This window comes from Xenopus laevis, chromosome 9_10S, assembly GCF_017654675.1.
Source record: "Xenopus laevis strain J_2021 chromosome 9_10S, Xenopus_laevis_v10.1, whole genome shotgun sequence".
NCBI classification, from domain to species: Eukaryota; Metazoa; Chordata; class Amphibia; order Anura; family Pipidae; genus Xenopus; species Xenopus laevis.
The window spans coordinates 38,185,938-38,317,004 of record NC_054388.1 but is presented as its reverse complement, the minus strand read 5'-3'; the positions used below and the strand labels follow the sequence as shown (position 1 = coordinate 38,317,004).

The 131,067-nt window shown below is 40.8% G+C and overlaps 2 protein-coding genes and 1 long non-coding RNA gene across 3 annotated transcripts; 2 read left to right on the top strand and 1 right to left on the bottom strand.

Moving 5' to 3' along the window:
- The first annotated feature begins 6,767 nt into the window (after nt 1–6,767).
- Nucleotides 6,768–26,768, top strand: sla2.S (Src-like-adaptor 2 S homeolog). The gene is made up of 8 exons (XM_041578858.1): nt 6,768–7,354; nt 17,895–18,015; nt 19,451–19,550; nt 20,502–20,588; nt 21,860–21,963; nt 24,611–24,760; nt 25,728–25,860; nt 26,055–26,768. The coding sequence occupies exons 2-8, from the start codon at nt 17,940–17,942 to the stop codon at nt 26,203–26,205; spliced, it is 801 nt and encodes a 266-aa protein (XP_041434792.1). The 5' UTR covers nt 6,768–7,354; nt 17,895–17,939; the 3' UTR covers nt 26,206–26,768.
- A 31,639-nt stretch (nt 26,769–58,407) lies between these two features.
- Nucleotides 58,408–130,722, bottom strand: mmp24.S (matrix metallopeptidase 24 S homeolog). The gene is made up of 9 exons (XM_041578555.1): nt 130,122–130,722; nt 84,621–84,769; nt 81,403–81,519; nt 77,707–78,011; nt 76,583–76,744; nt 63,247–63,461; nt 63,004–63,142; nt 60,791–61,057; nt 58,408–60,320 (listed from the first exon to the last, which is right to left on the bottom strand). The coding sequence occupies exons 1-9, from the start codon at nt 130,239–130,241 to the stop codon at nt 59,983–59,985; spliced, it is 1,812 nt and encodes a 603-aa protein (XP_041434489.1). The 5' UTR covers nt 130,242–130,722; the 3' UTR covers nt 58,408–59,982.
- On the top strand, nt 96,039–99,185 carry LOC121398938. Its single transcript, XR_005964626.1, has 2 exons — nt 96,039–98,561; nt 98,863–99,185. It is a non-coding gene; the product is annotated as an uncharacterized LOC121398938 (long non-coding RNA).
- Nucleotides 130,723–131,067: the final 345 nt, after the last annotated feature.

The following is a 131,067-nucleotide window of genomic DNA, read 5'->3' as shown; positions in this document are numbered from 1 at the left end:
TAAACATCTTTGCAAGACCAAGACTGTGCACATGCTCAATGTGGTCTGGGCTGCTTAGGGATCATCATAAATTATCAAAACAGCACAAGTCAAATAATATCTGCCAGAAGCCGATACAGCAATGATTAATAATCAGAATATGCAGACTGTACTGGGTCCTGTGTTGTCATGTAATCTAATGTGGATTTTATAGATTTTGTATTGTTTAATACAGTACTCTGCAGAACCAGTGGCTGCAGCAAAATAATCCTCCAAATAGAATCCCAGTTTGTCTGTTTAAATCTGGCTCCATGATCTTTGTCCCTGCAGCTGAAGTTGGAAACCATAAAGGGGATGTAACGGCAAAAATAAAATCCAATACAAATCTCTGCACAGTCGCCGACTGCTCTACAGGGAAACAAACAAAGCTGCTTGAGTTCTGCATGGCTGGGAAGTAAGGCGGGTGCTTCCCTTGCTGTTCATAAGTATGATTGTTTCCCCAGTTGGGGACCGTCAGACAATTCCTATCCACAGCAGTTAATGGAGGGAGAATTTCACTGCATACAGTCAGGTTTCGTATAAAAACAGTACACATTTTTTAATTAAAGGGATACTGTCATGAGAAAAAACATTTTTTTCAAAATGAATCAGTTAATAGTGCTGCTCCAGCAGAATTCTGCACTGAAATCCATTTCTCAAAAGAGCAAACAGATTTTTTTTATATTCAATTTTGAAATCTGACATGGGGCTAGACATATTGTCAATTTCCCAGCTGCCCCAAGTCATGTGACTTGTGCTCTGATAAACTTCAATCACTCTTTACTGCTGTACTGCAAGTTGGAGTGATATCACCCCTCCCTTCCCCCCCCCAGCAGCCAAACAAAAGAACAATGGGAAGGTAACCAGATAACAGCTCCCTAACACAAGATAACAGCCGCCTGGTAGATCTAAGAACAACACTCAATAGTAAAAACCCATGTCCCACTGAGACACATTCAGTTACATTGAGAAGGAAAAACAGCAGCCTGCCAGAAAGCATTTCTCTCCTAAAGTGCAGGCACAAGTCACATGACCAGGGGCAGCTGGGAAATTGACAAAATGTCTAGCCCCATGTCAGATTTCAAAATTGAATATAAAAAAATCTCTTTGCTCTTTTGAGAAATGGATTTCAGTGCAGAATTCTGCTGGAGTAGCACTATTAACTGATTCATTTTGAACAAAAAAATTTTTCCCATGACAGTATCCCTTTAAAGTATATTGGAGATGGATATTTTTTTCATTAAAGAAAGTAAAAATTGGATTTTATTTTTTTTGCCTTTAAGTTATTAAGCTTTTTATTCAGCAACTCCAATTTACAATTTTAGCAATCTAGTTGTTAGAGTCCAAACTACACTAGTAACCATGCATTGATTTGAATAAGGACTGGAATATGAATAGGAGGGGGCCTACATAGAAAGAGGAGTAATAAAAAAAAAAAGTCGCAATAACAATCTATTTGCAGCATTGGAGTATTTGTTTTAGGTGGGGTCCGTGACCCCCATTTGAAAGCGTCAGAAGGCAAATAATTCAAAAACTATATTAAAAAAATGAAGTCCAATTGAAAAGTTGCTTAGAATGAGCCATTCTATGACATAGAGCATACATAGCATAACTACATCATAGAGACTGCCAGTCCTCTACAAAGTGGTTCAGTCTAGCTAATATAGAAAAGATCAAGATAGATGACAATAGAGCCATACCAGCAATTGCTTTTTGCAGGACAGCTTTTTTTAGGGTTATAATACATGTCCTTTGTGCAACAATGGTGTCCATATGTCACCACTACTTATATTAATGAAGTCATAAGAGACAGGTCGACCTCAGAATATTTTTGAAAGTATATTATTCTACCTGTTTTCTGAGGTTGCACGCCACCTTACAATCTAGTAACTCAGAGCAAGCAATCGACCAGTAGCATTTACCTGGCAGCAGAGCTAAAGCAAACATCTGATTGGTTGCTGTGTTCCCTGTGCTATAAACCAGTGGTAACCAAAATGTGGGGCTGATGGAAGGGCAGTAAAATAAGGGCTACAGTACCCAGACTGAAGGTAAAATGTGAGAGTGACTACCATGTTTTTATAGTTGTGACCCTGCTATGAGATATTGGCCATTCTGCAATACATGCTGTAGCAATAGCCAGAGCTTACTCTCTTTCCTTGTAAAGGGTTTGACCCCTTCCCCTGGGGGTCTGAGGCTTAATATTAAGTATTGATTGAGGTGAGGAGTCTTTTCACATCTCTTATTTTTATCAAAAGAAATTGCTGTCAATTACTGTCTCCTGTATGGCAGCAGACTAGTAAACATTATGATGCTCTTCAAGTTACTGTGTGCTATTTGGGCACTAGGTGGCGCACTATCTCGCCTTCATAATTAACACTGAGGGTTACATCACAGTAAAAGTGTTCTTCACAAAAACAGGGTATATACTGTATATGTGTGTGTGTGTGAGTATATATATATATATATATATATATATATATATATATATAAAATGTATTTATCCATAGTAAAGGCACTAACAGGATTTTTACAAAAGCAAAAAAACATATAATAAAAGAAAAAGGTTTATTTTTCCAACATTTCAGTCCCAGGCAAAGACATTTGGTTGCTAATAGCCGGAAACCTTTGGTTCCTTTGTGGGACTGAAACATTGGATTAATAAACCTTCTTATATTATACATTTTTTCCTTTTGTGAAAATCCTGTGAGTGCCATCAGTATGGACTAACTATCTATCTTTTGCATGAGCACCCAGGTCCCATTCTTGTTCTCTCAAGACGTGCAGCCCATATGTGTTTGTATATACAGTACAACCTCAATTTTACATCTCCAGATTTTACGTTTTCCCTCATTTTACATTGTTTTGTGGTCTCACGTATATATTATACATAATACATTTCCCTGGAATTTACACCATTTTTTTTGCTAGTCCCCTGAAAAACGTAAAATGGGGGTTCTACTGTATGCGTGTTTGTGTGTATGTATGTATGCATGTGTGTATATGTGTGTGTGTGTGTGTGTGTGTGTGTGTGTGTGTGTGTGTGTGTATGTATGTATGTATGTATGTGCTTAGTGCACTACTTTCCATTTTTATGTAAGTTAAGATCATTTTTGTCTTTCCCTGGGGAAGTCAATAGGCTTGAGAAAGGTGTAGATTATTTTTACACTATATGGCCTTGTCTAATCATGTCTCATATTGGTCACTGCCAAACTATTTTTTTTATAAACCACGTTGGTACCAGAATCACCAGACGTATGCTGAACAACCTCACCTCCTCGTATGCAATTTTATACATTGGTGCAAAGGTTTCACCACTGAAGCAGAGGAATTCGGTCATCTTCAGTCAAGAATTATGCTGAAGGAAAACTATACCCCTGAACAATGTACTAGGTCTCTACATATGCAAAACAGCTAATATGTAAAATCCTCTCATCTAAATAAACTATTTTAATAGAAATATACATTTTGTAGTATGTGCCATTAGGTATTCCTAAAAAGAAAAGACCCCCTGAGATCCTAAAATTCACTGTGCACACAAACAAACCAAGGGCACACATACATGAGCCAATTAAGGAACAGTTATGCCTTTTACTCCCACACTTCTTCCTATTACAGATGGAGATGAATTATTTCTAGTCAGGAGATCTCTGAGGCAGCACAAAGATCATCACAAGTTGGTGACAAGTAAACTATTTAAAAGGGCAATGTTTACTGATATTTATATTCCATTTGGTTTAATATTCATGCACGGAGTATAGTTTTCCTTTAACATGGAGCAGTCTGTGTTTGGCAGATGTTAGGAGAACATGTCCTTCTTGAACTTGTAAAGCTTAAAATATCTGTAGAAGGAATAGTGGATTGGGGTTGTTTCCATGGTTTGGACTAGGGTCCTCCAGTTCCAATAGTTTGGGGAAGACTTTCCTGTTTCAGAACCCGTGCACAGTCAGGTCTTCACTGAACATGTTTGCGGAGTTGGGATTGGAAAGACTGGACTGACTTACCTAGAGCCCTGACCTGAACCCATCCCATGCGTGAATTGAAGCAATTCTCATCAACCTTTAGTTGGAACAGGGAATGTTACAGCAGCAAAGAGAGAGGCAACTACGTATATTTATCCCATTGGTTTGGGAATGAGATGTTGAAGGGTTAGGTGTCCCAATACATTGGCCATATCATCTAGAAGTTTCGTTGGGCTTTACATTAATAAAAAAAAAACATGGCACAAGGCTGTTCACAAGGCCTAGGCTAGTTATAGAAGGACATTAAGATGAACAATAAGGAAAGTGAAAATTATTGGGGGTGCGTAACAAATAGGCAAGCCGATTAACTACTAATAGGGTTTGCTTACCGGCCTAGCTGGTAAAACACCTGCAGGGGCCGGTATTACAAATTTACCGGCAATGTAGCTGCCGGTAATTTGTTATACCATTTACAAAAGCTTTTGCCTGCCAGTGAAAACTTACATTTTCTTCTGCTTCTGGCGATGTGACCTCTTTTGCGTCACGCCCCGCCGGCTCTGCCCCTTTTTGCATCGCAGACCGCCCCACCACTGGCTGGTAATTTTTTATTAATTTTTTAAAGCTGGCAACCCTAACTAGGAATAGGGCTAATACTTAGGGTTTGCAAAGTGAATAGAAGCTTCCTGCAAATACACCTATATCCAGGCCACACTTCTTCCACTTTTACACGAAAGTACGAAAATGCTGTAAACGAATATGAAATTGGAGCTCCCTCTACTGTCTAACGAGACAAATTGTAGTTTCCTTCTAGCAAAAGGCAACTTTGATCGCCCGCAGTCTGTCTGTGTGTAACAAGGTAAGCAATGCAGAATATGATTTTTTTGTAGCACAAAGTTTGCTCTAAATGAATTGTTCCAGTGATAAATAAAAACTAGGTAAATAGGCTGTGCAAAAGAAAAGTGTTTCTATAATAGTAAGTTAGCCAAAAATGTAATATATTAAGGCTGGAGTGACTGGATGTCTCGCATAACAGCCAGAACACTACTTCCTGCATTGAATCTCGCTTGGTTTCCAATGACTGTTACAAGGCAGCAACCAATCAGTAATTTTTAGGCTTTTTTGTTTTGTCTAGTGGATTTTAATTTGTGATAATATTTTTTTTTTTTTTAACTATAAATGGATGAGTACGTAACTTTGTATTTAAGTAACCAATCAATGACTTGAGAGGGGAGGGGGGCACATGGGTCATAACCATTTGCTTTTGAATCTAACCTACATGCTAAGGATCAATTACAAACTCAATGAATAGTTCATTTTTTGGTGTTATTGTTCCTTTAAGATGTTGCCGAATGCACATTTGTTGTGGTGACAATGATTTTATGTGCTTCTGGCTAACATACTGTACTTATACCATCTTGAAATAGCCTTTAGTCTAGGGCATTTGGTGTTCAATATTTAGCACTTGGGCCTCAAATCCAGCCTGAATCCTGAAGCAAATCCTGCATTCTACTTCCTAGTGTCGGTATATCTACACCAGTGATGAATCCTAACCTAACCTAAGGCCCAGTTAACCTGTGAACTCTGGTTCAACATTTCTTTCTTTCTATGCTCCTTATAAGTATTTAGAAGCAGTTTTATTTTTAAACATTTTATTTTTTAGATAAGACAGCTACGTGCAAAAGACAGATATAAAAGCAGAACCTGATAGCCTACGCCTAGCTAGCTGGCTATTAAGAAATTGCTTGTGGTCAGATAAACAAATAACTTTACCAAGTATAAAGTTGATGCCCATTTAAGAATATTATGCTTAGCTTTTTTTTTAATTACATTTTAGCCAATCATGTATAACCCAATGCTTTTGGATCATAACCTGTAACCTAACAAATATTTGTGCACGGGTTGAGACTGGCAGAACGTTCTCACCCGAGCTACTGAATGCTTGTATTCTGGATCTCAATAAACTTCCTTCTCTGATTGCAACATTGATAAGGGCGTTGGCTGTGGTCCAGACCCAACACCAGGCATGTCCAAACTCCAGCCCGCGGGTCAATTGCGGCCTGTTTTCAATTTTAAACTGACCCGCAGCCTTAAACAAGGATTCGACCATTCAAGGGCAAACCCGGATAAAAAATGGCACGCAACTGGCCAGCCCGAGCCAGGAGTAGGTTGATGAGCAGTGCCGTCTATCTTCTTGCCGCACCGGCTGCAAGCAGTGATGTAATCATACGTTAGCGTGTGTGTGTGATGTCATGACATCACTGGATTATGGGATTCCACCCATGTGCCTTCTAATTTTTCTTGCACATCAACATGGTCACCCCCAGGTGATAATGTTTATATAATATACTTCAACATATCAAAATACCCACGCCTAACTAAAACTTATACAACCAGGATTTTCAAATTGATTGGAGGGCTCCCTTCTGTATGGACCATCAGACTGGGTCTCATTCTATGGTCAGAAAAATAGAATCTAGAAATAAAAGGAATAAGAAAATAAAATATAGCCTAAATGAGAAAACAATAAACGTTTTAAACGAGTAAATAGAAGAAAAAAACTGAAAAGTAGGAAAAACAGAAAAAAAGATGAAAAGGAAAAAAAGAGAAAATTGTAAAAAAAAAAAAAAAGAGGAGGGACAAGAAAATGATTTTATAGTGTGGCAAGTTTACGTCACTTGACAATATATGTGCAATCAAAGTGCTTAATTTACAAAAAAAGTTGCAAAGTGCATTCAGAATGCAGGTATGGGACCTGCTTTAAAGGATGCTCGGTAACGGGTTTCCAGATAAGGGATCTTTCTGTTAATTGGATCTTCATGCCTAATGGTTCAAAGAAAGACTGAATGGTTGGCCAAACACATTTTCATCTCACCAAAACTGGTCCTCGTTGCAAAACGTTTGGACACCCTCTGATCTACACTATGTTCTGACGTCAATGGCTTAACACTCTTGTGGTTCTGCGCAATTGTCCACATTATTTTGTGCCTGAATTACACCTTAAAAGGTCACTGATGTGTAGTAATACGTATGTGATGTGTGAGATCCTGCTGTCTGTGCGCTTGTATCATAAACACAATGTTCTTTCCATGACCTTAGAACATTTGGTAATACAATTAATCCATGACATATACAGAGAGGCTGCCCTGTTTTGGTCCCTTCCAACTCCTCCTACACGTCCCTCCTCCTCTAGTTCATGCAGTGTGTCATGTCACACATACAGGTGCTGGTGTAGCACAAGACTTCACACTTATTACTTTGTTCCCCCCCCAGTGTGTGACGTTATTTATATTCAGAGACTGCCTATACCCTGACAGACTCTCACATCAATCTGTGACCAGACTCGTATAACTGTGCTCTGCTGAAAATATGCTCCCAAGGTAAGTCTCCTTCTTTACTGATCTGCAATCTACTTTATTGTCTCCCTGTGTACCAATGCTGAGATCTTGCTAAGGAAGGTGATTAAGAAGAACAAGTATTAAAAACCTGTATGTGCAGGTGACCATGTTGTTGCTCATTTTGTTTACTGTCAGTGTTGCAAAAATTGTTGCAAAAATGTATTATAGTGATTTAGGAAATGTTCTATGTAATTATTCATGTACAGGCTCTGTTATCCAGAATGCCTCACACGTGGGATTTTCCTGATAAGGGGTCTTTCCGTTATTTGGATCTACATACCTTGTCATTTCATTTAAGCCCTAAAGGAGGGATTTGTGCCATCAAGTACAAACTACTGTTTTATTATTACAGAGAAAAAAAACAAAACGCGTTTTAAAAATGTTTTGCTTTAAATGCACTTCATGGAAGATGGCCTGCCCATAATTCAGAGCTTTCTGGATAATGGGTTTCTGGATAATACCAGAAATATATAATTATATAGAACTATATTATAACCACAGGTATAGGATCCGTTATCCAGAATATTGTGGACCTGGGGTTTTCCAGATAACGGATCTTTCCATACTTATGGATACTTTCCATACTTTTACATCTTCATACCTTAAGTCTACTAGAAAATCATTTAAAAATTAAATAAACCCAATAGGCTGATTATACTTCCAATAAGGATTAATTATTGGTTTGGATTAAGTACAAAGTAATGTTTTAGGGCAGAGATACACGTTGCCTGGCGACAAATCTCCTCTTCTTCAGGCAGTTCCATGACCTGTATGGAACTGCATTCGGCCTCGTGTTTTTATATGGTCATGAAACTCCTCGGTAACTTATAATATCCTTATAATTTACAAGAGGGGGTACTTTATTTACTATATATTTTCTAATCTTTATAATGCAATGCAATTTCTTCATTCTACAAAAATCCAGGTAAGGGGATCTTTCTATAATCTGGATCTCCATACCTTAATCATTTAAATATTAAATAAATCCAAAGAGAAAGAGAACGCATTTTTTAATGTACGCTGTACTTATTTGATTTAAATGGAGTCTATGAGAGATGGCCTTCCCTTAATTCAGAGCTTTCCGCATAATGGGTTTCCGGACAAAGGTTTTCTGGTAGGAGAGATCCCTTACCTGTACAGTATTCAACCCCCGGAAAGTTAATACCCCTGTAATGTTAAGGTGTTTGGAATAATTATACAGAGGGGTCTACTAGGATCTGGTCCCACAGGGAGATTCACCAATAAACTGAGAGGCCAAATTATCTCTTTATTGCACAAATGATTAATAGGGATTGTCCCTTGCACAATTGCATTGCAACAATGTGAATTCTCGCTACAGTCTTATGAGAATAGATTATTAATGGTACAAGTACCCCAAGATGGTCTCTAATAATTGCATTTGTGCAGCTGCACAATTGGGATCAGAGATTGTTCTTACAAAACTAATGACATTTCAATGATCAATGTTGTATCCCCCCAGCACAAAATTTTGAAAAATGTGTCCTTGTGACTATCAAATATCTCTTGCCCACACAATACAGCAGTTTTCCTAGAATTCCGGCTTCATTTTCTGATGAAAGCCCTATGTAGGACCAAAATGTGGTCATATGTGTGGCCATGGCTGCCCCTATGAGACCTAATTACTAGCCAATGGCCAGAAATTGATTAATTGGAATCCTTCTGAAAATTAGATTTAACACAAGCTTGCAATTATTCATTTGCAATAACATTCACAGTGAGCCAAGCAACGTCTATGGGGCAAATTCCGTAACCGGCGAAAATTTGCCAGCGACGGCTTCGCAGCCATGGCAACACTTCGCCAGGCGTAAATTCGCTAGGAAAACGCCAATCCCAAAAAGTTCGAACTTGCATCCAGGGCACCGTATGATGTCGAATTTTTGCTAGCGTTACTTCAGCAATGTCTGCAGGAGAGTGTTCTAATGAGGAGCGCAAAGAAAAACTGCTCAGTGACATTACTGCTCATAAAAACAAATGCTATCACAAATAATTGTTTAAGAAAATGTAACAACATTTTTTTATTCAGCTGAAGGCTCAGATAGACTTTGCTATTCAGTATAATATTTTTGGGGGGGTGGTTGACTTAAATCCAGAAATAATGGGTTAATTATTAGGGATGCAATCAATCCTTCACAAAAAGATTCAACCGAATACGGAACCAAATCCGAATCCTAATTTGCATATGCAAATTAGGGGTGAGAAGTGGAAAATATTTTTTACTTCCTTGTTTTGTGACATAAAGTCATGCGATTTCCCCCCGCATTTAATTTGCATATGCAAATTAGGATTCGGTTCAGCCGGGCAGAAGGATTCGGCTAAACCCGAATCCTGCTGAAAAAGGCAGAATCCCGAACCGAATCCTGGATTCGGTGCATCACTATTAATTATATATCATTTTTAATGTATCTCTGGCCTTTCTAAAGCAAATGGCATAAAGAGAATTATATACATTGCCAACACTTCTTTACATTTACTAATCTTGACAGTTTGCAAACAGTTCTTTTGCACTTGTAGTTATATAACAATATTATGGGGTAATGCAAATTTAAATTGCAACGTTTGCACAGGGTCTAGTAACCAACAGCAACAAATCAGTAGGTTGTCTTACAAGTGGCTTGTAACAGGAGGCCAGGTGAAACTTCGCTTTCTGCAGAACAGGAAGGGAATAAAAACATTTTCTTCTCTGAAAACCTTTTTTTCAATGAAACAGTAAATTTGTTGAAATACCTTACATTAAACTTGTTACAGAGCACTTTTATGTATATAACATATTTTTATTATAAGAATTTTTTTTTCAGTATAGTTTCAGTTTTCAGTGATGCCATAATGCTCCATTGCAAGATGTATGGTGTATTGTCCTAAGACACATTGAGCACAGGCAGTGGCCCTGATCCAGGACCCCCCATAAAAGATATTCAGAGGGGCCCAGCATGCACATCGAAGCCAAAACCTCCCACTTTTATCCATCTGCTCACTCATCGGCTGCCCCCCGCAAATGAGCGAGCGCGTTAGTAAGCTTCACAGAGGGCTGAGAATGGAAAACAGCTGTACAGCAGACCTCGCGGTCCCCCCCCCCATAAATATGAAAGAATCCGTCTGGCCTTGCTTCTCAGTAGTGATGGGCGAATTTGCGCCGTTTCGCTTCGCCGAAAAATTTGAGAATTTTGCGCGAATTTTTTTTTTTTTTTGACGCCAGCGATTTTTTATTTATTTATTTTTTAATTTATTCGCTGGCGGCGAATCGCGCAAATTCGCTGCGAATTCGCGCCTGGCGAATAATTTCGCCCATCACTACTTCTCAGTTTTCATCCTGTAGTGAGATTCGTTAGCTAAACTGCATTTCCCAGAATCCTCAGCAAGGATGATTTAAAGCAACCCTAATGATTTAAAGCAACCCTTTGTTTCATAATACTGAGGCTTTCCTCACCAGAATTGAAAGCATTATGAGTAAAGACGAGATTAGCAGATGATCTGGGATGTTTTTAGGGGGTAAGTGGTTTGGTGTGACTAAGAAAGTGAGATGTGCATGGGCGTAAATCAATGGCATAGTGCTGTCAGACTGATACTTTCATTAACTGAGATCCCAGTTCTCTCTCTGTCTGCCTTGTTCTTTTGCTTAAATCTTACTTGCACTAAGCTTTGATGTTCCTGCTCAATGCCTGACTGTAACCTCCATCAGAGGTGATCCTGGGCATTTTGCCGCCTTAGGTAGCCTTCCTTTTGCCGCCCCCACCCCTCCCCAAGGCACTCAGCTTTTCAGCGCCGGAGGGGGTCCGGGAGGTCCACGTCGCGTCAAAGGGGTCGGGCGGTCCAGGTTGCACCAGATTGGGTCGAGGGCGGTTCACGTCGCTATTGCAGAGAGTGCATTTGCTCTCTCTGCACTAGAAGAGCCGGATTTCCAGGTAGAAAAACAGAAATTCGGTTCTTAGTTACCAGGAGCGCCATTTTTGCCGCCCCTGGCAACCAGGGGGGCGCTGCTGCCTGAGGCGAGTGTCTCAACTCACCTCATTGGTGGAGCGCCCCTGACCTCCATCAACTTACTGTTTTGAGGAAGGTTTGGGATACGGCTTGTGTCTACATGATAAAGGATATATAGTTGTAGATATTTAGGGGCAGATTTTTCGAAGTAATGGCGGTTTTTTTGAAATTCAAATAAAAAACAACCGAAAATTATTTTAAAAAAATCTAATTTTTTTTTTGTATTGCGGTTGAATAGGCAGTATTCAATAGTTCGAAATCAAATTCGATCGAATTCGATTCAAAGTATTTTTAAAAAAAACCTTGATTTTTCTAATTCCACCAATTGACTCCAAATAGGCTCTAGTAGGTCCCCATTGGATAAAATTCGCCAGGTTTTAGATGGCGAATGGTTGAAGTTTTAAAGAAACAGTACATGATAAATTTCAATATTATAATTTTTTTCAAATTCAAATCGAATTTGGACTTTTTCCTAGTCGAAGTACACAAAAATAGCTTGAAATTCTATTTTTTTTTTACTTCAAATTTTCAATTTGACCCTTGATAAATCTACCCCTAAGTGTAGTGTGTTTTATTAATGAAGAACCTGAATTGTGGTGCATCAACGGAGTACCATTAGTGTTGTATGGCGCTTCATAGTTGTAACAGGAGTGTGATGTGGTGCATACCTTTTTGGGAAAACTTTACCTGCCAAGGTGGGAGGCGGGTCCATGAGGGGGAGGAACAGTGATGTCACAGGGGCAGGATCACGCCATTGAGGGGGCAGGCCCGAGCCAAATAGCGTGGAATCAGTAAGTATTGCAGCTAGAAAGGGCCAGGCTGGGGGTGGATCAGAGGCAGGCTGGGAGCAGTTTGAATAATGATTTGTGGTGCAGTATTGAGCAATATTGCCGGTATGTCTTGATGATTATTTGCTGGTGGAGGTCAGGTGATTGTGGACAGAGGGCTGAAATACCTGGCACAGGTGGGAACTTACCTATCTGGAACGGTCCTTGAGGCAATCCAGATTCAGAATGGTGCAGCATGGTGAAGACGGTGCTGGAAGAGAGCTGTCAATCCCTTCCCCCCACCCACCCTATATATTTAAAAAAAATGTCACAGCTTTTATGAGGATTAAAGGATAGTTTGGTTTCATGTTATTATTTGTTTATTGCCAAAATAGTACTCCTGGCAGCTTAAGGTGGGAGATCCATATGTATTCGAATACAATTTTTTTGTGTACTTAAAATGCCAGGGCCTATTTTAAATTCAGTCCAGGCCTGATTGTGTGGCACAACAATGGCCCCATTTATTAAAAATGTAGTCAAATTCAAGATTCTAGTAAGAATTCAAATATGATGGAGAATATTGTATTGTATTTCTTCAGAACTTCAGAGTTTATATTTTTTAAAGCAAAAAAAAAAAAAAAACCCGGCAAGTAAAAGCTGTCAAAGTTTCTATAACTGCCAATAGCAACATTATTAAGCATTAAGGGGGCAATTTAATCAAATTCACGAAAACATTCAAGATTCAAAGAAAACTCAAATGAGAATTTATATTTGAAGATATTCTTCAGAACCTCAAATAGTAGGTATTTATTAAAGAAAAAAAACAAGTAAAAGCTGGTGAGTTTCCATAAAACACGATGGGAATATTATCAAGCAACTTTAGTTTTTCCAATTTATTAGAACATTTGAGCCTCACTGATAATGAATGAAACAATGTGATCCCCACTGGCGTGAGGGATATTTTGTCATGTTTTTTTTCTTAAATAAGCTAGTGTTTAATAATAATAATAAAAATAATAATAATAATAAATGAATAAATATACCTATAAGGGAGTATCAGTAGACTAGGTAAATTTATTAAGGGGAATAGTTACTTCTTAACATCTATAATGTCATACAAACAGAAAAGCTCTGTAGTATACTATGGAATTCTTCAGAATTTATCTGTTATCTACTGTGTACCCTGTGTTCGAATGGCTGACCCCATGGATACACAGCAGCTTGCTTATATAAACTTTAATTGTTTTTCTGAATTAAATAGTACAGGGCACCAGTACATTATATTGTCTTTTCTTTAAAACACTTTCATTTTTCTGGCGTTACTGTTCCTTTAAAGTCGTAAAAAAAAAGAATGAATCTTTAGCTTAGAAAATGCAAGCGCAATTTGCCCAGCCACTGCAGAATTCGACAGACATGGGTATTTAAAAAAAAAGGCACTTATTTTAATGATACCTTTTTATTTTTATGGTGAATGACTTTCTCTACTGTTTATTTGTCATTTGCTCCTTTATACTGAATGTGCCCTGCTATATATTTTTTTCATTTTAAAATCTGCTTGTTTGGGAATCATCGCCCTTTTAAAGTTCTTGCTATGCTTTGAATTATATGGGTTGAATAAATGTGGCCATAGACGTCACAATTATTACGATATTTCCTGTAAAAGATCTTTCCAGGAAAGATCATTTGTTTCAATACACACGTGTAGAGCTGAATCGTCAGATATAAAAGGTAGAAACAAGAGAATTCTACCTGTATCTGACGAATGAGCACTAACAATGGCCGATGTTCTGGTGCCTTCAAAGGCACCCGAGCAAAATTTTCCATCCAGCCCGATCAACAAACCGACCGATATCCAAGTCTTCTGCCAATATCGTTCGACTCGTCTCCCACCATACACGCACCAAATATCGTACGAAAATTAGTTTTGTACGATATTATCGGTGCGACTATGGCCACCTTAACGTTACCAAACTCTGCAGCATTGCTCTGTCCATGTTTATGGAATATAAATAAATATTTTTATAATAAATCCTAATCTCAGTTGTATTTGTATGTATGTATGTCCTTATGTGAGCTGCACTTTTTCTAATATGTGACTGCATTCAGGCAATACAATGTCATATGCAAAATGTATGTATGTAGAGAGAGAGAAAGGTTTCATACACAGCTCCTACCCATATTTATAAATACAAATATACAGAGAAGGAATCTTCTTGGCACACAATAACTTATACCCTCATACTGTACTGTCTTAGGGAAACAATATGGCACATATGTATAAATAAATAGAGAAGAAATGTTCTGGGTGCACAATAAACTATACCCTTATACTGTACTATATGGCAGGTGCCATCTATATACAGAAAAAAATATACAGAGAAGCAATGCTTTATGCCAATAATAAGTTATGTCCTCATATTATTGTATTTATTAAAAACGAACATAGAAATTGGGATTAACACCCATTTAAAATGCGTACTACAAATGTGTTAAAACATAAACCTGAATATAAAAACGATATTTATCAAACTGCTTTCAGATTCCACCTGCCTTAAGAAATGACCGATATCGTATGTTGCGGTTTTTGCTTTTTTTTTTTTCTCTGCTCCTGGGAGCCTGTGGTTGGAAAGTTTTAGTATTTACAGTTAATCTTTGTTTTGGGAAGCAGCATGTTCCTAAGAGCGCCTTTTATGTTTGTACAGAGCATACTGTCATATTCTATATTGCAAATCATTTGTAACAAGAAGATTTCCTGGCAGTTAAACCGAGACTAACACTGCATATTTTTTTTGTTCCTTCTATTCGCAATGTGCTTCATTGTGTATTAAGGTTGAAAGCAGCTGCCTTGGTAAATATTTTACTTTTTCACATCAATGCCATAGGTGCTACACTGTCTCACTACACGATAAGAGGCAGTTTTATTCAAGGTTGAAAAAAAAATTGCAGGTTAAATGTAGCTTTTTTCCTGTGATCGTTTTTTTTTAATATACAGGTATGGGACCTGTTATCCAGAATGTTTGGGACTTGGGGCTTTACAATTAACGTCTCTTTCTGTAATTTGTATCTTCATACCTTAAGTCTACTAGAAAACCATGTAAACATTTAGGAGCAGATTTATCAAAGGTCGAGGTGAATTTTCGAATGAAAAAAATTATAATTTTGAGCTATTTTTTGTGTACTTCAACTAGGGAATAATCCAAATTAGATTTGAATTTGTAAAAAAATTCGAATATCGAAAATTTATCATGTACTGTCTCTTTAAAAATTAGACTTCGCCCATTCGCCATCTAAAACCTGCCGTTTTAGCCTATGGGGGACCTCCTATAACCTATTTGGAGTCAGTTGGTGGACTGAAAAATAGAAGTTTTTTTTGGGAAAAACTTTGAATCGAATTTGATCGAATGCACTATTCCTTCGATTCGAACAATTCTAATTCAATTCAAATTGAATTTGATTCTTGAATTTTTTTCTCTGAAAAAAAACCCCTTGATTTTCAGGAAGGCTGCAAACATCTCCAAATTGAACCCAGGAAGTCCCCATAGTATAAAACAGCAGTTCGGCAGGTTTAAGGTGGCGAATAGTTGAATTTGAATTCGTAAAGGACCAGTACATGATACATTTTGGAAATCGAATTCAAATTTGTATTCCCTAGTCGAATGCCACTTAAAAAAACTAAAAAATTTGAATTCGAATTTTCACTTCGACCCTTGATAAATCTGCCCCTAAATAAACCCAATAGGTAGGTTGAGCTTCTAGTAAAGATTAATGAAATCTTAGTTTGGATCAAGTTCAAGGTATTGTTTTATTATTACAGAGAGAAAAAAATAGGATTATTAAATAAAATGAAGCTTTCTGGATCATTCGGAGCTTTCTGGATCATTAAGAGCTTTCTGTATAACGGATCCCATACCTGTATATATTTATGAAAGCTATTCCCAGCTTTCTGAAAACATTCTTTTAAATGATTGAGCATTCTAAAATAGTGATGTGTGGGTCGGGTAAAACCTTACCTGCAGCCAACCTGGACCTGCCCTCCCTCCACCCGCACCCGCCTGCATTCGACTTCCGGGTTCCGATGACGTCACAAAAGGGGGAGGGCGAGCAGGCGCGCGGCTATATAGGAGCTCGACCCGGACCGCCCTACACCTGCAAAGGGGGGTGCGGGGTCGGCTCGGACCGACCGACCCATGGGTCCTGCGGGTATTGGGCTGGCTCGCACATCACTATTCTAAAACTCTCTAAAACTGAAAAATCAGGCTTATTCTTCCGCTGGTTATATATTTGTCTTCAGAAATAGCTCTTCAAATTTGGGCTGTCAAAAATCATGATATCCTTTGGGACAAACACCAAGTCCTCTTCATAAATGACCATTGTTGGAGTCTTTGGGAAAGTCCTGCAATCCTAAATTGATACATTTCCCCACATAAAATAAAAAAAAGTTTGCAAAACTTGGTCAATTCTGATGGAGATTTAGAATGGCTTTTCAGAAAGCAATCTTATATTATCAATTAGGGCAAATACTGCTAGGAAAGAAATAATAAATTGAGGGGGAAAAGTAGATTTATTTTCACTGGTAATATAATGAAAAAAAAAAAGGAAATTGGTTTTTCGACCTAAATCAATTTTAGGGGTGCTGAACAACATCTCAGGAGGATTTATAGTAATGTTTTGCATATTAAATCAGATAAGAATTTTGGGAGAATAACAAGCAGACCATGAATAAGATGGACATTATATTGAGATGCCAATGAGGATCTGACTGATGAGCAGTATTAGTGTATGTTTCCTGATACTTATATTTACTCTTAGGCGATTTTGCTGTGGGGTCCGGTAATTATTCAACTTTTCTTGTGTAGGGGCCTTGTGTTTGTTGACAAATAATGTTTCTATTTAACAGTCGGTGTCATGGAAAGTGTGGCACAGGGGGAACAAGATGGGAAATAACAGTAGGTGTCTCTGCAAAATCACCAAAGGAACTCTTCCATCACCTTTACTGTGTAATTGTAACTGAGGGTGGTGCCTACACTTATTCCGATTCAGTATTTTCCTTACATACAATAGGAAAGGAGGGTACAGTCCATTTTTATATATTACTGGGTTTTTCTAACTATACTGCTCATATTTAAGGACAGCCAGCAACCACTGGAAATTATAGAGTGGATGTGAGGTCACGTGTGTGGCCTAAAACCCACCCAATAATTTCCAATATTCCCTCAATGGACCTCTGACAGGAAAAATGCAGGCTCTGACTGAAACAGGAAGTAAGGGAGAAAGAGACCTGCTTCTGTCTATTCATTGGCTGATGGAACCTAGCATGTATAAGTGCCCTTGGTTTGTGTGTGAGCACAGGGCCTCATTCAAACCAGAAGGATGGACTGTAGCAGGTCCAGACTGAGAATTAAAATAGGCCCTGGCATTTCAGGTACACAGAGGCCCAATCAGCCCACATAGAGGCCCCCACCAGCCCACTAAATACTGACTTTCTATGGCACCTTATAGCAGCCCCTCTGGCATTTGCCAGAACTCACAGATTGCCAGTCCGGGCCTGGACTGTAGTACTTAAAATTGCAGTGTTTGTAAAACTGGCACAGCTGAAGGCCAGTCAGGGCCAGATTTGCTCCTGGAAATGCCAGAAACCTAGCTTGACAGTCAGCACAAGATTTGTGGTAAATACATATTTACAATTCTAGATATGGTTGGAACTATGAGTGATAAAACACTAATTACTCTATAACAACACAATCTGATTTTATTCCCAGGTTCCTGGCTCGCCACTTCTTCTAAACAGTGGAATTGTGGGAGGCATGGGGAACATTCCTTGTAAGAAAGGTTACAGCGCAATAGAAGCCAGCCTAACCAACATGGAAATAAACCAAGCAGGTGAGTCTGTCTGTTGGCTTTCTGCGGAATAGTCAGAATTTCGGGCTAATTTCAGCGCAGACCACAGATTCTTCCAAATAGGCTAGGGACCACTCCCATTGACTTATATAAAACCTCAGCAGGTCTGAGATGCTGGATTTTCGGATTCTGACTTTTTCCATCCTTGACGTTTAATAAATCTCAAAAGTTTTTGGCATTTGGACTTTAATAAATAATAACTCCTGTGGTGTAGCAGAATCTATGAAGGCAAAATACAGCTAGTTACAAGAAACAGATCATGAAAATCATGTTTAAGGCTCCAACCAGTCACCTGTGCTGACATTTCTATGTATCATGGTATAACCAAATCAGTGAAGACAAAACACAGCTAATTTTATGCTTACTGATTTTTTTTTCATTTTGCATTTTCAATTTAGCAAATCTATACAATTGCATCCCATTGCATTCCCAGCATGCAAAGCTAAAGGTAGATAATACAGTAGTGCATTAGCAAGAATAGATAACCAACAGAAATGAAATGCTTGATGATTTTTGACAGTCCCTAAGTTTAGCTTCTTAACAGTAACCCAGACCAGACTGAGCATAAAAATTGACTAACATGCTAACATGATCCAAGATTGGTAGTGCCTGTGGGTAACTTTAAATTCCTGAGTCTTCCGTTTAATAAAGCTGCATTTTGTTATGTGGACACATGCTAAGCTATATCATACTAATCTAGTTATGTGAAACACTATAGAATCTGTTGAGATCATAAGCAGACAACACATATAGCAGCCTATATACTAATAGATAGATTTTGTTTTTTGTAAGAAAGAAATATATATATATATATATATATATATATATATATATATATATATATGCGTCCTGTGGGTATCAGCACTCGATACTTGTATGAGTTTGAGGTGCAGGATCAAATTAATGATACAGGTGATGCAAGGATCAGCACACTCATTTGTAGAAAAGCAAAGTGTATTTTATTTCAACACAGCATTGTGTCCAACGTTTCGGTTCCTCCGAAACGTTGGACACAATGCTGTGATAAAGGTTCCCAGGAGGAACCGAAACGTTGGACACAATGCTGTGTTGAAATAAAATACACTTTGCTTTTCTACAAATGAGTGTGCTGATCCTTGCATCACCTATATATATATATATATATATATATAAATATATATATATATATATATATATACACACACATAATTTACTAATCTAATTTTGGATACTATAATGTATATACTATAACGTAAATGGTACCCATTCAGGATGTTTTTCCGCCAAACCACAGCCTTTTTTTCTTGCCAAATATAGCAAGCAGTGTTTTCTCTCACGACCTCTGTAAGCAGTTTGCTATTATTATTGCTAGTTTAATGTCTTATAACCTGCTCAGTGCATAACCTGTTGTTATATTTTTTCTTGTTTTTCTATGCAGCAGCAGACAAGTGCATCTTTGTGGCTTTGTACAATTTCCCGCTCGGTGGCCAAACAGATCTAAGCATTCGTTTCGGAGAGCAGTTAAACATCCTCTCTGAGTGAGTGACCACATACACACATAAAAATAAAAATACAATATAATAAAAATAACAAGATAACACTCCCTTAGCAATAGCAATAAGGTTCTCATCTTGCCTGACCACAAAGTAACGTCTCAAACAGGCCTGTTTTACAGAATCATTCTACCGGGTGTTATAACAGGGCAGCAAAAAGAAATGTCTAATTTTAAGCAACTTCCAATCTGCATTAATTACAGTGTTTTTTAGGTTTTTAAAGTTGTATGTAAATTGAATTGCTATCCAAAAGATAAATTGTTTCTCCCTTTCTGTTCTCTGGTTGTGAAACAATGCAGCAATAGTCAATTCTTCTACAGGTCTGTCAGCTGACAGAACCAATAGTGCATAGACAATAAACAGCCAGACAAATACTGCTGTGGCGTTCCCTTTTAAAGAAAGGTGGCTTCTATGTGAAATATGCTGTAAAAAGTATCATAAATATACATTTTTATGTTAGAGGGAACTAGTGATGCATAGATTTCTCAGGAGTCATCACTGTAGTTTCTTAAGTTTAGTTTCATCATTCTCATCATGCCCCAGTTAAACATGAATAATTATCATGCACACATGGTGTGGGAGGAAACCACAGAGACATGGGGCAAACTATACAAGCTAGCAGAGAGTGCCCCGGTTGAATTCAAACTCGAGTATGCAAACGCAGAAAAAAAGGCAAAAATCCTCTCTTGCTTTATGGCAGGAATTCTATATTAGCACTTAGGATCAGGGAAAGTGTTTTATAGTGGGTCAATGCCCTTTAATCTGTAAAGATTGCCATACACGGTCAGATATAAGATTAAGGATATAGTGCAAAACTAATATTATGCATATAATTTTAATTTTTCTTATATGACAACGCTACACCTGTTTCTCTCCCTCCTGCTAATTATCGGTTTGTGGTTTTCAGAAGTAAAAAAAAATGTTTTTCTTACACAGAGATGGGGATTGGCTAAAGGTCTCCTCTGTTTCTACAAGAGAAGAATGCTACGTACCTACAAATTATGTGGCCAAAGTGTGTAATAGGTAAGTGAAGTAGACGCTGCAGTATGTGTTTAGTGGCTTTGCTGTAGCATCTGTTAGCACAGAGTAATGCATGATGGGCCTTTACTTTTCTTTTTGCTGCAGAAGGAGAAGCAGTGGATTGGATAAGAACTTTGTTTTTGGAGGATAACTTCTTGCCTACTTAAAAGACATCTATCATAGGAAAAGTGATTGCTCCACTGGCTAGTAAAGCCAGCTTTTCAGTTGTAGTCAGCAGTATTGTTTGGCCAAATAATGCTCCTAGAGCGCAACAGGGCAGGAAGCTCCCAGTGCGGGACGGTCATGTTTGGTCACAAGCAAGTCTACCAGCATTATTTGGCCAAAAAGTTATGGTTTCCCCCAACTGGAGTGTGGGCTTTATTAACTCTCTACTCCAGTGGAGGAACAGGTTTCCTATGATAGGTGCCTTTTAAGTACCTATCTGCCCCTCCTCCATAACTTTCAATTCTAGTGTTCCAGTTTAGTCCACTGCTTGCATAATCATAATCAACATGCTCTAGCCTGGCCTATTTTTTAAGCCATTGACTTAATGCCACCCATGTAAGCTTCCACCACAGTTTCCAATCCAGCTGCTTTTATGTCTCCTGCCTCTCTCCTCCTATAAACTGCTATTAGAGTGTTTTAATTCAGCCCACTGCCCCTACAACTGTAAGCTGCCATCAAAGTGTTCTAGTCCACCGCATTGCTTGTACTTATGCTACCTACCTCCTCTCCCTGAAACCTTTCATTAGAGTGTTGTGGTACAGCCCAGTGCAAGTGTTTTTAGCACCCTACCTTTATTTAACCCTTTGTAACTTTTAATCTTGTTTAGCTTACTGCATGAGTTACAGGAAAGCACCACCCACTACTTCTGTAAATATATCCCCTGTTCCTGTTGGGTGCTGGGAGTTGTACTTAAGCAATAAGTGAAGAGTGGGTGGGGTGCAGGGTAATGCTACCATGTGGTAGACATTTGTGAACAAGGGTAGCATTGAAGCCTAGAATTATCCCAGGATGGGATGGGAACATATAATCTGTTAGTGGCACTATCTTGTGCTTACTGTTCCTTTCCCCCAATATACCTCTCCTATATTTGTATCCCTAAAGATATCTGCATCAGAAGTACTGATTTTATGCTATACCATTTCCAAATGCTTATAATTTTCATTTTCAACCCCCAGTGTGCGTGTCACAAAGATTTTGGTGATGGGTTTTATAATTCTCTTTTGGTTAGACTGAAACAAGGTTTTAACCGCAAGTTCCCTCTCTGACAGGTGGCTGTACAAGGGCATAACCAGGGAGAAAGCGGAAGAGCTTCTTATGGTGAACTCTAACCGGAGTGGTTCCTTCTTGATCCGGGAAAGTGAGACAAGAAGTGGTAAGGAGAATATTACACTTAATAATAAGTACTGTATGCTCTTTTCAGACAGTTCTAAAAGCACAAGCTCTACATTAATGTTCCTGTCCCTGTATCCCACAATCCATTTCCAGAAGTACCATCTGTCCCAACTATACCTGCTATCCCACAGGCACAGTCAGGACCGGACTGGGAATCAAAATAGACCCTGGCATTCCAAGTACACAGAGGCCCAAGCAGCCCCCCACCAGCCCAATAAATAATGACCTTCTATGGCAACTTATAGCAGCCCCTCTTGCATTTGCCAGAACCCACAGATTGCCAGTCTGGGCCTGGGCACAGTTCCTTCCCAGAGACTATTATCCCTCTGTTACTATAGGCACCATCTCTCCCTACTATACCTGCTACCCCCCAGCAACAGTCCCTTCCCAGAGACTATTATCCCACTGCTACTATAGGCACCACCTCTCCCTACTATACCTGCTATCCCAAGGCCACACTCTCTTCCCAGAGACTATTATCCCCACTATTACTATAGGCATCATCTCTCCCTACTATAAGTTATATCCCACAGCTACAGTCCTTTCCCATACACTATTATCCCACCCCTACTATAGGCACCATCTCTCCCTACTATACCTGCTATCCCACAGTCACACTCCCTTCCCAGTGATATTATCCCCACTGCTACTGTAGGAACCATCTCTCCCTACTATACCTGCTATTCCGCAGCCATACTCTCTTCCAAAACACTATTATTCGACTGCTACTTGAGGCACCATGTCTCCCTACAAAACCTGCTATGCCACAGTCACAATCCCTTCCCACATACTTGTATGCCCACTGTTACTATAGGCACCATTTCTCCCAACTATACCTACTATCCCACAGCCACAGCCCCTTCCAAGAGACTATTATCCCACTGCTACTAAAGGCACCATTTCTACCTACTATACCTGCTATCCCACAGTCACAATCCTTTCCCATTGCTAACATCAATGCTTGAATACCCTGATAGTTCTGATCTTTTGGTGATTAGAATATCAGCAAAACAGATTCTGTTGTGGGTCACAGTTATTGGTAGTTATGCATCTGCCTTCCAATAAACTGTCATTGTTTGGGGCGAAGAAAGAGACTCATCAATGCAAATTCTTCCCTGGGGAACTTAAAACTCATTTTCTGTCTTGCATTGCAAGCTTTAAATGGTTTTATAGAGGAAGCACATGGGTACAAATTTGGTATCTCGTGCATTGTATGTCTCAAGGGTAAAATACCATAAATTCATTAGAGAATCCCCTTAGGGCAGCATTTCAGACAAATAATGTTATTGTCTGACTCCAGGAAGCCCCTACACCTGCCACCAAGAATGTGTTGTGAGTTGGGGAAATGATGCCTAACCCAGAGTAGGGACAGTAAACCCGCAGGCAGTCATTGAAACACATGCACCTGGGGGTTTTAACAATGTTGTAGTCTGTTCTCACAGTACACACTTCTACTTTTTCTACTGAAAGGAGAACATCCTCAATGCCATCAGAGATGTTTCACCTGGTGCTCACTAACTATTGTAGAACTGAATCTCCCAGAAAAAGAAGGCAGAGAAATGTAATTCGGTATCAGACAGAATTGTCAAAGACTGAAGATCCATGGCCTACATATGAGGTCATATGTATGATTATGGCTTAGAGCTGTTGTTTTTGGACTATTTGTTTCTATTATCCCCATGATGTCCATCATTTGATCAGGGCCACCTTTATTAATAAGGATACAGATCGTTATAAACATTGTTATATGAGTTATTATTTAAAGTTCCATGAATATCTGTGGAAGGAGATAAGTGCTCATCCCAAACAGCCTGATTCACCTTCAACCCTGGTCTACCTAGAACTATCTAGAGCAAATAGGAATTTTCCCATATCTCTTCTTTACCAAACTTCCACTGCCCTTGGCCTTAGAGGCTGAAGATTTTTGACCTCCATGTATGGACAACAGGTTATATGACTGAAGGTATTAAACCATATGATCATTATTGAGATGTTCCACCTCCTTAGCCTTCATGTATGAACATGTCAGTGTGTCGGATTTATGTATGTATTATTTTTTTTCAGTAAATTAAAGCTGTCGTCTTTAAATTCACTTTAAAAAATGTAGAGAGTGATAGTCTAAAACCATTTGCAGTTGGTTTTCATTTTTTATCTGTAGAAATAAGTCAAATCAACTGGACTTGCTGCGTTTTTGTTTGAAGACGTTTCACCGGTCATCAAAATTGAGAACATTCAGAATTGAGAAAGCCAATGGGATGACTGGTGAAAAGTCTTCAAGAAAAAACACAGCAAGTCCAGTTGATTTGACTTATTTCTACAGATATACCATGACCTGGATGAATGAGCATCTTCACAAACACATTTTCATTTTAGTGGCCTTTGAGTTATTTAACTTTTCATTCAGCAGCTCTTCCATTGGCAAATTCAGCAATGTTGTTGCTAGGGTCACATTACCCTAGCAACCTGGCATTGATTTGAGTAAGAGACTCAAAAAGCTCTAATTGGGTATGGAAACATCTAAACCTGTGAATTTTATGATGCGTTGATGGTTGTAGTGTTTACAAAGGCATGAACATATATTAAAACAATACTTCTGTATGTAATTCGGTACTTGTTTTCCACCATAGGAAGCTATACTTTGTCAATAAGAAAAACAAATCACACATCAAGGGACTCAATCAAGCATTATCGTATCCATCAGTTGGAAAATGGGTGGTTTTACATTGCTCCACGCCTAACATTTGCCACACTCCAAGACTTAGTGGATTACTATTCAGGTAAGTCACGTTTTTAAAGGGGTGGTTCACTTTTTTAAAGTTAACTTTTGGTATGCTATAGAATACTTTTTACTTTGTCTCATTATTTTTTTTTTTATCGTTTTTGAATTACTTGTCCTTTTCTTCTGAATTTTTCCAGCTTTCAAATGGGAGTTACTGACCTCATCTTAAAACCTTTGCTCTGTAAGGCTACAAATGTATTGTTATTGCTACTTTTCATTGCTCAGCTAAATAATGCAAAAAACACAAATAATAAAAAATGAAGATAAAGTGCAAATTGTTTCAGAATGTCATACAAAAGTGAATAATCCCTTTAAAGCGATACTGAGACGTTCCTATAAAAATCATAGGAATGTGTCCGTATCAAGGAGGTGCTGCACGCTGAATATTTTCCTCTAAAAGCCCCCAAAAGCCATCCCCAGCCCCATAAACCTTTCGTAAAGCCAACCCTCTGACACTGCTAACAGATCTTTTGCGGGTGTATCAGTCACGCTGGGCTGGGGGCGGTGCTATTTTTCTATAGGCTAATTACAAATGAAAACAGGACTTCGACCTATGGAAAAATGCTCTGCCCTCCGCCCAGTGTGACTGAAAAAACCACAGAAGACTCGTTAGTAGTGTCAGAGGTTCAGCTTCACAAAGGTTTGCGAGGCTGGGGGTGACTTTGGGGTGGGGGGCTTTTGTAGGAAAATATTCAGCGTGCAGCACCTCCTTGATACGGACACGTTCCTTCGATTTTTATAGGAACGTGTCAGTATAGCTTTAAATTTATTATGATGGCTAAAAGGTGTTGGGTTTGGCTTTCTCTTTGTACCGTTTTACCTCTTCTTCCTATTGTTTTATTTAAAAATTAATATTTAAGCCAGTTTTGGTATTTTCTTTTCAATTTTCTTGATAGTTCCCCTTAAATAGAAAATCTGCATTGAGTTGCCATTTTGATTTTTGTTTTCGTTCTTTGGTCTCACAGAAGTGGCAGATGGGATTTGTTGCACTTTAACGGAGGCGTGTGTGGTGCAAAGGGTTCCAAACCCAGTCATCCAAAGGCCATCTGAACCAACCGTTGTCAGAAAGCCAACCCTCAACTGGACAGAGTTAGATAGGTAAAATGTTTCTTCCTCCAATCAAAAGTTGCCACATATGTTGTATTTGAAATATTGAACTTAAAATATCAATTAAGTGTGCCTCAATTTCAATTTAAGAGATTAAGTCACACTACTGGATATTGTAAAAAAAAACGTTATTCCCAAAATAACGATTTACATTCTCATCTTGCTCTTCTTCTTGTTCTCTCCAGTCTGGACTTGTTTAACAAAGACGACAAGTTAAATGAAGATTGTCCTCTAAGCCTTGGTCTCAGAGAAGCAGTCAGCTCCTATATGTTTATGACGCAGGACTCGGACTCCATCAAAGACGTAGAAAAGGAACATTGGTGGGAAACCTGTTGATTCTTAAGACAAGGGTCCATGGGACTGAAATGGAATAAACTTATTTACAGACATGGAAAGAATTTATATTATCTTTAACAACCCGACATGCCTGTAGATCATTCAGGGCCAGATTTTTCCACTTTCTCTTTGAACAGAAAAATTAGTGGAAAATGTTCAACACCTTCTTTCCTTTATTATGAAATCAGCTGAACTGCTCAGTACAAGTTTGTCAAAATATTGCAGGTCAATCCTTTGTGACTTGTACTCTAAAGGGACTGTCCCACATTATATTTATAGCAGCTGCGCTGCTCTGTCTGTATGGATGTCTACTTGTTAATGTTTGCTATACAATTCGTCGACAATGTTCGGAAGACATTCATTTTATGTTGTAGTTTATAAAACATGTGATTATTGGAGAGTCAGACAGTTACACCAAAAGATTATGGGTTGTTTTCACTTGACTATAAAGTAATACTTCATGTAACATAAAACATTTCACTATCAACAAGGGATGCACCGAATCCAGGATCCGATTTAGGGATTCGCCAGGATTCGACCGAATCCTTCTGCCCGGCCGAACCGAATCCAAATTCTAATTTGCATATGCAAATTAGGGACAGGGAGGAAAATCTTGTGACTTTTTGTCACAAAACAAGGAAGTAAAAAATGTTTTCCCCTTCCCAACCCTTCATTTGCATATGAAAATTCGGTTCGGTATTCGGCCGCATTTTTCGCAAAGGATTCAGGGATTCGGATGAATCCAAAATAGTGGATTTGGTGCATCCCTAGTATCAACCCAGGTGGACTTTGCTGTGTCTCTCAAAAGTATTTTGTTTTCAAACAAAATATGTACATTTAGGGGGTTATCAAAATCCGAATTTATCTTTCTATTTTTGGAAAGCCACTCTGACCAAATCCGCATAGACGTTTCCCCCCTATTTATCATTACATTTTCATGAAAAATTCTTCTTGATAAGCATCGGATCTGATGCTCGAATACCGCGACTTTTCTGGATTTGATGCCCGAATACCTCGACTTTTTTGGAAGCCCAGTACAAATCAGCATATCTTTGGGACATCTGCCATTGACTTCTACGTGAACTCGGCAGGTCTGAAGTAGAATACTTTTTTATTCAGACTTTTAACGCCATCGGGTTTAAAAAAATTCAATATTCATGTTAGCAGTGAGCTGATCTGAACTGCATGTGCAGCTTCTCTGTAAGTGAGGACACACACACCAACTTCTGTGTGAACAGTAACTTGGTTGCTTTATAGAACTCAGCATACCATGTCTGCAACAGGAACTTTTCATAGAGAGCATACACAGGAAGAGGAAGAAGAAAATCACACAGGGTTACAGGTTAAACATGACATTGCTAAGCAACAATAGACCCTCCCTGCATTAAGTAACATACACTGGAACAATATCTGTCTGTTGTTTTCCAACAATTCAAGGGCATTTTTATTCTTCGAAAAAAAATGTGGTTTTCCCCCTTTAAAAGTCCAACCAGAAAAAATCGGACTAAATAACCCCCTTGATGTGAAATTATTTTATTAAAATTGTATATTTTTTGCTGTTATTTTTATTAAATTATACCATTTGCTCCGATTTATTTTTTATGTTATTTTAGTAGATAAGTTATTTAAATAGATTAGATATTGTTTTAATTTCTTTAAAAATTGGCGCCACCCAGCATTCCAAATGTTCAAAGCTGAAAGAGGGTGCCTTTAATCTTTGGTAAGTTGTGGATGAGGTTTATTAACCCATAGCAACCACAATATATACTGTGTATCAGTATAAGGTTGGACAGGCATGCATGATCTCCCATAGGGTCCAAACCAAGGATAATTCCCATAAGCCCTTTCATTTTTCCACCATAGGTTTATATGATGCCTATTACATTTAGCAGCGTCAACATCTTTCTGTTCAAGCCTTCTATTGTTTATCCTTCATTAGCTCAGTTAACTGAATGTATGGTTGCTGGGGGCCAGTACATCTAGCAGCCAGCGACCTAGCCATTTCCATTGGTATGCATGTATATATATTTATATGTCAGATAATGGTGGGGTTTAGCTGTATCTAACAAGTGTCATATTGACAGATGTCATAGGATGTGGTATTTCTGTGATGCTGATATTAGTTTTTATTTGCATCTCCTCTCCAAGGTGAACACGAAGTGACACCATTTCATTTGTTAACCAAATAAGTGGTTGCCAGTGATGGAATAAACAGTAGCTAAAGGTTCCCCCCTAGAAGCTGTTTTTGTGATGCGAAAGTCATGGAACTTCATTTCTAGTTACATCCTAAGGATATACAGTAGTAGCTCTATTTTATGTTTTTTTCAGGGGAGCGGGAAAAAAATATGCAAAATGAGAAATCAGGGACATTTATTATGCGTTATATATTGGTGGGACCACAGAAAAACAGTGTAAAAGCTTAAAATCAGGGAATGTAAAATTGAGGTTTGACTGTAAAAGGGGTTTGTGGCTGACCTTGCCCATAGAGAGACGCTCAGGTCTAAGTGGACAAATCTTAACACTCTATAGGGAAGGCATCCTACGTAGAAGGGAGAAAAGACTAGAAATGGTAAATATTCAAAAAAATACAACACCCCCTTTAAATGAACACCCTTTTTCCGAAAGTGCAAATTCAGAACTTTAGTTCCACGCCCCAATGTTTTATCCCTTTATATACAGCCTGACACAGAATCTAAAGGTGGCCATAGAAGCACCGATAATATCGTACAAAACAAATTATCATACAATATTCAGTGCGTGTATGGTGGGAGACAGGTCGACCGATATCAGTAAAAGACTTGGATATCGACAAATACAAGAGTCCTCTGCACTCAATCCATTATCAATATATTTAGGACCTTGAGCTACTAAAAAAATGTCTTACCCTTTAAACAATAACAAACAAGGGAAAGTTGTGCTCACCACTATTTTTTAAAACTATTTTTTTAAACTATTAGGTGGGGGTGCAATGAGGGTGTGACCACAAAATACATATAAACACATACAAGAGTCCTCTGCACTCAACCCATTATCAATATATTTAGGACACTGAGACATTTTGTGCCTTGAGCTACTAAAAAAATGTCTTACCCTTTAAACAATAACAAACAAGGGAAAGTTGTGCTCACCACTATTTTTTAAAACTATTAGGCGGGGGTTCAATGAGGCTGTGACCACAAAATACATATAGACACATACAAGAGTCCTCTGCACTCAACCCATTATCAATATATTTCAGACAGAGACATTTTGTGCATACTGCTACTAAAAAATGCCTTACCCTTTAAACAAAACAGGGATTGTTTGTCCATATATTGCTGTAGCTCCCACCCTTCCCAGCTATAGTCAGGTGATCCCACTGGTGTCTAATAAAAGGGCAGCCAAGTTTGGGAGTTTTACTTTGAAAGCAGCAAGTAAATTGCAGGTAAAACTTTGTCCCTTTGTAAACTGTATAATGAAGCAATAGAATTCTTAATGAATCAGATGAAATTGAGTGTAGGACTGGCCAGATATGGGATGACTTTGACGTAGTTGGCCAGCTTACGTCAAAGTCATCCCATATCTGGCCAGTCCTACACTCAATTTTCATCTGATTCATTAAGAATTCTATTGCTTCATTATACAGTTTACACAGGGACTAAGTTTTACCCAGAACTTACTTGCTGCTTTCAAGGTTCAAACTCCCAAACATGGCTGCCCTTTTATTGGCCACCACTAGGATCACCTGACTATAGCTGGATATTGGTCGGCTTGTTGGAGGCACCCTGAACATCAGCCACTGTTAGTGCTGAATCATCAGATACAGGTAGAATTCTATTGTCTCTACCTGTATATCTAACGATTCAGCTCTACACGTGTGTATTGAAATAAAGGATCTTTCTTGGAAAGATCTTTTCCAGCAAAGATTGTAATTGTAACGCCTATGGCCACCGTAAGGTACCTGGTTTGCACCATTGTGTGAATGCTGTCGATTTTATGGTTGCGGGTTTCTCTGACCTTTGCCGAGCACTTAATGGCAATGAACCCAAAGTGTGAACACGCAGACCCATTTTCATTTGTTCTTGATCTCACTCCTTTCTGATAAAACGACAAAGTTCATAATGTTATTATACTTGAATGATTTCTTCCACCTCTACTTGGTGATAAGGCCACGCTTCCCCCCACTCGTTCCATCTTTGACTCTACTCCCTGTACTGACATCCAATTTCTTTATTCTCTTTCTACTGTTACTTACGTTCAAAGAGCAGACTACATAGGCCACTGGGGACACCACCCCAATTACTGGAGAATACCGGGTGTGATTCATCCATCTCTCTTGCACCGAAACACAAACACAATCTTTCCACCATAGGACTGTCTCCTTATCTTATTGTACATAGATATTTTCCTCCCCTCTCTCTCAGAAACTGAAAAATAAGATGAAGATGCCATATCTTCCTCTGGGGGTGGAACAAGACAGAGGTATTGAGTCACTGAAAACATCTGTTTCCCGAAGGAGGTATCACGCAGAATGTCTGATTACAGACCAACCCCGAGATCTTGCCTACATACAGTAAAACCAGTAACAACACGTGCCCTTATCTTGTTATGACTAAACAGACATTTAAAATGTTTTTTTATTTTTTTCAATTCTTCCAGAATTGCCTTTGTTGCATCACAATCCATCCCATCACAATCCCCAATGTTTCTATATATTTGTAACCTTGTTATGGGCTAAGTAGTAACAAGTGAACTTGCAGTGTTTCACTTTCAAAACCTCAAATTAAGCCAAAATGCATTGGAGTTAATGGGAAGGTGATATTACATTTTGCAACAGCAGACACATTGTTAGAGACTCCTTAAATGACAGATTCTGGGAGCATTTGCTTTTTTCTATTTAAGCAAGCAACATGGAAAGATTCTATTTTGCTCTTGGAAAAAGTTTGCTGCAAAACTTTTACTGAATAAAAAAGATTGTATATTCCTGTATGTGAGGGTTTCTGGGTGTGGGGCTGTGTTTTCTACGCACCGACATTCAGAGGAATAACATTTGGGACTGAAATAAATTCTGTGTGGCTGCGGGTTAATCGGATCATAGGGGCTGAATATATCCCCCCGCGTTTATCCACAGGGCCTAACAAATCAGCAGCCCCCAATGAACAAACCTTTCCATGCCTTTTAATGATGAAATACTTTGATTGAACAGATAAATCTTTGCCTGAATTCTACGTAAAATGAACAAGGATTTCCATTATACAAACCTGAAGACGTTTGTCTAAGCTGTTCACCCATTTATATTGTGGAAAAATGAAAGAACCCATAATGGGCACTCATTTCAGTGACGTGATTGGGGAAGGAATTAAACTAATCCAGTTAAAGGAAATGTAGTCTTGATGATCTCAAGCCAGTTAATAGAGGTTGGATACTTTTTGCCTATTGTATAATTCACAAACATTTATGCTTTTTGTTATTTTTTAAGATATACAGGGTAAACAAGGAAACTAAAGTATAAAAGCTGTTGCCTAAACCCTTTGTTCTACCTTAAAAGGACCAAACTTGGAGTAGCTTCAAGTTCCCTGCTTGTCATTTTTAGCTCAAAAAATAACAAAATTCATACACTTCTTGTGTTTAAAATAAAAGTATGTTCCACACAAGCCTTATTCATTGTTGAACAATTGGGTATACTGCCACCTTAAATCTATATATACCTGTCTGCACTTCTGTTTCTGACTCTGTCAAGAACATGTACTGTAAACCCCCATGCAAAAATCTAATAATTGAAGAGCCTATTTGAAATAGTTAGATGCCTGCTACTCTGGTTGTTCCAAGGTTAATAGTAAGACTGCAGCATCCCCTTAATCACTTAGGATTCCTTCTGCTCCTCACTCACTCACTCAGCCCCCTCGCTCTGGAATTCCCTTTGGTTGTTGGCTCATGAGCATGCTCAGTTCTTCTTGCAGCCTTGCAGCCAATGAAGAGATGGCATTGCTGGTTCCCATAGAAACCCTGCTCTAGCTGTCTGCTCCTATTTTTATAAGAAATTGTTCAGTGTAAAGATAAAAACTGATTGAATAGATAGGCTGTGCAAAATAAAAAATGTTTCTAATATAGTTAGTTAGCCAAAAATGTAATGTATAAAGGCTGGAGTGACTGGATGTCTAATATAATAGCCAGAACACTACTTCCTGCTTTGCAGCTCTCTTGGTTTTCATTGATTTGTTACTAGTCAGTAACGAATCAGAGACTTGAGTGCGGGCCTTATGGGTCATAACTGTATGCTGAATGCTGAGGATCAATTGCAAACTCAGTGAATAGTTATGTCCCGTGTGGCCCCTTCAAGTCACTGACTAACTCAGAGTTAGAGAGCTGAAAAGCAGGAAGTTCTGTTCTGTTCTGTTATGTTAGACATCCAGTCACTTCAGCTTTTATAGATTGCATTTTTGTCTAACAAACTATATTAAAAACATTTTTTATTTTGCACATACTATAAATTTACCCAATTTTTTCTTTTTACACTGAACTGGTCCTTTAAATCCTAACCCCCTCTCCTGAGCTCAGAGTAACCATTACAGTATTTTAGAGAAATATAATGACACTGGCAAACGGAGGGGATGTATGCAGTACAAATAATGCCATTTGGGTGGCAGGAAAATGTAGACTTTACATGTCCTTTAAGCAATTTAAAAGAACAGTTCAATGTGAAAATAAAAACTGGGTAAATAGATAGGTTGTGCAAAATAAAAAAGGTTTCTAATATAGTTAGTTAGCCAAAAATGTAATGTATAAAGACTGGAGTGAACAGATGTCTAACATAATAGCCAGAACACTACTTCCTGCTTTTCAGCTCTATAACTCTGAGTTAGTCAGTGACTTGAAGGGGGGCCACATGGGATATTTCTGTTCAGTGAGTTTGCAATTGATCCTCAGCATTCAGCTCAGATTCAAAAGCAACAGATATGACCCATGTGGCCCCCCTCAAGTCACTGATTGGTTACTGCCTGGTAACCAGCATAACCAGTCAGTGTAAGCCAAGAGAGCTGAAAAGCAGGAAGTAGTGTTCTGGCTATTATGTTAGACATCCAGTCACTCCAGTCTTTATACATTACATTTTTGGCTAACTAACTACATTAGAAACATTTTTTATTTTGCACAGTCTATTTATTTACCCAGTTTTATTTTTATACTAAACAATTCCTTTAAGCAGTGGCATAACTATAGAGGAAGCAGACCCTGCAGTCGCAGGAGGGCCTGGACTGTGGGGTCTGCTTCCTCTATAGCAAATAAGAAAACCCTCTCCTCTCCAGGGGCTCTCTTACCAGTAAGGAAAGGGACGCAAGTCGGGCGGGACTTGAGTGGGGCGGGAGGATGGGGATAGGAGTGCGCCGGGCCCCTCTGAAGGTTTTTTTGCCCGGCGCACTCTAGTTACGCCACTGAATGTAACAAATATCAATTCTCTTCCAGCCAAGAAAGGTTGGCTCCTGCTGGTTTTTTCAGAACAACCATGCTAGACACTAGCTAGGGACAGACTGACACTACTTTATGCAAGTGTCCGCATTAGGGTTGCCTCCCGGCCGGTAAAACACCTGCCAGGGCCTGGGCCAGTATTACAAATTTACCAGCAATGTAGCTGCCGGTAATTTGTAACACCCATAGCAAAAGCCCTTGCCCTCCGGTGGAAACTTACCTTTTCTTCGGCATCTGGCCCTCGTGCAACTTGGCCATGCCCCCTTTTGCATCACGCCCCGTGGCCCCACCCCTTTGTGCATCACAGTCCGCCCCTTTAGTTCCCACCCCCACCACTGGCCGGTAATTTTTTTTTAAAAAAGTTGACAACCCTAGTCCGCATACAGATTCCACTGTTGTCAATGACATTGGGTGCTGATGTCAGTACATGTAGTTTCATTTTCTCAACTGGTGTTTTTGTGCTGGTGGAGAAAACACCATTTGTGACATTAGCCTAGACAGTGCCAAAGTGAGCACTATGCAAGGGTCCTATAACACATGGTAAATAGCCAATGAAACATGCAAAGTAACTCACATTTATTTATGCAAAATTACCATAGCAAACAATGTAAAAAAAATTGTGAAAATCAATATAATGGCATCATTACATGCCACAAGGCAGTGTCTTCCACCTTTGTGCATTTCATGCCATCGGGCACTTTATCAGAGGACGTCACACATTTCTCATTAAAATAAATGGAAGGTGGCAGTTGGGTCACTTCTCTGTCACAGTATACACCCTGTGTGCAATCAGGCATAGATGTAGCCCCTTAGTTATTCCTTTTCCTTTAATGAGATGTGTGTTGCTTTCACTCAGTGGCGGAGTCTACTGTTTTAAGAACATATGGTCATACAGCAGACGAGTCTATCAGAGGATGCAGCCTCTTTTGCAGTGGCGTTGTTATACCACTACTCATTTGTGATACTAGTTAAACAGTAGGAAAAATACAGCAGGCGTGACATGGGGGACAGTCATTTGTCAGAATTAATTCCAGAAATAGAAGGAATGAAGTACAGAGAAACACTTTTAAAATGTAATAATAATGGAATTTTGGGAAAAAGTTGACTCCCACCAGGTTTGCACTTGTCTACTGTTAGTAAATTAGGTATCTTGTTTTTTGGTAAAATCAAGAAATCAAACCTTAGTCTTGTGTGGTGATATTGGTAACACTCGTCCCGAAATATGCCCCTTCATGGCCACACCACCCTATATCATGTGTGGCACCGGACCCCTTACAGTTAATTTGGTGCCCGAGAAGATTATTCAAGGACATATACATTTAAACAAGGGCGTAACTATAGAGAATTGAGAAGAATGGAAGCGTTGTGGTGAAGGAGTGTGAGTCCTTGTGAGTAATCTGCCTCCGGTGAGACCAAATGATCCGCTCTGGCCGCGGCAAACAAGTAATCCAAATAGGGTAATAATGGACTCCACCAGAAAGAAGTAAATGCGGGTGCGAAACAATATATTAAAACGTATACGGCTTTATTAGAGTGCTTGTAAAAAATTTATATATTGGTTCGCACCCGCATTTGCGTAATTATAGAGGAAGCAGACCCTGCGGCTGCTGGGGGGCCCAGTAGGTATAGGGGCCTCCTAAGGCCTTAATTCATATTCAATTTCAAGAAATACTGGTAAGATAGGTCAACCTTTAGACATTTTGGGGACCTGAAAAATAATTTGCTGTAGGGTCCAATAATATCTTTTTACTCCCCAATTTACACTTCCCTTTTCCTACACAAAATGGTTAAGAACTGCAGTGCTGGAATTGTTTGAGGCACCCAAGAGCTCTAAACATGTAGCTCCAGGCTCCACTGAACTGGAAGTGTTGCTTGAAGGACAATGCCCAGCTGGCCTTCACCAATACTGATTTGCAATACTCTGGTTTGTTGTTAGGGACAGTTTTCTAGGTAACCAGGCAGCAATTTTATGTTAGTTTATGTTAAAATGGATACAAAAATACAGCCAACCATAACATACTAGAAATTAGTTCAAAAGTTAACATCCCCCATAACAAAATAAGGTATACAGATTCATTATTTCTTTTTTTTTTTTATTTACACATTTTTCAGAAACTTTTCAAAAGAAAGTTTTATGACAAGAATTTGCTATGAGTTCTGAGTAAAATCTGTGAAACCTCTTTATGTGGGTGGGTGTTATTTTGAGCACCCTTTCAATGTTAATGATTACCGTCTAGGAATGGAAAAAAGACCCCTTCCAATGAAAGACAATCACTCACACACGCACTCATTGGCACTTATGCTCATTTCATTAAGTATTAAGAATATAAGATACACTGTTTGGTGATACCATGTAGCCAGGTGCATTGCCCATCTGTAGCAATACAATTAAGAGGATAAAAGAATACCACAGCTGGAAAAACAATATGGTAACTAGAGATGTCGCGAACTGTTCGCCGGCGAACTTGTTCGCGCGAACATGGGGTGTTCGCGCTCGCCGGAAGTTCGCGAACGTCGCGCGACGTTCGCCATTTTGGGTTCGCCATTGTTGGCGCTTTTTTTTGCCCTCTCACCCCAGACCAGCAGGTACATGGCAGCCAATCAGGAAGCTCTCCCCTGGACCACTCCCCTTCCCTATAAAAACCGAAGCCCTGCAGCGTTTTTTCACTCTGCCTGTGTGTGCTGAAGAGATAGTGTAGGGAGAGAGCTGCTGCCTGTTAGTGATTTCAGGGACAGTTGAAAGTTTGCTGGCTAGTAATCGTTTTGATACTGCTCTGTTATTGGAGGGACAGAAGTCTGCAGGGGTTTGAGGGACATTTAAGCTTAGGTAGCTTTGCTGGCTAGTAATCTACCTTCTACTGCAGTGCTCTGTATGTAGCTGCTGTGGGCAGCTGTCCTGCTTCTGATCTCATCTGCTGACTGCTGCAATAACAGTAGTCCTTGTAAGGACTGCTTTTATTTATTTTTTTGTTGTTTTACTACTACTACTACTACTACTACTATAAGAGCCCAGTGCTATTAGTCTAGCAGTGTTGGGGAGTGGGACTGGTGTGCTAATCTGCTGCTCCTAGTAGTTCAGCAGCACCAACTTTAATTTTTTTTTTTTAATATTCATTTTTTTTTTATTTTACTTTTTTTTATTTTACTACCGCTGTAGTAGTGTATAAGTTGACCTTTTAGGCATTATTTGCCCTGTAGGCATTTTTTGCCCAGTGTGTTATTCAACCAACTGCCATCTAGCTGTGTGACCTTGTTCACATTCTGTCTAAATATCCATAATATTACCGTCTCCAGAAAAAACACCGGAGTGACTTTTTTCAAGCAGCCATAATATATTTTACGTAATCCGTATCCACCGCTGTAGTAGTGTATACGTTGACCTTGTAGGCATTATTTGCACAGTGTTTTCTTCAACCCGCCATCTAGCTGTGTGAGCTTGTTCACATTTTGTCTAAATATTGATAATATTATCGTCTCTAGAAAAACCACTTGAGTTACTTTTTTTCAAGCAGCATTCATATATTTTACGTAATCCGTATCCACCTCTGTAGTAGTGTATACGTTGACCTTGTAGGCATTATTTGCACACTGTTTTCTTCAACCCGCCATCTAGCTGTGTGACCTTGTTCACATTCTGTCTAAATATCCATAATATTACCGTCTCCAGAAAAAACACCGGAGTGACTTTTTTCAAGCAGCCATAATATATTTTACGTAATCCGTATCCACCGCTGTAGTAGTGTATACGTTGACCTTGTAGGCATTATTTGCACAGTGTTTTCTTCAACCCGCCATCTAGCTGTGTGAGCTTGTTCACATTTTGTCTAAATATTGATAATATTATCGTCTCTAGAAAAACCACTTGAGTTACTTTTTTTCAAGCAGCATTCATATATTTTACGTAATCCGTATCCACCGCTGTAGTAGTGTATACGTTGACCTTGTAGGCATTATTTGCACACTGTTTTCTTCAACCCGCCATCTAGCTGTGTGACCTTGTTCACATTCTGTCTAAATATCCATAATATTACCGTCTCCAGAAAAACACCGGAGTGACTTTTTTCAAGCAGCCATAATATATTTTACGTAATCCGTATCCACCGCTGTAGTAGTGTATACGTTGACCTTGTAGGCATTATTTGCACAGTGTTTTCTTCAACCCGCCATCTAGCTGTGTGAGCTTGTTCACATTTTGTCTAAATATTGATAATATTATCGTCTCTAGAAAACCACTTGAGTTACTTTTTTTCAAGCAGCATTCATATATTTTACGTAATCCGTATCCACCGCTGTAGTAGTGTATACGTTGACCTTGTAGGCATTATTTGCACACTGTTTTCTTCAACCCGCCATCTAGCTGTGTGACCTTGTTCACATTCTGTCTAAATATCCATAATATTACCGTCTCCAGAAAAAACACCGGAGTGACTTTTTTCAAGCAGCCATAATATATTTTACGTAATCCGTATCCACCGCTGTAGTAGTGTATACGTTGACCTTGTAGGCATTATTTGCACACTGTTTTCTTCAACCCGCCATCTAGCTGTGTGAGCTTGTTCACATTTTGTCTAAATATTGATAATATTATCGTCTCTAGAAAAACCACTTGAGTTACTTTTTTTCAAGCAGCATTCATATATTTTACGTAATCCGTATCCACCGCTGTAGTAGTGTATACGTTGACCTTGTAGGCATTATTTGCACACTGTTTTCTTCAACCCGCCATCTAGCTGTGTGAGCTTGTTCACATTTTGTCTAAATATTGATAATATTATCGTCTCTAGAAAAACCACTTGAGTTACTTTTTTTCAAGCAGCATTCATATATTTTACGTAATCCGTATCCACCGCTGTAGTAGTGTATACGTTGACCTTGTAGGCATTATTTGCACACTGTTTTCTTCAACCCGCCATCTAGCTGTGTGAGCTTGTTCACATTTTGTCTAAATATTGATAATATTATCGTCTCTAGAAAAACCACTTGAGTTACTTTTTTTCAAGCAGCATTCATATATTTTACGTAATCCGTATCCACCGCTGTAGTAGTGTATACGTTGACCTTGTAGGCATTATTTGCACACTGTTTTCTTCAACCCGCCATCTAGCTGTGTGAGCTTGTTCACATTTTGTCTAAATATTGATAATATTATCGTCTCTAGAAAAACCACTTGAGTTACTTTTTTTCAAGCAGCATTCATATATTTTACGTAATCCGTATCCACCACTGTAGTAGTGTATACGTTGACCTTGTAGGCATTATTTGCACACTGTTTTCTTCAAACTGCCATCTAGCTGTGTGTATTATCGTTTCCAGAAAAACCAACTGAGTTTTTGTTGTTGTTGTTTTTTTAAAAATAATGCCAGGCAAAGGCAGGCCGCCGCGCAGAGGCCGTGCTAGGGGCCGTGCTGCTATGCAATCCTGTGGCCCTAGCAAATTGCCCAGTTTTAAAAAGCCAATGACCCTGAACTCCCAAAATGCTGAAGAGGTAGTTGACTGGCTTACACAGCACACCCCATCCTCTACCGTTTCTAACTTTACCACAACATCCTCCTCATCCTCCACTGCTATGGCCACCCCACGTAACACTTCCTCCACCACCGGTGCCCCTTCTTCACTGGAGTCAGAGGAGTTATTTTCCCATGAGTTTCTTGAACTGAGTAATGCGCAACCATTATTGCCAGAAGAAGATGAAGGAGATGAGGACCTTACACCAGATTTAATTCTGGCAGAGAACACGATAGAGATGGACATAATGAGTGATGAGGAGGAGGTCCCCGCTGCTGCTTCCTTCTGTGATGTGTCAGAAGAAATTGATGCATCTGAGGAGAATGATGATGAGGAGATTGATGTTTTGTGGGTGCCTAGTAGAAGAGAGCAAGAGGAGGGTAGTTCAGATGGAGAGACGGAGAGTCAGAGAGGCAGTAGGAGAATAAGACTTAGAAGAAGCAGGGAGGACAGCCCGCAGGGATCAGTAGGGCAACAACATGTATCGGCACCTGTGTTCAGCCGGCCAACGCACCCGCCATTGCCGCCAATGCCGCCAACTTCTACTGTTACCGCCAGATCGCACACTTCCAAAAAGTCAGCAGTGTGGGATTTTTTAATGTGTGTGCCTCTGACAAAAGCATTGTAATTTGCAATGAGTGCAGTCAGAAACTGAGCCTTGGTAAGCCCAACAGCCACATAGGTACAACTTCTATGCGAAGGCACATGAGCGGCAAGCACAAAGCACTTTGGGAGCAACACCTCAAAGGCAACAGGCAAACTAAAAGCCACACTCCTTCTGGTCCAGCATCTTACTGCTCTACCTCTGCTCTCCTTGACCCGTCTGAACCACCCTCCACTCCGCCTTCCACCTTGACCACCTGTTCCCATTCCCAGTCATCTGCCACCAGCCAAGTTTCTGTGAAGGCCATGTTTGAGCGTAAGAAGCCAATGTCTGACTGTCACCCCCTTGCCCGGCGTCTGACAGCTGGCTTGTCTGCACTCTTAGCCCGCCAGCTTTTACCATACCAGCTGGTGGACTCTGATGCCTTCCGCAAATTCGTAGCAATTGGGACACCGCAGTGGAAGGTACCCAGCCGCAATTTTTTTTCTAAAAAGGGAATACCACACCTGTACCAACATGTGCAGAGCCAAGTTACCGCATCTCTGTCACTTAGTGTTGGGCCAAAGGTCCATATGACTACTGACGCATGGTCCTCCAAGCATGGTCAGGGCAGGTATGTCACCTACACTGCCCACTGGGTGAACTTGGTAATGGCTGGGAAGCAGGGAATGGGTAGCTCAACAACAACAGTGGAGTTGGTGTCACCGCCACGGATTGCACGCGGTTCTGCCACCACCTCTACTCCTCCATCGCTCTCTACCTCGTCTTCTTCCTCTTCTTCTTCTTACTCTGCTGCTGGGTCCTCCTTCTCCTCCTCCACACCTGTGCACCCCCAGCTCCCCCTAGGCTATTCGACGTGCCAGGTACGCCGTTGTCACGCTGTCTTGGGGATGACGTGCCTGGAAAGCAAAAACCATACCGGATCTGTACTCCTGTCATCTCTGCAGTCACAGGCCGATCGGTGGCTGACCCCACACCAACTGCAGATCGGAAAAGTGGTGTGTGACAATGGAAGCAATCTGTTGGCAGCGTTGAGACTGGGCAATTTAACACATGTGCCCTGCATGGCACATGTGTTAAATTTAATAGTCCAACGTTTTGTCTCCAAGTACCCAGGATTCCAGGACGTTCTCACCCAGTCCAGAAAGGTGTCGGCCCATTTCAGACGTTCCTACACAGCCATGGCACGCCTTGCTGACATTCAGCAGCGCTACAACATGCCAGTCAGGCGTTTGATTTCTGACAGCCAGACTCGCTGGAATTCAACGCTCCTTATGTTGGAACGTCTGCTGCAACAACAAAGGGCCGTCAACGAGTACCTTTTTGAACTGGGTGGTAGGACTGGATCTGCAGAGCTGGGGATTTTTTTCCCCCGTTACTGGGTGCTTATGCGCGATGCCTGCAGGCTCATGCGACCTTTTGAAGAGGTGACAAATATGGTCAGTCGCACCGAAGGCACCATCAGCGACCTAATACCCTTCGCTTTCTTCCTGGAGCGTGCCGTGCGACGAGTGACAGATGAGGCTGTAGACCAGCGTGACGAGGAGCTGGAAGCGCGCGATTTCTGGTCGGAATCACCAGAACGAACCCAGGCACCTGCTGCAACGCAGGGAGAGGTGCCAGAAGTGGAGTCAGAGGAGGAAGGTGGCTTTGTGGAGGAGGAGGAGGAGGACCAACAGGAGCAGGCTTCCCAGGGGGCTAGTGGTGACCTTTTGGGGACCCCTGGTCTTGTACGTGGCTGGGGGGAGGAGACCGTGGATGATGCAGTCCTTGATAATGAGGAAGCGGAGATGGATAGCTCTGCATCCAACCTTGTGAGAATGGGGTCTTTCATGCTGTCATGCCTGTTGAAGGACCCCCGTATCAAGAGGCTTAAGGAGAAGGACCTGTACTGGGTCGCAACGCTACTAGACCCTCGGTACAAGCATAAAGTGTCAGAAATGTTACCAACATACCACAAGTCCGAAAAGATGCGGCATTTACAAACCAGCCTGCAAAACATGTTGTACAATGCTTTTAAGGGTGATGTCACTTCAGGAACTCATCAACATTCCAGGGGCAGAGGTGCCAGTAATCCTGCCACGAGCGCACCTGCAAGGACAAAGCCCTTTGGCCAGTCTGTAACGTCAGACATGCAAATGTTTTTCTGTCCAAGGCAGCGCCACAACCCTTCTGGATCCACCCTCAAAGAACGCCTCGACCGGCAGGTAGCGGACTACCTGGCATTAACTGCAGATATCGACACTCTGAGGAGCGATGAACCCCTGGACTACTGGGTGTGCAGGCTTGATCTGTGGCCAGAGCTGTCACAATTTGCCATGAACCTCTTGTCTTGCCCAGCCTCAAGTGTGCTCTCAGAAAGGACCTTCAGTGCAGCAGGAGGGATTGTAACTGAGAAGAGAACTCGCCTAGGTCACAAAAGTGTCGATTACCTGACCTTTATTAAAATGAATGAGGGGTGGATCTCGGAGGGTTACTGCACGCCGGAAGACTTGTTCTGACTTCTATGCAGCTGTCCTTCTCTTCAAGCCTCATGACTCCACACACAGCTGTCCTTTAGCGTCCTCCTCCCTCCGCCACCGTTACAAACTAGGGTGCAAACCCTACTGGTTTAATTTTTTCTGGCCTCTGTGCTTCAGTGGCTGCAACCAAAAAAACTGGGCAAACAATGTCTACAAGGTCAACGTATGGCAAAAAATGACTATTTTCAGCATTTATATGGCATATTTTTTCTGGCAACTGTGCTTCAGTGGCTGCGACCAAAAAAATGCATATATTCAGCATTTATATGGCATAATTTTTCTGGCCTCTGTGCTTCAGTGGCTGCAACCAAAAAAATTTATATTTTCAGCATTTATATGGCATAATTTTTCTGGCCTCTGTGCTTCAGTGGCTGCAACCAAAAAAATTTATATTTTCAGCATTTATATGGCATAATTTTTCTGGCAACTGTGCTTCAGTGGCTGCGACCAAAAAATGACTATTTTCAGCATTTATATGGCATATTTTTTCTGGCCTCTGTGCTTCAGTGGCTGCGGCCAAAAAAACTGGGCAAACAATGCCTACAAGGTCAACGACGTTGACCTTGTAGGCATTGTTTGCCCAGTTTTTTTGGCCGCAGCCACTGAAGCACAGAGGCCAGAAAAATATGCCATATAAATGCTGAAAATAGTCATTTTTTGCCATACGTTGACTCAACGTATATGGCAAAAAATTACTATTTTCAGCATTTATATGGCATATTTTTTCTGGCAACTGTGCTTCAGTGGCTGCGACCAAAAAAACTGGGCAAACAATGCCTACAAGGTCAACGTATGGCAAAAAATGACTATTTTCAGCATTTATATGGCATATTTTTTCTGGCAACTGTGCTTCAGTGGCTGCAACCAAAAAAACTGGGCAAACAATGTCTACAAGGTCAACGTATGGCGAAAAATTACTATTTTCAGCATTTATATGGCATATTTTTTCTGGCAACTGTGCTTCAGTGGCTGCGTCCAAAAAAACTGGGCAAACAATGCCTACAAGGTCAACATATGGCAGTTGTTTAAAGAGAACAGTAGATTACTAGCCAGCAAAGCTACCTAAGCTAAAATGTCCCTCAAATCCCTGCAGACTTCTGTCCCTCCAATACAGAGCAGTATCAAGCAGATTACTAGCCAGCAAACTTACTATCATCTGTCCCTGAAATCACTAACAGCTCTCCCCCTACACTATCTCTTCCAAGCACACACAGGCAGATTTTTCAGATACATTTTTGCCCTTGATCCCCCTCTGGCATGCCACTGTCCAGGTCGTTGCACCCTTTAAACAACTTTAAAATCATTTTTCTGGCCAGAAATTTTTTTTTTAGATGTTAAAGTTCGCCTTCCCATTGAAGTCTATGGGGTTCGCGAACCGTTCGCGAACCGCTCGCATTTTTGCGCAAGTTCGCGAATATGTTCGCGAACTTTTTTTCCGACGTTCGCTACATCCCTAATGGTAACTCATAAATATCTAAAAATATGCAGAGATGTAATGTACTGCACACGCAATAAGCTATTCTCTCATACTGTCCTGGGAAACAATATGGCAGCTCCCACCCAAATGTATAAATACAAATATACAGAGAAGGAATGTTCTGGGCACACAATAAGCTTGCAGTCACACACAGAAGAGTGGAGGTCCGCCCAAATACACGAAGGCAGCCATTTTCAGGCCTACCTCTACTGTTTGTTACTGCCCACAAGTGGATCTTATTCAAATCAATGGAGATCAATGGAGCAGACCTGCTTCTCTGCCTGAAAAAAATACGCAGCCAACGCTCCATCTGTCCTTGGCCCTAATGTCATGCCATGGTTGAGATTTGTTGCAGTCGGGCCGCCATCAGGGGGGCACAGGGGGTACTATCATTCCAGGCCTGGGCCTAAAGGAGGGCCCGGCTGTGCTGCACTTTTTGAAATAGCCAAGTCCCTGAGGCCGTGAAAAGAAGCAAAGCCACGAAAGGAGCCGAAGTTGTAGCCGTGAAAAGACCGGAATCCATAAAAGCAGACGAAGTTGAAGTCCCGAAGCTGCGGAAAGCCCCAAAGCCAAGAAAGGAGTCGAAGTTGAAGTCCCGAAGCCATGAAAAGACCTGAAGCCATGAAAGGAGCCGAAGTTGAATTCCCAAAGCTGTGAAAAGACCCGAAGCCACAAAAGGAGTCGAAGCTGAAGCCGTGAAAAAAGACCCGAAGCCATGAAAGGAGCCAAAGTTGAAGTCCCGAAGCCGCAAAAAGACCCAAAGCAACGAGAGGAGCCGAAGTTAAAGTCCTGGAGCCGCTAAAAGGCCCAAAGTTAAAGTCCTGAAGCCACGAGTTTAGTTCTACTGAACACCAATGTGTTTTTTTATTTTATTTTTAGGGATGCACGAATCTAGGATTCGATTCGGGATTCGGCTTTTTTCAACAGGATTCGGCCGAATCCTTCTGCCCAGCTGAACCAAATCCGAATCCTAATTTGCATATGCAAATTAGGATTCGGAGTCAGCTTCGGTTCGGTATTCTGCCGAATCTTTCGCCTTCCCCTGTCACCAATGTTTTTTGAAAAAATATTCTCTGGAGCCCCAATGTTTATTTTAATTTGGTGGGGGTGCTGACCACCAATGATTTTTAAAAAAAAGTTTACAGGAGGCCCTGGCATCACATCAATTTTTTTTAATTTATAAGGGGGCCATGACCATCAATGGCTTTTTATAACTTGTGTGTGTGTTGGGGGGGTTACCGTTTTTAGAGCTGATGTCTGTGGGGTCTTTTAACTGTGGGGTGGGTGGGATCTGGGGTGGGGCTTGGGGGCTAGGATGGGTGTGGCCCAGGGGGCCCAGAAAGTTTTGTTGTATGGGGCCAAAACTCACAAACTTGAATTTGAATTCAAATGTGAGATTTATCACACCTCTACCCTGGAAAGCATTAACATTTGACTATTCTCCACCTAAATCCTGCTGAGTTCATGTAGAAGTCAATGGCAGAGGTCCCTTGAACTATTTAAAGATGTTAATAGTAGTGATTTTTGCTTAAAAAATGATGCCCCATAGACTGCAATGGGAGAAAAAAAATGTTGCTTGTGCAAAAAAAATTTGATTCGAATTTTCAGGTCAGGACTATTCGATCGAATTTTAGACGTTTGAATTTTTTCATAAATAATATACCATTTGAATTGATTACAGTTTTATAAAAAAAATTCACATTACTCTAAATTTTGACCTTTGATAAATAACCCCCATTGTGTTCTGAGAAAACGGCACTCGCATACACACAGTGTGTTAGTGTGATACAAACAGGATGGATCAGGTGTGGTGACCACATTTCCATTTAAAACTGCAGCCGCTGCACCGTGCGAAACGACATGTTTTTTCCTGTCCACTTGATTTACATCTCTGTTTCATAGGCTACTCTTATTGTAAGTCTTACACTGGGTGCTGTGAGTCTACCATGCTGTTTCTCTAACATGCTGTGGTATATTGTGTGGCTATGCTTGGGTTGCCAACTGGCCAGTAAAAATAAAGCTTGATGCTAATGTAATTTAATAGGAAAAAAAACGGCAAGAATTTAGGAAAGCAGGTATTTTTTTCCTGAAAATGTGGTAACCCTAGTCTATGCATATTTATCGAGATATACCAGCAGCGGAACTAAGTCTGAGCAGATGGGACAGTCCCCACTGAAGACTGGGGGACCACTACACCCCTTCCTGGGCCCCCAGTTGAGATGTAAAGCCCCCTCCGACCCCCCTGTCCAAGATGCAACCCCCTTCTGGTCCCCTACGCCTTTCTTCTTAGGGACGCACCTGGGGCCAGGGAGGGAGGTTGGAAGCCATGGAAAAGGCTTCATGCGGAAAGCGGATCTGGGCCAGCAGGGTCCACGAGATCGAGGCCCACCGTTTTTTTTTCTGTGTCCTGCCAGCCCAGTCCTACTCTGACCCTGCTCCTTTGTACCTGATACACAAACAAGGCCAGACCCTATTTTATTTAGATTTCTTTGATTTAAATGGGCTTTATAGGAGATGGACATACTGTACCCTAGCAACTAGGCAGTGGTGTGAATGAATAGGAGGGGCCTGAACAGAAAGATAAGGTATAAAAATAGCAATAACAATAAAATTGTAGCTTCACAGAGCAATAGTTTTTTGGCTGCTGGGTCAGTGATCCCAATTTGAAAGCTGAAAAGAGTCAGAAGAAGAAAGAAAATAATTCAAAAACTGTACAGAATAAACAATGAAGACCTTTTGAACAGTTGCTAAGAACCTCTGCCATTCACTCTAGGGGCGGGTTGGGCCGATTGGGGTTGGGGCAGGCCAAGCCCATTGGGTGTAGGGGCAGGCTGAGCCAATTAGGATTGAGGGTGGGCTAGGGAAGTCATGATAAGACCCGGACTGGCAATCTGTGGCTTCTGGCAAATGCCAGGTGCTCTAAGATGCTATAGAAAGACACTATTTATTGAGCTGGTGGGTAGCTGTTTGGGCCCCTGTGTACTTGGAGTGCCAGGGCCTATTTTGATTGAGGGTGTTCTGGGGTAGTCAGAATTGAGGGTGGGCTGATTCAATCAGGATTGGGTAGGGCTGAGCCATTTGGGTTGGGGGTGGGTTGGGCCAATCTGGGTTGGGCCAATGGTGCTGGGCCCCCATGGGCATGGGGTCCAATTGGTGCAATCTGTTTACAGCCGGCCCTGCCCAGTCAGCACCAATGCATCTGTCTTGCCTCCTGAATTGTGCACAAATATTCCTATTGATTTAGGAGAACCGTGGAGCTACCACTCCCTCCAAGCTGGCAGTAATTCTGGTTTTTACTGTGGGAAGACTCACAGAAGTCCTTTTAATGACAAGGCCCAGAAATGATGGCACCCTGACAAATTCAGTATTGTAGTGTATGGGCGAACCGGAAACTCAGAAATCCAATGAGCTCCTCCTGAACCTCTGTGCCTCCTGTACTCTAAACTATAATGAACAGAAGCTCATTGTTTAGGTTAGAACATACTTTTGTGGGTGGGTGGGTGGGGGGTCAGACTGATAAATCCCTTCTCTAATCTAATGCGCCAGGTATCACAAACCAGAGACAATAATAAAAAAATAATCTAATGTATATAAACTGATTTTGTTGGCCAAAGGTCTCATCTGCTTTAGCTTGCCCATAACTTTCTACTGACCAGACTATAAGATTGTTGAAGGCAAAAAGCCAATGTGCTGATCAAGTTTTATATGTGTATCTGAGCAATAGCGCAACTGCTGTGCAAGAACCCAAACCTCACAACTGCTAAAAATAGTTACTAGAGAAGGCAAAATTAGAACGGACTATTCAACCGAAAACCACAGGTTATTTATAGAAGCTGTCCTAGAACCCCGGTTTGTGCAGGAAGCCATATATATATATATACACTTGCTTGCAAAGTCCTTTACAAGAGATTTTCGCTTAGACATGAACATTTATTTAACTCATTTTGTGTGCAATCAGCTTGGAATTAGGCAAGAGCAGAGCCAATATGCAGCCAAACAAAAACTGAAATGTTGAGACATAACTGTCCTATCAAAAAAATCTATAAAAAAATGTATTTAATTTAATATAAATGAAAACTTCCCCTTTAATCAGCTCTTTAAAACAGCTATAAGGGTCTGATATCAATAAAAACAACTCCCATCGCAAACTGGAGAGAGTTTTAAGTGGGATAGGTGAAGACATGGAATGTTTTAATGACTCTTGTTAGAATATCCATAAAAATAAATGTCAATTTCACTTCCATTTTTTTCTATACATACTGAGGGAGGAATGGGGCTTTTTGATTGTGGTTAATAGTTTGTATACAGTGAAACCGAGTTTGTGTGTGAGAGAATATTTGACTTCCATAGCAAATACACATAAACACACTCACACTCTCTCTCTGAATACTAAGGAATGTTTGTGACTTTTTATTTAAAGCAACAGACCGTTCTAGGCTACAGACTGATTTAATAGACAGGCAACTGGTTGTTTTTTATTTTCTCACTTTTCACAGTCTATTATACTATACTACCACCTGGTGGCATTTTAAGAAACTGTTAGAAAGCTGTATAATCTGTACCTGGGAGCCAACAAAGACCAATGAGTTTAATAAGATATTTACAGTATTTACACCAGGGGTGTCCAACCTTTTGGCTTCCCTGGGCCACATTGGAAGAAGAAAAATGTTCTGGGGCCACACTCGAAATCCACACAAACACTAAAGCTAGCTTTTGATTTATTTTATTGTAAAAATAAAAGAAAAGAGGGTATCATAAACGTAGTGAGATTTTTGACATTGTGTTTGAGAAACTAATGTATCAATATCTGGTTCAATGGAAGTAGTTTCAATTCTCAGTGAATTCTCAAGGTGCTCATCAGATAATTTGGTTCTGATTTTACTCTTAGGGGCACATTTACTATGGGTCGAAAATCGAGGGTTAATTAACCCTCGATATTCGACCATCGAAGTTAAATCCTTCGACTTCGAATATTGAAGTCGAAGGACTTACCGCAATTTGTTCGATCGAACGATTAAATCCTTCGAATCGAATGATTCGAAGGATTTTAATCCATCGATCGAACGATTTTTCTTCGATCAGAAATTGCTAGGAAAGCCTATGGGGACCTTCCCCATAGGCTAACATTGCTTCTCAGTAGGTTTTAGGTGGGGAAGTAGGTGGTCGAAGTTTTTTTTAAAGAGACAGTACTTCGACTATCGAATGGTAGAATAGTCGAATGATTTTTAGTTCGAATCCTTCGATTCGAAGTCGTAGTCGAAGGTCAAAGTAGCCAATTCGATAGTCGAAGTAGCCAAAAAAATACTTCGAAATTCAAAGTATTTCTCATTCTAATCCTTCACCCGAGCTAAGTGTGTTCATTCTTTAAAAAAGTTGCTCACAAATGTAGGCGCTGCATATATCCCTAGCATAACGGGCGATGCTGCTGAAGAATGCTTACCTGCCTTTGTAAGTAACCGAACGCTCACTTGTTAACTGCTTTTCCTACTCTAGGAAGCCACACACCCCATGTAAAATGACAGTACACATGCACACAATTAGCGACCGCGTACATACGCTTTCTGTGCGTGACATTGCAACATGCCGTTTCCTGGTTTGGCGGAAGTTCAAGCTGGGCCGCATTCATATCCATCCTGGGCTGCAGGTGACCCTCGGGCCGCAGGTTGGACACCCCTGATTTACACCTTTCATTCCTGTTTTAAGAGAAAACATTCTTCGTGGAAGGAAAAAACCCCTTTTGGACATGTAAGTAGCCAATATATTCCCTCTATTCTTGATTCATTTATCAGGTGCCCACTACATCTAGGTGGGGTTTGTTTAATCATGATATATTTTATCAGGTGCTTACAAGCAACGGCTGACTTTGATTAACATGTTAATATACCAATTCTATTATTTATGAGGTGTTCAAGAAGGCAAACTAAATGCAAACTTTTGAGAATATCTCCATAATTAGCCTTCTTTAACAAAAAAAAAAAAGAAATCATCCTCCTCATCCAGTGCCGGACTGGCCCACAGGGATACCAGGAAAACTCCCGGTGGGCCCAGGTGTAAGTGGGCCCTCCTGCTTCTAACCATTTGGCCTATTTCATGGCCATTCCCTATTTCTATGTGAATAAAGAGGCTAAATAGATGGAATAATAGGTTATAGTATGTAAAGAAAAGAGAATAGGAGAATAGAGGTTGAGTGAGGAGAGGAAGAAAGTAATACTCAGAGTGGGCTCCTGGTCTAAGGGTTTTTGGTGGGCCCCTGGTGTCCCAGTCCGACACTGTCCTCATCCGAACATTCGTGAACCTATCTAATACAGCTTCCATTTCAGGAGGTAACGTCGCCATTCTTTTATGATGATGTTGTATTGACGTTACAGTATAGAATCAGACATAAGCCTATATAAGCATTAATTCCATCCAAACAAGCTTGATAGCACTTACCTATAACCAGCATGATCATCTTCTAAAATCCACGCTTGCTGGCTGCAGGAGGATGCATGCATTCCCAAGCCACTTTGCAAAAGCAAGCCATTATATCTACAGTCAATGTGTGAATGTGCCAAGGTGAGAAACTATAAATGTAGATGCATTGCTACCCCCATTCTATTAGGTTAATGATGTCCTGCAGTAATAGTAATCTGACCAACAGTAACTGCAAGACTGTCCAAATCACTACGAGACCTTGAATGGAGTTTCCTAAAACAAAGAAAATGTTATATGACAATTTCTGTATGTTTGTTGAATTATCTTAAAGTAGGGATGCACCGAATCCACTATTTTGGATTCGGCTGAACCCCCGAATCCTTTGCAAAATATTCGGCCGAATACAGAACCGAACCCTAATTTGCATATGCAAATTAGGGCTGGGAAGGGGAAAACATTTTTTAAGTCCCAGTAGGTTGAAGGGGGCAAGTGGGCACTGACTTTCTAAGTAATTTTTGAAAAAAAAATGGTATCACCTAAAAGGATTTTTTTGCCCACCCTGAAACGCGGAAGGGAAGTCATCATATACACGGAAGTGACATCACCCATTGTGGGGGCACCAAGCGTGAAGGAAGCAAATGGACGAGCCTGACTCTCACTCAAGCCTTAGATGCTAGCCTGGGTCCAGAGCAGGGGTGTTACTACAGAGGAAGCAGACCCTGCAGCTGTAGTGGACGCAGGAGGTATAGGGGCCCCACAAGGCCCTAATTCATGTAGAAGTTACATATTAAATATTGGTAAAACAGGTCAACCGTTGGACATTTTGGGGGCCTGAAAAACAATTTACTTTGCGGCCCATTAATATCTAGTTACGCCACTGATCCAAAATTATCTGGGGGCATCTTGGAAAGGCCGGTTACACCTTTGCGCCGCCCCCATTGCATTGCTTGATATTGGAAGACTTCAGGTTGATGGTTCTGTGTATTTCAACAGAGCAGGTAAGTAGGGTTTTGGGACAAATTACAGTAGGAGAGGCAGTTGTAACTACAGAAGACCAGGAGAAAGGGTACAAATACCAAGGAGTTGACATGTATGTAACCCAATAAGTCACTATACTATATTTTAACTGCATTCTATTCACCCAATATATGCTGGCAGGGCCACAATCAAAATTCACAGAGCCCCGTACAACTAAATTTTCTGGGCACCCCTACAAGTTAAAAAAAACATTGGTGGCCAGGGACTGGTACAAGTAAAAAAAAATTGTGGCCAGGGCCCTCCAATTTAAAAAAAAAAAAAAAAAAAGAGTGCCCAAAGGTTCAGCATGGCTCAGCTCCATTTTGGCAGTTCAAGGGGGGCCCGTTTAATCCTGGGAACGCAGCATGGCCGGCTCCCCTTAAAGGAGAAGGAAAGGCTTCGGACACTTGGGGGTGCCAAATGTTAGGCACCCCCAAGTGATTTTATTGACTTACCTGAAATCCCGGGCTTCTATCAGCAGAAAACTGCACCAGCCCAGGGTTATACCAGTGAGCACCACGGAGTGATCCTTTTCCATCGTCTTCTTTCCTTCGCATGGCTGCGCATGCACAGTATAACGAAAAGCCGAACTTTAACTAAAAAGTCGCCTATTTCGCTTAACTGCACATGCGTTTGCCCGGGGAAATTAGAAGAAAGAAGAAGCCGGAAGAGGATTGATCCGTGGTGCTCGCTGGAATAACCCCGGCCGGTACAGTTTTCTCCTGATAGGAGCACTGGCCCAGGGGTTTCAGGTAAGTCAATACAATCACTTGGGTGGTGCCTAACATTTGGCACCCCCAAGTGCAGGATGCCTTTCCTTCTCCTTTAACATATAGAAGCCATCAGGCCTGGGACAATTGATGGCGGCCCTGTCAGCTGGTATTTCACAGAGTTTATACCGTTGTACATTTTCCAGGGGAGCAGAAACTATCAGTCAATAAAGAGTTCAGAATTGTTATTTAGAGTCAAGTTTATTGTCATTAACCCTTAAACATTTGAAATCAAATGGAACCTTTCTTTTACAAGTTTTTTTTTTACATGAACTCTCAATATGGTGCAAAATCCAGTAAATCAATCCAGTTAACAGGGGTAATAAAGATTGGTGCAAGATTAGGCTGGATGTCCAAGGGTAAAGGTTAGAAGTCTCCTTCAGACTCAGGCATTTAAGGTGGCCATTTACACCCAGATTTCATCAGGCAGTGCAGTTCCAAATTGAGATTTAATATCAGTTTTGGCATTTTGATCACACAGAGATCCAAACAGGCCCAATACAAATCTATGGCATCTTACAGCAGCCCCTCCAGAATCTACAAACCCTCAGCAGAGGGGCAATTTGAACCTATAGATCCCTGTCAGTCTGTCCAAACTGTACATTTCACTTGCCCTTTCTCAGTGGGGAGCATTGGCACAGAAAGAAGTCAGAGGAGTCTAACGGGCAGATTTACTAAAGGGCAAAGTGACTAATGCTGGCGAAGGAGATAGACTCTAGTGGTACTTCGCTCCCTAACGCCTGACGAATTTGCGCTCTGGCGAATGGATGTAACTATTCAAATTCACTAAGATGCGGATTTTACTGAACGTTACCTCTTGCCCCAGACTTGCCTTCGGCACCTCAGACCAGGCGAAGTGCAATAGAGTAGATAGGACTTCCTCAAAAAATAGTTGAATAGTTCCCAAAAAACGCTGGCGTCTTTTATTTTTTTCAGGGTGATAGGCTGCAAAAGATCGTAAATTTTTTTTGTGGTAACTGGCACATAAACAGGGGCGATCCTGGCCCCTCTGCCGCCTGAGGCAGCAGCAGTTGCTGCTGCCCCCCCTCCCCCGTGCATTTACCCTTTTGCGCCTGAGGGGGTCCACCAGGGCAGCAGAGAGGCCAATGCACTTGCGCAGAGAGCCTAACTGCACTCGAAGAGCCGAATTTCCAGTTTGAAAACCGGATATTCGGCTCTTAAAGTACTAGGAGCGGCATTTTTGCTGCCCCTGGTACCTAGTGGGGCGCTGCCGCCAGATGCGACAGTCTCAAGTCGCCTCATTGGTGAAGCGCCCCTGCACATAAACTATACACTGGGCTCATGTGTAGGACAATATAACAGCTCTATTTTATTTTATTAAGGTTTCTTTTAATGTATTTGCTACAACATATACGTCCATTCAACTTTAACTTCCCGCCGTATGCAAATTAGTCAACGCTAGCGCAACTTCGGTTTGCTTGCTGCAGTAACGCTAGCGCTATTCACCAGCGTTCGCCGCCCTGGACACAACTTCGGATTTTAGTGAATTAGCGTTGGCCTGGCGAATCTATGCCTGGCGGAGTGTTGCGATGTGAGCGAAGCCGTCGCTGGCGGAGGTTAGTAAATTTGCCCCTAAATCTCTCCTCATCTCCTCTCTGATCTGCAATCTGATTGTTTGTCTGCGTGGGTGGCACCTTTAAAGAAATTTTCTTGAGACCCTTTGCTGCTATAGGCCATTGCTTTCTGCCTTACCATTTAACCCACATGAATAGAACGTATTCATTTCTTTACACCTGAATGCAAAATAAGGAGCGGCATGAATCCTTTATACTGAAAAGCTGCCATTTCTGTGCCGAAGAACAAAACCAGAAAATGAAGGAGCAAACCATGTATATTGATTTCTAAAATGCAACAAACCTTTATCAACCGCTTTTTTTTTTTTTGTAGAAAAAAAGGCAATTAAAAAATTGCAAATGATACAAGCAATTTTTTTTTCAACTTTTGCAAAGAAATGTTTGCAAAGTAACAGGTTAAAATGTTCCATTCCAATTAAATATGTCATCCTTAACTACCAGAGTAAAATTCCTAATACTTCATAAATGTATGTTGCCTTTATAGAATGTATTTATAGTTGACCATGCTCCGCTTCTCATCCATATGTGTTACTTCATGATGCCACAGGTTACTGCATCTGGACAGCAGGCACCTGGTGAACGTATCACACACATTATCTGCTGTGAAAATATTTCCACTCCTAACTGTGCACATTAAAATGGAAACGATACCCCCCCCCAAAAAAATAAAGGGATACAAACACCCTTTAACTAGTGGCATCCATGCGACTCCCACAACCTAGCTTCCTAGGGATACAAGGCAGCAGTAAAACCTCCTATGCTATCAAAAATGAATGACCTCTGGATGTTTGGGGGGGATTGTACCTCCCAAATGTTTCTATACAGAAAACCTATGACTTTGGGTCATAGATAGCATTAGCGCAAAGGTCTACTTATCCCTTTAACTTACAGTAACTATGCAGCTGGTCTTTACTTGTGTGTGTGTGTTTTTCCCATATAAATGACTGGTTGCTAGTGAACGTGGGACCCCAGCAACCATTTAAAGGAGAACTAAAGGAAAGTAGTAGGCAAAAAAATGCTACACATTAAAGGGCAGATTTATTAAGGCTCAAAGTGAATTCGAACTCGATTCGAGTTTTAATTTGAATTTGAGATTTATCATACTCTGGCCCTTTAAGAACTCGAATTCGACTATTCGACCACCTAAAACCTGCCAATTTACTGTATAAGTCAACGGGAGAGGTCCAGGGATCAATTTGGCGATGCTTGTAGCCTTCCTGATAAGCAAGGTTTTTTTGTGTTTAAATTAGAATCGAGTTTTTATAATTCGAATTTCGAGTTTCCGGGAGTTCAACAAATTCCATTTTATTAATAAATTTCAGCTAGTCGAATTTTGAATTTATGGTAGTTTAGGGTAGTTTAAAAAAAAAACTCACATGAATTCGAAATGTGACCCTTGATAAATGTGCCTCCCGGGGTCGCTTGCAACTGCATGGACACTTGCACTCAGAAATCACATTCATTAAAGGAGAAGGAAACCCCCAGGGCGCTAAACCCCTCCCCCCCTCCCCTGTGCTGCCCCCCTCCCTCCTCCCCCCTGGCCTACCTGTCCCCCTGGGCAAATGCCCCTAACTTTTTACTCACCCCTCTGCGCAGGTCCTGTCCACGGAGTACGCAGTCGCCATCTTCTCCCACGCGCGTCTTCTTCCTGCTCTGATCGGCGTTTTCTGGCGCATGCGCAGTAGGAACAGGTACCGGTACGGCTCTACTGCGCATGCGCCGAATGTCACGAAGTGAAATCGGAAAACTTCGTGACATTCGGCGCATGCGCAGTAGAGCCGTACCGGTACCTGTTCCTACTGCGCATGCGCCAGAAAACGCCGATCAGAGCAGGAAGAAGACGCGCGTGGGAGAAGATGGCGACTGCGTACTCCGTGGACAGGACCTGCGCAGAGGGGTGAGTAAAAAGTTAGGGGCATTTGCCCAGGGGACAGGTAGGCCAGGGGGGAGGAGGGAGGGGGGGCAGCACAGGGGAGGGGGGGAGGGGTTTAGCGCCCTGGGGTTTCCTTCTCCTTTAAGGGCTCTTACTGACGAGCGGTTGTAGCTGTGCTCCCCTGCGCTCCGTTTTTCTGCGTTCAGCCGCAGGGGAGCGCAGGAATAGACGCATTACATTTTTTCCAATGGGGCTGTACTCACACAGGCGCCGAACACAGGTTGAGACGCAACATGCTGCATTTTTCCTGCGTTCGGCGCCTACACGCGCCTGTGTGAGTACAGCCCCATTGGAAATAATGTAATGCGTCTATTCCTGCGTTCCCCTGCGGCTGAAAGCAGAAAAACGGAACGCAGGGGAGCGCAGATACAACCGCTCGTGAGTAAGAGCCCTAAGGCAGGGCCACTCAAGCTGTGAACCTTGCCTCAGGCGGCAGCTAGTGGCCAGTTACAGGGGGCGGCAAAAAGTCAGTTTTAACCCAGAAATTTGGCTCCGCTAGTGCAGAGAGTGCTATTGCGATCATTGCATCTGGGCTGCTTGATCAGGTTGCATCACACAGTTGCACCTATTGATGCAAGAGAACCAGTGGCGTAACTGCTGGGGGTGTGATGGGTCTTTGCATGCGCGTCTGGAGGCTGGGACTGGAGGAAAGGGGGCAAATTCTGCACCCGGGTACAGCTGCTGCTAATAACACCACTAAGGGGAACCCTAGAGCTACTGCCACCTCCAAACAGGCGGTAGCTAAAAGATTCCCACATCAGCCTTTGTCAATCAGTGCAGTGCAGTTGCGCTAAAAAGGTGGCATAAAAACATCCAAGAAAAGATATTGTGGAAGGCCTGGATTGTTAACGTTATAAGACTGTTGAACCTTTGTGCTGGTACATTACATTCACTATATAAAATGCAGCATTTTTAGCCATATTCATTTTTAGGTTTTAGTTCTCCTTTAACAGTTGAAATTCCAAACCAGAAACCGCCAGGACAACATCAAAAAAAAAAATATTTAGAATACAATAATGGTTAAAGACCAACTGTAAGTTGCCTACAACTACCCCTGTCTGAATTATAGGTTATAGGTAGAACCACCCCTTAAACCCACAGTATAAACACGTCTCTATACATCTGCCAAAGATAATAGAACCGGAGACCTAAAGCATATGAAATACACATTCAGTAATAAATTGGTTAACTATGGCAATATCTAAATTCATCATAAAGGAACAGCGATTAAATAAGGCAAAATACGGATGTCCTTAGACACATTTTCAAACTGCAAAATGCTGATGCAAACCTTGTATAAACATTGTGTAGGATGCATTCTAAACACCTTAAACGTTCTATAATCCTTGACAGCAATGTACATATTATTGTGCATGGGGGAAGGAGATTTCCATGCACACGAGGTGACAGGAAGAAAAAAACCTTCCCCTGAATGATTTAAAACTGCAAGAAACAATTGTGATCTCAGCGATACAAGAACGCTTGTGCCATCGGAAGCCTTAAAGATCACAAGCAAGCTGGTATTATGAGTAAAATACATTTGGCAGACTATATCTCATATCCTAAGCCTTAATACTGTCATTTTAAACCCCCAGACTACAAACAAACGCTCACATCTAACAACTACAGGATCACTTTTATTACAAAGTTCCGACCATATTTACCAGCCCTTAGAAAGTCCTCCAGCCCCTAAAAACCTCATCCCTCCATCCCTAACAATTACAAACTCCCGACCTGTATTAGAAATCTAATTACCTATGTTTTTTTTTTATTGTAGGCCTTCCGTTAAGATGTTTTAAGCCTTCAAATTATGCATTGATGTTGCACCATTGAAAGTGAGACGTTTCACTTAAAGGGGAACTATCGCGAAAATGAAAATTTAATATAAGTTTCCTCATACTGAAGTGAGAAACTTTCTAAATACCATCAATTAAGTATTCTGCATAGTTTCTGAATAATCATTCATCTGACACCCAACTCCTGAATGAAGACAGAATGAGGAGAAACAGATGCTGAGAAAGGTAAAGGTAAACTTGATTATTTCAGAAACAGAACATCATTTTTAATTGATTGTATTTAGACAGTTTCCTATTTCAGTGTAATGAAGCTTATATTAAATTAAAATGTTTGAGATAGTTCCCCTTTTAATATGCAAGAAAAAACATAAACAACTAAAATATCAGCACACAGTTCTTGACAGAACAAACCCATTTTCAAACCATTTTAATTCTTTGCCTCTTATTGGAATAATGTACCCCCTACTGCAAATACTAAGGATAATAAAGGTCACTGAGGAGTTCTGTGACCATATAAAGGCACAAGGTTGTGGGCTGAATTATACAGATCACGGTGGTATAAAAGCATACATCCCCACCTCTTAAACCCTTCCACCTGCTGCAAAATGCACAAACAAGCAAGCAAGCATGGAGGAGTGGGCAGCGCGTTGGTAAGAATCCATGTGCTTAAGAGCTGGACTCTGCTTGGAGGTGATTTTGAAAAAGCAAAGAAGAGAATTTCAATATTTCCTTCAAAATCAACCTACACTTAATGGAGCCCAAAAGACCCCAAAACACTTTTTCTAAGGTCTAGAAGATGGTGGAGTTCATAAATGGGAAAGTAGTAGATGCACAAAATGATGACAAAAACATTTTTCTGCAAACGCTAATATGCCATATGCCAGTGGTCCCCAACCAGTAGCTCGTGAGCAACATGTTGCTCTCCAACCCCTTGGATGTTGCTCTCAGTGGCCTCAAAGCAGGTGCTTATTTTTCGAATTCCAGGCTTGGAGGCAAGTTTTAGTTGCATTAAAACCAGGTGTACTGTCAGACAGAGCCTTAATGTAGGTTGACAATCCACATAGGGGTTACTTAATGTCCAATCACAGCACTTATTTGGCACCCCGAACATTTTTCATGCTTATGTTGCTCCACAACTCCTTTTACTTCTGAATGTTGCTCACAGGTTCTAAAGGTTGGGGATCCCTGCCACATGCACTTATTTTGGAGCTCTACCTTCCTCTACAACCACTTTCTGTTTAAAATGTCACCTCAAAAGAGCCAATTTGATGTTCCCTGAGCCAAGCAGCTGGTATGTCTACGATTTGCCCACGTACACTATATGAATGGGTCATTGTACCCAATAGGTGGCCTCAAGCCGTGACCATCAACCTGTGACATTTACGTGCAATCTGAATGCAGGTAAGTGGTCATTCTGAAACTGCTCCAGGTTGACAATTACTAGCCTACAAAATAGAATACAGCACGGCTATAGAGAGGCAAGCTCGATTGTGCCACTCACATGCATCAACACTGACATTCTAAATTGCACTCCATTTTACCCATCCAGATATAATATGCATGACATACACACAGACCTTATACCTTTGTTCTAGAAAACACCCTCCAGCATGTTCTCGGACTAAGCTGAATACTACTTCTAATAATGACACTCCTGGAGCACCCACGTATTAAATAAAATCTTAGTAAAATGCAGAAGTAGCTCTGAAATCAAAAATGGCAGAGGTTTAGAATTTTCCTTGTAAATAAAAACCAGCATTGCGTTGAGACCAACTTCTTCTTACATAAAATGTGAACATTCCCTTTGAAAAGTAGAGTGTTTTTAATACAGTACTTAACACTAAAACTGCAATCAGACATTGTTACGAGTTTATTCTTACTTGTCATAACTCCACAATGCCGTGTTTTGATTTTGAATTTTTATTTCGCTTTCTTGCTTCTACATGAATACAACATAAACCAGATATCGTCAAGGGTGAATATGATTTTTTTTTTTTTAAATCCTCTATTCTCTGATGTCAGAGATGGAAACCCTGAAAGACAGACATCATTTGGTGACTCTCATAACAATTTCTTTAGGCAAGCAGTTTCATTCCAAATTCAATAATCTATATTTAACAACCACTGTATGTAATAATTCTGACCAGCAGGGATTGGAAAAAAAAACTGGAGTGAGTTCCTTTTTGTGCATTTAAAAACATCTGGTTCCCTGATGTGCTAGTCTTTGTGCCTTATCTCAGGGTAAAAAGGACCCACGCCTCATTGTTCTTTGCTCAGATATATTGCAGTGATCGTTCTGAGCCATACTGGAATAACACGCATCGTTTCGTGTCAGTAAAAACAAGTTCATTAAGAAATATCAAACTTCGGTGGAGAAAGCTGGTTTGGAGATGTGTTCTCAGCCAGATAATTCCGTCCAGTTTTGACAAGAAATTCCAGCAATGGAATCTCCAGCTCACAATGTGATCCTTAAAAATGGCACACTAGAAAAAGATTGGTATGAGGCAGTAAGAATGGAAGAAGTTCCACTGTTTAAGGCCACCTACGTACTGAGCGGTGTCCCTCCTTACTGGTAACACTGGGATCGTTATTTATGTGATCTGCAGTAAAGTCTGACTGATGGTCCTGGACTTCTGATCCCAGCATCCTGTTAGCCCTCATTTAAACTAAAAATAATCCAAAAAAAACATTCCAGGTCATGTCATACCCACTCTTGCACCGGACGTTTATAATAGGTTACGTTCTGTTGGACCCCTTTGTTCTTAAATTGGAATATAGTATATACCAAGACGAGGATACACAAGGACAATATACATGGGATGACCACGGCTATAGCGTTTACTGTACTGGGCACGTCGTTGATGGTGACCATAATATCCACATCGTCGTGAGGCAGTTGGCGGTCTTTACTGTTTTTGACTTCTTTTTGGTTACAGCCCATCCAGTCTTTGACAATCGAACGGGGGTAGCCTGGCTCCACAGTTAGCCTTTGGTTATCAAATTTCCAATACTCTCTTCCTTTATAGAAATATGTGTATGCTGGGGGGGAAGAGAAAACACTCATGTCACTTTGTAGCAAAATCAGAGCTGAATCAAAAGGAAAGGAAAACAAGTCATTTTTGGAACTGTCCCCCCCCCCCTGAATAAGTAAATTTATACAAATCTTCTTTTTTAACATGTTTGAAATTACTTATGACTATTGATCTGAGGGTCAAATTAGTATACAATGTCAATGACATGAATCTTAAACATGAACTAACTCAGTCAATGGCCAAACAAATTAACCAACAACCATGAATAGAATCTACTCTATCCCAGATAGATTACCACTGGAATGTTTCATTGTTTTCTATAGTATATATTTGTATATTTTGTAACTAGTATAATTGGCATTAAATATAAGTCCATGTGTGTCAAGCTTTTAGCCTGGTCATGCTTAGGTTTTTGCTTTACAGTGTCAAAATATTTACTTTATATACTGTATATACTTTATAACTGCTGTTACTTACATCCTTCTTTGCTCACAAAAGCTCCTTGAGGTGATTCTGGAATTCCTTTCCATATTGTGATTGGCTTGGGGTACCCTGAATCTACTACTCTTTTTTCTTCATTGTATCTCCAGTATCGGTCTCCCTTAAAGAAGTAGGTTTTGCTAAAGGTCTCCCAGCGCAAGGCCGTGTCTATTCCTTCCCGCGGGAGACAGCTTCCCAGCTCTACAAGGCTGTGGGGATAACCTGGCTCAGCTGTGACCTCCTTAAAGACCCAGTACTTGTCTCCTGCAATAGAAAAAAAGCTACTGTGTATAACTGATGACAAGTGAAATGCAAACACTACAAATAAATCAAAATGCCCAACTAAAGAGAAAAGCTAATTACTAAAGCAAATTGGAACGTTTAAGGTCATTGAGTCAACTGGCGTATTGTAATGAAGGCTTAGGCAAATCCAACATTAATAAATGGTTGTATAACAAACAGTATGGAGTATACATAAAGTTGTCTCTGCATTTATCCTGTTTTACATTCTGTCGTATTATACATGAAACCTTTACTGTATTACTGTACCTTTACTGTATTTATACAACCATGTGTTCTGGGGCCATCGTTTATGGAACTAGTGCTACATTTATCCTACTATATTCTTTGGGGTATTGTATATAAAATTACACCTGTATTTATTCTGCCATGTGTTCTGGGTGCATTATATATAAAATCAAACGGTATTTATCCTGCCATGTGTTTTGAGATATATGATATTGGCCTTGTCATTCGTTATACATGTAATTGACACTAAACTTCTACTGCAAAGTGTTCTGGAAGTTGTGTTGCATGAAATTGCAACTATATTTATCCTGCCATGAGTTTCAAAAACACAAAAGTCCCCCCTGCTTATGATTGAGTGCGATTAGCCCCAGACACTCTACTTCTCTAAACATACATATTCAAAACATAATATATCTAAATCTGACAAATGGTCAAATACTTGAGGCATGTAAACATATATCATTGACTGAATAAGCGGGCAGGATACAAAATGTGAAAGGCATAGAAGAAAGCTGATGTAGAAATACAGTGAACAGAACCCAGCCATGGGGGGTGGGCAAGAAATAAAATTCTGAACAAATGTCAACAAGAGGGCAGAAAACATAACAATGGGCTAGATCCAAAAACAGTTAAACAGAAGGGTAAAGAGGATAAAGAGAGTTAATGTGGAAACCAGGTATGAATGACAAGAAGCAAGAGGAGAGGACAGAAAAAGGACGGGATAAAGGCAACAGAAAAAAAACCCAAAGGGGAGAGCTCAAGCACGAGGAGGGATGATGGGAACTGTTACACAGTACGGGAAAGAGGAAAAAGGGTAATGATACAGAACAGTGGCTTGTAGTAGTATTACTGTACTATGGGAAACCAGAAACGGAAGAGGAAGAAGCATGAGGTAAAGAATATAGACTCTGAGAATTGAAAAAAAAAGGGGATGGGAAAATGTAAAAGGGCATTATTAAAGCACATGCCTTAAAGGGCATCCAAAGTCTAAAATAGAATAATGTTAGAAATGCTGTATTTTGTATACTAAATATAAATATGAACTTACTGCACCAGCAGCCTAATCAAACAAATGATTTATGCTTTCAAAGTTGGCGCAGGGGGCTGTCATCTTGTAACTTTGCTAGACATTTCTGCAATATCAAGACTCGCACATGCTCAGTGTGGTCTGGGCTTCAGTTGGGAGGTTAAGCTTAGAGATCGTCATAAATTATCAAAACAGCAGTCAAATAATATCTGCCATAGAAGCCAATACAGCAAGACTGATTAATAATCATAATATAGAGACTGCACTGCGTCTCTGGATACAAATCTCTACAGGGAATCCAACAATGCTGCTCAAGTTCTGGGAAGTAAGGTGGGGGGGCTCCCCCTGCCATAGGTGGGGGGGCTCCCCCTGCCATAGGTGGGGGGGCTCCCCCTGCCATTTGAAAGTATGATCGTTTACCTGCACAGCAGTTGGGGACCATCTGACAATTCCTATCCACAGCAGTAAAAGAAGGGGGAATTGCACTGCATATAGTCAGGTTTATGATAAAAACTGTAGACATCTTTTAATTAAAGTATATTGGAGATAGATTTCTTTTTCATTAAAGAAAGTAAAAATGGGATTTTATATTTTTGCCTTTACATGCCCTTTAAGGGAAGAGAAATATGTTTCAGCCAGTAATTCATTCATTTACCTTTGAAAAAAACAAACTTGCCATCCGATCGTTCGTAAGCTGCATCTATTTTAGGTGGGAGTCCTTTCCAGAACTGTTCAATCTGCATTGGGTAACCTTCCTGTACCTTGTTGTTACGAAGGCGCCAAAACCAACGATCCTCCAAAAAAAAGAGTTTCTATTATTCACCAGTTTCTACAAAATGGAACTCCAAAACACAATGTTCTACAGTAGCCTAAGGCACTACAGTATTGCTTCAAGTACCTTAAAAACAAACATTTCTCCTCTAAAGAGAGCCACGGTATTAAAATTTCCATCACATATATTTGGCCTGGAGCCTGTACTGGGTGGCTTGTCTCCGAGAGGCGGTCGTGGGGGCCTTGGCTGCCTTTCATGTTTCCTTTCAGAGGTGGAATGGATCCGTCGTGGTGGGAGAGTGGGAAGAGGTCTGGTCGGCTCCATGGTTTCTGCAGGGGGCCCTGGAAAGCATGAAATAATATTACATAGTTAAGTAGAATTTAAAAAAATGACCTAATTCCATAAAGTTCAACCCCTCCAAACACATATGAACACATATTTATACCGACCCATCTATACACTCCCATATATACTGTACCAATATCTATACTAATTGTAGATTTTAGCATCACAATAGCCTTGGATATGATTCTAGAAATCATCCAAGCCATTCTTAAAGGCATTAACAGAACCGGCCATCACAACAACATCCGGCAGTGCATTCCACAACCTCACGGCCCTCACTGCATACCTTCCAACTGTCCCGTTTTTCTCGGGACAGTCACTATTTTGACAGTCCCCGGATTGTTCCGACTTTCTCTTTGATCTCCTGCACTGAACAGGCAGAAAAGGATACAATATTTCTAACTTAATTGGCTTTTGGCAGAGAGCAGAAATTCAGCTCTTTAATTTTTTGCCGCCCCTTTTAACTGGCCGCTCACTGCTGCCTCTACTGCTGACAATTGTATTATAGATCAATTGTCAATTTCTAATGTGTTAGAAACTGACATCTAATAACACTTGGCCTTCAAGTTATGCTAGGACCAATCACAGTACATATAACTTTTTGGTGGTATGCTTCCATAATACGTAAGTATGGAAACATTATTGGACAAGTTGAAATATATAAAACTATTGCAATATGCTGGAAGGACACCAGATGGCGCAGAGTTTTCACTATTTTGCTAGAGAAGACAATTCCGTCACATGGCTCATAGGATAATTTTCATATGATTGATAAAGTGAAAATGATTATGATCAAGTTGCTGTCGCTAATACAATGTTCTCATATACTTGTCACTAACCAAACATTTCTTCTGGTCATTTAACCTGTAAAAGGATTTTCAACTCAAATCTCCATTTTTTAAACTGTGCTTTATTACCTTAATCACCGTCTCCACAGAGCAGCTTCCTCCTATGTCTCAACATGCGGTGCTGCATTTCTACACTACGGGGGTTATTTATCAAAATCTGAATTTATCTAATTATTTTCTGAAATATACTCCAACCAAATCCACACGGGCTATTTCCCCCTATTTATCAATACATTTTCCCAAAAATTCCAGTGCAGGAAAAAATTAGAAAAAAATCTGGAAAATTGTATGAAAATTCGAATTGTACTGATTTTCGTGCCGAAAATTTCGACATATTTTTTTTTCAGATTTTTGCCCGAAAACCACAAAATCTTCGGATTTTTGCACGAAACCCAGCGCAGATCAGGATATCTTCAGGACTTCTCCCATTGACTTATATGCAACCTCGGCCGGATTTCCAGATTCTGACTTTTTCCATCTTCGGAGTGTAATAAGTCATGAAAAATTCGAGTTTTTATTTCACGGAAAATTGAATTATATATTAAAAAAACTAAACATTTTTGGGATTTTTGGCATTCGGACTTTAATAAATAACCCACTATCTGTTCTCCCTCTATGTAATATTTATTAACCGTAAGCTCATCTTTTAGATTGTCATCTCATTTGCACAGGGTCCTCTTTACCTCCTGTATCATTTATAGGTTGTTTTTATATATAAATCTGCAGCTTTAATGTATACACCCATTTATTGTATGATGGCACTTTATAAATACATATTAATTGTGTTAATGATCACAGTAAAATGTACAGCCCTGCAATATAAATAGAACTATACTTCCAAGATAACAAGAGTTTCAGATATAGTGCAGGACAGAACAGTACTTTACATATTGCTTTCATATATATGAATTTCAATAACAGCAGAAACCTTGCAAACACATTTATTTCGAAAGCTTTATGTACCCACAAACTCTGCTGTACCCAGCATGAAATAGAGCAATTTCCCTTTATAAGAGGGCGTTTAACGTTTCCATTTCCCTATAATGAGAGTCATTTCGGCTACAGCTATTCCTGGGAACGCAGGATTTTTAAGGCTGCAAACCCTCTGTGATAGTCACGCATTTCTGGGTAAAATATCACAATAACAAAGAGTTTGGCCATTTGCAGCTTTTCTTTCTTTTGAAATTTAAATTTGTGCAGACTGCCTTTTTTTTTGTATAGAACTATTTTTGGACACCTCGATTTTGGAAATCAACTTTCTTTTCCAGGAATACTTAACTCCGATTACAATTGGAATTTTTTAATTCAGCAAGCTAAAATGCCTTTAATGGATGTGTATGGATATACAGACACTGGTTTTAATTGTAATTACAAGTACATTTTAAATTACTGAAAATGTTTAATGAATGTATATTGGAAAGTTAAATACTCTTGTATCATGAAAAAAAATTGAAATTTTTGGTTCACTTATTATGAAATTTAAACAGATAGAATATGCAAATCAGTGGCATAACATTTTCACTTGCAAAAACTATTTGGGGGCTCCTCCTCTATGCACCAGCTACCCTGTCCCTCCCATAAATATACTTGTCTGTGTTGGCTCCCACAAATAGTTACATAGTTAAATCGGGTTGAAAAAATACAAAGTCCATCTAGTTCAACCCCTCCAAATGAAAACCCAGCATCCATACATACACCCCTCCCTACTTTTAATGAAATTCTTCTATATACCCATACCTATACTAACTATAGAGCTTAGTGTCACAATAGCCTTTGATATTATGTCTGTCCAAAAAATCATCCAAGCCATTCTTAAAGGCATTAACTGAATCAGCCATCACAACATCACCCGGCAGTGCATTCCACAACCTCACTGTCCTGACTGTGAAGAACCCCCTACGTTGCTTCAAATGAAAGTTCTTTTCTTCTAGTCTGAAGGGGTGGCCTTTGGTACGGTAAATAGGGTTACTAAAGAAACAAATGCAGGGAAGAAAAGTTACAGATAAAGCAAGTAAAGTAGGACAAGATGGCTCTAGCAGGCACGTGGATACAGCAGAACAAAATAGTCATATCTGGCCTTTTGCCTCCAGCTGGACATTCTTACTTGATATCACTGTTGGCCAACATGCATGCATTCAGTAGTTCAATTCAAACGAATCACCCACCACAGCCCGACATGGAAGGGCCACCAGTTAGATAAGGGGATATAAAAAGCCATACGGATGGTAGAAAAACAAACCTTTAATACTGGGCTAAGATCCAACAAGCCTGCATCCACTGCCTTTTTGCAAAACGCAACATATACATTCAATTTCTCTCCTCCTCTGCAGACTGCCAGAGGCCGTTGTAGGGCTGAGAAAAATCTTGGAATTAATAGGCAGCTTGGCGGCTCCAGTAATGATAAGCCCTGTGCAAAATGTCAGCACAGGCTCCCAAATATAGATAAGAGCCATGCTTTCATGGCACTTATGCTTTAAACGAAAATTATGATTACCTGGTCCTTTAATGACCTTTTCTATCTTGAAATTCAAGCTTCTGGAAGAATCTGCGGTCTCCCAAGACAGTGCAATTGATGTCAACTGCAATTCCCAGCATTCACCCCTACGTACAGCTAGAATGCTGGGAGCTGTAGTTCTAGCAGCTGGATCTAATTTCCTAATCTAGACAGTTTTGTCGATACTGTGCTTTATTTTACAGCAACGGACTGGTCCCTCTAAGGAGCCCTCTAAAGAAGTTCCAGTCAGACTGACAAGTAAGGTTAACATTTGACTGTAGATTTACAATTTAGCATGTCCTCCCAACTATAGGATACTGTCACTGTAATATTGAAAAACTGGAAAAAAAAAACAAATTCACATGACTCACCAAGTACTGGAAGGTGCACCACCCTGAGCTTTCAGCTAGGGGAGTGGATCAAATTGTATTGCTGCCTGTAGAACAGGCACTCAAAGAGCAGTCTTCCAAACAGACGTGTAAAATCCAAAGATAGTTTATTTAATTGCACATACAGGTAGCCTTTCATGTTCAACAAACACTTGTTCATAGGTCGATGGTTATATGGTAACTGTAACCCTGTTATTAGCTAAGGGAAGACCCAACCACATGTTTGACCAAAATGAGGGACCTAACATTGAAAAGAATGAAGACCTCTGTCTTAGAGACTTGTCCATTGTGACAGTCTCCACACCATACATATTACGTCTGACCTGCTTAATGACATATACAAAAGAAACGCCCACTGCTTGGTGATGTTATTTGGCATAACCAAAACTCGATTACCTTTATGACTGATAATAATGACATCATAAGCAACAAAACCTCTCTTCGTGTTCTCTTTGGGAGGGGTAGAAATGGACACATTTATGCTCTGCCCCCTTTGTTACATCACAGGGATGATCACGCCAATTCTTTCATATTGTCACACCAAGGACTGGTTCCTTAAAGGAACAGTAATACAAAAAATGAAAGTGTTTTAAAGTAATGAAAATATCATGTACTGTTGCCCTGCACTGGTAAAACTGATCTGTTTGCTTCAGAAACACTACTATAGTTTATATAAGCACGCTGCTGTATAGCAATGACGGAAATTGAAAAAAGGCTATATGGTACAGGTTAAATAGAGGATAGGGGGAATGAAGACCGTATAGGTCTGAATGTATTTAGGCCAGGCCCCCCTTCCCCCATAAGGTGCTTGTGTTGTGTTTGCCTCCCCCAACCCTTCCCAGCTAGCCCCTCAGGTAGAACAAAGAAAGGGGCTAGCCACGGCGGGAAAAAAGTGGGCGGGTTGGGGGAGGAAGTGGAGGAGGAGCGTGGGGCAGGGCAGTGTTTTTAAGGGGATGCCAGTGTCGGACTGGCCCGGCGGGACACCGGGAAAAAACCCGGTGGGCCCCGACCCTCGTGGGCCCCCGCCGGGCCAGACCCCCTCTACCAGTATAAAAATGTAGAAAAAGGTTTCCGGCCAATTGCGCATGCGCACCGAGAAGCGCTGCTCGCGCATGCGCACCGAGAAGCGCCGCTCGCGCATGTCGGCGTTTGAGCGGCGCATACACACAGTTCGGCGCGTCACAGTAGAGGGGCGGGGGGCCCTGGACCAGCAGTCCCGGTGGGCCCCGGGCCCCCCAGTCCGACCCTGGGGGATGCTCTTGTGAATTGCTCATACTTACTTGTTTTTTGTTTCCCACCCTCCCTCCCTAGGTAAGGTGGATTCGGTCGAGAACAAGGTGCTCCAGGGTTGTTACAACCGATCGCCTATTTGGGGTCAGGAAGGAATTTTTCTCTTTGCACTAAAATTGGCTGAAAAGTGCTAGAGTTTTCGCCTTCCTCTGGAGTACCGTTATCTGTGGTGGTCAAGGCATCAGTGCAGCTCTAGGTCTACGAAGTGGTTATAGTGCAGGCCTACCTTGGGTGAGTCATGAGTGTGCATCAGACTGGGACTGCACGGTCTTCTCTGATGCATGCAAGTGACTGGGTTAGCGCCATTATGCACAACGAGGGAGCAGGGGGATGGGCAAAAAGGCGGTCACTGAGTGCGCCCGGCCCCGTGATCCCTGCTTCAGGTTTTTGGAAATCTTTTGGGCCATTGAGCCCACGTTTTTTGAGTTACAGATTTTTTGGGCAGGAGCCCACGTTTGGAGAATGAGAGCCGCAGCTGGGGTCAGGGTGTACCTAAACTTTGATTTTTTAACTGTTAAATAAAGCTTGTGACCTCCACAGATTTTTGCCATAACATGTCTCTGTGTTTTTAATTGAATGGAAAAGGTGCAGATTGGGGGGATAGGGGGTTCCTTGGCCTAACAGATATCATTATGTTCTACAGAGTTTAACTGCTATCTGCTGTGTAACCTGAGCCTTTTCTCCATTGCTACACAGCTACACATTTATATAAACAATAGTAGAGTTTCTGAAGCAAACACTGCAGTTTTACCAGTGCAGGGTAACACTGCATTATATTTTTAACTTTATAACACTTTCATTTTTTGATGTTACTGTTCCTTTAAGCCTACAGTATGTCAAGCAAGCAACACGCAATGGTTATCTTCTCAAAACAATGAAAGCCAGGGCTTTATGATCATGTGTCCCAAATGCTAACACTGCTATCCGATACTTCAAGATCTCCAGTCAGGAGTTGTCTGCAAACAAGCCAGTGTGGCGGCCATGTTGAATCTCTGGCTGGCAAGAGGAAGAGCCACCTGTATGAAGAGATTCTGACTGACTTCCCCTTGTGTTCTACTTGTCTCCCAGGCTATGTTCAGGCTTTGGGTATCTCTTTTATCACATTACGCCATGTGACTGCAGCCTAAAGCAGGCAGAAAATTGTGACAAGTGTACCAGTCTGTTCTGAGGCATGGGGAAAAGGAACATGAGGTAAACACCACCAGGGAAAACAAAATACGAAGCTCCAGAGCAAAATGGCTGCCATTATCTTTTACAGAGACATCTCCGTACAAGCGATGAGATTATATCAGGCAAACAAACCGTGCGTTTTACCACAGTTCACCTGAGGTGAAAGCAGAGACACAAAGAACACCACAGCCTTGTCGGAGAATAGTCAAATGATCCCTAATGGCTCGCCTGCATGCATGCCTTTGTGGAGATCCGTGCTAGGAAGGAGGGTAGACAGCCTGACCCAAGAGGTTGTGCTCGTTTGATGGATTTAGAACAAGGGCTGGGAAAGGCTTTCATGTTGTTTCTGCAGACATAACATTGGAATATGACATATAAATTAGAGATGCACCGAACCCACTATTTTGGATTTGGACGAACCCCCGAATCCTTAGTTAAAGATTCGGCCAAATACCAGGGAAACCCTGACCCGCATACATATAATACTGTGAAGCAATACTGTCAGTCACATTCCTGAACCAATAAGAACAAAGCTTATTGCCATATAACAAACAAGTTGAGAAGTTCCAGCTCTGCTCCACATGGCTGCATCATCCCTAAGCCATAGGGGCAAATTCACTAAACGACGAAGTGCCTAATGCTAGCGTGAATGCGCCAGCATAGCGCATTTTCGTTAATTCGCCGATTCGCTAACGGACGCTGGTGTAAATTCGCTAGTGTTACTTCGCACCCTAACGCCTGCCGGATTTGCGCAACGGACGTAACTACGCAAATTCACTGACGAGTGAATTATTCTGAACGCTACCTTTTACGCCAGACTTCCTTCGCAACCTCAGACCAGGCGAAGTGCAATAGAGTAGATAGGGATTGCTTCAAAAAAAGTTAAAAAAATTTTTAAGTCCCAAAAAACCCTGGCGTTTTTTCATTTTTTATGGGTGATAGGCTGAAAAAGGATCGAAATTTTTTTTGGGGCTACCCTCCTTCCCCCCTACATTTACTAACTCATGGCAACTTAACTATACAGTGGGCACATGTGTAGGGCAAAATAAAAATTGTATTTGCTGTTTTGAAGGTTTCCCAGGCTTGTGTAGTGCTGCTACATATACCTCCATTGTAACTTGAATTTGGCGCCGTATGCAAATTAAGCATTGCTAGCGTAACTTTGCTTTGCTTGGCGAATTAACGCTAGCGCAACTTCGCAAACTTACGCTTCCCCTGAGTGCAACTTCAGATTTTAGTGAATTTGCGTAGCGCTGGCGAAAATACACCTGGCGAAGTGTGGCGAAGCGGACGATGGCGCAACAACGAATCTTAGTGAATGTCCCACATAGTATCTGGCCTGCTATAGAGGGCGCCCTCTAATGTCCCCTGTGCTGCATAGTAATAAACATGAACAAACATTTCCTAAAAGGGCTGCTGTTAAACATTACAGGTTCCTAATTGGAAGTTCTTACAAATGGCTGAGAAATATAATGCTGCACTTATAATGATTGTAGTGAAAGAAAAGTATGCAAAACATAAATATGATCATTTTCTGTGATATGGCTATTCTTATTGTAGTAATCTGCTTGTGTGGCCATTTTGATTAAGGGCATTCCTGCTGTTTTGCCATTGTCTTCATTCATTCCTGTTTAGCTCTGCCTGTATAAGCTGAGCGCAATAATGGGGCAGACCACACCTACCTGCCATGTTGTAATAAATGTACCAGAAGCAGGGGTGTAACTACAGAGGAAGTAGACCCTGCATCTTAAGGGGGACCAGAAGGTATAGGGGCCCCATGAGACCCTAATTCATATACAGTTTCAATAAATATTAGTAAAACAAGTCTACCTCTAAACATTTTGGGGGCTTGAAAAATAATTTGCTGTGGGGCCCAGTAATATCTAGTTACACCACTGAGTCCAGAAGTTACTGTGCTTGTCTGGCTGCTTTGCCTGAACTAACACAGCAGAATCATTTAATCCACTACCAGCCAGTTTATCATATTACAGCCTAACCCATCATTATAATAGGTCTAATATCCCTTCAGTGATGTCTGACAAACTCTCAAGAGTCAGTTATAAGTTTTGTATATGATTTGTAGGCTCCAATGTCTCCTCCTAGCTGTAATCTTGCACCAGTTAGCTTTTAGTCCTGCCCCGATGTCACCAGCACTGCCCCCCACAAACATGACCGGCCCGCCCCTGTCCATTTTTGCTGAAAAAAAAAGATGGCAACCCTAGACTGATCATATGCACACCTCTTCTGTATAGTATAATGAGTGGGTCTTATGAGACGTCTCTATTTTATCACTATGGCAGCTTTGTCAAAAGCAGTGTAAGTTTGTGAGTGAGCAGAGACTACCCATAGGTGAATTTTCCCATATGGATTAATCTGGTATATAATCTGGTATATGTGGCTCAGTAAAACAGCTAAATGACCCACTGGCGGATGGAGTTCAGCAGCACAGTCTTGTTGAAAAATTCTGAACTCACTCTAAGGAAAATACTATTTTTCTAATTATATTATTGTATGACATGCACCTGGATTGCTGCTGGGCAAGAAACTGCGCAGTTCAGATTAGACAGTATTAATTATACAATGTCCCTAATTAGTGATGGGCGAATCTGTGCCACGAAATTCGTGATACAGTGAAAAATTCACGAAATGCAATGGGCGTCAAAGTAATTTTGACGCGTGTCAATTTTAACGCGAGCTACAATTTTTATACATGCAACTATTTGGTCCAAATTCATTAAAGTCAATGGGCGTCTGAATAATTTTGACATGCAACAATTTTTATGCAATTTTTTTTGATGCATGGATTTTTTGCCAGCGATGTGACGGTATTTTGCGGCAAAATAGGGTAATTCGCGAATTTGTGTCTGGGCTGATTTTTTCACTATCCCTAATCACCAAGGCTACACATTGTACTACATAAACTTTTAGGGGTCTTTTATGACCACAGTTACCATGTTGTTTTAACCACAAAGCAGAATGCAGGTGAGATGTGTGACACAATTGTATGTATTACAATTTGCACAATTATATTGTGTTCTGACACTAATCAGACCCAATTGCTTTTTTCTAATTCTGGGTGTCGAAATTACTGATGTGACATGCGTGTGACATGTGCGCAGTTGTGCTCTCTGCACTAGTGTTGTGCCCCCCCAACCCACTCTGATGTGAAAGGGGTAAGCACTGGGCAGGGGTGGCATCATTAGAGCACTTTTGTTATAAATGAATGTAACCCATTGTGCAGATTGTTGCTTCTATATAAATAAATTATGATCCCCTAAAATTGTCCCTGCCTAAATAACCCCTTTTGTTTGTACACAGTACTCAGGAGTGGCTGCTCATATAACCTACACATCATACTATACAGAATTTGTGTGCACATCATCATTCCCACATCTCTGGCTAAAACTATTATGTAGTAGTTGAACTATAGCTAAGCACATTATTAAGAGACTGCTAAAAGCTAATTGGTGTAAGATTACAGCTGGGAGGAGACATTGGAGCCGAACAATCATATACAAAACTTATAACTGACTCTGAGAGTTTGTCAGACATCATTGAAGGGATATTAGGCCTATTATAATGATGGGTTAGGATGTAATATGATAAACTGGCTGGTAGTGGATTAAATGATTCTGCTGTGTTAGTTCAGGCAAAGCAGCCAGACAAGCACAGTAACTTCTGGACTCAGTGGTGTAACTAGATATTGCTGGGCCCCACAACAAACTATTTTTCAGCCCCCCAAAACGTTTAGAGGTTGACCTGTTTTACCAATATTTATTGAAACTGTATATGAATTAGGGTCTCATGGGGCCCCTATAACTCCTGGGCCCACTGCAGCTGCAGGGTCTACTTCCTCTGTAGTTACACCCCTGTTTCTGCTACATTTATTACAACACGGCCGGTAGGTGTGGCCTGTCCCATTATTGCTCTCAGTTTAGACAGGAAGAGGAACAGGAACAGGAATGAATCATAAGACAATGGCAAAACAGCAGGAATGCCCATAATCAAAATGGCCACACAAGCATACAATAAGACTAGACATATCACCTAATATGCTTTGTAGTGTGCCTTGTATATATATATATCTCCAGTATAATGGATATTGTGAGTTGGTCCCTAAGCTGCAGAATAGAAAATAATATGCAGAATAGAAAATAATATGGGGAGCTACTGGGGCATGTTCCGAAGTAAACATCTTCCCTGCTAAAGGGCTGTGGTTGTCTTTGGATGGTACAGAACCCTAAAAACATAATGTTCAACATTTCAACCATACATCTTTCTCACGTTTTAGTTCTCCAAAGACACCTAACATGATCAGTTCATCTGAAAACACCTTTACAGTACTGCTGCCTATCCTGTGGCAGATTTATCCATGAAACAAAGAACAGGATTATATACATTCACAATTTCTCAGGATCACTTTCACTTTTCTGGTTAGTGTTGACACTTTACAGTCACTTGAATCAGCATGAAGATATGCAGAAAATAGAAGAAAAAAAGAGAGAAGGCTTACAACTGCTGCGGTGTTACCAAACACAGCCAACACGTCGCTGTTACAGGTTACATTATTGAATGAAACTAGGTTACTGTTTGTTAATTTTTAATTATCCTACTCAGAACATAAATTTACAGTTATATTGTTACGGGAAACCCAATTACCCTCGATTATTATTAGAGATACAGCTAAGAGTGAACTGAATATCCCTTTAATGGGATATAATGGCCGATTATTTGAACACAGGTGAAACGTTATTTGACAGTGTATTGCTGCCTGAATACAGGCAAGCTCCAAACAGCAATCTATCCACATAAATGACCCGCCAACCACAAGCGCAATCTGTAAGATGACTCCTGCTTTCAGCACAAATGATCATAGCAAGCAATCTATCAAGATTCCAGGAGCGTCATGCGTCCTGTTCCTGGAGTGTATGAAATCAATATTATTCCAATATTCTCAGAGCCAGCTGCATTTTCTGACGTCACAAGGTTCTAAAATAGAATGTTTGTCTGAATGCTGCACAGCTGTTGGCTGACAGACACCAGTGCCCAGCCAATGGCAATACAAAGCAATGGGGACTTAATTTTTTCTGTTTATTCTTTGCAACAGCAAGTCACCCATTGTCCCTATGGAGGGAAGTATTGATGGGATGGAAACAGCAAGAGATAAATAAACGTGAGAAAATCTCATGGAGGCTTTAATGGAATGCGCAATGCAAAATAATGGTAGAAAATGGGAAAGAAGCTGAAATCACACTGTGCAAATCAGAGAGAGAGAGAGAGTGAGAGAGTGAGAGAGTGAGAGAGAGAGAGAGAGTGAGAGAGTGAGAGAGAGAGAGAGAGAGAGTGAGAGAGAGAGAGTGTTCATCAAATAATTTAAATTTTTTAAAATTATTTTGTTTTTCTCTGTAATAATAAAACAGTACCTAGTATTTGATCCCAATTAATTAAGCCTTATTGGAGACAAAACAATCCTATTGGGTTTAATTAATGTTAGTAGACTTAAGGTATGGTGATCCAAATTATGAAAAGACCCCTTATACATAAACCACGAGTTACAAGCATTCTGGTGAGGGACTTCCATAGTGTTTTCCGTAGACAGTACAGAGTGTGAGTATCGCTATAATATAGGGTTTCCACCAGTCCTGTTTTGACCCGGACAGCTAGTTTTCAATAGGGCTTAAGAAGTCAAAACTGCCTGGCCGGTTTTCAGAATTAGGAAAACCGTGCCGGTTTCTTCTAGATTGACATGACGATCAACTGAGTGCTAAGTCATAACCCTGCCACGTGAATTCACCTGGTCCACCACATGATGTGACCTGCCCGCCCCACTGCCTGGACAATAGCCCAGCAAAAGTTGCCAACCCTACTATAAGAGGAGCTGCCACTTTGGTTCCCAACCTTTTTTTTATCCGCGAGCCACAGGATTTCAAATACAGTACAGTATGAGGGTATAGTTTATTGTGTTCCTAGAACATTTCTTCTATGGATATTTGCATTTAGATATTAAGGAGGTGCTGCCAAGCTGGTTCCCTTAGCCAGTGCATTGTGAGGGTATAGGGTTTGTTTCCACAAGACATTTCTTCTCTGTATATTTATATTTATACATAAAGATGGTGATCTATAAATACATACATTCTATAGAAATACACCTGATAATGTAATGGGGCTGTCCACCCCCCCCCCCCAGGCATGTAAAATAACAACTTCCCATAACCTGCCACTTTGGCTAAGCCACCCATATCAGGTTTAACAAGTGTAAATATGGCAGCTGGGAGGCATGCAGAGGGTGGAGCTTAGATATGACTGTAAGAAATGGCCAGGGTGCTCACCTTGAAAATGAGGACAGTGGGCAGTTTCAAGCAGTAATAGCTTGCTGGATAACCTCTCATTCTAGAGGCCAGATTCGTAGAACAATCCAAGAAGTACTCGCACACCCTGGCCCTCCCGAAAGGTAGAGATCCCTGGTGCACAGCAAAATGGAGGAAACGGCAACCTCACGATCGAATGGCGACAAGAAGTTCACCGGCACACAGGTAATGCTAACACGTTATACCTTGCTGTTTATTGCAGCATGCAACGTTTCGGGGTTACCCCCTTTATCAATGCTTGATAAAGGGGGTAACCCCGAAACGTTGCATGCTGCAATAAACACTTAGCAAGGTATAACCTGCTTGCATTACCTGTGTGCCGGTGAACTTCTTGTCGCCAGATTTAGAGTCTACCAGGAGCCACAACATCTCTAAGCACCAAGCTTTCCGCTAACAAAGCAAGCAATGCCTCACACACAGTTTTACAGCAATCTAGATTTATTTAGGTATATACTGTAGCTATTTTAATAATGATTAGCAGCCTTCTTTCATTTTGCAAACACACATAACTAAAAACATGCAGTTGACAGTCAGTGTTCCAAATGGAAAACTACTTACCATAGATTTTCTGGATTCCCTGTAAATCATCCTGGGGAAGCTTGAAATTATGAGTTTCCATGTACTGGTAGAAAGGAGCCATGATTGCACTGGGATCATTGGAATGTTCCAATCCTAAGGCGTGGCCAAGCTCATGGACAGCAACTAGGAACAGATCATTTCCTAGAGAGAGTGCAGAACATTCCAGATTTTTGGCAAACAACATATTTATCAAACTACCAACCACTAACCCAGACAAATCCCCTTTGCAGTAAGTCCCACCACCTTGAGGGTCAGAACTGAGGACTCTCCTTTATCATCTGAGAATGTAAGAAAGCTGAATGAAATCATGTGTTTTATGCAAGTTGATTAGTGGCAGTTTGTAAAGGTGAAGAAATGTCTAATGCGAAACAAAATAAAAACATCAGAAATCAAGGAGTGCTTATCTAGCAGTTTTAGTAGAAAGCTAGCTACAGATTACATGACTATATGTTAGGTCAAACTCTCAGACTAGACCAACCAGGACCTCTTGCTCAACTAATGTCCCTAACATCCAAATAAAACATGTCAGGGAGCTTCAGCTGATGCCCTGATCCCACTGTCGGACTCGGATACCAGGGGCCCACCAAAAACCCTTAGACCAGGGTCCCACCCAAACACCTTTAGACCAGGGGCCTGGTGGAGGATGGCTATGAAATAAGCCAAATATTTAGAAGTAGGATGGCCCACTGACACCTTGGCCCACCGGGAGTTTTCCTGGTATCCCGGTGGACCAATCCGACACTGCCTGATCCACAAAAAAGGCCTATTGGCATATCAGATCTGTCAGGTCAGGACTGTCATTTGAATGGTTTTCAGGATAGTCTATCCAAACTGTCTCTACTCGAAATGTACATACATGATGGACAGGCAAATGGTTCGGTTACACATCAGTGTGAATTCAGTAAATTCTAAGATTAACCTGAAACTGGCTCATTAGGATGGAAGACGTAGCTGATACTCTGTATTCTGCAAATTTCAATTTTTTTTTCCAGTAAGTTAAAACTTTTAAGCTTTGGCCTACTGATAACAAGAAAGTTATATGTTGTCTTTATAAAACATGGCTCAGCACCATCAAATGCCATAGCCTCAGCATGAACACGTACCATCATGATTGGAGTTCCCAAGAGTCCAAGGTTCATCAGAGTCAAAATGTGTATCTCCTCCTATACCCGGGCCAGGAAAGTAAGCGTGTGCCAGGAATCCGCCTTCTCCATCAAACGGAGAACTGTCTCCATGAAAACCAGAAGCAAAAAATATCATGATATCCGCCTCTTTCCTTTCATTTTTGATCTCTGAGTAGGGAATTTCTTCAAATGTTAGAGGAGTCACCTTCTGCCACACGTCAAACGCCTGACGGATCGCTTTCCTGGTGTCAAGCTCTCCTACTTTAGGGGTATAGTTGTGTATACTGAAAGAGAAAATCATAAGCAATATTACAGTAACATCAAGTAACATTTTACCCCAAAGACAGTACAACGCAGAAGATAATACAGCAGTTCCCAAATTGCCTTTAAAGGGGTTGTTCAGCTTCCAGTTAAGTTTTAGTATGATGTAGAGAGTAATATTCTGAGAAAATCTGATTCACTTGTTGCTAGCTTTGCTTGAATTTGAGTTTTACCTCAGCTCTTTCAGGCTGGTCACAAGTTTTCTTGTAAACTCCCTTAATATCCATAAAGGAAGTCAGGAGTGGGGCTGTGGGGTATCACCAGCTACAATAAATGTACTTTTCTAGTTTTAGCATTAACAACACTATCAGTACCTCGTGACATGGATGAATGGAAACCTTTATAATCAAACAGATGTAGCATGTTAACCACTAAACATAATCTTATGACAGGTTGCTGTGGATTACTGGGGGTTACAGGACTAGGCCACACTGATTAACTTCTGTAAACAGGGGTTTTTATTGGTCCTTGGCCGACGTGGCCTTTTGGATGTGGGTCCTCCCTCACAATAGTGCACTCTGCACAAGAAAATATAAAATTCCAATTTAAAATAAGAGACCAGTTTCTCTACTCTCCTCATGGCAGCAGTACCCATAGGTTTGAACTGCATATTGCCTTATCTTATCAATAACTGGCTGAGGATTCTGGGAACAGTAGTACACACCAGATGCAGGTTAGAGTCTAAATCCCTGGCGCACATGGCTTCGAAGCCAGCCAGTTCATTTGTGATCACACCCGACACTCTTCAGCAGAGAAGAACTGTACCTCATTACAACTGTCTGGCATGTCAGCTGCTAAGATCCGAAATATGTAAATCGAAATTTAATAAATATGAATATGTTGTACAGATACACTGAGTACTCACACATACAGTGTCTGGGCCAGGAGCTTTTCATGGGAAAGAGGGAAACATTCTTGCACTCAAATAGCTACAGCTTGATTTTATCCTGTGCATAAAACCTTTTTAACATACAGGAAATAATGTACCCCCTACTGTAAATTATAAGGATATTAGAAGTCACTGAGGGGTTGTTCTGTGACCATATAAAGGCACAAGGCTGCAGGCTGAGTTTTACAGGGAACTCTGAGTATCACTCCTGTATTATAAGGGATAATGTACACCCTACTGTAAATTATAAGGATATTAGAAGTCACTGAGGGGTTATGTGACCATATAAAGGCACAAGGCTGCAGGCTGAGTTATACAGGGAACTCTGAGTATCACTCATGTATTATAAGGAATAATGTACCCCCTACTGTAAATTATAAGGATATTAGAAGTCACTGAGGAGTTCTGTGACCATATAAAGGCACAAGGCTACAGGCTGAGTTATACAGGGAACTCTGAGTACCCCCTACTGCAAATAATATGTATATTAGAAGTCACTGAGGAGTTTTCTGACTATATAAGGGTACAGGGCAGGGAACTCGGATGATTATTATTATAACCTATTATATATCTACCAAAACAAACCCCTTCCCTCTCAACAAGAAAAAAATTCTTTAAGCACTGTGACCCAGCAAATTCAGATTGTCTATAATTCATTTGTATTTGTTATTGCTTATCTGTTGCGTTCCTCCACTTATTTATTTATAGTCAATTCTGACTTCTAAGTGCTGCATGTGGCTAGTTTAATTACACCCTAGCAACCAGAGAACAGTCTATAATCCAAGCCTAAAAACTACAAATACTGTACTTATGAACTGCTGCTTTAAATAGTTTCCACCCTTTGTTTCAGCTTTACTCTACTGCCTAAGTGAATCACATATCATCACATCCATCTGTGGATATAAATAGGCTGGCACAAATAACCTAAAAAGATATTTATAGCTGGCATCTTCTCTTATTCCAACATCTCACTGCTGCAGCTTCCAAAACTGCAGATGGGAAGAGTGAAAAAAGCCTGAGTAAGTGAAAGTCTTGTGTGTGACTAACCCAAAATAAGCATGGCATGGGGCTACAATTCATTTAAAGGGGAAGTAAACTCAGCTTGTCAACTGTTTCCCAAATATCAATAATGGCACCTGGTTGGGGATGGTATTTTAACTCCCCATAAATCCACTCCATACCGAGGGGTAATTTTGGCCCAGACATTGCCCTGCTTTGCTAGACTCCTTACCCAATTTACCCTTCTCCCACCCCTTATGTCAAACCATTGCCCATTATAGGGCAATGACACATGGAACTATTGTGGTAGTAGGAATTTAAAGGATTAGCTCACCTTTAAATTACCTTTCAGTATTATACAGACAGTCATAATCTAAGACATTTGCTAGTTGGTTTGTTCTTTTAATTGTTTAGCAGCTCTCTCAAATTGGAATTTCGGCAGCAGTCTGGTTGCTAGGGTCCAGTTTACCATAGCAACCAGTGGTGAGAATGAGAGACTGGAAGATGATAGAAGAAAGCCTGAATGGAAGGGTAAGTAATGAAAAGTAACAATACAAGTATGACCACACAGACCAATTAGTTTTTCAACCCATCCCTGCAACCAATAAACATTTACCAGTTGCACAAAAAAAGAATACAAAAAATGTAGTGTATACCAGATGGACATTGTATTCAATGTGGGCATCAACACAGCTGCCCAGCACAAGTGAGTGGTGTGAAACCAGCAAAAGATATGGCAGCTTTGTAGCTAGTAAGAATAAACTGTCCTAGGCTGTCCTGAGGTATATAATGGTACAAAAGCTATTATATATATCACAGTAGTAGTGATACTGTGTAGTACAGAGGTTTCATGGCAACCATTATTAGTAATGTGTTATGTATATATATATATATATATATATATATATATATATATATATATATATATATATATATATATATATATATACACACAGTATATACAAAGAGCCAGTTTGAGGCTGGCAGTCTCAGAAACTCCTATTAAAATGCACTTTAAACCGCTGAATAATTTATTTAATGAACTAAAAAGACCTTTTAACAATGAATAATTTAATAATGTGCAAAAATATTTTTCTTGTGAAGCTAAAAAAGTCACCTGACTTTACATGCATGTTCCTTAGCAAGAGCTGGGCGCATCCGGCTCCACTTACTGTAGGGAATGTGGCAAGAGCACATGGAAATAAATTAAAATAGGGCAGCTTCCCTGCCCAGAGAGAGGAGGTTATTTAATAATGCAGGGGCTAAAATGGTAATGTACAGTTACCAGAAGCAACCAATCAGACCTTACCGACTAGAGGCAGGATTTATTCCCAATGGTTGTTCTGATTTTTGATTTGTGTGGAAGCATGGAAAATCAGAGCCTTGACCCACAGAGAGGGACTTACATTTAAGTAAGTGATTTCAATTAAATCAAACGGTTTATATTTGTAAGATTTAAACCCTACCTGTATGTAATGTGCTTTTGCCTCCACTTTTGTCCTGTTAGTGCATATCTCTTATTCCTTCTTCTATGGCTTAAATGAGGATGGTCAGGAACTCCACAGCGAGGCTTCTTCATCCACCTGTATGGGAAAGAATAAGGACATAGTGTGCCACTGCTCTGCTTAGCAACAGAAATTGCATCTCAAATACCTCTATAGAAACTAGCAACTAAAAAAGTAGACAGGAATTGTAAACACGGATGAGTGAAATATTTCACCACAAAAAAACACCTCTATTGTATAGTAAAAAAATGTTTGCATGGGTTAATAAAAGTTGAGCGAAAAATTGCCTATTGACTTAAGGGCACTTGCCGTTTTTTTTCCCCCTGTCACGAATTTTAGAAGGGAAACGGATCAGATTCAGAGTTCAGAATGTGTTGGTGCTATATAAAGCATAATATTAATTATCACTCTGCACTTAGGCAGTTAGGCAGGTTAAAAAAAAAGTTAAACGGTTGAACTTAATGGACGTGTGTCATTTTTCAATCTAACTTACTATATTACTATGTTACTTGCATTCATAAATGGGCCCTTATGTTAGAGTCCTGCGCGGGTTAATTTTTTGGGACCCGTACCCATACCCGCAACCTGCAACCCGGACCCGCAACCTTTCTCGCTTGGACCCGCTACCCAACCCGACCCGCAACTACCTTATCCGCAACCCGGACCCGCTGACCATCAAGAATCAGGAAGTGCTGTCATTGTAAACCGGAAGTGATGTCATCGGAAGTAGACGTGACCAGAAAAAATGAGTAAATATCGCTATTGAGAAGACCCGCGGCCCGACCCGCAAACCCACAGAACCGCTGACCCGCGTCTATAACCGCACCCGGAACTTCTACCCGCAGAGTACCCGACCCGCTGCAGGACTCTACCTTTGATTTTTATTTGATTTGTTCAGCATTCTCCATGTTGTCTGTTGTACTGCACACACTCAGTTTGATGCTGTCGAGCTTACTGGGCATGCTCATTGCTAATCATCAAACTCTTTGCCTCCCTACTGATATTACCATCAGTGGGTGGACTATAACTCTAGAGCTGAATTCAAGGGATAACTTTAATGGCATAAAGCTTCTCAGTCAAAGGGCTGTTAAATCTTTAGGTCTTTGGGTACAGTAAGGCTAGGGCCAGACATAGTGTATCTCGGCCTGTCGAGAAGCGCAGGCCGAGTATCCTCAACTGCTGTTCCATGTACCTGTTGCTGGATACTTCGCTTGGGTGAAGTGGGGCTCTTTTATAAACACTGGGCAAATTTGCACCTGGGCAGCAACCCATAGCAACCAGCTACTGGCTTTTTACAGGCAGCTGCCGGTTGAACAATGAAACAATGAAACATTTGATTGGTTGCCATAGGTTACTGCCTAGGTGAAAATTTTCCCAGTGATTATAAATGAACCCCCCTGCACCCAAGCAAAGGCAATGTATCCAGCAACTTTGCATCTGCCTGCACCTGAATGGAGGCAATGTATCCAGGAACAGGTACATGAAACAGTAGAGTAGCTGGCCATAGCCTAACAGGCCTTTAGGTAGACTTACAGGTTTGTGATTGGTCACCACAGTATACATATATAACTACACTCTCAGAGTAACACACAATAGCAAAGCACTGTTAAGATTCCATAAGTCCCATGATGCTCCTTCACTGGAAACCGCTATAGTAAATTCAAGTGCATAATATGAGAATCACAGGCTGGGAGCATCAATGTTGGACTGGCCACTGGGATACCTGGAAAAGTCCCGGTGGGCCCAGGTGTCAGTGGGCTCTCATGCTGCTAAACATTTGTCTTATTTTCCTATTTCTATGAGAACAAAGAGGCTAAATAAATGGAATAATAGATTATAGTATGTAAAGAAAGAGGGACTAGAGGATGCGTGAGGAGAAAAAGAAAATAGTACTGAGTGTGGGCCCCTGGTGAATTGTTTTTGGGTGGGCCCCTGCTGTCCCAGTCCAACACAGAGCAGAATAACTTATTAGGTGTTTATTGTGCATCCACATGACGTGTTTCTGGCAACAAGAGCCCTTTCTCACACTTGAGAAAGGGCCCTTGTTGTTTGAAACATGTTATGTGGATGCACAACAAATACCTAATATGTAATTATATAGAATTATACCGTTCAGTGGACTCTAGGGAATTGAAAACTATTTTAATTGCATTGCTTCAATGTACTTTGAATTTTATTGCCTTTTACCCCTGTGGTAGTGGTAGTATGGCAGTAGTAGTATTCCCCACACATATAAAAATAAACAGATAAGTAAGACTGTGTGTGCTGAAAAGCTTATGGCCATATGTCTGACTATTTATAGAAACATGGAGCAAAAGTATTTGACTTATTTTCACTTTAAGCTGCTTAGATCAGGGTATTTGATTACAAACAAGGCTGTAAGCTCTTGGCATTGCACTGTAATATCTCTGGGACAGATCAAACACTTCTAAAGGTTCTTAATTTAGAATGCTAAGCATTAAAGAGATCGTGGGAGTGCAATGTTATGCACATAAGGGGTCAAAAGTGTTCTGGGAGCTGGCAGGGATGGGCACAAAGCAGCTCTGCAGCTGTAAAAATGGCAGCTTTTGGCACGATTTAATATTAATGTTCTGCTTTTGTCTTCTACCCTCAGAGACGTATGTAGTATTTTTGGAATGTTCATATGCATGGTTCTTTGCTTCCTGCTCCCTGTTCTGCTGAGCACTTCCTGAGCAGCCAATGACAGGTGGCTACAGAAAGCAGCACGTTTGGCTGTCTCCTAGCTCTAAAATGGTGGCAATTAAGAAAAGTCAAAAGAACTTTAGAGAGAGCCAAGTAAAGGTGGCCACACATGGGGCTTAACCTTACTGTATTTAACCAAACGGAAAGATACCATAAAAGGGGCTGTAGACAATATGGGCACCTTTCTATTCTTCTATTCATTCAGCTCAACAGCCCAAAAACAAGTGCAGAAAGTCACTGCTACTTTTCACTTCCTCATACACTGGCAGACATTGCATGGACATGATAAACCTGCAAACTGACATAGTGTCCAATATTGCCAGACATAGATATCGGTTGGGATGTTCATGCATGTACCAAAAATCATATGAAACCATTTTATTTTTACATGTAGGGGCAGTGCCCATCACTTATGTAGAAAACAAACAAACCATTCTGTGTGCCCCACAATATACATTCCCACAACAATCACTTACTCAATGGTCATTTGGTCCAGCTCTCCGGTCACCGGAATCCCGTAGAACTGCTGCATTGCTGAGACGGCCGACTGCATAGCTTTTCCTGATTGTAAGATGGATATTCTGATGTCGTACGGAAGCAAATAGCCATATGTTTTCAACCAGCGCTGGACACAACAAGAGATTGGATTACAGATAAATCAGGTGGCATTGTACCATTACAGGCTGAAAACCAGACATGTCTATCAACCTGTCTATCAAAAATCCCAAGTCAAATTCTATATTCTATATTTAGACGACTCTTGGCCCTCCAAATGTTCAGCTGTAACTCCCAGCACAAAACACAGCATCAGCATTGTTAGGAATAGTAAGTTGCCAACTCCTGCTCTAGTTTAACTGAAAACCCATCTGCATTGGTGCCCTATTTACTGCAAATAGCAGAGAAAATGCTTTACTCTAAGGGCCCTTACTCACGGCGTCTGTAGCTGCGCTTCCATGCATTCCGGTTTTATGTGTTCAGCTGCAGGGGAGCGCAGGAGTAGACGCGATTAATTCTTTTCAATGCGACTGTACTCAGACAGACGCATATAAGCGCCGAATGCAGGTTGGGATGCAGCATGTTGCATTTTTCCTGCGTTCGGCATGTACATGCGCCTGTGTGAGTACAGCTGCATTGAAAAGAATTCATCGCATCTACTCCTGCGCTCCCCTGCGGCTGAACGCATAAAACCGGAATGCAGGGGAGCGCAGCTTCAAATGCCCGTAAGGGCCCTTTAATGCAGAGTTACTTACATGGTCCTCTTTAACACATATGAAATACACAGCCTGCACGGCTAAATAGCAATTCAATTAGGTGCATGCTGCAGACTGAGCTGATTTATGTGCAGCCATGCACTATGCATCTAAATGAATTGATAATTAGCCATACAGGCAGTGGATTCCATATGTGTTTGATTTAAAAGGGGTGAGGTGGCAACCCAAGGTTAAGGTTTAGTTTGGCTGAATCCTGATCCAAATCCTAAATTTAATGATCATATGTGTCATTTACTCATTGCAGAGCAGGGTGCAAAGTGCAAAACACGGGAGCAATGGCATTATTTTTCCTTTTGCATTCAGCCCTGAAGGTACAATAATTGGTGCAGGTAGAACCCTGCGCCTTGTGTTCAGCAACACTGTATTCATAAGGAATGGGCAGTGGTATCCACCCCCTAACTTGGGCATCATTCACACACAAAATTTAGGGAGCACCTGCAATTCAACCTTGTCTGTAAGGACAGATTAGCCTTGCACCTGCCACAGCTGCACCGTGCATTTTTTAACCCCTTAATACTATTTCATATTGTGTCCAGGTTGTCTGTGAATAAACTCCCATTTCTCCCCTTAAGCACTTTCTTGCATTGAAAAACATTATTTTCCAAAAATACATTTTAGTTGTAGATGTTGCCCACTTCATTGGTATTTTTATTGCACTAAACAGATGGCACAGCGGGCATTTGGCAGGAATCATCTTAGCCTTTTTGCTCAGTTGGCCCACTAAGGGAATGGTTTCTATGCTTTAAACAGTTAGTGCAAATTGAAAGTCTTCTTTTAGTTAAGTAACAAGGAAAAATATTTTATGTGGCAAATGCTGAATTCCCTTAATTGGGAAGATATAGTTCTTTGGCAAATACTAGCACTATGTGAGCTCTATAACATGAACAAAAATGATCCCATAGTTTGACATTCAGTTAATCATAAACAATAAAACAATTCAATAAACATTAGTCTACCTGTCTAGTAACCCATAGAAACAGCAGGCGACATTAAATGGTCAGCTGTACAGTATTAACAGGTACTAAGTATAGCAGTCCAAGGACCCTTAAAGACCACAGACTGCAAGCTAGGCTCACATGAATGGAACATGAAACAGAAGCCCAAGTACACTACATAATCAAAATTAAAAATAAACAAATTTCAGTAAACCCATAAAACCCCTATAAAAATATCATTGGTTACAGAAGTGTCTGGAATGGAGGTAGATCAGCAAAGATATCAAAGCAATAAAAGTTTCATGTACATATCTGTTAAATACATTTGTGTCAGGGAAAAAAAATTATTTGGATTTCCTTGTTTGACATATCATAAAACTGACCCATATTCCTGCCCTTTAAAGACTTAAGCTCAGCCTTAGCCTATGATGCCCCAGTAAGAATATACAGTACTATGTGTATATATATATATATATATATATATATGAAGAAAATCCATAATACTAAGCTGATTAGTAAAATAAATCAGTGAATGCCGCATCAGTCAGTCCTGTCAGATGTAACCTTATTTTCTGCTAATGTTTTTTTTTACAGTTACTCATTCAAATGAACCCCAGAGCATAGTTATGTACAGGTATGGAATCTGTTATCCAGAAACCTGTTATCCAGAAAGCTTGTAATTACAGAAAGGCCGTCTCCCATAGACTCCATTTTATCTAGTAGAGTTAAGATTTGAAGATCCAAATTACAGAAAAATCCGGTATCCGGAAAGCATCATGTTTCGAGCATTCTGGATAATAGTTCCCATACCTGTATATGATATACACACACACTCCTAAAGACCTATATACTCACATACTATATATAAATAATATATACTATATATATACACACCAATAGCTATACTAATTGAAGATTATGGTATCACAATGGGTGTTGATATTATGATTGTTCAAGAAATCATGCCATGTCACTCTTAGAAAAACCACCAATAGAATTTGCCATCATCCAGCACACAACCTTCCACAACCTCACTGTGAAGAACCACCTACGTTGCTTCAAATGAAAGTTCTTTTCTTCTAGTCTAAAGGGGAGGCCTCTGGTACGGTGATCCACTTTATGGGTAAAAAGGTCCCCTGCTATTTGTCTATAATGTCCTCTAATGTACTTGTAAAGTGTAATCATGTCCCTTTCCTGAGCATCTTTTTTCCTAAAGAAAACAACCTCTTCTTTGACAGCCTACCCTCGTAGTTCAAATATTCCGTCATCCACTTATCAAAATTGAATCTCATTTTCCAGTTTGCTGCCCAGTTTTCTGATTTTGTCAAATTGCTCTGTATAATGGCAGCATCTGGCATGGAACTTTAAACGTCGGATAGTGTCGCAGCGGTGATCCGGCGCGACGCGACTGTCGGATGCAGACGCAGCTTGCATAGTTTGCAACTGACAGTTGTGTCGCATCGGATCACCGTTGCGACACGATCCGACTTTACTTTACTTGCCTTGTTCCTGTCGCATCTGACTTGACGCGTGTGTTTAGTCACCCAGTGTCGGATCACATCAATGTGTAGTCCTAGCCTAACTCTCAAATATAGCCTAACAAGGTAGTGACAATTTTGAAGGTACGGATCAATTCTTATACGGCTGCTGAACCTCTGACCTGGTGCAGTAAATTCAGTATATAAAATACTGCATATCTGGTCACATACTTTATTAGGGTTTAGTTTTCTTTTAAAGGGGTTGTTCGCCTTTAAATTAACGTTCAGTTTGATGTAGAGAGTGATATTTTAAGACAATATGCAATTATTTTTTAAGTATTTGGTTTTTAGTTATTTAGCTTTTAATGCAGCAATTTTCGCAATCTGGTTGCTTGGGTCTACTTAGCAACCTTGCAATGATTTTAATAAGAGACTGGAATATGTAGAGGGCCTGAACAGAAAAAAACAGTAATAAAATGTAGCAATAACAATGAATTTGTAGCCTTACAGAGCATTTGTTTTTAGATGGGGTCAGTAACCCCTATTTGAAAGTTGATAAGAGTCAGAAGAAAAAGGCAAATCATTCAAAAACTATAAAAAAGAAAAAATGCTTACAATTGCTTACAATTACCCATTCAATAACATACTGAACGTTAACTTAAAGGTGAACAACCCCTTTTAAAAGATACAAATCAGTAAGATTTTTTTTGATGCCCACTTCTAATCTTTACAGGACACCTACTGAGTCTACTGAATTCTGTGCCGATTCGGAGAAATAGCCCTATACCGTGAGACTCCGTATATATATTTAAAGACAGCAGCAGGGATTTAAAGAAAAGGATCAGTGCACAAAGATCAGTTTAATGTGCTCGGCTGCTGCCTTTAGAGTAGAAAGTTTGCATCTGATGGGCTGACAGCAGCTTATTGCTTTCTCCTCTGAGCTGGAAGGGCTCCCAGAGATCAGATGAATTTCCCATAGAGAGACAGGCTGTGTATTGTAATATTTATAAAGCACTTCTATAGGCATTGCTGCCTTTTAATCTACCCCTGCTCTGGCAAATATCTAACATTCCTGTCTTTTTGTTCTGCCAGCTGCAACTGATCTTATTAAACCCTTTCTCTGCTTCATTTTACCCACAATTTGCAGTCTATTCTCTTCTACAACTTTTATGGCTTGGATATGTGTCTATGCTACATTTTCTACCATCTTCTCAACAGATACGGACGTTAGTTTTACATAGATGTCAACTGTCCTTTCCCTTTTTGGAAAATGTTTTGGCTGCACTTGTGATCCAACCCAATGAATCCATTTACACCCTGATCCACCCAGTTACATCCCCCAAATCTAACACCTTGTATGATTCTGGAAGATCATAGCCTTCTGTAAAGGAGAAGGAAAGGTAGAATTGAAGGGTTGCCATTTTGTTCCTTGTCCCAGGCGGTCCCTGTGTTCTTCCTGGTCGATAAATATTGTTTGATGCCTATGTTATTGATACGGCAAAAAGGTATAAATATAGGAATGCTGGTTTTTATCCAGAAAAGGTGGCAACTCTACTGTCAATGCCTTAAACACAGAACAAAATGGCTTGCCAGTAAAGTGCCCCTGGCCAATGCTTTTATGAAGAAGAAGAAGAAGAAGCAGAAGAAGCACAGGAAAGGAGGTAAGCAACTAGAATCACTGGGGGGTACCTAACAACTTGGCACCTTTTCCAAATAAATTTACTGGTGGGTGGCGGGTGCTGATGAAAGAATCAATGGTGAAAAAGGGCGCTGGCCCTCAGGACATGTGTGGATTCAGGACATACAGGGAGGGAAACAGGCTAAGACTGGGACAGATCAGGCTTAAGTGAGCAGTACATAGTTACATAGTTACATAATTAAATTGGGTTGAAAAAAGACAAAGTCCATCAAGTTCAACCCCTCCAAATGAAAACCCAGCATCCTTGCACACACCCCTCTCTACTTTCACATAAATTCTATATACCCATACCTATACTAACTATAGAGTTTAGTATCACAATAGCCTTTGATATTATGTCTGTCCAAAAAATCATCCAAGCCATTCTTAAAGGCATTAACTGAATCAGCCATCACAACATCACCCGGCAGTGCATTCCACAACCTCACTGTCCTGACTGTGAAGAACCCCCTACGTTGCTTCAAATGAAAGTTCTTTTCTTCTAGTCTAAAGGGGTGGCCTCTGGTACGGTGATCCACTTCAAGGGTAAAAAGGTCCCCTGCTATTTGTCTATAATGTCCTCTAATGTACTTGTAAAGTGTAATCATGTCCCCTCGCAAGCACCTTTTTTCCAGAGAAAACAACCCCAACCTTGACAGTCTACCCTCATAATTTAAGTCTTTAATCCCTCTAACCAGTTTAGTTGCACTTAGTCTCTGCACTCTCTCCAGCTCATTTATATCCCTCTTAAGGACTGGAGTCCAAAACTGAACTGCATACTCCAGATAAGGCCTCACTAGGGACCTATAAAGAGGCATAATTATGTTTTCAACCCTTGAATTAATGCCCTTATTTATGCAAGACAAAACTTTATTTGCTTTAGTAGCCACAGAATGACACTGCCCAGAATTAGACAACTTGTTATCTACAAAAACCCCTAGATCCTTCTCATTTAAGGAAACTCCCAACACACTGCCATTTAGGATATAACTTGCATTTATATTATTTTTGCCAAAGTGCATAACCTTGCATTTATCAACATTGAACCTCATTTTCCAGTTTGCTGCCCAGTTTTCCAGTTTAGACAAATCACTCTGCAAAGTGGCAGCATCCTGCATGGAACCTATAGTTCTGCACAATTTAGTATCATCTGCAAAAATAGAAACAGTACTTTCTAGGGATGAACCGAATCCAGAATTCGGTTCAGGATTCAGCCTTTTTTAGCAGGATTCTGATTCGGCCGAATCCTTCTACCTGGCCGAACCAAATCCAAATCCTAATTTGCATATGCAAATTAGGGGTTGGGAGGGTAATCACGTGACTTTTTGTCACAACACAAAGAAGTAAAACATATTTTCCCCTTCCCACCCCTAATTTGCACATGCAAATTAGGATTCGGATTCGGTATTTGGCCGAATCTTTCATGAAGGATTCGGGGGTTCGGCCAAATCCAAAATAGTGGATTCGGCGCATCCCTAGTCCTTTCAATGCCCACCTCCAGGTCATTAATAAACAAGTTGAAAATCAAGGGGCCTAGTACAGAGCCCTGTGGTACTCCACTAACAACACTGGTCCAATTAGAAAATGTTCCATTTACCACCACTCTTTGTAGTCTATCTTTTAGCCAGTTCTCTATCCAGGTACAAATACTTTGTTCCAGGCCAACATTCCTTAATTTAACCAGTAACCTTTTGTGTGGCACTGTATCAAATGCTTTAGCAAAGTCTAAGTAAATCACATCCACTGCCATCCCAGAATCGAGGTCCCTACTTACCTTCTCATAAAAAGAAATTAAGTTAGTCTGGCAAGATCTATTATGCATAAAACCATGCTGGCACAAACTCATAGTATTATGATTTGCTATGAAGTCCAGTATCTTATCCTTTATTAACCCTTCGAAAAGCTTTCCTACCACTGACGTCAGACTAACTGGCCTATAGTTTTGAGGCTGAGAACGGGCCAAAGACCATTACAACTACATAGATGGTAAATTTGTACTACAGGCCCTGGCCTTGGCAAGTGTTTTTTCCAGCCTACTGGGCAACCCCACTCCCATGTTTGCTACTCCTTTAATAACATCAATATGTAATTTTTCCATAGTGAACAATAAATACTAATGTTAAATTAATATAATGCCCATTCACAAATAGGGCTTCTGTTTTCTTTTCATAGGGCTTCTGTTTTCTTTTCATAGGGCTTCTGTTTTCTTTTCATTTCTCATAACAGTTTTTAAAGTTAACAAGCATAGCTTTAGCCTGCAGTTACACAATTATCATGCTGCACGTATATAAACACCGGGCAAATGTTGGGCCAGGTTGGAAGTACATCACTAATGGTGATTTCCTTTTATATATATATATATATATATATATATATATATATATATATATATATATATATATATATATATATATATATATATATATATATATATATATATATATATATATATATATATATATATATATATATATATATATATATATATATATATATATTCTGAGAAGAAATGTTATGGGCACACAATAAGTTATATTCTTCTCTACTAAGGGAAACAATATGGCAGCACCCACCCTGAGGAATCATTTGAACTTTACAGAGGATGGATGATCATGGACAGAGCAATTAGTGTGCTGTTCCTTTCTTTTGTTCTGATAATGTCCAACATTTAAAAAAAAATATATATATATATACACTGGTCTCAGGGCCGGAAATACTCTCAGCGTGCGGCTGCTTCTAACTTAACAGCATCTCCCTGTGAAACATGAAGATTAAAAATAGCTTTGCCATTGCTACACAATTCCCTGCTAGAGGGATATGAATGGCCAGCCGTTTCACACCATCTGCAGCAATGACAATAATATTTCTCTGGCTTTTATCTGCCTTTCCAATAAAAGATTATATTATCTCTTACATTTCTGTTTGATTTCTTTAATATGTCAGTATCTGTAACAATATTAGCATTGCAAAAAAAGTTAAATTAAATTTCAGATGAAATGGCAACTAGAAAATTGGAAATTGGTTTCCTCATTAGCTTATGGGAGGTGTTCCTTAGTGGTTTATGGGAGGTGTCCCTCAGTAGCTTATGGGAGGTGTTCCTCAGTAGCTTATGGGAAGTATTAGAGGTGTTCCTCAGTAGCTTATGGGAGGTATTGGAAGTGTTCCTCAGTAGCTAATGGGAAGTATGAGAGATGTTCCTCAGTAGCTAATGATAGATGTTCCTCAGTAGCTTTTGAGAGGTGTTTCTCAGTAGATTATGGGTTGTTTTCCTCAGTATCTTATAAGAGGTGTTCCTCAGTAGTTTATGGGGGGTGTTCCTCAGTAGCTTATGGGCAGTATTGGATGTGTTCCTCAGTAGCTTATGGAAGGTGTTCCTCAGTAGCTTATGGGAAGTATGGGAGGTGTTCCTCAGTAGTTTATGAGAGTTATTCCTCAATAGCTTTTGGGAGGCGTTTCTCAGTAGATTATGGGGGGTTTCCTCAGTAGATTATGGGGGTTTTTCCTCAGTATCTTATGGGAGGTGTTCCTCAGTAGTTTGTGGGGGTTTTCCTCAGTAGCTTATGGGAGGTGTTCCTCAGTAACTTATAAGAGGTGTTCCTCAGTAGCTTATGGGGGGGGTCCTTAGTAACTTATGGGAGGTGTTTCTCAGTAGCTTATGAGAGGTGATCCTCAGTAGCGTATGGGGGTGTTCCTCAGTAGCCTATGGGGGGTTTTCCTCAGTAACTTATGGGAGGTGTTCCTCAGTAGTTTATCGGTGGCTTTCCTCAGTAGTTTATGGGAGGTATTTTCAGTAGCATGTGGGAGGTGTTTCTCTGTAGTTTATAAGAGGTGTTTCATGTTTATTTAGCTGTACTCTGAGATAGTTAGAATGATGGGTAAGAGATGGCCTGTAAAAAGTAGTTCATATGATATGTGGTATATATGGTAAGTATTCCACTTACCTAGATTTGGTTTACCTTCAAACAAATTATATGTAGACAAATGGACCCAATAAACTAAGAACATTTTACATAATTATATGCAAACTAACTGGATGAATAAACAATTTGTTGTTGGACTTATTGGGGTTAGCAGTTTGACTGTATGGTCTAGCCTTGCTTAAATCAGAGTTACAGCTGCATAAACAGGAAAAGGATTGCAATTGGTGCCTGCATAAAAGGCAAATAGAGAAAGAGCACTTTTGGGATCTGGTCACAGTATGACAGACCAACTGTAAATGGTGAAAATAGAGTAACAAATTGAGCAGGTAACTGCCACTTCCTAATCCTGTATTGATATTTACAATACTTGAACTGTACTCTACAGGGATCAGACATTGGCATTAGCCATGCTGTAACATTAACCAATCTCATTCATCTCTGTATACATAGTGAATAAAGTACCCCCTCTTGTAAAATATAAGGATATTATAATTTACCGAGGAGTTTCAGGACCATATAAAAACACAAGGCCAAAGGCCGAGTGTTTTTATACAGGTCATGGAACTCCGAAGACAGCCCAAGTTATTGCGCCGAAACGTTGGAATAATTTTTTTTATTTTTTCACCATTAACAAGACCTTGGAGTGCGGTTTTTCTTTTGTGGTTTTATATATATATATATATATATATATATATATATATATATATATACACACACACACACACACAAATAGCAAAGAAACCGCACTCCAGGTCTTTTAATGTGAAAAAATCAAATCATATTTATTTCCATGTTTCGGCTCCTAACTCAAGCTGTCCTCAGGAAGTGAGGCTTGAGTTAGGAGCCGAAACGTCGAAATAAATATGATTTGATTTTTTCACCTTAAAAGACCTGGAGTGCAGTTTCTTTGCTATTTGGATGTACATTATATAACCTGCACCCAGGCGTTTGACATATTTTTGGAGTGCTCCAGGTGGATAGTGTTGTGTTTTATATATATATATATATATATATATATATATATATATATATATATATATATATATATATATATATATATATATATATACACATATATATACAATGCAACTTTAATAGCCTATATTGATTCATCTCATTTAAGTTCAGTTTGCCATTAAGCCCAGCATCCCTATTATACTACAACACCATGCATTATACTTGTACTCTAGAAAGGTACTCTTAAAATCCCTTATAAGCCCCTTTATAGGATGATTATGAAACAGGTATACTCATTAAGTTTCCCAGTTGTAATTTTGTACCTTGCCGTTTAATTACCCTTGGGAAAAATATAAAGCCCTTTAATATTCCTTCTGAACTAAGCTACGTGGGTAGCAAAACAATTATATATATTCAGTTGGTCCTTGATTTTGCCTTTTAAAGGAGAACTAAAGCACAACAAAGACATCCTGCACATTACTTTTTATGTGTTTTTTACTAGACCAAGGCAACCACAGCACTATAGCAGAGACGATCTGTGCCTCCAAAGATGCCCACAGCAGCTCCCCATCTTCTTTTTTGCTTTAGCTGCTTTTGGTTCGCTGAGCTTAGGAACCAACTCACAAAATACTTCTATGACATGTGAACCCAATTTCTGCTTGATGATTTGTGGCAACCCCTAAAGGTGGCCATACATGTGCAGATCCACTCATTCGGAGAGGTTGCCAAACAAGTGAATCTTGCCCTGTGTTGGATTATTCAGTACAACACTCTACATTCTGGGTTAGACGATCTACCAGATTTCCTTGCATCAGATTCTGGCACAGAGCGGTGTAGTTTTACACAACTCTTTGCTGCCTATAATGCAGGAACATGCAGCTTCAGAAAGAGATATCACACACACACTCTCACAGGAACAGGAAAAGTATAGATCAGGAAGTGACCCAGAACCAATAGCAATCCATTACATCCCCAAAGAGGGGAAAAAGACAGGTGAGGAGAAGGGGTGTTTGAGGTAAACAGAGTAAACTAAAAACATAGGAAAAGGGAAAGATGAGGAAGGATGGGACTGAGTAAGATCCAGAAGTAAAGGTGGCCATAGATGCACCAATAATACAATCGTATCATATTAGGTGCGTGTATGGTGGGTCGATGAGCCAACCGATATCGGCAGAAGAGTTGGATATCGGTCGGCTCGTCAATCAGACAGTTTGATCAGGCACCTTTGAGGCACCCAAACGTCAGCCATTGTTAATGCTGAATTGTCAGATGCAGGTAGAATTCTATTGTTTCTATATCTGACGTTTCAGTTCTACACATGTGTATTGAAACAAACTATCTTTTCCAGGAAAGATCGTAATTGTAACGTCTATGGCCACCTTAAAGCTGGCCATAGACGCAATGATCCGATCTGAATCCACGATTCGTACGATTTTCGGACCGTGTGTGGAGAGTCCCGACATTTTTCGTCTGGCGGAGATCGGTCGTTTGGTCGATCGGACAGGTTAGAAAATTTCTGTCGGCTGCCGATAATATCTCTGCGTGTTTTGCAGATCATACGATTTTCAGTGGGAGACTGTCACTAGCTTTATCAGACATAACTATTGTACGATTGCTGTCAGAGGCAGAACATCGGCTGATCTGTTCTTTTTTTTTTTTTTTTAATAAATGTTTTTATTGAAATTTTATAACAAACAAAGAAAAGAAAATACAAAGGAATTCGGAAATATAAAAGAGATTGGAGGACAGAGTCCAGTGGCAGCATAATAGGAATACACACACACAACATTTGAAAGATAGATTACCCTATAACGGGCAATTGTGAGGAAAGGTAAACATGTTATGATACAACGTTATATCTCACACACTTGACTTAATGCAAACAACTAGTGGAGCAGATCCTCATCATCTGGTTAGTTCGGTGACTCCCGGGGGGTGTTCGTGAACGTTGGTCCTGTGATCGTAAGGCAGTTTGGATATATTGGTCGGTTTCACGAACAATAGCATTATTAAGTAATAGTTCCGTGTCATACCATGTAGTATATCTAAATGTATATATAGTCAAGTGTTTGGTTTGAGTAGGGAGTGATTGAATGTAACTCATCCATACCGAAAAGAATTTGTCAGTGTATCGTTCTTTGTCCGTAGTGGATTCTAGCCAGTCCATGTGGAAGATGTAATGAAGTTTTTGTTTAACCAGAGATAGTGGGGGTGTCGACGGGGAAAGCCAATGGTGTAGAATAGTTTTCCGAGTTGCAGCCATTAGCCTTTCCGCCAGCTGCCTTTCAGATCGTGAAAGTTTCAATTGTGGGGGGGGTACCCCAAAAATCGCCCAGGTTGGAGTAAAATTATTTGTTAGCTGAGTAAGAGATTTCCAGTATATCTGAACATCCCCCCATAATTGTTGAATATTGGGACATAGCCAAAGACAATGCATAAGATCAGCTTGGGGTTGATGACATCTCAAACAGTTATCCGAGTTTAAAGTACCTATATGATGCCGTCGAAGTGGAGTAAGGTAAGAGCCATGCAATATCTGCAGGGCCATTTCTTGATATTTACTAACCGAGATAGCTTGCATTGCTTTTGTGTGATATTGAAGTATTTGAGAGGCCTCAGTATGTGGGAGTACAGAAGTCCATCTGAGTAAGAACGTGTCTGGTGTTTCAGTAGATAATGGGGTCCTAAGGAAGCGATAAATTTGAGAGACATTTCTAACTGTATGAGATCTAGGCCACAATAGGTTTAATGGGTTATCTTTATCTGTCATGGAAAGATGTCGCATCACCGTCGTGGCATAGTGAACAATTTGAATCATCAGCATAGGATCATCGGCCAGAAACGGGTATTTCTGAAGAAACTTGTCTTTAGGCAACACTGTGAAGGTGTCATCGACTATATCCTTGACAATTTTCAAATTTTGGGCATGCCATTCCATTAGGGTTTTGTTATGGTTCCCCATCGGAAATGCCGGATTATCAAGCCAGGACAGATAAATGGAATAACCGGGTGTCAATTTGAATCTACGTCGAACCGAGTTCCATGCCTTATAAGTATCTATAAACAAGGGGTGTTCTCGCATGTCTTGTGGAATATCCTTTAATGGAGAATGTAGGAGGGAATTAAGAGATAAGCCTCCTGTTAAAAGTTGATCTAGTTCCGTTGAGGCATATAGATTTCTATGATATATCCAGTCCCCAACATAGCGCAATAGTGCCGCCTCATTGTATTCCCGAATATTTGGAAAGTTAACCCCACCCAAGCTTTTGGTCTGCTGTAATTTGAAGAGGCTTATTCTCGGACGTTTCCGTCTCCAAATAAAGGAACGAAACATTTTAAGTAATCTGTTATAGTCGGGAGGTTTTATACTGTACGGTAACATTTGTAAGTGATAAAGCAATTTAGGAAACAGGATCATTTTGATTAGATGAATTCTCCCCAAAAAGGTCAGATTTAGTGAGTCCCATTTGTGTAGATCTTGTTGAATGTTGTCAATAGTATATCTAATATTGAGTGAGTAAATGTCGGCATGGTTTTTCGCCAATATAATACCCAGGTACGTTATGTAAGAACGTGCCCTCTTAAAGGGGAACTTAGCGTTCCTAGTAGTTGTAACCCCGAGGCCTCCAAGTTCCAAAGCTTCAGATTTATTGAGATTTATCCGGAAGCCTGCAAAAGTGCTGAAAGTTTGTATAGTATCCAAAATCGTATCTAGTTCTACATGAGGCTGATGGATAAACAACAAGATATCATCCGCAAAGGCTGTTATTTTATGTCTGATGTGTCCAAGTGGTATGCCTGCGAATGTATCATTTAAAAGTAGATGTTTGATTAAGGGGTCTAATGCGATGTTGAATAATAAAGGCGATAAAGGACAACCCTGTCTAGTCCCTTGTTGAATTTCAAATGACTCCGAGTTGAATCCGTTAACTGTTATGAAAGTTTGAGGGGCATCATACAGTGTTTTAAATAAATTGAGCATATGAATTCCAAAGTGTTGGAATTTTAAAAGCCTACGAATATGTGCGTGAGAGATCCGATCAAAGGCCTTGTCAGCATCTAAATTAAGCAACATACCCTGTCTCCTTTTTTCTAGATTACAGTGGTAGATAGTGGCGATAGCCTGTCTGATAGCCCGAACCGGATGTCTATCCCTAAGGAAGCCCATCTGATTGGAGGTAAGTACACGGGGAAGAATGTTCTGTAATCGATTAGCCATTAACTTTGTAATAATCTTGAGATCCTGATTCAATAACGATATTGGTCTATAGGAAGATGGATCAGTAGGATCCTTGCCCTCCTTATGCAGTAAAATAATTCTGGCATCAGCCGCTTTGTCCCAGAGAGGGTTACCTAGTAAGACATTATTGTATAGTGAGGTAAGTAATGGAGCCGTTTCCGGCAATAACAGTTTATTTTCTGGACCCGGAGACTTCCCGTTTTTAAGTTGTGTGATAGTCATGGAGACTTCTGCTTCAGTTACAGGTGCATCGAGGAGTTCCCTATCCTGGACAGTCAGTTTATTCAGACGGGCTTCCTGAAGGAATTTGAGACCGAGTTCAGGGGAATCAGGGGTTCTTTGGTAAAGTGATTTAAAATGTTTCGCCATGACGGTGGTAATGTCAGAAGTATCCCGTGCCCACCCAGTGGGAGTTTTAAGTTTCTGAATAAACGTCGACCCGTGTTGTCTCCTAACTATATTCGCCAACAATTTCCCGGATCGGTTTCCCCAACGATAAAATCTGTTGGCCGTATGGCTCAATCTATGTTGCATTCGCTCTGTCAATAAAGTGTCAAAAAGAGTCTTTGTTTCAGAGTATTTTTTCTTAGCAATAGCTGAATTAGTAAGCTTGAAAGATTTATAAGAGCGGGTGAGTTCGTTCTGTAATAATTTATACCTCTCATCAAACGATTTTTTCCTTTTTATTAGATAGGCTATTATGTGGCCCCGCAGTACTGGTTTGGCAGCAGCCCATAGTAGATTTTTGTCATCCCAATGAATTAAATTATCATCGATATAATTAGCCCAATGTAGTTTGAGGTAAGTTCTAAAATCATCATTATGGTACAGATATGCTGGAAACCTCCAGTTAGAAGAAAAAGGTTGTGGAGTAAATAATTTCAGTATCATTCTCATAGGCGCATGATCTGAAATGTCTATATTACCTATACTGGCATCTTCTATCGATGCAAGAAGATGAATGGAGGGAAAAAAATAGTCAATTCTCGAATGGGAGTTATGGACCGCAGAATAAAAGGTGTAGTCTCTAGTGTCAGGGTATAGATATCTGTAAACATCCTTTAACAAAAGATGATCACAGAGATTGTGTAGTGGTTTAATACGTCTCAAGGTGTGAATGAGAGATGTACCGGATTTATCCATATATGGATCATACACTGTGTTCATGTCGCCACCAAGAATTACATTCGAAGCCCCCCAGGAGTCCAACCGCTGAAGCAATTCTGCAAAAAAAGATTGGTTGTCATTATTTGGAGCGTATACATTCACAAGGGTGTAAACAGTCCCCTGAATATCTAAATCCATAATCAGATATCTACCAAGTTTGTCCTTATACATTTTCCCCCTCGTACAATTTAAAGAAGCATTTATCACAATGGCCACCCCTCTGGATTTTGATGAATAAGAGGCAACTTGTAATGAACCGATCCACCTATCTTTCAGGCTAACTGTGTCTTGTTTACGCCAGTGCGTTTCTTGAAGAAATGCTATATGTACCTTCTCTCTCTTAAGATGATCCATTATCTTACGTCTTTTGATAGGAGTATTTAAACCTCCAACATTCCATGAGATCAGTTTTATACTCTCAAGATTTTTATCTGAGGTAGGGGTTAGATTATCTCTCCTAGCTGCCATAGAGTCTACCCTATACCCTTCAGAAAGAAAACGAATAAATTGATACTAATAGAACGCCCATCCTGGCTGTCCCAGCGAGCAGACCAGGATCCGGGACCTAGGAAGGGCTGGAGGAGATATATTGTGTGCATAAGTACTTTAATTTCCGAATTCCAAAATAAAACAGAAAAAATGTAATAACAAAAATATTTACATGACTCAGAATAAAGCGACAGTGTAAGTAGCTGTCGCCAACATACCACACCCGTGGTCTTGCTATGTACTAAAATAGTATGTTCAAAATAGCAGAAATGACAAGGATAAAAATTAAGCTTTCCACCTTGCCATCCAGGTTTCGAGACAATCTCAGTTGTCTTCTCTCTTAGCCCGTAAATGTTAAACCCAACCGGCTAAATATGCAAACCATAGCAAGGTAAAAAAATAAAAAATCAACTACTTAGGGAAAACCCATCGTGCCTGCGAATTTAAGAAACAACAAGTACAGTGAGACTAATAACCAAGGTGTCCCATAGGTAACAAGAAAAGTAAATAACTTATCACAGACTATAGCACAATCATTGTATCCAAGGATCCACTTGTCCTCTTGGAGAAGGTAGTCAGGGAAGGACACCGTAGTCGAAGATCCCACACAACTGAAAAACCATGAGTTCAGGAAAAAGTGTAAAATTACGGAAGACTGGATTAACAAGGAGTGTATCCATATTGGAAGAAAGGAGTTAAGTCCAGATTGTAATATAGCCAGTCAAAAAAAGAGGATTAGTCAAAGTTCGGATGGCCGCAGTGGGCAGAGGTGAAAAGCCAACAGTAGCTTAGCAGCTATTTGGGAGGTGAGTAGTACAGTTGTTCGAAAGAAAGTCATCCGTCGGCGGTAGGAGGAGGAGCACTGATGTATTCCCGTGCTTTTTCCGGATCTTCAAAGAAGAATGGTTTTCCATCAAGTTTGTTGAAAACTTTCAGTTTGGCTGGATATAGCAAAGAAAATTTGTGTCCAGAGGAGTAAAGGGACTTACATATAGGCGAGAATTCTCGCCGCTTTGCTGAAACTGAGGCTGAATAGTCCTGAAAAAGAGAGATTCTGTGTCCATCGAACTGCAGATCCTTTATTTTCCGGTATGCCTCAAGGATTTTGCTTTTATCGGCAAAATTAAGGATGCGAAGAATAACTTGTCGCGGTCTGGTTGCCCCCTCTTTCAAAGGTGGGCCGATTCTGTGAAACCGCTCAATTTGGAACGGAGGTGGTGAAAGGGGTAGATGAAGCTCACGGGGCAACCAGTCATGTAATAAATCTTCGAGATCCTTGCCCTTCACGGATTCTGGGATTCCGATAAGTCTTAAGTTGTTGCGTCTACTTCGATTTTCGAGATCCTCTACTTTGTCAGCCAAAATGATGATTTCCTTTTGTTGAGTATCAATGGTATTTTGAGCCTTGTCCAGGTCATCCTCCAAAGTTGATATACGTTCCTCCGCCTCCGTCAGTCGTTGAGAGTGAAGTGTCACTTGCTGCAAAACCTCAGTCAGAGATTCCTTTATCGGGGCAAGTTTTTGGTCGAGCAGGGGACCGAGGATATGCACCAGATCGTCTGCGGAAGAGTGATAATCCGCCTGAGAATGTTGCGAATCAGATTCCACCTCCATTTGCTCAGTAGATTTTTTGTTATCTTTTGGCTTGGTTCTATTTGGCCGTTGAGGTTTAGTCGAAGGTTGGCCGAGGTACTTATCCATGACCCTATAGAGTTTGAAGCAGAAGCACCGACCAAAATGTCCTGCCCTCCTCTCAAGGTAGAAATGAGTAGTGTAAAATATCGGTGGCGTGACACAGTTCACTCGTAGGGCAAGACCACGGGTGTGTGGTCATTAGGTAATCACATGTAGAGTCCAAGGATGTACGTTAAAGATTCAGTGCCAAGCCTTTATGAAATAAACAGAGTTAGCAGCTGGACGAACAGCAGATAATGCGGGCCGTACTGCCTGTACTTTGTCCCCACGGTTAGAAAAACGCTGAATAGCAATGTCTGCGCTATATGGGGGGATCTTGCTTATGAACAGCGGAGCAGGGTAGGTTGCGGCATCAGTAAGGCCTAAATATGTTGCCTCCCCTAGGTCTGGTGGCCCAGCCTGCACCATAGGTGGAGGCCTACGATTGTGTCGGGGGTCTGCCACTGGATTAGTGTAGAGGGTGCCAGTGGCTGAAATGCTGATGAGAGCCCCAGCGACTGCCCGTGAGCAGGGAAAAACACAGAGCCCGGGGAAGAGCTACACCGGCTCAAAGATGGCGCCGCCACGAGGTCTGCCTTCGGTGACTGCGCACCGTATCGTGGATCGCAACCTCCCAAGGGGCCGCCGGAACAGAACACCCTCCGTCCCTCCGCTAAAACTCACAGTTAGGAGAGCGCAGGACAGCTCTTCTGCTAATGTAACCAGACGCGACTGCTTCGTCTGCTGTGTTGCGCAAGTATGGCGCTCAGGCTGCTGCATGTGCTGTTGTAGCAGCGGGGCTTCCAGGGACGCAAGGTGAGGGGGAGCTGGGTTGGTAGCAGGTTTCCTCTTTTCCCCTCAGGTTATCCTCTATGTCCAGCAGCCAAGAGTCCAGATTTGCCAAAGAACATCAATGCTGAGCAAAAATTGGACGCCACGGAGTGAGGAGCTCTTGTTAAAAAGCGGCCATCTCTTGGGCCCGCCCCCCGGAAGCCTGATCTGTTCTTTTACTACTTTATTTGATCTGAATGGTAAGACTTTGATCTGAATGGTTAGTGGTGGATCGGGAGATGGGAAAGTCCGATCGTACGTTGATTCGTACGATCGGATCTTTGCGTCTATGGCCAGCTTATGGCTGAAGCAGGGGCGTAACTACAGCAGTTGCATGGGGCCCAGGAGGAATAGAGGCCCCATGAGGCCCTAATTCATATACAATTTTAATAAATATTGGTAAAACCGGTCAACCTTTAGACATTTTGGGGGCCTGTGAATTAATTTGCTGTGGGGCCAAGCAGAGCTGGGCCAGATTCGACAGGCGCCCTAGGCAACTTTGCCGGGCCAGCACCGGCTGAGCGTGCATATGCGCGAACGGAAAGTTCTGTGTGCATGCGCGAGTTGAAGCCAGCACGCATCGCCGTGCGCACATGCGCAGAAGTTTGAATCGCTGTGTGCGCATGTGTAGAAGTTCAAATTTACGGGGAAAGATGTGACCGGACATGGGGTAGGCGACAGAGCAGGTACGTGTCTGGCGCCTCCCCAGCTTTGCGCCCTAGGCACGTGCCTACTCTGCCTACCCCTTGGCCCAGCCCTGGGGCCAAGTAATATCTAGTTATGACACAGTACTGAAGTTAGTACTGCTGAACTGTTAATGCGGTCTACAATTTGCAAGGCCAGCACCACTTTAACACTTGTATTGTGTGCTTGGAGTTACCTTGCTGTGTAAAAACCAGCAAATGAAGAATATTAAAAAATGTAAGTATAAAACATAAAGGGAAGTAGAAGCCAAAGACAGAAAAGGAGAAATGATAGAATATTATATGGAAAAAGGCAAAATGGAGAAAATGGATAAGAGTAAGGAGAACCAAGACAGTAAACTGTGAATAAAGAAAGGAGGAAACTGAGTGTCTTCTATATCTAAGTACAGGTGTGGGATCTGTTATCCAGAAGCCAATAATCCAGAAAAATCAGAATTACGGAAAAGCCATTTCCCATAGACTCCATTATAAAAAAATAATCAAAATTTTTAAAAAATATTTATTTTTTCTCTGTAATAATAAAACAGTACATTGTACTTGATTCCAACTAAGATATAATTAATCCTTATTGGAGGCAAAATCATCCAATTGGGTTTATTTAATGTTTACAGGATATTCTATCAGATTTAAGATATTAAGATCCAAATTATGGAAAGATCCCAAGCATTCTTGATAACAGGTCACGTACCTGTACTCTTGGACCACTAAAAAGGCTAGGCAGCTAGGAACTCCAAACTTGCTCTTCTGGAGTTAGACAGCCCTACTTTATATTAACAATGGACTCCCAATATACTATTTTCAGCTTAGCCCTACGACTAATTAGGATACACATATATTTTGGTACTTAGGTATATCTGCCTGCCTAATAGTTGAATGATATTATTTTTTCCTTACCATTAAATGATTGCAGAGAGCAGCACTAGATCGCCTTGCATATCTGTTGAGCTAATTAATCCCTTCAGAGCAGGAGCATTATCCTCTTTCAAAATGCTAATAAAACATTAATTGAAGTGACAAATCATTTAAACGTGAGCTCTCAGAGTCAAATTGGTGGGTCAAAATAGTGTCATTATAGCAATAGCGCCGGATGAGTTTTCTGAATGTACAATTGTATCTTGTAGCCAATATTTAACATTCAATATGCACCACATATTGTAACCGGGTTGTATCAGTGTATTACCACCCTCAAGGGCAATGTATACATTTCTTAAAGGAGAAGGAAATCTACGGAGGCATTTTATTGCCAATAGATTAGCTGTTTAGGATAGCAGCTGCAGTATTAGCTTGGTGTGACATTTCCTGCCTGAGTCTCTCCCTGCTTACTGATAGCTCTGGGCTCAGATTACAACAGAGAAGGGGGGTGGGGGGGAAGAGGAGCAAACTGAAAGGCAGGAAGTCTGATACAGAGGCCCATGTGTACACAATAAAAGGAAAGAAATGCAGTGTTTCTTTTGACAAAGGACTCACAATGCTCCAGTCCGACCCTACCAGGGTCGGTGATACCTATTTGAAAGCTGGAAAGAGGCAGAAAAGGAATGCACATAATTTAAAAACTATTAAAAAATGAAAACCAATTGAAAGGTTGCATTTTTATAACATAGTAAAGGCTACCACCTCTTTAAATGTATTATGTTGGTTGGGTAAGGATATGGGAGCATTCACTTTTCATAGGGGTGATATGGGTATTGGATAATTGTTTTCCTTTATAAATACAAATGAAAATATTTAATTTGTCTATTATTATATATCCATAGATCCAAAAACTTTCGTGGAAGGTTACAAATTGGCTGATTTCTCTACACCACGTTTCTGATAAACATAAGTCTATGTTGTTGAATGCCAAATGAGTCATTTTCCCGTCTTGCTCTAGGAGCTTTTCTGCTCCACTCCATAATGCCAAATATTCACAGATCCTAGCCTGGCGTACAGCAAAATGCTGTTGAAGAGACCAAATATAGGTTAAGGCATTACTGAATAATTTATCAATGTTAAAATAACATTTTAAACACATTAAAGCAAATCCGGAATAAAATACATATCTGTCTCAAACATGAGATTAAAAGCTAATGTTCCTCTCAAAAGCAATATACACCAAAATGAACCTATGGCAATCAATCAGCTAGCTGCTAGTAAATCAATGAAAACAAAAATGTTGATTTATTGCTTTGCTTGCTGCCCAGGTACTACCCAGTGTGAGTAAATGAGTCCTTATAATGGAACTACTTCTCTGTTATTTACAGTAGGTATAACTGGCATAGATACAGAGATGTTTATCACTCACATTACACCCTGTCCGTGCCTCCCAGCTCTGCCCCAACTTGATACATTTGTGAAACTCCCAAAAACAGGAAAGGTTTTACAGTTCTACAGGGTCTCCAATATCATTTTTATGTTTCATTCAAGACAAGTAATAAATATTATACTTGCAGATAAGTAAGTCAGCTGCCCTGTTTAAAAAAAAAGCAGATGAGCCACACTAAAGAATGATGTCAGCATGACATCATACCTCCTTTTGTTCAACAGGAAAAGAAATAGCAACATAAGGACTGGTGTAAACTCACAATGTCAGAATGAAAGTGTCCCCAGACTAGGGGAAAAGTTTCCAACAAGCAATTACTGGACATTTTTGGTAACATTTTTATAAGGGGACAAGAGCATTATGGGAGGTCACAGGGGAATTGTGCCCAACAAGTCTAAAAACAAAGGAGTCTACTCCAAACCTGAAACTTCAAAACCAACTACAGCAACATCTCAACAAAAATAGAGCAATAAATATAGAATTATGCATTGACCCCATTCATATTTCCATTCAATAAATATAAAGCAAAAAAAAGCAAAAAAAAGTATTATTGGCCCTTTAATAACAGGGTTGATTTTTGTATTTCACATCAGTCTAGTTTATCTTTTATCTGCAAGCTGATGGGGGAAACTATAAAGGCTCTTTGCCATTGAGGATTCCACTTAACCCCTTCCAGCACCCAAAAAAAATGTTACGCTCTTTTGCAGCCTATCACCCTGAAAAAAGGAAAAGACGCCAGCGTTTTTTGGGACTTGGAAAATTTTTTAACTAAAGTCCTATCTACTCTATTGCACTTCGCCTGGTCTGAGGTGGAGAAGGCAAGTCTGTTCAGTAAAATCCGCATCTTAGTGAATTTGGGCAGTTACGTTCCTTCTCCAGAGCGCAAATTTGCTTGCCGATTGAGTGCAAATGAGTGCCAGCGGCAGTCTCTTTTGCTAGCGAAGTTACACATGTGCTCGTTAGTAAATTGGACGAAGTACCGAACTTACGTCACGCTGGCGAATTTCCGCCCTTTAGTAAATTTGCCCCATAGTGTGTTGTAGTTCTTCAATCACTGTACAGCTGCAGGTTACACATCTGTAGTTATATCAACAGATTACAATATCCAAATTCCCGTGTTTTCTGCTTCCTCCGGAACTATTCGTTGTCTCCCTGTAATTATCCCCCCTGCCCAGGTGCTGCAGAGATTCCCAGCATTCCAAGTGTCAGCATACCTCCATGCACAATCACCCCCACAGCGAACTCTGCAGCGCTGGCACAAGTAAGGTGGCAGACTATACCATCTCATTAATGGGGGGGGGTTACATGGATAGAGCAAAATCGCTTCCAACGCAGACATTTTTATCAAAACCAAATGAGTTGATATATTTATTAATATTGTTTTTTGTTTGTGCCGTGGCACATCTCCTCTCCAACAAATTGCCTTCTTACATTGTGCCTAAAATATACCATCTGCTGTGCAATTGCCCTAAAATGATCTACCATAGTCCTGAAAAAAAAACATGGCATCATTAAACCCCCTCATAAACCTCCATGTGGCCAAATACTGGGGTAAAGTGCTAAATGCAGTATGTCAAGCATGAGCAACAATGCTGTATAGTTAGGGGATATGGATTGTGATTGGGGGTGGGAATTTCACATACTGTGTGTCCCAAATGTACCAATAAAGGTGGGGAAATTTAGGAGGGTTGGATTGGTTGATCCCTGCCTCCCAACATTTACAGTACATATAGAATAGAGGGACAAAACGATTTGTCGCACAGAGCGGAGCAAAGGTTTTGACCACACCCATTTTGTGGCCACACCCCCTAATTACCATGTTCATGTTACAAAATTTGGCAGGTTATGATAGTTTGAGCACATTTCTGTGGTTTTTATGTGTTATTACAGTTATGTTAATGAAGGTGAATTGCCCTCCTGAGACCTGCTTATCTTATTAGTTAAAATTGTATCTTTGCTTATCTTAAATTGTTACAAAAGTATCTAAGTGCGCCTGCCACTTATCCTGGGTTCTCTGCCAAAAGCCAATTAAAGGAGAACTAGACCCTAAAGATGAATATGGCTAAAAAAGCCATATTTTATATAATGACCTTATTGCATCAGACTACCAGATAATCACAGCTCTTATTTGGCACCCGCAGGAAAAATTTTCATGCTTGTGTTGCTCCCCAACTGTTTTTACATTTGAGTGTGGCTCCTGGGTAAAATAGGTAGGGGACCCCTGGTCTAAGGGGTCACATGTAGAAATATATACAGAGTAGGAATGTTCTGGGCAAACAAGAATCTATACTAGGGATGCACCGAATACACTATTTTGGATTCGGCCGAACCCCCGCATCCTTCGCGAGAGATTCGTCCGAATACTGAACTGAATCCAAATCCTAATTTGCATATGCAAATTAGGGGTGGGAAGGGGAAAACATTTTTTACTTCCTTATTTTATGACAAAAAGTCACGCGATTTTCCTCCCTGCCCCTAAATTGTATATGCAAATTAGGATTCGGATTCGGTTCGGCCGAATCTGAATCCTGCTGAAAAAGGCCGAATCCTGGCCGAATCCTGAACTGAATCCTAATCTATACCCTCATACTGTACTCTGGTAGCTCACACACATATATTTATATAAATGCAAATATGCAGAGAATTATTTTTATGGTTACACTACTAGGTATCCCTCATTCTATACTGCCTCTAGGGAAAATAAATATTTCATAAAACCTACTTCTGAACTATTTGCTTTTTCCTTTTATTATAGGGCTAGCTGGTAGAAATATATGCGTGTGTATTTATTCAGGCATTCTATACTGTGCAAAGCAACATTTATATAACCCCCTTTATGTAAACCACATACTTTCTTCTTTTTCACATTTAATAGTGTCTGGTGAAACAGCTGAGCATTATCATGAATTGTTAATCAGGCAAGGGATACTTCTCTAGACATTACAGCATGCGGTTGGGACAACCAGCGACTACCTCCTGCCTGCCGTGCAAATCTTGAACCCAGTGGCGTAACTACTGTAGATGATACTGGGCCCCACCCACAGCAAATTAATTTTAGGCCTCCCAACATATTCATTGGTTGTCCTTTTTTACCAATATATGTTGAAATTGCTCTTTATTTGGACCTCATGGGGCCCCCTGTACCTCCTGGGCCCCCCTGCAGCCACGGGGTCTGCTTCCTCTGTAGCTACGCCCCTGCCCCTGTTTTTTGTTCATGTGACCATTGTTATGCCACTGCTCCGCATTTTGGCCTATGTGTGTCTCTCATTTGCATCTTCTATATAAGGTTGCCCAGCGGCAGTGAGGGGTGGCGTTATGATTAAAAAAAAAGCAGGGTTTCGCCACAAAAGGTTGCAGGTAATGACGCATAAGGGACGATGCAGGTCTTATCAGGTGTATAGGAGAAGAGGGCCGACCTAGGAGCAAGAATTGGGGGTTGGCCAGGGGCGAAACAACAGGTGATTACAAATTTACCAGCAAATACATTGCCTTTATATTTGTAATACCGCCCCATCCAGTACATATTACTGTAGATATTACAGAAGCCACCTGATTACCCACAATTACAGTCTCTCCCACTATTGTGTATAACTATAGAGCAGGGGTCCCTCCCCAACCTTTTTTAACTGTGAGCCACATTCAAAAATAAAAAGAGTTGGGGAGCAACACAGGCATGCATAAACTTCCTGGGGTGCCAAATAAGGGCTGTGATTGGCTGGCCCCTATGTGGACTGGAAGACTATTGACGGGAGGCTCTATTTGACAGTACACCTGGCTTTTATGAACCAAAACTTTCCTTCAACACCTGCTTTGAGGACACTGGGAGCAACATCCAAGGGGTTGGTGAGCAACGTGTTGCTCGCAAGCTACTGGTTGGGGATCACTGCTATAGAGGAAGCAGAATCTGCAATTTAAAGGGGAACCATTGCAAAAATTAAAATTTAATATACGCTTCCTCATACTGAAGTAAGAAACTTTATAAATACAATCGATTAAAAATGCTGCATTGTTTCTGAAATAATCAAGTTTATATTCACTATTCCTCTCTCAGCATGTGTATCAGATGTATTAGAGCTCACTCAAATAACTGATTCCAGTACAAACAAAATCTAACAATATAACTGCCTTTTGCACAAATTCTGCATGTAGAGAGACATGATGTCTGGTGATTTTAATAGAGTGAGCTCTAATACATCTTCTAGGCAAAAGGAGCCCCCCTATAAGATATGTTGGATCATTCATCTGACACCCAACTCCCGAATGAAGAGAGAATAAAGAGAAACAGATGCTCAGAGAGGAATAATCAATATAAACTTGATTATTTCAGAAACACTACAGAATTTTTATTTGATTATATTTAGAAAGTTTCTTATTTCATTATGCTGAAGCTTATATTAAATTTTCATTTTCGCGATAGTTCCCCTTTAAGGAGGGACAAGGCAGTATAGGGGAACCATAGCAACACTGACTGACAGTCAGTTTAAATATGCTTATAACAAATGTCTTCTTTCCAAATGTTATAGTTTTTGCTGTGTGCCTCAGTAACTTTTATTTACATTACTGCTCCGTTACACAGACCCACAAACCTACCTAAAATTGTTGGGCTGACCAGGGAGTGTGATGGTGGCCATGACTTGGCTTGTAACAAGGTCAGGGTGTGGCTAAAACACTCGAAAAAAAAGTACTCAGCGGGTAAGGGATGCCACCCATAGAGTTTTAAACAGAGTTAAACAGAACCTTCTGCTAAGTTTTCAACATTCTAAAAATCAGGCAGAAATCAAGCCAACAGTGTCAGATTGATGCAATTACCCACACAAGATGTCATGATTCCCACCACCCAATGTCATCATATCTGCCACTAAATGTCACTGTCCTACCCCTGACATAATCAGCCTCCCCTCCCGCAGCAAAGGTGATAACCCTACACCAGGTTGATACCTCTGGAACTACCAGAATGACTGCTAAAAACACATATTTTTTGTAATTTGATGCCGCACCATCTGTATTCTAGTAGTATGTACTAGAGTATAATGCATCAAGTAGTAGCCTGAGAAATTGTGTTTGTTCATTTATCTTAAACTGGCCTAAATTTGGCCTGACAGTTTGGCCCATTTTGACCTCAATTCCCGACCAAGTGCCAGATCAAGGGGCCATTCTAATATTCCCCAGCAATCTCATCTGAACACAGATATGTGTTTGGAAATATCATCTGCCTTACAATCTATGAGCCTTACTTCATTCTCCCAGAAGCTTGTGCTGCCTGTAACGTCAATACAAAAATTAAAGCGGGTGTGGGAGTGTCACAGAATCCTGACACCATTAGTTCTAAGGTAAAATGACTGTTATTAAATTTTATTCATCCAAATTTATAAATCTGTTTCTCACTCTCGATCCCGGAGTCTAGGAATAATGCCAAGTTCTCGTAAGCAGATAATCGACCATCTGAACTACTTAAGTCAACACGCTTTTATAGGCTGTGTATTACCATCAAAAACATTAACGTCAGCAGCAAAAATACTGTTGGATCCATAAAATAAATAAATAAAATACCATTATGTATTGTCTGAAACGAGTGGTGGAAAAGGCCTATTGCTAGAACCCATAAGGGCAAAGAAACTGTAGGTGCAATACATTGTTTCAGAGGATATAGTTATGTGTGTGTACAGAATTCACCCCCTCCCTGTTTCCTCAGTACACTCAGTAAACTATTTTTGTCCCTGAATGTCCCACCTACCTTATCAAGCAGAGTAGCGCAGTGGAGCTCATGGGTGCCATCTTTGGGAAATTTTAGACATTGATAAATTTGCATATTACTGAAAATTCACCTTGCGAAACAGTGCAAACGTTCTCTAGCTCTGAGGTATTTCACTAGCAAACTGTCTTCTTTGCATTTTAGTAAAAAGGTGATATAGTTGCGAATTGTCACTTTGATGAATTTTCGCCAAATAAACACAATTCGTCCTTTAGTAAATGTACCCCTAGGAGTGAGAGTCGGGCTTAGGGTTGTTAGTAGAGCAGCCAGAAACTCCAAAGAGGAGAGCAGAAAGGGTACCCCGGGTGTCACCCGCCTGGCCTCAAGCAATCCATTCAAGAGATCCACTGTAGAGCACCACTGTGAGTAACCCTCCAAGCTAGGGACTAGTCACCTGTGAGTACTACTGCTGGTTGTAACCAGTCTGTGCCCAATACCGTCAATGGAAGGAACTTGTGAATTATTGTCAAGTGATTATATTCTCTACTATCTGAAGTAACATCACAAATCCAGCAAATAAAAAGTGAATTACATAGACTCACTGGGGTCCACACTAAATGCTTGACATATGCATAGACATCAACTTCTCAGGGTGAGAATCCTAATCCTAATCATTCCTAGTAAGGGTTGCCATCTGTCCTGATTGCATCAGCCTAAACTTCCAGCTTGTCAATAGCAGCAATGATCCAAGAATTAAAACTTGTCACAGGGGGTCACCATCTTGGAAAGTTTCTGCGACACTCACATGATCAGTGGGCTCTGAGCAGCTGTTGAGAAGCTAAGCTTAGGGGTCATCACAAATTTACAAGCAGACAATGAGGTTTGTGTGTAATATAAGCTGATGCTACATGGCTGATTATTAAATTCTGATGCTAATTGCACTGGTTTCTGTGCTGCCATGTAGTAATTATCTGTATTAAATACTAATCAGCATTATATAGTGACATTTATATTCTATGTGTTCTGTATATTGTACACATATTGTCCCTAAATTCAGTAATTGACATCAGCATAGAGCATGTGCAGTGAATCAGCAGAAAAGAAGATGAGGAGCTACTGGGACATCTTTGGAGAGACAGATCTTTACTGTTAAAGGACTGTGGTTGCCTTGGGCTGGTACAGAAGCCCAAAATATAATGTACAACATTTCTAGCTACTTCTTTAGTAAGGCTTTACTTCTCCTTTAAGCACTTCTTGCTGTAATTCCAAGACACTGTTAGGGAGATCAAAAAGATCTTTGCAGATTATTCCCCTTATATATATATATATCTATACATATTAAATTATTAAATCCATCTGAGCAATATAAACCTCCTGGCTGAATCTTACTGAAGATCCAAAAAAAGAAATAAAAGAGGGATAAACCCATTAAGGGGTCCAATTTTACAAAAGATTGGTTTAGTATTACTAATAGTTCACTTGGCTGATGTGCCATTTACCACTTTGAGCTCCCATATACAGTACCTCCTTACATTAACCTGTTCTGCGTTTCTCTATGTCACCCGTGGGTACGAGAATCAGGTAGAACCAGGTGAAGGGTAACGTATTGGAAAGTGTCCATTTTGATAAATATGTGGATTAACGAAAATTCGCCTGGTGAAACAGAGCAAGAGTTCTCTGCTAGTGAACTGTCTTCTTCGCCTTTTAGTAAATAGGCGATAGCGTTGCTAATTGTCATTTTGGCACCTTGAAGTGATACACTCAGAAAAAGGTTGGAGAGGTGTCTGGAAAGTAAAGGAATATATATATATATATATATATATATATATATATATATATATATATATATATATATATATATATATATATCTTCACCTTCCCCTAGGGATTTTTAAAGCCTGCAGCACAAATTTCACAAAGTTTGATTAAAATGGATGTTGATGTGTATATTTAGTGTATGTGGGCAGGCAGACCGGGCAGGGGACTAGTAAGAACCACCCCACACATACACGCAGCAATCTTTGGAGCTTAAATACAGGAGCCTCCCAACAGAGTTCACATACTGTTTGTGGGGCATCTACATACTGACTTCATATTGACACTGTGCACCAGCCAATTTCTCAAATGTACTGTATCTCGGATGCATCTACTCCTAGCGACCGCAATTGTGCTGCAATTAAGGGGGCAAACTCTGCATTGTAGGTTAAAAAATGCATTCAAAATTGCATGTTGCGCACAACACTTGTGCTCAGGAATGAGCCCCTTCTTAAAATTCTTTAAATCCTTCATTAAAGGTAAAAAACCCACCTTGGCAAAAAGTTACAAAACCATTTAGCAGGTGAAAGCAAATTAATAATACTTCTGAGTTTAAGAATCTTCCTGGGTAATTTTCCATCATCCTTACAGAAAATGCCTCACTGATTCCTACCTTGTAAAAAAATCAATAAAGATCTCTTCTTCGCAGGAGCTCTTCAGGCAGAATATAAGCTACTTACAGTATAGTTGTCTGTGTGACTAATGACGGCTCCATAATTATTTTGTACACAAAAGCGCAGAGCCAGGCTAGTAGTTGAGATGGCGAAATAATGGCTTCTAGTCGCACAATCAATCTCCAAACCATTTTTTTGATACTGTATCTTTGGAATACTAAAAAGGGGATAACTTTGTTATCATAATAAAAGAACCTTATGTAATTTTGAGTGAGGTAGGTCAGTAGTGAAACTATGGCTTTAAAAGTCTGAATTGTGTGCTTGCTAAGTTCATTTCCTGGTAGTCCAGTGACTTGTTTCTGTTGACTTCCTATTACAAAATGGCAGCCAGTGACTGTAACAGAATTCTCTATATAAAGATAGCTAGAATCTCAGCCATAAAGCAGTGCAGGACTGTATCCTACAATCGATATCAAATAGTAATTTTTATTAATAAAATACATTTTAACAAAACAAGACATCCAGCTTTTATTAAATCGTATCGAAGCAGAGAACCTAGCCTGGTTAGGGTGAAATAGGCTAAAAGGAGCCAAAAAGCCCTTCACTTGTAAGACATGCAACATAAAGCTTCTGAAGGTATTTACTTGCCTCATGTCACATAATTATCCATAAAAAAATACCCTAGGACCAAAACAATTATATATAGGGTCTCTTTTTCAAAAGAGTGCTAATTATTCAAATGCCCATATACTCTTTATTCATATGTATATGAATAGTCAGGCAGGCAAGAGTCAATATCGGCAGAGTTCAGAATAGTCAGACCGGTAAGGGTCAAAACTGGAATCAAACAAGACAGAAATCGCTCCCAGGATACTAACAGGTTAGACCTAACAACGGGCAATGAGTTTGGGTGCAAAGCCATTTTAAATATCTCGCCAAATGAACGTGAGGATGTCACGCGCCTGGCACGTAAAACCTAGCACCCTAGGAACCAGCATTTACAAGGAAGAGGCACCATGCGGCAGGTGTCCCCTCCGGAGGAGCGGCGGGCGTCCCTGCCAGCCCACTAGACCACCAGGGTGAGATGTTACACTAACAATGCATTGTCAAAAGATTTTGCAGGAAGCCTATGGCCATTAATAAATTTGATACAATCTTTCATCGTCACGGTAGGATAGTTCCTCAACTCAACACAGAAACACGAAAGGAATTAAGTAACAATTCATATAATTGCCTACTACAAAAGGCTTTCCATTTGCCTAAAACTTAAATTTCACCTTTTCAGCAATTTTATAAAGATGTGCTCCAGAAAACCACCCCCCAATCCAGACACCCTTCATTCTACCACCCTCCACCCAGTCTCTGATAAAAGAGATTGGACAAACACTCTCTAACCCTCCCTCTTTCATCTGCAGGAATAAGTGCACCCGACCATAACCCGCCCTGCTCCAACCCGCGCCCGCCTGCACCCAAGCTTCTTTTATAGACCCGCGCGGCCCCGCCGATGACGTCACAAAAGGAGCAGGGCGAGCAGACACGGAACCTGGAAGTCAGAAGCCGGCATTTGAAGGTGGGGGGCAGGGAGCAGTGCGAGGTCGACCCGAATCCGCCCGACCCGCGGGTCCGGCGGGTATCTGGTCGGCCCGCACGTCATTAGCAGGAATGTTATCCCTCTTTTTTTACAGGTTTCAGTCTATTTCCCAAGAGCATCTGAAAGAACAGACTGTAGATGCGAGCGTAAAGAGATTTTGGCAAGGGAAACACATACTGTAAGAAACATACATACAGTATCCAATTTCTCTTCCCAATTTAACAATTTCTCCCAAAATTTGAATACCAAGATTTGTACCTGCTCTAGGGATACTGGGAAATTATCATACCTCCCAACTGTCCCTTTTTCGGAGGGACAGTCCCTCTTTTGACAGCTCAACCTGCAGTCCCTCATTTATACTGGAAAGTCCCTATTTTCTCTGCATTGAACAGCCAGAAAAAGAAACAGAGAAATTCGCCATTTCATTTCAGTACTTCGCTGATTTACTAATGGTCACTGGCGTAACTTTGCTAGCGAAGGAGATAGACTCTAGTGCTACTTCGCACTCCTACGCCAGGCGACGTTTCGCTCTGGCAAAAGAGCGTTACTTCACAAATTCACTAAGATGCGGATTTTACTGAACGTTACCTCTTGCGTCAGGCGCTGGCGACTTTTCATTTTTCAGGGTGATAGGCTGCAAAAGATCGTAAATTTTTTCTGGGGTACCCGGCTTCCCCCCTACATTTCCTAACATATGGCACATAAACTATACATTGGGCTCATGTGTAGGGCAATATAACAAGTCTATTTTTAAAGGAGAAGGAAAGCCCCAGGGCGCAAAACCCCTCCCCCTCCCCTGTGTTGCCCCCCCTCCCTCCTCCCCCCTGGCCTACCTGTACCCCGGGGCAAATGCCCCTAACTTGTTACTCACCCTCTGCGCAGGTCCTGTCCACGGAGTTCACAGTCGCCATCTTCTCCCACGCGCGTCTTCTTCCTGCTCTGACCGGCGTCTTCTGGCGCATGCGCAGTAAGAACAGGTACCGGTACAGCTCTATTGCGCATGCGCCGAATGTCACGAAGTGAAATTGGAAAACTTCGTGACATTCGGCGCATGCGCAGTAGAGCTGTACCGGTACCTGTTCCTACTGCGCATGCGCCAGAAGACGCCGGTCAGAGCAGGAAGAAGACGCGCGTGGGAGAAGATGGCGACTGTGAACTCCGTGGACAGAACCTGCGCAGAGGGGTGAGTAACAAGTTAGGGGCATTTGCCCAGGGGGACAGGTAGGCCAGGGGGGAGGAGGGAGGGGGGGCAACACAGGGGAGGGGGAGGGGTTTTGCGCCCTGGGGCTTTCCTTCTCCTTTAAGCTTCCCTGGGCTTGTGTAGTGTTATGTATTTGCTGCAACATATACCTCCATTCAACTTTAAATTCCCGCGGTATGCAAATTAGTCAACGCTATCACAACTTCGTTTTGCTTGCCGCAGTAACACTAGCGATACTTCACCAGCATTCGGCGCCCTGGGCGCAACTTCAGATTTTAGTGAATTAGCGCTGTCCTGGCGAATCTACGCCTGGTGAAGTGTTGCAATGTGAGCGAATCCGTCGCTGGCGAATTTTCAGAGGTTAGTGAATGTGCCCGTAGAGTTTTTTCTTGAAAACAATTCACCACTCATCCAAGTAGCTTCTTTAGTTCAACTGAATTGGTAGGGAATTCCCCGGCATTTATACCCTTGAGGGTAGTAAAATCACACACACCCAATCATAATGGTTCCATTGAACTTCAGTAAAGTGTTGGCTGAAACTCACAGATTTTCATTGAGGCAGATGTTAATCTTTCAATGTACATGACTGAAAGTGTGAATTATTGTGAAGTCACCATGGTAAGGATGTCAAAGCAACATTGTAGGTTGATGACAAATGGTGTCACAAGCCCCCTCCTCTGTTCAAGGATGGTTTTCCACTTTGTTATCAACAGGGCTGCCATCAGGGGGGGGCAGGGGGGGAGAGTTGTAGGGGGCCCGAGGGTAAGGGGGGCCCGGCCATGCCACACTTACTTGATTAGCCGGGCCCCCCATCTTTCTGAGAGCTGCTGACTTCGGGAAGGCATGGACGTTTAAGGGGCCCTGGCCACCAATTTTCTTATAATGTGGGGGGGCCCTGGCCACCAATTTTGGCCACCAATTTTTTTTTCTCATGTGGGGTCCTAGCCACCAATTTTTTTTTAATGGGGGGGGCCCTGGCCACAAATGTTTTTTTATGGGGGGCCCTGCCCACCAATATCTTTTTATTTTTTATTAACATGTGGGAACCCTAGCCACCAATATTTTTTTTGTTTTTTTACTGTGTGGTGGGGGGCGGACCTGTAGGTGGGGCTTGCGGTGGGCGCAGCCAAGGGGGCCCAGGAAATTTTGTCGTATGAGGCCTTGTGATTTCTGATGGCGGTCCTGGTTATCAATGGCCTCTTTCACACGCTTTCATCTGTCCTCTATATGAAATTTTCTTGAAAATTCTCCAGTGTTTATGCCACAGTTGCGATGACTATGTTGCTTTGCCTTCTAAGCTCTTCCCCTCTGTTACTTGGTTTGTATTTGGTGTTACAAATACAACCTCTAACAATATTATGCCATGCGTTGATATGTATGGCCCAGTTCAGCACAAAGGTTACACCATATTTTATCACATTATTCGCTTGTATGCCCCTGGGCTCCAAACATTGTGCATACTTTCAAAGAACAATCATTTGTCAAATGCCTTCTTGATGGCTTTTAAAACACTGACCAGGTTTCCCTGGATCAAAACTCCCCTTTCCTTCCCAATAAAAAGGAATTGAGAAGATGCTGTGTCACATTATTATTCATTTTCAGTTTAGCTTGAGCCTTCCAGCCCACCACCCAGAATCCTTCCTCGTTGTAAATTGGTCTTAAAGGCATGAAGACATAACATTGTCTTCCCAACCAAACCAAAACATCTTCAGGAGGGACAGACTCATTTTTAAAGGTGATCATAACAGTCTTAATTTCTGGTTTTGACACTGGAATTGCCCTAAACCCTTCCCATACTGAGGATGTTTTCTTTTCTTGATACAGATTCTAAAATTTGTCAAGTCCTTCAGATAATTTAAAACTTATTTCAAATTCAACATCAGAAATTGCTATAAAAGCAAACACATCAGCAGTAGTCCCATGGACTCTTTTATCAGGTTAAGTCACACATAGCAGCTACCTGGTAATTTTTCTCCTTCCCATCTTATGTTAACCAAATTCTTCCTTTTAAAAATTAAGCTACCATACAGGGGTTCCTCCTGCCTTGCACCACCCCACAAAAAGGGGCGGGAGATAAGGTGTGCGTTTATAAAAAAAAGGAAGCCGGAAGTTGGAAGTTGGAAGCCGGCAGACCAGCAGTGCAAGGTGGCAGGGCAGGGAGAGCAGGAAGAAGAACTCAACCCGGACCAGAGGTGCCTGCGGGTATCAGGCTGGCCCTCCCATCACTAATGCTGATGTAGTTCAAAAAAGGCAACAGCTTGCTTGCTAAGTGGGATTATGACCTGATGTTCTCTGTGAAACAATCCATTTCTGAGAAAAGAAAAATGTACGAGTGCCAGTTAGAGGCACAGAATAGTTCTTTGTATTGTAGTGAGTCACAGCTAAAACCCACATATAACTGTACTGCCTGTACTATTCCAAACAGTAAAGCACAGGCTTGTGAGGTCACCATACAAGAGAATCTTTCCCTAGTAGGGCTGATCCAATCTTTTGCCTACAACTGGATAATGATGACCCATGCAGAGAGGACCTCACCAATAGGCTAATGCCCAATGGAATATTCTAATTTGAGAAATATCTTTCCTTTGGGCAGAGCCGTACATGGACCAATAACCTGCCTACTCAATCTGCTCTAAAAATTCAAGATAAGTAGAGTTTTAATGAGGAGAATGCTGGGGTCGTGAATATGCTGTCCCATACAGCCATAACCTTGTCTCCTTCTGCCACAGAGAAATCAATAGCATTTATATATCATTTTCACTATCTTATTTGCTCAATATAGATTAGAGATGTCTGCCAGGTGACCAAGTGGCCCATTTCAGCCATTAGAAATAATGAAGGTTCAATATCACACCCCTTAAATGGAAAGAAAGGGAGCTTCTTATCCATCATAAGCTGAGCAATAAAAAGAGCTCAGTATTTACACATCCAGTTTGTTTCCCACCAGGTCTGTTATCAGCTTCTGCTACATAGTTTTAGCAGTTCAGAGAATATAAATAGCCAGGCAGATACTACTGTCAATAGCATTACATATAACTTTAAAATGGTTGAAAATATGTTATTAACGTGTATTGGAAAAATGCTTCGAATTACACATTCTTGAAGATAATGGAAGACTTGTTAAAATCCCTCCAACAAAAGTGAGTAACGGGCTCAGTTGATTTAAATGTTTTTATTTACTTTATGTTGTTGTCATGCTGATATTTGTTTAAATTGGAAAATAAAAGAGGCCTCCCACAATTACTTTGTTAGAAATAGTGGTGAACTTAAAAATGTGACCACCACTACCCAACTTGTAATACTTCTCAAATCTTACCTTCCCATCCCGTACAATGAATGTATATTACATTTATATTATCCAATAACACACAAACAAAACTGACATTGATCAAAATGTTTTATTGCTTAATGGATGTTTAACTTGTAACAATAATGACATTGATGCATAAAGGAGCATGTAAAACTGTGATAAGGCTTCAATAAAAACAATTGGAAAAAAAAAGAATTACACATTCTTAACTAAACACAACTTTTATTCTTGGGTTCACGTGCCTTTGGTAAAGCAAAGCCAGTATGCTCTAATAAATGGAACAACAGAAAGATCTGCATTCCCCCAAATGATGATAGGGGAATAGGTAAAATAGATCTCACCAGATTTCAGCTCCCGATTTTTTTTTGTTTTGTTATTGTTTCAAAAACACTAGCAAGGAGAGAAACTGCCAAATCGATCTGCAGGAGAAACGTGTTTTTGTTTTCAATAGCTAACAAGATATAGATCATGACCTGTCATGAATTTGGCCTTAAAGGGATTGTTCGCCTTGGAATTAACTTTTAGCATGATGTAGTGAGTGATCTGAGACAATTTGCAATTGCTTTTCATTTGTTATTATTTATGTTTTTTGAGTTATTTCGAGTTTTATTCAGCAGTTCCCCAGTTTGTAATTTTGCCAATCTGGTTACTAGGGTCCAAATGACCCCAGCAAACATGCACTGATTCAGGGGCGTAACTATAGAGGAAGCAGACCCTGCGGTTGCAGGGGGGCCCAGGAGTGTAGGGGGCCCAGTGAGACCCTAATTAATTAGCAATTTTAATATATCTTGGTAAAATAGGCCAACTTATAAATATTTTGGGGCCCTAAATTGAATTTGCTATGGGGCCCAGTAACAACTAGTTATGCCACTGCACTGATTTGAATAAGAGACTGGAATATGAATAGGAGAGGCCTGACTAGAAAGAAGAGTAATAAAAAGAAGCAATAACAATACATGTGTATCTTTACAGAGCTTTTGTTTTCTAGATGGGGGTCGGTGAGGCAAATAATTATAAAAAACTATAGAAAATACATATAGTATACACACAATATTTATATATATATATATATATATATATATATATATATATATATATATATATATATATATAAAATTGTATATAAGAAAACTGTTCAGTCTTAATAAAAATAGAAAATAAAATATAAATATTTTTAAAAAAGAGAATTTGGGGATGATGTTTCTTAAAGGGCATGCAAAGGCAAAAAAATAAAATCAAATTTTTACTTTATTTAATAAAAAAGAAACCTATCTCCAATATACTTTAATTAAAAAATGTGTACCGTTTTATAAGAAACCTGACTGTATGCAGTGAAATTCTCACTTCAATTACTGCTGTGGATAGGAATTATCAGACGGTCCCTAACTGCTGAGCAGGGAAACAATCATATTTATGAACTGCAGGGGGAGCCCCCACCTTACTTCCCAGCCATGCAGAACTCAAGCAGCTTTGTTTGTTTCCCTGTAGAGCAGACGATGACTGTGTAGAGATTTGTACTGGATTTTATTTTTGTCTTTATATCCCCTTTATTGTTTCCATCTCCAGCTGCAGGGACAAAGATCATGGAGCCAGATTTAAACAGATAAACTGGGATTCTATGTAGGAGGATTATTTTGCTGCAGCCATTGGTTCTGTAGAGTTGGAGAAAGTTTGTAGTAAACAATACAAAATCTATAAAATCCACATTAGATTACATGACAACACAAGCCTATTCTGATTTTTAATCAGTCTTGCTGTATCGACTTCTGGCAAATATTATTTGACTTGTTTTGATCATTTAGGACGATCGCTAAGCAGCCCAGACCACACTGAGCATGTGCACAGTCTTGGTCTTGCAAAGATGTTTAACAAAGTTACAAGATAGTGACCCCCTGTGGCCAACTTTGAAAGCATAAATCATTTGTTTGAATAGGCTTGTGGTACAGTAAGTTCATGTTTATATTTAGTATACAAAATACAGCATTTCTAGCCTTATTCTATTTTAGACTTTACTTCCCCTTTATTAAATTTTACTGCCTCACTCAAACCTTTTTGTTGTCTGGATCCCTTATACTAATGCTGTAACAGTGGGCCCCTAATTACTGCCCCCTCCACTCTTTTCCTCCCATGGATAGATACACTGTTAGTTTTTTCATTCTGTTTTTTATGACTTGCTAGTTGGACATGAACACAAATCCACAAAGTCAGCAGAACTATAGTCAATGGTGATAAAAGTAATAGCATGTGTAGGCCTTGTGTAACTCTGTATCTTTCCTTCATTTTTATACTGTAACTAAGTGAATTGCCACTGATTGGATAACTAACACTCTATATCACTGTATTTCATTTATTTTATAAATAGATCAATAAAACCAATTGTTAAAAAAAAATAGGCCACTAATTATATTTCTGTGTTGCCTATATGAAAATATTGAGCTGGAGTCCCTCCTGTAGACGCTGAGATTAATTAAACACAAACTCCTGCATGTCAGTGAACATAAATAAATTAGAGTGAGTGCAGAGAGGCTCAGCATCAATAGTGCATAGGCTGGATCAGTTATCTGAAGAGAGAGGCTTCTACCTCTGAATAAAGGATAAAGTGAAGCATGGGAGAGAAACACATCATCAAAGAAAGAACTTAATCTCCTTGGGCCACCTGCAAAAATAATCCGTGGGGTCCCCCTTTACCACACATGCAATTTAAAAATCCTACTGCAAATGTTTATCACGTGTAACAAAGGCTCGGGAGGTGATTGCTGATTCTGGCACAGCATTCTTTCACAGTGGTACAGATCCTGTCTGATATCCATTGTAAGCAGCAGTCCTGCCCTGCTTTATGGCTGAGATTCTAGCTATCTGTATAACAGAACATTCTGTCACAGTGACACAGATCCTATCTGATACCCAGTGGAAGCAGTGGTGTATCAGTGAGCTCTGCGAATGTATGGAACAAGCCCAGGCCCTGCTAGGCCTTGGTGTTGAAACATATGATGAAGACAATGTCTGGGCAGGTGCTTGGCGCACGCAGGTGAAGTTACAAATAGTAGGCAATGTACCAGATCATCTGCCCAATTCTTTCTTCATAGGGAATGAGAAAGGTACATGGCTTTTATATTAGCCAGCCACGCCAATGATTTAAATGTGGGGCTGAAAACCTTTTGGCAAGAGCCTGTAAAGTTCTAAAATGTGCATTTTGTAATGCGACAGGCCATGAGGCAGAAAGCTGTGACCGAGTGAGGTGCAATTTGTGCAACTGAATGGACCATTCCCATAGAAGGTGCCCTAAAGCCTACCACAATATTGTCAAACTGTTCTCTGAGATAGATAGGGAAATGAAAACGGAAATGCAGCCGGTGGAAGGAGAAAGAGAACAGGAACAGGACACAGAGCTGCCCCTATCACAGGAAGGTGTTTTCAAAAAGCAAAGAGCTAAACAACCTGCAAATAGTCAGGAAAGAGGCCAGAAAAGGAGGTTAAAGGGAAGGAAGTTAAGGCTGCAAGTGAAGATAATGTGGAGAAGGTTGGAAAATCTATGAAAAGAAAAAAACAAAAAAAAAATATGCCCATCAGCTTGATCCAGGGGAAGGTGGCTCAGAGGTACTTACATTCTCACTCAGTACTGGGAATAAATTCTCAGTGCTAGACATTGAGTCCTGGGGTGATAGGGCAGAAAGGGAAGAACGAAAGAAGTTAGAGAGGTTGGAGAAGGAAGATGGGACAGAGGATGAGGGAGAGCAAAGAGAGTTGGAGCCTGAGCTTATGGAAATCCAACTGGCTTCAAAAAAGAGAACTAGAGAAGGTGAACAGCCATTGAGTAAAAAAAGTATAGGAGGCACTGCAGATATTTCCCCAAATCCAGTGGAAAGTTTAGCTGGTGATGCAGATGAGGGCCCCAGGTAAAAAGATATGGAGGTAAGGCTGTTTCTTCAGCAAAAGAAAGGTGTAAAATTTTGCTGAAAGTTCATGATGACATTGTCTCCAATTAGATTTCTTACCTCAAATGTTTGGAGCGTTCCAGAGGTCTAGGTTTCTGGTTTTGAAAGTCTGGCAAACTCGAACGCAGAGGTGTTTTTCCTTCAGGAAACCCAAGTTATCTGTATCATTTATATCTTAGCCTGTGCGAATGCAAAACTGTGTGTATGGAGAAAGGGAGGAGGGTGGTGTGACGGCCTAATAATGGGAACTTTGTGGCCGGGTTGAACATCTTTTTCATGGACAGAAAGTATGATGGGAAACCTCTTGCAAACTGAAAAACGATTAACTTTTTATCTGTTAACTGGTGATGTTTTTTTAGTCTGAAAATGGTCGGAATACTTAGTTTCTTTCTGAATTGAAAGTAATATTGGTTTTGTTAAGTTTTCACTAATAAAATAAGTCATATCTGATACCCATTGTAAGCAGCAGTACTGTCCTGCTTTATGGCTGAGATTCAAGATATCTTTATAACAGAGCATTCTGTCACAGTGGCACAGATCCTATCTGATACCCATTATAAGCAGCAGTCCTGCCCTGCTTTATGGCTGAGATTCTAGCTATTTTTTGAACAGAGAATTGTGTGTTTTAACAATAAGATAGGATTAGTATGGTGGCTCGGATTGAAAGGAAGGTTGATCTAACAACAGATATTTTTAAATTCGATAGAAAAGGGAATCTGACGTATGTCAGTACAGTTAGGTTCATATGAAAAGAGAAAAAGAAAAAGGTATCCCCCCTCAAACAAAAAGGAACACTGAGAACCAATCCTCAGCAGTAAATTGCTTCTTTATTCCTTATTCTCACCAAATGATCACTTCTATAAAGTGCCAGTGCAATAAATAAATGAATTCAATAACCTCTGATGAGGCTTGTGGACAGATTGAATATACAAGTATTAATATAGTGATTAAGTGCTGATTTAATTAGTGAATAAATAAGTAAAATTAATTATTAAATAAGTTAATATATAAATTCACTAGTCATTCATTCCCAGTACTAATATGATTGTGCCCAATAGGATTCAATTAAAAACCTTATATTCCAATTAGAAAGTGCTACAGTGCCAAACAGGTTAATGGAATTTTCCAATTCATCGATTTGTATAACAAAGTTTTAGGTCACTCTGATTTCGTGGAAAGGTAAGAAAAGGAAAAAAAGGATAGGTGGAGAAGTCCCATGTAATCTGATCATTGGGTGCCTGCGGGACCCCACAAAGAGGGAGAAGTCAGTGCTGGGACTGTGGTCTCAAATTTGAACCTTCTCTAGCTGTTATGGAGAGATTAAAGTAAAGATCTCCTTAGTCAGAGCTAAAAAGGACCAGTAATATTGTTTTCCAACAAAGGTAATTACAAGGAAGAACCCCCCTAAGGTTTCAGCTAAAATAGCATAAACTGTTTGTTTAAAAATAAAGAGCCGACGCGCGTTTCGCAAATTGCTTTTTCAAAGGCTATGGCACAAAAAATGGCTAAGGCACAAAAGTATCCAGCACACAGAGCTACAGTATAGGAGGCTTTATGACTTCAGGCAGACAGAGACAGCAGAAATATTGATCCAAGTTAAGAAATGAAATCTGATATTTTTCATGGCATTATGATTCCCTCATGTCACCTGCACAATTGTATATTACTTAACCGTGCAAAGGGCTCTAAGCTCAACTCCAGCCAGGGCTACCCACCATGATGTCATTATTGATCTGTGATATCATTTTTTTTTCTTCTTTAGGAATTTGAGTTACAGCAAATAGCACATATTCATTTTCACGTCATTAAGTCTAACTTTCCCTGAAAGCCCAGGCCAGATATGATTACATAATTCCAATCGATAAAGGCTGAGCTAATGCTTGCTATTGTGTTGAGTGTAAATCGCCTGAGTGCATTCAGACAGTCACCCATAAGCCTCCTCTTCCAATTACTGAGCAGGTTTACTGCCATTTGCCTTACTAGTGGCTAAGTCATTTTAAAGAAGCACTAAGCCTTTTAATTGTCAGAGGGTGTACATTATATAATGTCCCATATTGGAAATACCCAGTAGAGGCACCTCAGAGGGCTCTGCTCATAAGGGCTTACAATCTAAAAGACAGGACGTGCCATAGATATTTATCAAGAGTCAGAAATCCCCAAAACTCATGGTTTTCATAAAACAACATGTCAGAGGGCAGATTTAGAAAACCTTTAGCCCTGGGCAGTGTAGTCAACATGGGCCTCCTACCCTGCCCCTTCCCACCACACACCATTCTATACCCTAGGGTTTCCACCTTTGTGTGGCTCACGATCCGGGCAGGGGGTGACATCACATGGGCAGGTCAATGACGTTACAGGAGGGCGTGCTACGTCACGTTGGCTGATCGCCCGGTTTTCAAAATAAGGAAAACTGGGCAGACTGTCTTGACCCGGGCAGCCCTTCTAAAAGCCAGGCTATCTGGGTCAAATCCATACAGGGGGAAACCCTACTCTACCCCCAGGGCCGGATTTACATAGCGGGCGCCCCTAGGCCCACTGCTGTTTGTCCCCCCTGTCCCCTACCTTTGGAGATTTTATCTCCTGCGCATCCCCAGTGTTTTTGAACCAATGTGGGTGTGGTTGGGCAGCCCGCCGCCCCCCTAAAATCCTGCCACCCTAGGCCCGGGCCTAGGTGGCCTTCCCACAAATCCGGGCCTGTCTACCCCACCTCTGTCTTATCCCTAAGCTGGACTTGCACTCCCTTGAAAATGAAATGAAAACAGGGGAGCTGAACTATGGCCCTAATAGAATCTTTGGTAATACATACAGTCCAGCAGCTGGTACTCTGAGCGTTACAATTCTGCAGTCATAATATAGAGTAGCAGCTTCTTGTCACAGTGGGCCTTTTGGAAAGTACCTCTTCTGCCCATAAATCAAAGTAACCCCAATTCCAAATCATTAAACCAGATGTAGTGATTTTCAGCCCCCAGCTAGAGGACATCTGACTAAAATTATGGGAGTTGTAGTTCCCATTAAGCTTGCTACCTATGCTTTAACCTCCCACTGGATTTCATCAGGGTTCTCATTTACGTTTCTTTTAAGCAAATAATTTTTTTTCTGTTTGTATGCCCTTGCTTACATGACAAGGGGTATCAAGCTGGCACAGAATGAATTATTGATAACTCCCTTTTATACCGAAGTCTAAGGTCGTTTCTGACGTCAGTCAGATCATTAAGAAAGTCAAAGGTTTGTCTTCGTTTGTGATCCTTAAAGCACAATTCGCCTTTGTGGGGTTGTTTTGGAAGCCCATCGGGGAGGCAAGATTTAATTAATGCCCCTTAACCCCGCAACTGCTCAATTCTTTTCAATTAGTGATAGTACATTTGATCCAGTTGTCTTATTTTTTCCTCTCCCTTTTGGCCTGACAATAGATCTAAGCAAATACTGCTGAGTTCTGCATCTCGCTCGCCTGAAACCTTCTCCCCACCGCCTCCTCCTCCATCTCACCAGGTCCCAGTGCTGCTACTGGTCTATTTATACAGTGTCTGTTTAATGAGAAAAAAAGGCTATTTTGGGATGAATCTGTATCTAAATTCCGTAGGTCCCTGCAATCGGATTAATTTAATCCACAAATCCCATTTATCCGCCATTAATAAAGAAACATCTTCAGGACTACCAGAAGGGTATATCATCACCCCATATATGTTCAGCAGCTGCTGATACTAACAGGCTCATAACCTTCTATCACAAAAAAGGAGCCGTGGTGGGGCGAGCAAAGAACATGCAGATCTTCCCTCTTTTTACATATCATGCAAGCAAACACTTCCGATCGATTATGGCTTGTATCATGTTAGTCTACACCAGTGCTTATTCCAGGTGCCTTTCAAGGCTTGACATTTGGCCCCCACCTAAAATTGTCTAGCCATACTAATTCAGACACTACAGGCCTATCGAGAGGCCAAGAATCTATTGATTAAAGGGTTAGCAGCACCCTTTTAACCAGACGGGACTTACATGGGCTTGATGATTACGGTATGTAGGTTTGAATAATAGCAGTGGTGTAACTAGCCACCATCTGGACCGGGTGCAGGATGTGTACCTAAACCCCCGCTGGGGCCACTCCCAGCATGTACCCCGAAAAATTGCACCCTGCCGTCCACGATAAGACTTATCCCGGCTCCGGTGGGCCCCAAGGGGGTGCTGGCCTAGGTGTGATCTCTCTGCTGCACCCCTGGTAGTTACACCACTGAACAATAGAATTTTTAAAACGGAGCCACCCTACAACAGTGGAAACAAGCAAGCCTGATTAATTTGTATTATTCCAAAATGCCAATTTCCCCACACTCCTAGATTAGTTCTCATACTGGGGTGTCCAGACTATGACTCTAGAACAGAGGTCTTATGATTGTTTTCGGATAAGCGTTGCGACTGCTTTTGTAGTCAGGCACTTACCAAACCTGCCCTTTTCACTTTGCTAGTAACAAGATTACAATTATATGGAAATGTGGTCATAATAGTCACTCTCCTGTGATATCCAAAATCAATAAGCATTTGTTTGATTGGATCCTTTACTGCCCTGGATACCGGGAGTTGTAGATAAACAACAAGCAGAGGGGGAGGATATAAGATGAGTATTTCTGCTTAACACATATAAAAATATAAACAAAAAGGTTGTCATGTAAAAACAACTGGATAGCATATTCCACTCCACAGGGTCAGACTGGGCCCCTGCCATGGTCGCAAGAAGAAAAAGGTAATCGCGGGGGGTCGGAGGGGTGCTGTGGTGGGGGGCCTGGGGGTGGGTGCAGGGGCCCTGAAGCAGCAGCGGGCCTCCCAGTACGACTCTGCCACTGCAAGAACAGTGTCAGAATGTCAGCCACATCTTAGGGTTAAGAGATCAGAAGATGAAGGATCTGTCTATTTTAGGGTCAACTTCGCCTTTGAATAAAAGAGGAGGGATCTGCCCCAGACAATGAACAATGTACTGGTGACATATTCATTGAACCTGTATATTAAAAGAATCTCTATAGGCCAGAATGTGACCCCTTTCTGCTTGAAAATGGGCATAGCCTAAAGCCACCATCACAATCCCTCTTGACCGTCAGGGGCCCTATACATGTAAGGCTTTGGGGTTGGCCCAGAATGCTTTCAAGGGAACTACAACTGTATCCCCTGTACTCCTCCCAAAGCCTTCCATGTACAGAAATTTGTAACCCTCATACTCTGTAGGCTGAGAACTCTAGAAGCCTTGAGAACATTATGATTGGAATGGTGCGTTTGGCTCTTGTCCTCATCTCACTCTGCACCCCCCCACACACACACACACTAACAGTTGGTGGTATCATCCTGCTACTCCATTAATAACTAGGCAGAATAATAATAATAATAATAAATATGCACCTGCCATTCCCTGAGAAGCTGTCCTGTATACACAGTGATAATATGCAGGGTACAGTAGGACATGGATATATATATATATATATATATATATATATATATATATATATATATATATATATATATATATATATAAATATAATACACAAAAGCCATGAATATCTTGTCAATTATATCCTTATAAATGGTGAGTTCTGATGTCACCAGTTATAAACGGTGAGTTCTGATGTCATTTCTGTCACATGACTCACCAAAACTTGTGTATTATAATAAATAAAGTACCCCCGGTTGCAAAATATGAGGATATTAGAAGTTACCTCGGAGTTCCATGACCTGTATAAAAACAGTCGGCCTTCGGCCTCGTGTTTTTATATGATGATGAAACTCCTCAGTAACTTATAATATCCTTATATTTTACAAGAGGGACTACTTTATTCACTATATATACTTTGAGAAAGGCCTTGGATAGGGCCAAAATGTCAGATTGAAGTTCTGTTAATAAATGATTATTTTATTTTATAAGTGCGGATTCTTCTTGAAGTATGGTATATGTATAAATATATATATACCCAGTACATACATGATCAAGCTCTATAACAAACATGCACAATGGAACGATGTCACTCCCATGATTTGGGAAATTAGGAATTACCCAGAAGCCAGAGCAATGAATGGCAGCAATGCAAATACAGCCTATAGGGCACTCATAGTCAATGTATGGCTATTTAATAGGCAAATCCCTGCAGGCTCAGCATTGCCCTGTCAGTACATCAGTTGCCCCCCTTGGTGCAGTGACCTACCTCCACTATGAAGGACTTCTCTTCTCCACAGACTGAAACCACGAAAAAAGGCAGAAAGCAGGTTTTGATACAGATTCCCAGAACATGCGCTTTCTGTCGCTTGACTCCAGTCTGTGCCATCACGGTGGGCTGAAGGGGGGCACTACATGGGCATCACATGTGCAGATCGGCAGGAGGACAGGCTGCCCCCCCAGGTGGTGGTGCTGATGGGTAGGGAGGTTATTTGGGAGGCATTACACCCAGCCTGGGGGGGAGCAGTGAGGGTGCGGTCTCAGGAGGCTGGATTCCAGGGCATAAGGGTGCCAGGGCCTTGCTGTGCCCATCCCCGCACCCACACAAAAAAAGCCAGGGCGTCGGGTAAGACTGGTCGCACTGAGAAGCTTCGCACTTGCGGCGGCAGGGTCGGCGGAGGAGGCTGAGGGAGCAGAGAAACTGCCTTAGTAACAGTCGCACCGAGCGCCAATTGGAGGAGGGGGCAGAGCCAGCGAGAATGATGCGCAGGACTGGGAGGAGGAGAAGCTGATGCTGATACTCCGGGCACCCCTAATACCGTGCCAATCCCGGGCACCTGCAGCACCGCTTATGTCTCCAGGGGGGGGGGCGCACGAATATTAGAACTGGGGATGGGGAATTCGAGCACAGCAGCCAGGGATCATGTTCCACCTATCAGCATCCTGCGCTCAGCCAATCAGAAATTAGCTTTATTCTAGTCACTGGCTGCTACTGGCCTGCTGCAACCTTCCTCCCTACTGTTTGTTTAAACCCTCACAGCTCTCTTTACTCTTTACGCTCACTTCATACAACATACACACTTATGTAAATGCTGATTACTTTTCGAAAATGCCTGGGTATAATCAAGGGCAAATAGCCTTAAAGGGGTTGTTCACCACTTGTATGTTGTACAGAGTGATATTCTGAGATTTGCACTTGGTTTTCATTTTTTTAT

Excerpts from the sequence above, each read along its gene's own strand:
- mmp24.S (XM_041578555.1), bottom strand. The coding sequence starts at position 130,241 with ATGGCACAGACTGGAGTCAAGCGACAGAAAGCGCATGTTCTGGGAATC. Across the intron at positions 84,770-130,121 it reads AGAAGTCCTTCATAGTGGAG|CGCTGGTTGAAAACATATGG; the intron begins GTAGGTCACTGC and ends TGTTGTGTCCAG. Across the intron at positions 78,012-81,402 it reads CAAAAGCACATTACATACAG|TATACACAACTATACCCCTA; the intron begins GTAGGGTTTAAA and ends TTTCTCTTTCAG.
- sla2.S (XM_041578858.1), top strand. The coding sequence starts at position 17,940 with ATGGGGAACATTCCTTGTAAGAAAGGTTACAGCGCAATAGAAGCCAGC. Across the intron at positions 20,589-21,859 it reads GTGGCCAAAGTGTGTAATAG|GTGGCTGTACAAGGGCATAA; the intron begins GTAAGTGAAGTA and ends CCTCTCTGACAG. Across the intron at positions 25,861-26,054 it reads AACTGGACAGAGTTAGATAG|TCTGGACTTGTTTAACAAAG; the intron begins GTAAAATGTTTC and ends TGTTCTCTCCAG.